Genomic DNA, 144,179 nt, shown 5'->3' on the forward strand with positions numbered 1-144,179 from the left:
GGGAGTAGGGAAGGTACTGGGAACTACTGCCAACTGGGTATCATGGACTAACCGTATCTACAGATGAAGAGACTAGACTCTACATAAGAAACCTGTCTAAGGTCACATGGCGAAGAAGTAATGATGCTCCAATATGGACCATCGCTAATGATGATGATGAAAATGGTAATTACATCAGTTAACATTGAGTGCTTACTAGTATATGCCAGGCATTGCGCTGTTACTTTACATTGATTACTTCATTTAATTTTCAACCTTATGATGGAGGTAGTGCCTCTGTTTTGTAGATAAGGAAACTGTGGTTCAAGGTCACACATTCAGTAAGTGTGGGTCTACGATTAGAACTCCAATGCTCCCCTTAGGGCTGGGCACTTCTTAAAACTGTACTGGTTTCCTATTCTACTTCCTACATTCTTTCCAGGACCACTGCCTCTGAGCTAGGCTTTCTGTCCCTTAAGCTCACTCATCTGTAAAATGAGATAATTCTACCTACTTTATGGGGTTCCCGCGAGGAATCAACCGTGATAATCCCTGTAAAGTAGTTAACAACGAGACAAGCATAGGAATAAGTTGGCATTATTATTGTAGAATTTATCCTACTATCTTGAAATTTTCAGTTATGTCTTTTTACCTACTCTAATGGACTGAGATCATCCAGGACAGCAGTTCTTGTACTTTTGGGACTCAGGGCCTGTCTACACTCTTAACAAATTATTGTAGACCCCAAAGAGCTTTTGTTTATGTAAGTTATAGTTATCATGACTGCTTTGCAATTAATACCAAGAAATGTTTGAAACTTCGTAACAAGCACACGCTTCCTTAACTGTCCGAGTAATGATATCATACACATCATGCATCCCCTGGAAAACGTAAACTCGTGAGAGAAGGAACGCAGAAAAGGCAAAGAGGTGTTTGTATTGTCATGAAGATAGTTTTGACTTTATTGGGAATCCCCCAAGGGTTTCTCGTACCGCACTTTGAGAACTGCTGTTCCAGGGTACTTGCTAGATTAATGAAACATCGGATTCTGTTCGGTCGAGAAAATCCACGGTTTGAGAGGTCAGAATAAGCGCTAGAGCTCCGTTAAACGGCAAGCCGCTATTGCTGTGCCCCCGAAGGCAGCGCGATCCCGAGCAACGTCCGCGGCGTCCACGCTCCTCTGGGGTCTCCACCCCCGGCGCCTACACCACTTTCAGAGGCTCCGCCCCAGTGCGCTGCCCCTCGCAACCGGCTTCCCGGGCGCCTGGAGACAGGCCCCGCCCCACCGCCTTCCATGGCAACCGTGGCGCGCAGCCCAGGCGTCTACGCGCCCCCCTCCCCCTCGGACTAAACCATTTGCTTCAGGGATCTTCTCAGGAGGTGATGGAAACATGGGAATATGATACGACGTCTGAGAGCTCCTCAGCTTCCACTTTTCTACCTGGTTGGAACACTATATTTTAGTTTTATGCTTCACAGCTGCCCCTGCGAGAGGAGCGCCCATCTCTCCCTGCTCGGTTCGAATGCCTCCTCCATCCCAGGCCGGCGGATGGGTCGGCTCGCCAGGGAGGCTCGCGGTCAGCGCGGGTTGGCCCAGAGGAGGGGGAGAGCGACCGACGTAGCGCGTGGGGGGCGGGGCCGCGCTCAGGGGGGAGGGGAGGTAGGCAAGATGGCGCCCGGCGAGTGATTCACCCCAGATACGTCCAGCGGCCGCTGAGACACCGGGGCGGGGGGTCCTGCCCCCACGGTCGCCCTTCCTCCTCTCCCCCACCCCCGGAGACCCCCCCCTACCCTTCCTCCCTCTACCTCGGGGTGGGGGTGGGGAGGGCGAGCCTGGTTCCCGGGACACCATGTCGGACTCTGAGGAGGAGAGCCAGGACCGGCAACTGAAAATCGTCGTGCTGGGGGACGGCACCTCCGGGAAGGTCAGTCCTCCAGCGGGCCCGCCGTCCCCGGCCTGCAGGAACCCCGGCGCGGCCCCGGCACCCCCCTCTCCCCCCCACCCCCCCCCCCCCCCCCAGCCTTCTCCCCGCCGCTCTGCGTCGCCTCATTACCCCAAGGGCGGGGGCCCACCTGGTCGTGTGGCCTGGGGCCAGACACGAAGTAGGCGCTGGGTGAAGGCTGACGGAGCAGTCCAGCTCCCATTAAATTAAAAAAAAAAAAAAAAAAAGAAAAGAAAGAAAAGAAAAGAAAGAAAGAAAAAAAAAAAAAGTCACTCCCCAGCTCTCTCTGCCCGGATCTCGAACTCCTACTTCTTCAAGAGTCGGGCCAGCATCGCCCTCCTGGGAAGCTTTCCAGCTTCTCGCCTCCGACGACTGGCAAGACATCTGCCAGGGCCTCTTACTTGTTCTTCCTTTAGTCCAGGACGCACTTTGCCTCCGCGCCCCCCACCCCCGCCCCCCAGTCTCCGAGCCCCCGGCCGCTTTACGGTTTCGGATACCAGCACTGCGCTGGCGGCTGCCAGGAACTTGGCTCTGGAGTCAGATTCCCTGGGTGCGCCTCGGGGCTCCATCGCTAACTGGTCGGGGCAGCGGAGGGCAAATTCTTAACCTATTTGGGCTTCATCGGTCAGGTGGGTATGGAGAGGGGTCGCCTCAAAGGGTGCAGTGTGCAAATGCACATAAGATGTGAAAACCCACGTAAAGCTTTCAGAACGCGGCGTGCACCCAATAAACGCCGGTTGCTGTTTGATGGCGTCATACCTCGTCGTCGCTGCTGCTCAAGCAGCACCTGTCCGCACAAGCATTCATTCAACAAGTACCTGGGCGCTCCTAGTGAGGGCCGGGTGCCGAGGGGGTACGGCCGCTCTCCTGCCAAAGGGGATCCTTGCTTAGGGTCTAGCCTCTGGGGACGGTTGGTTGAGACCGAGTGCGCGAGAACATCCGACAGCCAGTCTCCTGGCTTCTTAGGCTGAGGCTTTTAACTCTGGGTCGTGGAGCTCTGGAAATGGTATAAAATCCTCTCTCGGTGCTTGCTCTTTGGTAAGGGTCCACGGGATCCCGAAGGGTCAGTGACTCTCCCCCAAACAAAGCGAAGAGCTGCTGCCCGCGGTGCCTTCACACCTGTCGCTTCTGTCAAAGGCGCCCACGGTTTCTGGAATCTTGCTGCAGCCTGTCGCCGTTCCTCCCCTCTCCCTGTTCCCAGCCAGAGTCTGCAGAAACGCAGGTGGTTATTGTCCACCAGTGTCCGGCTTCACCGATCCGTGTGACTGGTGTAGCTCGGACCCTGGCTTCTGTGGCGACGCCTGCTCGTTACATCTTCCCTGGCAGTCGGCCCTGCAGAGCTGCCCCTGGCTTTGTGGGATTCGAGTTCCCTGGGGCACCTGGTAGAGGTGGCATCCACATGCAAAATGGGGAGCATTCCGTTGATTTCCTTCTGCCTTTCCGGGTGGAGATTTTGTTACTGATTTTTATTGCTGAGGAAAAGCGACCTCGTACCCTCTAATGACCTTTGAAGGTTTTGGGGAAGCAACTTTTTGAATAGTTCGACTGTTTTAAATAAATCGGCATTGTTTCTAACACTCTTATTTAATAAAAAAAAATTAAGTTGTGTATATGGTTTTATTCAATTTCCTTCTGAATACCTTCTAATCTTTCATCTCCTAAATCTTTTTACAGTCAGCTCATAACTGAATTTATTTCCTGTTTCAAGTTGTAATGACAGTCTATAGCACCAATACACTTGTTTAAAGAGACAAAAATTGCCCTTTATCCTGCATTCTATCATAAGTCTTTAAACTTTTGCTCATTTTTTTTTTTTTCCCCGTCCTAGTATATATCAGTCTTCATACATGTGTGACTCAGTTGAAGTTTGTTCATCATGTTGTATCTGGGCTTTTTATTTAGCCTGCCATATGTTTTTTTTTTTTTCTTGCTAATTTAATGTGAATAATTGTAGTTTTTCATCTCTTTATAAAATTCCATCTAGTGTAGGACAGCATAATTTCTCTCCCTTCCATACTGTTGAATTAGGACTATCATTCTGCTTCAGAGGGTAGCAGTGGTAACTCTTTATGGTGTTCCGATTGAGTCTGTCATCTCGACTAATCTATTTGAAAGTTGTAAAGGCATTTTCTGCCAGAGATTCTCAGACACAAACATCAGGAACTGAACGTTTTTTCTGTTGGTATACCAAGCTTTTTTCTCCTCTATACCCTGTCGAGCCCTCAAGTTACTGGCTGCTATCAACATCCCCATTCTGTTTCCTTTACTATCCTTTTATGAATTCGGCCTCTCTTTCATTCTTACTTGTATCCTGATTCAACGCCTGACTGTTTTTTCTAGCATGATTTTTTCTTGTTAGTTTTAACTGCTGGCATTTAGATACACATGGACGGAGGCAGTGGAATATTGAGATAATCACTAACAGTTTCTCCAGGAGAAATATAAGCTCCTCCTCCTAATAACATGTGTTTCTATTTCTTTCTGTTTTGATTCATACTTTTGATTTTATTACACATTTCTTAAGATTTTTTTGAGGCAGAATGTTCTTTTTTGGTCTCTTTTTTTTGGTATTAGTAAATGTATTATTGGTAAAAATTATAAGTAGAAGTTCACCCCAAAAAAACCAATATAAAGAATCAGATAAAAATGTTTCAGATGTGGTAGATGATTGTTTAAGAATGATATTTATATAATGACTTGTGAGAACTTATTTGAGTATGAAAGAGGCAGAAAGTCCAGATGATTGAGGAAGTGCTTACCACTGATTCAGCCGATTCTCTGTTTGTCCAGAGATGGTATAAGAACACATGTTAATATTCTGTGTTCCCAGTGACCTATGCTTTTGACAGATTATACTTTATTCCGATAAAAATCCTAGCTTTACGTTTGCCTCAAAAGTGTGAGGGTAGGGCTTTCAGAATCTTGCAGTCCTGTTTCCAAGAAAAGAACCTTCGAATTTTTCTAAATACTCATCAATGTAAAAATACTGAACTTTGAAAACCCTAAATGAATGGGAAAAATTACCTTAAATGGCACGATGCTAATGCTATATGTGCCTTGAATTTCTCTTTGTCTTATAAAAGTATATCAACCATCCCTGTGTTAAACACTTTGAAACATCTGTACTAAATAGTGGTATTTTTCTCTAGAACTATGAGCCTCTTAACAGATTTTGCACTCTAAGTTAAACAAGCTCGGTGGCATAAATAAAGCTAAATGAAAAACAAAAAGCTTTAAAAAGGAATGCTTACCTTTTTCATTCTAATCTCTTAGTTTTTATACCATTGTTCAGGGAAGCCAAATAAATTTTCATTTGGGTGTAGTGAGTTTATTTCTCAGTGCCTGGCAGAACCTCTTTCCTATGGTGTTCAATAAATATTTGACCAAATATCTTAGAAATTTATTACAAGTTCTGAGTGTTTAAATAATAAAAGAATTGGAGTGAGGGTGTGCAAATTGTTATTTGTGTGAAAAATCTGGTTCTTGTGTCAAAAGGAATTTTAGGTCTTTTTGTTTGAAGGAATTGAAATGTGGCCAAGTTTTCTTTTGCATTACTGCACTTATGTCATAATTAATTATACTAAGTTATCTTCGAAATTTTATTTTAGTTTTCGTTATTTTGGGAGTTGACATCTAATTTTAACTTTCAGAGTAAAAGGTAATTTTCACTTAACTTTGGGAGTCTTGCTTAAAGAGCATAAAAGCTTCGTGAAGCTGCCTTTCTCCTTTTTGGTGAAGTGTACAAATAAATAGTGCATTTAATGTTTAAGAAGCCTTTAAGTTATTGAGTTATTTCACTTGTTACCAGAGTGATGATTCTACTTTGATATGAAATGGTACTCTAGAGTTTTGAGTACAACTTTGAGTTTTTATTTAAAAAAAAATGTGTATATATATATATATGTATATCTGTTCTGGTTATAATAATCTTGTGACTTTTAATCTTTATGGTTGTTGGATTGAAGATACTTATTTTTGCCTATAATATTAGTCTCAAAAATGCTTTTTAATTTTAAAGATAAATATTATCACAGTCATTCTATAGGATCATTTTCATTTAACATCTTTAATGTAGAGAAAAATTAGACATTTAAAGACACTTTTTTGTGGGGAAAAAAGAAATTATATAAACAGTCTTTCCCCCCTTTTAATTAGTACTGCTTGTTATTGGCTGAGGGCACAAACACTCAGAATATTTAACCTCAGAAATGAAACTTAGAATTCTCTGAAATTTGTATTCAACTGGTATCTATAGACCTACATATCTTTAGTCGTGTTGTTTGAGTTTTCTTGTTGATAGATCTCAAATTCTGATTTCCAGCAAGAAGGAGCTTGACTGACTATCTGGGGATTTAAAGAGATCCAACCCATTAGCCTGTTGTCCCCACGGATAGTAGTTGCAAGTGAATTTAGCTGGGGGAGTGTTAAGTCCCTCCTCCCCTTGCAACTGATTAGAACTGCTTAAAGTTGCTTGTTGGATTAATGGGAGTGTAAATACTAAGATTACTTAATAAGGTTTAGTAGTGATTTTATGTTTACATTTCTACAACAAAGACATTAATTTTGGTTTTCTATGCATCAATTTTTTAGACCTCCTTAGCTACGTGTTTTGCTCAAGAAACTTTTGGGAAACAGTACAAACAAACTATAGGACTGGATTTCTTTTTGAGAAGGATAACACTGCCAGGTAAGAGACTAAAAAATCTTAACATAGTAAATTGTATATATCTTACAATAAGAGACATAGGGAGACATGCAAAATAAATTTGGGGGTCGCTTCTGTGTGAAAATATATATAATTAGCAAATCTATCTTCAGAGGTTAACTTTCATCAGCATCTACCATGACGACGAATTGTCTATGGGCGTGAGAGAAAAGTTTATATACTCCCCTACTCTCCTGCTATTTTTGACCACTCTACACATTTTTTTGAGGATACATAATAGTTGTTTATAAAATTCTAAAAAGTTAAAAAAATCAAATGCTGTACAATTATAAACAGATATTGTATAAACTAAATGTGAAAAGACTGGAAAGGATTATTTTTTTTAAATATTATTTTGATTAGCCTCTGCTTCAGTTTTTTGTTCGAGAGAAAGTTGGAACAGAAGTATAATGTAGCTATGGAACTTCTGTGCTCTAATATGTGAATGCTGTTTTATGCAAGGCAGCATGAAATTGCTGGCATTTAATAGACCACTAAAATTTAGGGTCCCTAGGCACTCATAAAAATACAGTTTGAGCATTCAAGATGTTTCAGTTCACCATGCAAAGAAACTATTTAGATGCCAGTTGCAGCACATTTTGTGGGAAATACAGGGAAATAATAACAAAAAGAGAGTGGTTTCTGTTTTAAGTTAGTTTCTGAACAATTGGGGCTTTAAAATGCTCTGTCCATTCATTTGTAATGGTTAAATTATATGTTTAAAGTATTTTATTAAAACCAGTTTATCTTGATTGACTTTCTGAACCAGTCCATCCCTCTCCTCTCTGAGGAAACACATTTGAGTAAAAACGGTTGCAAGTATAGCGTCAGATTCATATACTGGAGCATGAGTGATCTAGTGGGCAGGGGTTTAATAAATTCCAATATTATTGAAATCTGTTAACCTCTCAAGCATCCCATCTATCAGACATCTCTCTGTGAAAGCTTTAGAGCAGCTAATGAAAACTCTTGGTAATTGAAGGTATTCTGCATATCTCACTGGTAATATGCTCTATTATATTTTGTGACTGAATGCAGCTACCAATGAAGAATGCATTAAAAGATACAGTGTGACAAAAGATTTCCAACTTTCCATTCTAAGTTATTGTTCAGCAAGAGGCTTAATGAGAAACATATGCATATTTTGTTTCAATTGTATTCACTTTTAATCTATTCAAAACTGAAAATCTCATTTTATTATTGTCACTAGTGTGGATAGGTCAACGCTACATTCAGAATTTTTACAGCAGTCACTGGCAGAATACATGCTCAAATCATGTAATATACATGCTGGAAGCTTATTTTTTGCAACAGTGTTTTCAGGGATGCCAATTGTACAGAGAACTTTAATATGTATATAATTATTGACTGTTTTTGATGCTAATCGGCAAAAGCATCAGCTTTCTGTACCATTAATATTAGTTTTTCTGACTTTTTTAGTTCAAAGGCTTAAATAAAGGAATAAGCACCACGCAGATATTAAGATATTTTAAGACTGGTTTTGGACATCTTATATATATATAATATGTATGTGATGATTTCGGATTTGTTGCACAGTGTGACCCATTTTAAAGTTTTGATGACTTTGTAAAAATACTTGGTATTTTTTGAAATCAACATTTATAGTATAATATTTTAGAGTTAGAGAGTACTTCTATTAAAAATGATGTTAGGAAATTGATAGTCCAATGAATGTGTATTTTAATATTCCTGATTAAGTTTTTATTTTGATGGGTAGAGTTCCAGAAAAAAAAAAAAAATTTTTTTTAAGGCAGTTGGTTTTGTGCTGCTTAATAGACTCAAAATATGTTAGAAATTTCAGCAGGAAGAATTATTTTAATATAACTTGATTTTATACAATTAATAGTATATTAACAAATGAGATAAGTAAATTACAAGGTTCATAGTATATCCTTTATAACTTCAACCTTATTTTTAACTGTGTCAAATGCAGAATGATTAATATTTGTATCGCTAGCTAAAACATTATAGACAGCATTATTGAATTTATAGAGTGTACTAGGCAAATCTAATGTTTGTTAAGTATTCTGGTAAGTCTTCTGTCCATTCAGATTGTTAGAGGTGTAATACCTCCTGTCCATCTATTGACATTCTCTTCATGCAAGTTTTCAAGGTCATTACTTTGTAAATATTCATCCATTTTAGTATATTTCATGTTCCGGTATGCTGTATAGTCTGGATGCAACCACTGTGCAGATTTTACTGCTTAAAATAGTGTATCTGTTAGTCAGAGATTCTGCTGATAGAGCTTCTTAAGAGCCTTAGTCAAAATACTTTCAGGAAGCTTGTGGGTACAGTCCAGTAAACAGCGTTCTACTGTGAAAAGGATTTCTAAGTCTTTAGTACAAGAAGTGGGCAGACTTGTGTTTTTAGTTCCATCTTGACTATGCAGCACTTTAAGTAAGGTTAACCAAGGCTCCAAGTGTACTTTTACAAGGTCACTGTTGAATCCTCTTGGTGGCTTTGATTCATACCAAAAGCAACTTACCTGTATTTTGTCACCTCATTTATTTTATTTTTTTCCCTGGTTACATGTCGTTTCTTACTGAGGAGCAGGAATTTTGTAGCATTTTACATTCAAGATTAGATTGCTGACAATTTCCTTAATGTTATTAGTTGGAAATTTATGTTAGATGGATTTTTGGTTTTTAAAAATTTTATAGTATTGATTACTTGAATACTCATACATAGGTTATTAGGTATGTCACTTTGAAGATATACTTGGAAGCTTTATATGTTTATGTTTGGGAAAACCAAAATGAGTATTAACTTGAATTTCATCCGTATGTGATTTTGTTTCCCAAATAGAGGACTCTCATTTATTTTTATTTTTATTTGTTAATAAGCCTAAAATTCAAATGTGGAAGTTAAAAATATGTTTCTAGATATATGAAATGAGTAAGAAATTAGTATCATTTGTTGAAGCTATACTGATAGCAAAAGTGTTTTTTTTTTCCCCCCAGCTTTGGCTAGCATTGTGGGTTATCAGTAATGCCTAACTATTTTTATTTGTGAGGCACTAGAATATGTATATTAAGGAAATAAGAAATAGTAAAGAAATAAGCCAACAACAACCAACACACTGTATTTGGAAAGGTATGGATTTAAAAAATACCTGCAACACATGAATATAAATCAAAGCTTCTTGGATGGGAGACAATTGAATAAACAATGTAGAGTCTTGAAATGATGTAGTCAGAATTTGGAAACGTGTAATGAAACTCATGTTCCTAAAGTTGTAGTTAAGGTGTTCACAATAACTAATTCAGATAGGATCTCGCTATTAGAATTTAAAGAAAGAAAAGCTTTCTATTTCTTGATATAAAGTTAAGTGATAGGAGTTATTGACCTTGATGAAAATGGGATTAAATGCCTTTTATTAAGTGTTGCCTAAAATCCTGTAAGAAAGTTAATTTTGTTAAACACTGTTGGTTTGAAGTAAATAAATGACTGTAAGAGTGTGCAAGTAAACTGGATAGAGTACTGCCTGTTTATCTAGGGGCTTCTGAAGCTGTCTGACATAGATCTAGTGACTTCTGGCCCTTTCTCACCTGCTTAATTTGAGACCACATCAGAGGAGAATGAGTTCAGCTTTGAATCTTGAAAAATTTAGATTTTTAAGTAAGTGGGTTTATCCCAGTTATTGGATACAGTCTTAGTTTGTGACATTTTGGTTTTCACATTCATAGAGCTTTAAGAACATTTTTGTCATTACTCTGTGAGCCTTGACGGTGTATGTGGGAATGATGACGAGTGATAAACTCCAGGAGCTCTCATTAATGCCCATGGAAGTTCCCCATGTAAATCCTTTGCCCATTGGCAGATGCAACAGACCCACCTCAAAATAATGGAAAGACTGTATTACAAACCCAACAAAACTTAGAGTCAAGGGTAAAACTTGGCTGGTTAATCCAGTGTTATACTTGCTTTTCAGTGGAATGGTGAAACTGACATTCTCCAAGTTGAGTGTTTTGCATTGGTATAAAAATTCATGTCTTTATAATCTTTTTTATTGTTGCTTTTGAAGCAAGACCATTTTTTGCTGTCTTTAAGTTTTTATTTTGAGTTTTCCTTATTTGCAAATCATTCAGAAAGATACATTTGTAGTATGGGAGTTCATTTTGAAGGTACTAATTGAGACTTTGTCTAACTTTGGAGAAAACTGTATGGTTTTCTTAGGAGAAACAGTTTGAAATGTTAAAAGCATGTTGGACATGGTCTTTAACTTCTGGGGTTCTGCACTGATAAGAGAATAGCTTATCTCATAAATTTTTGGATCAGCTGAATATTTTGCAAAATAGAAAAAAAATTTAAAGATTGCTTTTTAGTATTTTAAAATGCTTTCATTATGCTTGTGTGGGGAAGATTTACACCATTTTATGAAGGCTTCGAAGCACATGTAATAGTTTGTTTCACCGGAAATTCTTTGAACAGTTATAAATGTATCATAATATTTAGTGAAATACTGGGTATCTATCCTGTTACGAAGATAGCTATCATATGTGTTTATATTTTATAGGTTAAATTTGAAAACATGTAGTTTTAAAAAAATGTGTTTACTATTGCATATAATAGGTGACACTCAAATTTTAAAGGTCCATTAATTTGAGTTGAAACTCTGGGTCCATTTTTGTACTCTATTATTAATCTATGAGTATTAGAAGCTATGGAGTTTAGATTACAGCACAATTCTTTATGTGCTATAGGGTAGGTTAGTATATACGGCTCTATTTTTATTTTTTAAGTATATATTTTTTTACCCCACATATAAGTGCTTTATTGTTCTATTCTCTGTTTAAGAAAATTACTGTTTTTTTTAAGTTTTAAGAGGTTTATGAATTAAATCTTTCTTTTGTTTTGAAGGTGATTATAAATACGGTTCTATAGAAATGGGGTAAAAGTATAAACCTAAATTCCCCCACTATAATATCTTTTGGCAACGTTATTTCACAGTTCCAAATATCTGACCATAGGAACATGCAGAATAAAAGGCAAAATAGATTCATAGTTTATCATTGTGACTTAGTGTTCTCTGAAACTGTATTCAGTTATTTTGTTACTTATCTTTTCTGCATTCTTATTTTTATATTCAAGGAAACTTGAATGTTACTCTTCAAGTTTGGGATATAGGAGGACAGACAATAGGAGGCAAGATGTTGGATAAATATATCTATGGAGCACAGGTATGACATTCTGTGATTATTCCAGTATTAAAATATCTTCTCCCAGCACATATAGCTGGGTACACGCACGTGCACACACACACGCACACACAGACACACACACACACACACACACACACACACACACACACACACACTATAACTTGATTTTTATCTGATATGTGGAGAGACTGATTTTATCTTTGTGCTAATCCTTTGGTTTCATCGTCCCCAAATTATGTTTGGAATGATTTGGGTCAGGGAACTGGTGTGACTGTAATACCTTTTGTATGCTTACTTATATTGTTAGGTATTATGTCAGCAGTTAAATAAATGCATGATAAGTGATATATTTATTAGCTGATTTGGTTATAGTGACTGCTTTCAGAATATTCAAACTGAATGAAAAATATAGAAGGGAAAAATTTAATTTCATTTTAAGTTGTAAGGACAAAAAGCATATTTATATATTTTTGTGCTATAAAATGGTTTACTAAATATTTATAATTGTTCAGATTTAATACATGTATGAATCTATTATATGAGCAAACTAAGTATGAAAAATTATATATATGAAGCACATACAATATCTTAACATAATATATGATATCTTTTCAGAAGAAAATCTATGTAGAAGGAGAAAAATCACTCAAATAATTATATAACACATTTTTTTTGGCAACATGAGCTTATATGGACATAATTTATAAGTTGCTAAATTATTATACAAATAGAAAACATGCATGATAGTGATATACTTTAAAAAGTTAATTATTGACATGCTATTTAGTTTTGCTTTTTCTTCCACTCTAGTGTGTGTCTCTTACACCATCATGAAGCATTAGAGGGGGTAATAGCCATAACCCTTATTTGGTTCTCTATTGGAGTTTAATGTTTTAAGTGGGAGGATTTTACCTTGGTTATGTGGAACTATGTTTATAGGAAGTGACAAAGACAGGAGACAAAGTCAGACTGTTAAGCACTGTTCTGTATGCTGATGCTTGGCATATGCCATTGCCTTAATTTTGGATGGAAAATAGATTCTGAATTATTTTCTAAAATATTCAGAGAAAAGTACATGAAGCTCATATGGTTCTGAATCATTTGTGAAGGCCCTAGAGTATTGGTTTTCGCACTATTAATATATAGATTTGGATCTTAGAACTATTTTTTCTATGCGTTTTCTTCTGCATTGTTCTTTGTCTCCTGAAACTCTTGTTGCTTATTTAGCATTTTTCACTTGTAACGTATGACTTAATATTTTATGCGTATTCATTTTTCTTTTAAAAGATAAGTCTCAAGATTTTTGTGTCTGGCTTTTTGTTGTTTAATTTTTTCTGTTTTAAACTGATTATATTTAAAGTAGGTATTAAGCTAAAGAAAAATTTCTGGACAGAGATGTGTGGGAAGCCATAGTTGTTATTTTACTCCCCTTTTTGGTAAAATTGGTTTCGAAAATAGTAGTCTTTTTCCTCTTTGTCCATTAAAGTATACCTTCAAGGGTGCATATTGGACTTAAAAAAAAATAAATATTAGATGTGTCAAGCTTCTCATAATATTTGACTCTGAATGTCAAATAAAGTAACTTTTTATTATTTAGGTTTATCTAGAGAACAGGAAATTTTATGACTCTCAGGGCAAATAATAATATGAAATTCAATTAATGAATTGTTTTTGACTTAAAAATTGAGAGAATATAGTGCTCATGATTTGGATTCTCTTAAATTTACCTTCAAATCATTAAAAATTTATTATTTGATTTATGTAAATTAATTCAGTTTATTAATATAAAATTATATATAAAACTAATGATGTGAAATTGACAGGATATAAAGTTAACCATTTTAAAAGTATGTAATCAGTGGCATTTAGTGCATTCACAATGTTTGTGGCCATTCTTTTCAATCATTTTTTTTTACAGTGCATATTTTATGCTATTATGTAACTGCTTAAAAATCAGATATTATTGGTTAAATTTGTAGAAATTAAAAAAAATTTCATCTTTTCTGAGAGGACCTGACTTCAGTAGGATGTCTTCATTCTCTTCTTGTACCTCATATCTTGTGAGAAAGAGCTTGTTATATTTATATTCCTTCTTAGAACTTGTCAAATAAGATTTCTGTTTTGAAGGTACATGGGAGGTTTTTTCCTTTGGATGGTACCTTATATTATTTATTTTATACAATTTCTGTGAGTGTTATAAGCATATGTCTTGTCTCATTAAACAACAATGTAGTACAGTATTTCTGAGAAGTTCATGAACATTTCCATGAAATTGTGCCAGGAAATGGGGAATTCTGAGGTGATAAAATGAATTATCATAAATTAATGATAACATAGTAAATTTTCCCTGCTTTCCAGAGATTCTAAACTAAATTATGCATAATACATAAACAACATTTACTAGTAGTTTCTTTTGTAAAATATATGTAAATTAAAAAAATTTTTTAAATGTTTATTTATTTTTGACAGAGAGAGAGAGAGACAGAGCACGAGTGGGGGAGGGACAGAGAGAGAGGGAGACACAGAATCCGAAGCAGGCCCCAGGCTCTGAGCTGTCAGCACAGAGCCCGACACGGGGTTCGAACTCACAGATCATGACCTGATCGCAAGATCATGACCTGAGCCGAAGTTGGATGCTCAACCGACTGGGCCACCTAGGTGCCCCAATATATGTAAATATTTTATCTAGGCCAGAGAAGCTCAGACTACAATTCACTACCATAAATTGGAGGAATGTTACTTTTTAAAAATATTGCTTTCAGAAGCATTCTAAATAGTATTTTAATATACTCAATCACTTTATATTGTGTAGTCATATAATTATTCTTCAGAGTGGATCTGTACTTTTTCCAGAGTTCTTGTAGATGCTTATGTTGGTTATGAATACTTTGTATTTTGGTATACATGCTACAGGATAGAAATCTTTCAGAAATGATGTTTTGACTGGCTGTTTTGAGGAAGGACATCAGTTTACTGTGTATTTAGGATTTTCTTTTAGGTTCTCTAACTTCTGTATGGTGTATGGAAAGCCTCATCTTATACATACCTGGGCTATTAAGCTAATGAATCTATTTTTCTTTTCTTTTTTTTTTTTAATTTCTTTTAATGTTTGTTTATTTATTTATTTATTTATTTATTTAACGTTTATTTATTTTTGAGACAGAGAGAGACAGAGCATGAACAGGGGAGGGGCAGAGAGAGAGGGAGACACAGAATCTGAAATGGGCTCCAGGCTCTGAGCTGTCAGCACAGAGCCCGACGCAGGGCTCGAACTCACGGTCCGTGAGATCATGACCTGAGCTGACGTCAGACGCTTAACTGACTGAGCCACCCAGGCGCCCCAATGTTTATTTATTTTTTGAGACAGAGACAGAGAGAGAGAGAGAGAGAGAGAGACACCGAGTATGAGCGGGGGAGGGGCAGACAGAGAGGGAGACACTGAATCCCCGATAAGCTCCAGGCTCTGAGCTGTCAGCACAGAGCTGACTCAGGGCTCCAACTCACTAACCGTGAGACCATGACCTGAGCTGAAGTTGGACGCTCAACCAACTAAGCCGCCCAGGTGCCCCTTGAATCGATTTTTCTGAAAACATTTCTTAACATCAGAAAGAGGTTTACTTGTAGGCTGGGAATGAACTTAGATTCAAATGGAACTGATTATTTCCACCCCGTTCACATTTTTCCCCTAGTAGCATTAAACTTCAGCAATCGTCTGTTGAACAGTGTTGGTTGAAACAAAATTGGATTGACACCCAAGAAAGAATTAATGAGGTATTTTGACAAGAACTAGTTCTAAGAATTGAAGTATTTCCCAGTTAAATTCCCAGATTTTAAATTAACTTAAAATTTTCTAGGAGTCTTCAGAAAGATGTTATAGGCTATTTTTCATAGTGGTTACGAGCAAACACACAGTACATAGTGTTTAGTGCCCTGTAACCTGTGGCTAACAGAGGCTAATAACAAACCTCAGAGAAGGACTGGGTGTTTCATTTTTGTAGCTCTTTCCGTCCTGGAATCTAAGTGGTTTGCAAACACTGCCCTACTGAGCATAAACTCAATGAAGTGTAGTCACTTGTAAGGCAGAACATAACTACTATTGTGTGCCAGTGCCCCCCACAGATGAGCTTGCCTGTTAACCAGCTACAAAAGGATTTGGTTGCCTGGATGGCAGCTGGGGAGAGAGCGCATCTCAAATCTGGACTCTCTGAGACCCTCTGCTGTCTTTTACTATGCATTTTTAGTTGGCTATTTGCCAGCTTAGAACTGATTACACACCTTTCTCGGATTAGTGTTCCTTCTTACACAGCAAAGTATGTGTTGTTAGGACTGTGGTATAATCTGTATGGTCTAATCCATTTCTGCGTATAAAAGGTTACTGGAGATTATTTGTCATACAAATCAGGGAGAAAAAAATACCTGCTTTGTGGGATTTGGGACCCTTTCACTTTTGGGAAGGTTAAATGGTGTACGTACTGTGTGGGTTGAATTTTAGAACTAAATCTATGGAGTCACCTACAGGACTTAAATGTTGCCACCAGTGCTCACGTTTCCTTGAAGACTTCAGTGTTCCTTGGAGAATGGTTTCTGCCTGGTTAATGACTCGTCGTGTTCATCAGATATGATGATCAGTAGAGAGATGAAAACAGAGTGCTGTGTGAAGAGACTTTATGTAATATTTACCAAAAGTGTTGAGGTTTATGAAGAGAAGGGTGATAGTATCTTCTGGGGAATTTTAGGTGGAAAAAGTGAAGTGAAGGCATAGAAAATATAGGGAATTTTTGTTGAAGAATTTGAAACTATAGAAGAATGTATTAAACTTGAAATCTGATTTCCAAAAGTCCTATCAAAAAGATTTGGGACGAAGAGGAGCAGTTGGAGGGTAAGATGGGAAGAGCAAGCATGGGGCAGTGTGGGGAAAAGATGGAAAAAGATGAATGGGGGGCGCCTGGGTGGCGCAGTCGGTTAAGCGTCCGACTTCAGCCAGGTCATGATCTCGCGGTCTGTGAGTTCGAGCCCCGCGTCAGGCTCTGGGCTGGTGGCTCGGAGCCTGGAGCCTCTTTCCGATTCTGTGTCTCCCTCTCTCTCTGCCCCTCCCCCGTTCATGCTCTGTCTCTCTCTGTCCCAAAAATAAATAAAAAACGTTGAAAAAAAAAAAAAGATGAATGGTAGATAGGAGGGTGATAAAAGCCCATCAGGGACAGGAGACGTGATGATGGATTTCGATGGCCACCGGCTTGCCAAGAAAATGACTTCCAGCAGTTCCTGGTAGATTCTTCATGGGTTTCCCCTGTTGCCAAGATGTGTTGCATTTCTGAGGGAGTTACACCTTCTTGTGGCTGAGAGGATTCTGATAGTTTTCTGGAAGCAGTCAGAAGAGGTCTGGATTGATGGATGTGGGGAGATACTTAGGCATTGGGGGTGCTTGTGTTCTAGGCTCCTGAAGAGGTGAGTACTTAGAGGTCTGGCTCTGGGGTAGACTACAAAGGAATTAAACTGGAAATCAGCACTTGAAAGATAGCTGGAAAAACTCAAAATCTATGAAGATTTAAAAACATGTTTTTCAATAACAGAAGTCTCCAGAGAAGTTTTAAAATATCTTAAATTAATAAAAATTGTGGGAGATAGCAAAAACAGTGCTTAGAGGAAAATGAATAGCAGTGAATATATATATTAGAAGAGAAGAATCATCAGTAATCTAAGCTTCTACTTTGAGAAACTGAGAAAGAAAAGCAATTTAAGCTTAATGAAAGCAGAACCAAAAAATAATAAAAACTAGAGGAGAGCTCAGTGAAATTTAAAAAAAAAGAAAATAATGGAGAAAATCAATAAAACCAAAAGCTGGGAAACCTCTAGCCAGGTTAACCAAAAAAAAAAAAAAAAAAAAAAAAAGAGAGAGAGAGAGAGAGAGGAAACACAAATTAATGAGGGACCATCGCTACTAATCCCATAGGCATTAAAAGAATAATAAGGGAGTAACATAAATAACCCTATGGCCAAAAATTTGCTCATGTAGATGAAATAGACCAGTCCTTTGAAAGACACAAACTACCAACACTCATACAAGCAGCCTGACTCCCAGGCTTGGTATGATTTCCAGTCTTATAAATTTGTTAATGTGTGTTCTGTGGCCCAGAATGTCATCTGACTTGGTGCATATTTCATGTGAGTTAATTGTGAGTTAATTGATTTTCTCCTTGCTTAATGTAAAAGTCAATGAAAAAGGGGCATTGAAGTCTCCAACAATGCTAGTGGATCTGCAGATTTACAGTTCTGTCAGTTTGCCATTACATATTTTGATAGTCTGTTGTTAGGTGGGTATACATAAAGGGTTGTTATGTCTTCTTGGAGAATTAACTCCTTTATCATTGTGCCAATTTCTGTACCTAATAACTTTCCTTATTCTGAAGTCTGCTTTGTCTGAAATGAATACGAGTATGCCAGTTTTGTTTTCATTAGTGTTAGCATGGTATTTCTCTATTCCTTTACTTTTAATTTGTGTCTTTATATATAAAGAGAATTTCCTGTAGTCATCGTATAGTTGAATCTTGGTTTTTCATCTGTTCTGATGATCTGTCCTTTAATTGATATATTTGGATCATTCACATTTAAAGTGATAATTGATGCATTTTGGTTCATTTCTATCATATTTGTTTTTTATTTATGTTTGTCTTTTGTTTCTTTTTCCTTTTCTCTTTCTCTTACTGTTTTATTTGAGCATTTTACCTTCTCTCTTAGCCTGTTAGTTATACTTGAACAATTTTTTTTAGCAATTGCTCTAGCATTTCCAGTATACATTTTTAACTAGTTTAAGTCCACCTTCATCTGACACTGTATTGTTTTGCATGTAGTTCAGATACTTCATGAACGCATATTCTGCATTCATCCCTCTTGTCCCTGTGACACTGCTGTCATTCATTTCACTCACCCATATGTTATAATCACTCAATACATTGTTAGTATTGTTACTTTAAACTGTTGTATTTTAGATTAGTTAAAAATAAGAAAATAAATGCTTTTGTTTTATCTTTACTTATTCCTTTTCTGAAATTCTCCTTTTCTTTTTTTTTTTTTTTTTAAATTTTTTTAACGTTTATTTATTTTTGAGACAGAGAGAGACACAGCATGAACGGGGGAGGGGCAGAGAGAGAGGGAGACACAGAATCGGAAACAGGCTCCAGGCTCTGAGCCATCAGCCCAGAGCCCGACGCGGGGCTCAAACTCACGGACCGCGAGATCGTGACCTGAGCTGAAGTCGGACGCTTAACCGACTGAGCCACCCAGGCGCCCCTGAAATTCTCCTTTTCTTAATGTAGAAATGAGTTTCTGACCCATATCATATCGATTCTTTCTCCCTCAAGGGCCTCTTTTTTTTTGTTTAAAAAAAAATTTTTTTTAATGTTTATTTATTTTTGAGAGATAGAGACAGAGCATGAGCAGGGAAGGGGCAGAGAGAGAGGGAGACACAGAATCTGAAGCAGGCTCCAGGCTCCGAGCTGTCAGTACACAGCCCGACGCGGGGCTTGAACTCATGAACCATGAGATCATGACCTGAGCCCAAGTCAGATGCTCAACCAACTGAGCCACCCAGGCACCCCCTCAGGGGCCTTTTTTAACATTTTCTCTGGGGCAGTCTTGTTAGCTCTGACTTCTCTCAGGTTTTGTTTATCTGAGAAAGTCTATTTCTCCCCCACTTATAAAGGATAATTTTACATATAGAATTCTAGATTGGTCTTTTCCTTTCTTTCAACACTTTAAATATTTCACTCCGTTCTTTTCTTATATGGTTTCTGATAAGAAATTCACTGTAGTTCTTATCCTTGTTCCTCAGTAGATAACATATTCCCTCTCACCACCCCTTCCCTACCCCTAGACTTCTTTCAAGATTTTCTCTTTGTGTTTTGTTTTACACAGTTTGGATGTATGCTGTGCGTACATGTAGATTTTTTGGGTATTTATCCTACTTGGTGTTTTCTGAGATTTCTACATCAGCGGTGTGGTGTCTTTAATTGATTTTGGCCACTTCTTGGCCATTATTACTTCAGATATTTCTTAAGCTCTGTTCTCTTTTCTCTTCTGGTGTTCCAGTTATATGTATGATATACAAATCAGAATTGTCACATAGTTTTTTAATGTTCTGTTTTATTCATTCTTTTTTCTCTTTGCATTTCAGTTTTGGAAATTTCTATTAGCTTATCTTCAGGCTCATGGATTCTTTCCTAGGCTGTGTCTAGTCTACTGATGAGACCCATCAGTGGCATTCTTCATTTCTGTTACAGTGTTTTTGATAGCTAGCATTTTCTTTTTGTTATCCTTTAGTGTTTCCATCTCTTTCTGTACCTTATCTACCTGTTCTTGTGTGTTGTCTACCTTTTGTACTAGAACCTTTAAAATATTTATCATAGTTGTTTTAAAGTCATCATCTGATCATTCCAAAATCTGTATCATATTTGAGTCTTACTCATATTCTAAGGCTTACTTTTTCTCTTCAAAGTGCCTTTTAATGTGCCTTCTAATTTTCTGTTGAAGGCTAGATAAGAACTCAGGTAAATAGGCCTTTAGTGTGGAGCTTTATGTTAATTGGCCAGGAGTTGGTCTGCGTTTAATGTTTGCTGAGGCTCTAGGTTCCAGAGACGTCAAATTCCTCTAGTGTCCTTGTTTTTTTTCTCCCTGTCCTTTTAGACATCTCAAAGCACTCTTCCTCAGTTGAAGTTTATGTTTTGCAGCTCTTTCAAATGTAGTATAGTACTATTATGCCGGAGCCCAGTTGGTGTCGTCGTGAAGTGTAGGGAGGGGGAGGGAATTCTCTCATTCTGTGCTCTTATGACTAAGTCATAGCCTTATGGTGGGCCTGTGTCCCTGGGCTGTGACCTTCACAGGTATTTATTAGCTCTTCCCACTTAGGTGACACAGGATGGCTAGAAGGAGCTAGAGATGGGAACTTGTCCTACCCCCATGTGATATAAGACACTCATTAAGCTTTATTCCTGGGCAGTGTGCCTTTTTTATGGCTAATACTCTGGGCATATTTACAGTGGTAATGTCTCCCTCCCCATGTCAGAGCCATGTGGGGATCTTTCTTGATTCTACCGAGAGGATGTGGTAGGGTTTCTGGAGGTAAAATCCATGAAAGTGTGGGGGTACCCCCACAGACTATGTCGCCTGGTAGTTGTTCATTCTCACAGTGGAACACAGGCAGCCTGCACCAGTTTATCAAAATTACCGTTTAAATGTTCCCACCGTTTCCTGGCTATGGTGGCTTCTGTGCCAGGTTAGCATATTTGGGCTGTGACTCTTTGGATTCACCTGTCTCCCCAGATTTCAGGGTGGCGATTTACCCTGCAAACTCAGCTCTCTGTTTTGTCCAGAAGAGTCATTGATTTTGTTTGTTTAGATTTTTTCTTACTGTAAAGACAGACATGATGACTTCTTGGGTCTTTACGTGTCAGAATTGAAGCTGAAAGTTCTAGAACTTTTTTGTGTTTTGATGTCTTTCTGGTTTTCCCATTTCCCTTTTTGGATTTTGACCACATTGGTATAGGTTAGAACTGATGAAAAATTGCCATATTAGGAGCAAAGATGGAATCATAGTTTTTACATTAAGTGGTATTGAGAATGGGGTATATGATGTTTGGTTTGTGGATAGCTAGATTAATGAAAGGCATTTAACCTTTTGCCTTTCTCATGACTTCTGGAAGATTCATACTTATTGATCTCTGAAAAATACTGACACACACTGGTTTAGCTCTGGAATTGGCCAGCTTTTCCTTAGAGAGCCAGACAGGAAATATTTTAGGTATCACAGGCCGTACTGGCTCTGTTGCAGCCACTCAACTCTCCAGTGGTAGTACAGAAGCAGCCCTTGATAATACTTAACCAGGTAAGTATGACTATATCTCAATAAAAGCTTATTCACAAATATGGGCTTTGAACTGAGTTTGACTTGGGGACCATAGTTCACTGACTTCTGGTATATAATAGATACCTATTCTAAGCTTAGTGTTTAGTTTTTATTCTAAGCTCTGGTCTAGTACTGATCATTAAGGGTTGTGGCCATGTTTTATTTGCATCATATGCACGTACTGGCCCATGTTGAGATGAAGATTTTCACATATTGATTTAGAAGGGTTCCAAACATCTTAAGGTTTAAGACTCATCGTGGGTCAGCGGCTCAATCTATGAGTTACAAAAACTATCACAGAGTTGCCTTGAAAATGTGATTCTTACTCACTCAGAATAATAAAAATTCCCAGTATTTGTGTGGTATGTTAGTTTTTAAATAAATCTTTTTGTTACTTCCCATAATCGCTTAGACATGGCAGCTATCATCAAGGTAGATTACAGAAGCGTTGCTCAAGATCAGTGGATTGGTAGGGCCAGGCCAGGACTGCAGCCCAGCGGCGATCTGACTTCCAGGGCAGAGCTCCTTCAACACAATATGTGACATCATTTGAGTCAACTGAAGGTGGAGTCAGTCGTTGGAAGATTAGCTTCCTCTCTTCCTCTCTTCCTCTCTTCCTCTCTTCCTCTCTTCCTCTCTTCCTCTCTATACGTGCTGCCAAAATGAGTACTGAAGATTAGTTTTCTTCAGAGGCCAGTTCTGGGGCGTTATTCTTAATAAGAAAAGTGGGCTTGTGCTGATTATTTCAAATAATTCTATTGCTGGGCATTATTTCAAAGCATTTAGGAAGACAGAAAGAAGTGTCGAAGCTACCAAAATGAATCAGACGAAGTGATTTTGCATAAAAATTATAGAATATTTAAACTGGAAGGGATGTTAGAGACCATTGACTTTCAGTGATCTAATTTTAGAGGCAAACAACCTGAGACCCAGAGGAGCTAAGTGACTTAGGGGCCAGTGTAATTTAATAAAAGAACATGGTCCTAGAAGGTTATAATAGTAGTATGCTATTCTCTGGCTTGAGAAAGGCAGTTGTTAAATTTTCGGGAATTTTTGTGAGCCAGTCGTTAAATACATTCATGATTAAAAATACATAAACTCATCAATTATATTAAAAACGAAGATATATGCTCAAAATTCATCACTTACTAATCATTTTACTGTATATTTTCTTAAGTAGGTTCTTGAAATTATTGATGTCTAATGTACCTGTATGGTTCAGATGCAATATGGCGATGTCCTACCCAGCTTTGTTGAGTGAAGTGACATTGATAGCTTGAAAATGGCCACAGGGGAGTATTTGTACCACAGAAATAGGCAAATGAGACAAATAACACTCTACCCTTCCCGACCCCCACCACGGCGCTAGCCAGTTTATTAATATTTACCAGCATATCACTGGTCATTACTTTTGTGTTCTATACTTGTCTGTTTATGTGCCTGGCTGCAAGACTGAGTTTCTTGAGGTTTGGAATTTATATCCTTAGGACCCAGCACAATGCTTGGCATATAGTTGGCAGACAAATGCTTATAGATGCATGAGTAGACTTTATATTCACACAGTCCTTGATTCAGATCTGGCTTCCTCACCTACCCTAGTGGTAGTGGTATGTGACCTAAGTATGGGTGACCTTTGTTATTGTAGCCTCTCCTTATTAGTAAAATGAGAATAAGAGTTAGCAGCATTAGATGATTATTGTAAAGACTAATGAAAAGATCTAAATATATGTCTAGATGGATAGTAGGTACAAAAATGTAGTAAAAGTTGGTGATTATATCCTAAGAAGGAGGAGACGTAAATGCTATTAGGGTCCAGACTTAGACTATATGCAGAGCTTTGTATTAAGTGTTTGACCACGAACTGGATGAGAATCAAGAATGTGGCACTGTTATTTTTGTGTGTGTACATACTTCTCCTTCCCACACAAAATAATGGGATATATTAAAAGGAATATGATATATAAGAGGCAGGAAGCAATCCCTCTGTTATATTTGGCTTTGTTCAGGCTCTTATTACAGTATCATGTCCAGTTTTACATTGCTCATTTTAAAGAGGATGTCAAAAAACTGTATGTAGTGTGTCCTGGGAAGAACCCAACAACTATGATTAAAGGGATAGAAAATAGGTCCTTTGAGGCAAGTTTAAGGAATTGAGTTTGTTTATTCTGGAAAGGAGATGGTAAAGGAGTCACTTAACTATCTTCAAGTACATGAAGGGTTATTACAAGGAGGATACCCCAGTGTTGTTCTCCAAATGCACAGAGGACCAAAAGAGGAAATCGACTTACTTCATTTAAAGAAAATTGTGTTAAACACTAAAATTGACTATCAAGGGATGTCATGGAATCTCATTTTTGAAAATATTTAGAAAGAGCAGCAGCAGATGGTTATTTACTGGAAGGTTTACATGTTTGACCTCATGAAAGTAACAGGCAGGATTGTAGACCTTTGCAGCCTTTTCACCCATGATAGGATTTTTTCGTATTTGTGGTAGCTCACCACGTCTATGCCAGGTATCTTACAAAAAGTTCTGTAACTCTTTTGTGACAGGGAATCCTGTTGGTATATGATATTACAAATTATCAAAGCTTTGAGAATTTAGAAGATTGGTATTCTGTGGTGAAGAAAGTGAGCGAGGAGTCAGAGACTCAGCCGCTGGTTGCCTTGGTGGGCAATAAAAGTAAGTCATTAATGCTTCTTTCTGTATCGTTGTTTATCTGCCTATCCTTTAGTCTTTGTTCCTAAACAAATTTTGATGTGTAGAAACATAAAAGATACAGCTTTCCTGGAGTAAGTAAATTGCTTGAAGAGAAAGTTTGCATGGATGTATACGATCTTTTCAGTGACAGTTCTGATGCTTGATCTCACTGCCCTGCTGCTTTGGCCGATTCCCGTTAAGGTAAGTTCTGTTCTGACAGTGTGTGTTTTGGCTTCCTGTGGTCTAAGGAAGCAGCACGGGCTATTAAGAACAGCAACACAGCTGCAGATTTTATGATATTGCACTGCAGCTTCAGCTCTGCCCCAGAGATTTTGAGAGAGAGATTTCATTAAATGATCGCCCGTTGTAGTTGGAAGAGAGCAGCGTCGGGTGGAGTTTTGGGTGTGTGGTTCCTTGCTCCTGTTTTCTCGCAAACGTCTCTCTAAATTTTGAGATTAGTTCTAAAGTACAGATAATTTCTTGTGTTGTTTTGTTTTTTGAGAAAGAGTGTATTGGGGGAGGAGTCGTGTGTGGTGAAAAGGGTGGATAATTTTTGAGATCTGTCAGCTGGGCTATTATATACGGCGTATAAAATTATAAGGCTGAATTTTGTACAGGACTGTTGGTTCATAGTCCTGCAGTGCAGTTACCTGGAGAAGGAGACCTTAATAAGGGTTTTTAAATATATAAAATATTATAATATGACCTAATCTTCTACAACTATTTGAGGTCACAAAAAGAGAAAATGAATTTAAATTATACCATGGAGGATTTAGGTCAGGAAGAGTTTCCTGACTACAAGCGTTGTTAAACCAATACCCAAGTATACTACCAAGAGAATTATCTTCTCCAAAGGTCTTTAAAAGTATAGTGCGTTTTTTTTTGGTCTGTAATTATTTAGGAAATAGTACTTCCTGAAGGACTAAACCAAGATTTCTTCATTATGTGGTTTTGCACACTTAGATGAACATTTAATAAATCCAAGCCTTACTTTAAAACCATTACAAAACAGGTGTGGATATCATTTCTCTGAAGAGTTAAAAATACAAATTTTATAATAGTGTCTAGAAAAATAGTATTACAGATCATGAAATGGATGCCTTGGGTACAGTTTTTTTTTAAGTTTTAGGTGAATTTTACTTTTCTGTTCCGTAAATAATTCTAATTGAGTGAATCTGATGCTTTTCAATTCATTGAAATTCCCCTTTAGAAATCATAAGTTTTGGTGACCTTACCTTCTATTTCTGAGTGCAGCTTTTCATTTTAGGAGACCCATCCTTTCTTCCTTCCTTCCTTCCTTCCTTCCTTCCTTCCTTCCTTCCTTCCTTCCTTCCTTCCTTCCTTCCTTTCTTTCAACGTTTATTTTTGAGAGAGAGACAGACAGAGAGAAACACAGAATCTGAAGCAGGCTCCAGGCTCTGAGCTGTCAGTGCAGGGCTCGATGTGAGGCTCAAACTCATGAACCCTGAGATCATGACCTGAGCTGAAGTCGGACGATTAACCGACTGAGCCACCCAGGTGCCCCTAAAATTGTTTGTGTTTTTATGAAAATATAGTAAACAGAAATTTGGACTGAAGATTGAGGATACTCTTAGGTAAGGATGAATTATAGGTTTATTTTTACTAAAAATTGTGTTTTATTATGTTTAAATATAAAGAGTACCTAGAGTAGGTTAATGAAGTAGCCAGTAGAGGAAGAGATTTGCTTTAATGAAATAGAATTAGTAATGACTAAATTATTTCAGTGTATAATACTTAAAACAAGTTTATTTTTTCCATATTCTGAAAGGCTGTAAGACACTAGTTAGTGATTTTTTTTTTTTTGTAGTGTAGAAGACTTCAAATGAAGTATTGAGTCATGGTTAAGATCATAGGACTTTGAATTTAGAGACTGCTTTTACAAGGCCAGGTTTTTTCACTTAACAGCAGTGTGCCATCAGATAGGTTACTTTATATCTTTATACCTCAGTTTCCTCATCTGCAGGTAAAGATAGTAGTTTCTGTCTGATAAGGTTAAAGATTAAGTGAGATTTACATGGAAAGTGCTTAGCATGAGGTCTGTATACTGTAAATGCTCAGTAACTATTATCATCATTATTATTATTAATCACAATAGCCTTTAAGAAACACTGACTATAGCTTCAATTTGAGTGATCACAAATTACAAATTAGTACAGCTGAAACAGACATCTTACAAAAGTGGCCTGGAGGAAATGGGTCCTAGAGAATTCCTTTGTCACTATCTTATGCCTCATTTATTTCTTAAAAAAAAAATTTTTTTTTAAGTTTATGTATTTTAAGAAAGAGAGGCACATGGGGTGGGGGCAGAGAGAGAATCCCCAGCAATCTGCACTGAAAGTGCAGAGCCCGATGTGGAACTTGAACTCACGAACCGTGAGATCATGACCTGAGCCAAAATTAAGAGTCTGATGCTTAACCGATTGAGCCACCCAGGCGCCCCCGCTCCTTTTTTTTTTTTTTTTTTTAGATTGATACATCTTGTACCGTAAGATGGGTAGGGCGATTCAGTTCAGCAAACACTCTTGAGTGCCATTTATGTGTATTCAGTTAGTCATTGTTAATTTGCACAAAGTTTGAGCTAGAGTGCTTTTAAGTAGTGAAAGGGCCTGTTAACCTTACTCTTAGTTTTTTGGGGTTTTTTTTTTTTTTTTTTTTTTTTTTTCTTTCTTTTTTTTTTTTTTTTTAAGCTGACTTCAAGTTTTCTAAAAACTTGACTGCCTTTCTTTTGCTCTGTTTGGTTGTTGGGATTAATAAATACAATTATGTCCAAATCTTCATGGAAGGCCCTACTTTTTCCTAGCAAGGTAAATATAAATTCCTTCTAGGTCTTTTCCAAAATGGGAAAGAGGGTAAGTCAACTGTTTATTCTGTGTATTTTACAGAAGTTCTGTTGAACTTTGATCGTGTCTGTAGCCCGATGTGGGGGGAGATGACTGATAGGCACCTGGAAACAATGATGTTACCATCTAAAGGCAATTTCTGCAATTCACAGAGCCATGTTTACCAGGTCTGATACCTGGTTTCCTGCTTTTGAAAGTCTTGGTCTCCCACTTGACCAGAGCCTACACTGCAGAACCTGGGGGTTTTCCATTCATGTCCTCTTTATGGGCTTATTACAGGTGCACCTGGCCATGGCCTAACACTGCACCATCGCCTCTCACACGAATACTGCAGTAGCTTGCTAACTGTCCCTCCTGCTTCTAGCTTTGCTCTCGTACTATCCAGTTCTCTAATGGCAAATCATGGTATGCCTCTTCTAGTGCTTTCTCATCACACCTAAAATGAAACCTAAACTCTTCATCCAGGTTTACCAGACACTAGGTGATCCGGCTCCTACCTGCCTCTTAGACTTAGTCTGTGTGTTCCCTTGCCCACTCTGTGCTAAGACACACTTGTATTTTTTCCTCTACTTTAACATTCCAAGTTAATTTGTATCGTAGGGTTTCTTCTGCTCGAAGTACTTTTCTCTTCTGCTCTTTACTTGATTGGCTCCATTTTATCATTTGAATCACATCTTAGATGTCATCTCCTCAGAGTTGCTTTTCTTGACCACTCAGTGTAAACGAGCTATGTAGTCCCTTTGTCTCAGGACATCCTGTTTCACTTCTCTGTGTCACCTCAGTGCCATCTGATGTTTCTTGTTTGTTTCCTGTCTGTCTTTCCCTGCTAAAATCTAAGCTTAATGAAGCATAGGGACCTCATCGCTTAGAATAGTGCCTGAATGAATGAATACTGAATGAATGAATAAAAGCCTTTTCATGAAGCCTCTGTTGGAATTAGAAGTGTTTATGGCCTGGGATGTGTTATTAAGGGAAAATGGTTTTCTTAATGAGGAAAAATACATACGTAGATACAGGGAATCTATTAGATGGCCTTCAGGCCCGGCTGGCCTACTGAATTCCACTTGGGTGAATAATGTCAGAGAGTTTCTTAGGAAATATTTTGAAGTTATATTATGCTGGATTATGTTCAAGATAAAATGTCATAGATTTTATATCATGATTTTAGGTTAAATAAGTACAAAAGAATTAAGAATTTTGCTTTTTCCTAAAGTGACCTTTATGTAATGATAGAAAACCTACGCTTTTTACTTTTTATTTTTAATTTTTTTGTTTAATTTCAAAAACCATCTGCATTGAAGTAACAGTTTTCATGTTTCTTTCAGTGTTTCAGGGAAGGTTCACATTGAAATTAAATGAACATTCAGGAATATTCATTTTTTTGGAATTAATTTTAAATTCAATCCATGTTGTTATAAGCACATGGCATTTTAATTTGTCATTTTCTTATTTTCTATCTTTAAGCTGTTATGTTTTCCTACTATCTGATCCATCAGCTAGTTTCTCCCCTGACTAGCTAACATTCTCGGTTGGATAGATTGTAAACAGAAATTAACAGGGGTTGCATAGAAGCTGCCCTCTTCTTGATTTATAGTTTCTTAGTCAGTGGAGGGGTGGTGGTTATCAGTAACTTGTATTGGGGGTAGGAATTATCACGCTCCAAGATAGAGTGGATAGATGAATGATTTCTGCTCTTAAAGATATTAACCAGATCCTTTCCCAAATAAAGACTAATAACTCAGATTTTTAAACAATCTTCATGACAGATGAGGGCATCGAGAAGAGTGCATCAACACTAATTAACAATGTTGAGTGTATATTCTTCTTAACAGTGATTGATTGTTCTTGGAGTACTATCTCTGCCCAGGAAGTGATGTGTTACACTGCGAGGTTCAAAGGTCACATTTTAATGTACTCTGTAGTTGTGTTCCCTGAACTCAATGGAAATGTATTAGTAAAACAAGTACATTTCAGGTTGGAAAATTTAACTGATACCCTCAATAAAATTATGACAATTTTTTTAAAGATTATTTTTAGTGGTAGAGGAGTGTGAAGAAATGGTTATGCATCCGGCTTGAAAAGTTTCATGGGGATTTACATAAAAGTGCTTGCCTATACTGTGACTTTTTGAGTCTTCAAAAATCCTTATTTTATCTGGAGAGTAGAAATAGGAAACTGTGAGGTAGGTGACATTTACTCTGATTCCTAAGTTAAAGAGTTCGTATCAACTTCTGTAAAATTTACCATCTACAGTATTATAACAAAGTGAACGAGTGAGTCATTATCAGTTTGCTTAAGAGAATTTGTAATTTATAAAGCATGAATCAAAACTCTTGAAGATTTGAAAAATTCATTCTGTTTATACATTGTGAATTAAAACATTCCACCTCTTTGCCCATTTGTTTTAATACTTTGGTTCTTTTTTGTTCTGGGAATAGTAATCCCAAAGTATCAGATCCAAGTGTCTTTTTCAGATGGACTTTATATTTTTGTTTCTATTGCTTCTTCTTTTTTTTTTTTCCCCTCTCTTTATATGTAAATTTGTTTAACTGGAGCTATGGTTATTTGCTAGTAGGTGCTGAAAGCATCTGATTCTGATAGTGACAGCATCAGTATTTTGTGTACTGAGAGTGAGCAGGGAAGGGGCAGAGAGAGGGAATCCCTGTGTTGACAGCCCGGCGCCTGACACAGGGCTTGATCTAACAAACTGTGAGATGATGACCTAAGCCGAAATCAAGAGTTGGATGCTTAACCAACTGAGCCACCCAGGCGCCCCTAATACATGCTCTTAAAACTATTCTTTTACATGATACTTGACACTTCTGCTGAACTTTCAGAACATTTTGATAGTATTTCCAGTTTAATTGGTGGAGTTGTTTCCTCAAATGCATAAGCTTGCATTTAGACTGGTGTTAGGACTGGTAATTATTGGGGAACAAAATGTCAGATGAGTGCTTTTTCATAATACTAATCAAAAATCATTTTCACCTGACAATTGTTGCAGTGATGTTACTATGTCATTTCAGAGTAACTTTTTTTTAGATAGTCTACTTCAAACCATTTGACAGTATTGTAATTTCCTCAGCCTGAGAAGTATTAAGATTTCTGTGGTTTTGCTTTGTTTGGGGCAATTATGTAAGCATTGTATATAACAATAGGTTTATATGATTTCTGTCCATCTTCTTGTCATGATAGAGTTTATTAAATGCTAAAGAAAGGATCATCCACTTTACTTTTTATTTCTTTTATGATGAATCTCTGATTTTAAAAATTAGAAGAAATTATAAAATATTAAACTTAATTTTAATCTATTAAAAGTTAAAAAATATATAGCATTGTAAAATGTATAAATTAAACTTTTATTGGTATAAAAACAGATTTTGTGAAAAGATTTAAAATTTTCATTAATGTAATTTAAGTCCCTTTAGTAATTTAAATTTATTCACAGTAATTGAGGAACAAATCCAATATAGATTAAAGGAACATTTATAGGGAGGATCAGAAAACTTTAGCTTCTGTGCTAGGGCTGTCATTTTATCTGGTTATGTCACCTTGGGCAGTTTACCTAATCACTTAGGATCATCCTCATGTATAAAATGAAGGATTATACTCGGTAATCATAAGCACCTTCCATTCCTAAAATACAATGGCCCAAACATGTCCAGTAATAAGTCTGCTTAATTGAACATATTTACTGCCATATATATTTTTTTCTAATTTGTTTAATGTTTATTTATTTTGAGAGAGAGAACACTCACATACAAGCGAGCAGAAGAGAGGCACAGAGAAAGAGAGAGAGGGAGAGAGAGAGAATCCCAAGCAGGTCCTCCCACTGTTAGTGCAGAGCCCAATGTGGGGCTTGAACTCATGAACCATGAGATCATGACCTGATCTGAAATCAAGAGTAGGATGCTTAACCGACTGAGCCACCCGGGCATCCCTGCCATATAATTTTTTTTTTTTAACGTTTATTTATTTTTGAGACAGAGAGAGACAGAGCATGAACGGGGGAGGGTCAGAGAGAGAGGGAGACACAGAATCTGAAGCAGACTGCAGGCTCTGACCTGTCAGCACAGAGCCTAGTGCGGGGCTCGAACTCACGGACCGCGAGATCATGACCTGAGCTGAAGTTGGACACTTAACCGACTGAGCCACCCAGGTGCCCCCCTGCCATATAATTTTAAGAGAGTTTAATTTTAACTTTATGTGTATTGTAAACACTGTCTTCTTATCTTTGCAGAGATGGTTTCTTAGGTCATTTTATTCACTTGTTAGATTATTAAGAATCTATTTTCTTTATACATGGATAAGTGCCCATACCTAATAATAACAATAATAAATCTAGCTAAGATTTATTGACTTCTTACTACTTGCCAAGCACACCCTGGAACTATGGTCAACTTTGGAGTGTTTTGGGGGCTCTAAAAATAGCATTTCTTCTTAATTTAAAATTGTTCTTGAAGTTAGATTTAATTATTTTTTATATTCTATGACATTTTCTCAAATTTCACATGAATGTGTAGTTTTGCAGTATAAATAGAGCAATTCAGCATGTATTTCCTTTTTTTTTTTTTTTTTTTTTTTTTTTTGCTTTCTTATGTCTTCTTTCATTCATTTCATTTAAAAGTTAGTGATTGAGCCCATACCTGTCTAGATGTTAGGGATACAGAAATGAAGAGACAAACTTTTTTGCCCTCATCTAGCCTGGTTCCAGTAGAAGAAGGTAGTAAATAAGTAAATCAGAAAATATATAATATGTTAAATGATGGTAAGTTTTGCATAGACAAAGCAGGAAAGGGAGAAAAAGGAAGACTTGGAAGAGGGTGTTAAGATTTTAAATATGGTAGCAAGGAAAGTTTGAGAAGATGACATTTGAACAAAGAGATAAAGGAAGAGACAGAGAGTGCCATGTAGATATTTGGATGAAGAGTTTCCACGGCTCCTGGGTGGCTCATTCGGTTGGGTGTCCGACTTTGGCTCAGGTAATGATCTCATGGCTCTGGAGTTCGAGCCCCGCATCAGGCTCTGTGCTGAAAACTTGGAGCCTGGAGCCTGCTTCAGATTCTGTGCCTCCCTCTTTTTCTGCTCCTCCCCTGCTTACGTTCTCTCTCTCTCTTTCTCTCAAAAAAAAAAAAAAAAAAAAAAAAAAGAAAAGATTTTTCCAAGTAGGAGGAAGAGTAGGAACAGAGCCCTGAGGTAGTATTTTGTTCTTGATTTTGTTTTTTCTCCCTAGGAGCTATAAAGAGGGAGTGTGTGTGTGTGTGTGTGTGTGTGTGTGTGTGTGTGTGTGTAGGTAGCAATTAGTAGGGAATAGTCAGCGAAAGAATAGTGTAGGACATGAAACTAGATATAAAGAGGGAAGGATCTAGGAAGAGGACAAATCAGGAACAGCTTTGTAGGCCACTGTCAGGGCTTCAACTTTTACTGTGTGTGAGATGGAAACCCAGTGAGGGATTTCAGCAGAGTGAAGTGATTTAACTTGAAAGGATCACTGCAGTTCTTGTTTTGAGAATTTACTACAGTGGGTAAGAATGGAAACAAAGTAAACAGATAGGAGACTGGACATATTTCAGGTGAGAAGTAATGGTGGCATAGACTAGGGTTACAGCAGTGCAAGTGGTGGAGAAAATGAGTTGGTTTCTGGATATATTTTGAAGGGACAGGTGATGGATTTTCTCATAGGTTGGCTGTGGAGTAGAGGAGAGAGGAGGCAAGATAATGCCAAGAGTTTTGGCCTAGGCGTTTGGAATGCTGAAGCTCAGGTTACTGACGTCAGAAATTGAGTGCAGGAAGAACAGATTTGGGTGAGGATCTCAAGTTTCCTTTTGGACATGTTAAGTGTGAGGTACTTCTATTAAGCATCTCTGTGGAGCTACTTAATAGGTAGTTGGATATATGAGTCCGGAGTTCAGAGGCAAGAGAAGGTCTAGAGATAAAAGTCTGGGAGTCAACAGCATATTGATGATATTTAAATCCTTGAGACTGGATGAACTTTACATAGGAGTGAGTATAAAAAGGGAAGAATTACAGAGATTAATCCTTGGGGTACAGCCATGTTTTAAAGCTTGGGGAAATAAAGAGAGATCAGCAAAGGAATTGGCATGTGGCTGGCTAGTGGAGATACGAGGAAAGTCTGAGAGTGAAGTATCCTGGAAGCCACATGTGAAGGTGTTCTAAGAAGGGAGTGATCAACAGGTGAGCTCTAAGAATGGTTATTAGATTAAGCACACTGAGGGGATTGGTGATCACCTTGGCAAATAGATTCATCGGAGTGGTGGGGGTGAGAGCTGAGTATGGTGAGTTGGGGAGAGAAAGGAAGACAATGGGTTGTAGATGACGAATACAAGCAACATGTATATGTAATGCCAGTCTACAAGGGAAGTGACACATGGGGCAGCAGCTGGAGGGAATGTGGGTCAGAACTCTTTGGTGTTGTTTTTAAAGGATGGGAGAGATTACAGCATGTTTTGTGTTTATGGGAGGAGAGAGACAGACATGGAGGTATGTGTGCAAACACTTGATGATTAAGCACGTCTTAGGTCTTCTTTTGTTGTTTTAGCCCTGATTCTATTTTTAGATACAATTTTGAATGAGTCAGCTCCACTCCTTAATCTTCAGTCTATTGCACTGATTCTGATTTAGTGAAAAAGTAGAACATGAGGGGTTTGTGAGGACTTTCCCAAATCTTAAACTCATCTTAGAGGGTTGAGAGACACGAACAAATAGAATAGGAGTAGGACAGAATGCTAGGTAGTTTCTTGCTTGATTTTAATAATTATTAGCTATTTCTTGCTTTTTAAACTCTGAGATTCTTCTGAAAAAGTCACCTTTTTTCCGAATACACGTTTCCTCCCCCTACCCCCTTTGCAGTTATCCAGGTGTTCTGTCATTGAAGCTCCATGAAGGCAGAGACTGCTTTGTTCACGGCTGTCTCTCTAGTATCTATCTAGCTTAGTCCCTGAACACCCGAAGTGCTCAGTAGATACTTGTTATGAATGACTTGAAAAGTATTCATTCTCTACTGAATGAATAGTGAAAAACGGAACTATGGACTTTTTGAGATGATAAAGTGAAAATAATACTGTTCTTCCAGCTTTTGTGTAATGCTGAGCCCAGGTTTTTGAATCAGAAGAGGAGTTTAATAATGACAGACTCATTTCATGCTTATGAGTCACTATCACATCAGACCAGGCAAGACACCTGCCACGTTACACATGTAGTTCTTTTGAAAACCAAACTCCTAACTTTAACTAATCTCTTAATTTTCACACAAAATTTTCGTTTAAAAAAGATGAGAAATTGTATTTTCCCTTATAGATATTTACTTTATAGTGCGTTCTGGCACGTTAATATTGTCCATACAGTGGTTAAGGGCACAGACTTCTAAGTAAGACCACTTAAGTTCAGATATGGGCTCACTTATTAATTGTTGACCATGGTAATGTACTCACTTCTTTGTAGCTCGATTTTCTCATCTGTAAAGTGGGAATAATTTACAGGGAGGTTGTTGCAAGACTTATTTATATAAAGCTCCCAGAACCAATGCCTGTATGTAACAGGTGCTTTGTGTTAGTTGTCATTATTGTGTCTCCTACTGTGTCCTCAAATTCTGTCTTCTAATTATGGATAATGGGAGGAAGTATTGCTAGGTATATATAATTTTTTACTTTAAGGATTTAAAAGTCAAGACCATTAAAAATCATGTGAAATGTCTCTGAAATACATAGTGATTAAAATTTCAGTTATTATTAATATTTGGAAGCCAGTCTTCATTTAGCTTATATTTTAGAAATACATTTTTCTGAAAAATTATTTAAACTCAGTGGAGGTGATAGGATTTTGATATCTAATCTTAATGGTCAAAGCTGATGTATAGTTGCCATGAATTTTATCTCAAGTTTATTTTGCTATGTAGACATATGTCTAATAAAAAAAAAGATGCTGCATAAACCATCGTTTGAGTTTCAATGTGCTTCTGTTTTTGGTGGAGGTATAAATGTTATTTCTGGCCGTGTCCTTCATACTTAGCTCTTCTTACAACAAATGGAAAGGCCTTAATTGTACCTAAGGGAATAGTTAATCCACAGTGGACATATGGTGGACAAAAGCCGAGTCTAGTGAATGAAATAAAATTATAAATGGTAAACATGTGAATGCTTGCAAAGTCTGGCAGCCATGAAGGATGGAGTATTGTTTGAGATTAGCAAATTTGTGTGCAGCATAATAATTCTTTTCTTGACATGTTTGGATTGTACAGGTTTATAGAAATTCGATTAAAAGATTCTTATATATAAAGCATATTTGTCTCTTTTATTGTTCATTAAGCTTTGTGATATGACTTTGATGTCAACAATAGAGGCTGATGATCTCACATTTTTGGAAAGTTACTGCTCTTTTGATTGGGGGCAGTTAATTAGCATTAACCCAGAACAGCTCTTGGGCTTTATGGATTTGAGCATTATATGTGGTTGCACTGCTCCAGCAAAAGGTTAAGTATTAATGGAAAACGGTCACAGCCCTTTTACTTAAAGAAAACATGTTACTTGTACGTTTTCTTTTGATTTTACTTTTACAGTTACATTGAATGTCTTCATTCATTTAGCCATCCATAAAGCAAATATTGTTGCACACGCAGTGGATAATAAGTCTTTTTAGGACTACTTGTGTGGTATGTCACAGATCATTAACTGCAAGTAACCACCTGACTTAAGGGAAGCCTGGAAGCATCATTATAGTGAAATAAGCTTTTATTTAGGTATCACTGCAGCACATTGATTTATTGAAATGTCACCAGTTGCTACTGTGAAAATATATTCTCGTTATCATTCAGGGAAGGGTAGAGATTAACTGCTGTAGACTGTAAAAGAGATCTATTGCTGACAATGGAAAAAAATAAAAAATGAAAAAAATGTTATGTGGTCTGTATTTGATCTAATAATTACTTTTAAAGAAGTAATTAGGTAATTAGGCTAAGTTAGGTGATTCTTTAGGATGCTTTCAAGTCTGTGTGTGCTTCTACATATGTTTTGCTTTCTCCCTAATTTGAAATACCTTTAAGTTAAGCAACATAGAAAGGCAGCAGCAAACTTCATTATAACAGTCCATAAAGTAGTAAGTTCTTTCTGTGAGCACATGGCTGCTTTCTAGGCAAATATATCATGGATCCTACTTTCAGGAAATTTCAGGTCTTGTTGTGGAAGTGAGATTAACATAAAAAGTACAAAGGAAAGACAACATATAATTTGGTACTGTCGTATCAGTGGGAGGGAAAAATTGCCACCTAAGGATTAAGAGGAATGTGTAACTCACACTGAGTCTTTGCAAAAGTAGTAGGGTTTGGATATATAAATGGAAGGACTGAAATTCAGGCAAAATGTTAACATTTTAAGATAAAGTGTATTTAGGGAGAATTTGACAGAATCTTGAATCCTTAATTATTTGATTCATTTAATAGAGTCTATGTCAGGTATTTACTATTTTTCAAAGCAGTATAAGCTATGTGTCAATTTGATTTTATTTGGGCTTTATTATTAAAATCATAGTAAAAATTACATTATAGCTTTTGGCATTTTGCTGCCACACACACACACACACACACAGTGCTTAGGTGGGTAGCTTACTGTTCCTTTTGGACTAATGCTGAGTTGTTTGAATATAGTGATGGTATGGTGTTTCCTTTTATAGAACATTTGTTATGTGCCAGGCATTCATGCGAAGTGATATCCCTTTATGACTGAGGAAGCAATCTCAGAGACGGTAGATTGGTTGTTGTTAGATAGCTAGTAGGAGGTGGAGCTGAGAGTTGAACTCAGCTGTTTGCCTCTTGAAGACCTTCACTCCTTTCCATTTTGTTACAGCTGTTTTGAGCCAATTCAAGGATATCTATCCATATGGAACTTAACGTTGGCTCTTTTGCAATTAAATAAAAAAAAACACTAAAGAAACATATGTATACATATACCATAACACAAAAAGCTGGTAGAAAGTTAACTTTTGCTTTAGGGATGTGGAATTTACTATTTCTAAAGCCATGCTGCACCCAAAATAATTCAGCTTCTTGGGAAGGATGTCCAGAGCCCTTTTACACACTTATGTCTCCAAAGAACTCATTTTAGTTTCTTGAAATAGGAGTTCTATTTCTCTATTTTGTTTTTGTTTCCATGCTAAGAAAATCTAAATAACTGAAAAATATTAGAGCCTGGGTTAATTTGGCAGGGTTGCCATAATGAAGTACATCGGACTGGGTGGTTTAAGCAACAGAAATTTACTTCTTCACAGTTCTGGAGACTACAAGTCCAGAATCAAGGTTTCCTTTTGAGACCTGTCTCCTTGGCTTGCAGCTGGCTGGCAGTCATCTCCCTTCGTCTTCACATGTTCTTGCCTCTGTGCACGTCTGTATCTTAGTCTCCTGTGAGGACACCAGTCAGAGTGGATTAGGGTCCATCCGTAGGACCTTGATTTTACCTTCTTACTTTACAGGCTCTATCTCCGAACAGAGTCACATTCTGAGGAACAAGAGAATTAGAACTTGAACATATGAATTCGTGGGGATGGGGGTGACACAGTTAAGCCCCAAACAGAACCATTATGTTTAATATGTTGGAAGTAAATCTCAAAGAATTATAGAAGTTGAAACTAGAAGAATCTAGAACTTTTTTAATTTTGTTATTTTACTTACTAATGAGAAAACCAAAATTAGAGCTCTTTTAGAAACATGAAAATTAGTGGGAATTTACAAATTACCTTTGAATATTTTTTTTTTTTTAATTTTTTTTTTCAACGTTTTTTATTTTATTTTTGGGACAGAGAGAGACAGAGCATGAACGGGGGAGGGGCAGAGAGAGAGGGAGACACAGAATCGGAAACAGGCTCCAGGCTCCGAGCCATCAGCCCAGAGCCTGATGCGGGGCTCGAACTCACGGACCGCGAGATCGTGACCTGGCTGAAGTCGGACGCTTAACCGACTGCGCCACCCAGGCGCCCCAACCTTTGAATATTTAGTATATAAAAATGTGGTTTATTGTGGTGATGAATCAGATTATTTAAATAACTTTTTTGTTTGGTACTAGGAGAATCAAATGCACATACTTTGCAAATTAAGGAAGAATACTTCTAAAAGTAAATGGTGCCCTCCCTCTTTTTTTCTGTTCCAGTACTTCTAAAAATATAATGGAAGCCAAAGGAAGGGTGATAGTGAATTGATTTACAGAAATACAGTATTACATATGACTTTTAGAAACATATTTAACATTCAAATGTACTTTTTTTTTTTTTAATGAGTATGTAGGTTTAATTACAGAAGCTTGGTTTTTTACCTCTTTTTGAACTAACGCTTTTCTATGGATTTTTCTCAAATTTAATAAATGTGTAATATGGAACTATAAATTTTAAATAATTTTTGGTAGATGATGAGGTACAAATGAACTATACAAGAAGCTACTGGGTACTTACTAAAAGTAACTGTGTTTTTAAGAAGTACTTCGTATTATAATCTATCAGTTTCTATATGATCAAAGATTCTGATGTTGATCCCTCCTCTCCCCTCTCCTCTCCTCTCTTCCAGTGTAATGTGTAGTGTTGTATAACTGTCAGGGGTACAGTATAGCAGTTCATCCATTAGTGCCCATATATTACTCAGTGCCCATCAGGGTATGTGTATGCTTAATCCCCTTTACCTATTTCACCACCCCCTCCCCCATCTACCTCTCCTCTAGTAACCCTCTGTTTGTTCTCTATAGTGAGGAGTCTATTTTTTTGGCTTGTCTCTTGTTTGTTTGTTTGTTTGTTTTGTTTCTTAAGTTCCACATATGAGTAAAATCACGGAATTTTCTTTCTTTGGCTTATTTCATTAAGCCATCTGTATAGATCCACCCATGTTGTTGCAAATGGGAAGGTTTCATTCTTCTTAATGGCTGAATTATTTATATATGTGTGTGTATACACACGCGCGCGTGCACACACACACACACACACACACACACCCCACGTGTTCTTTATCCATATTCATCTATCAGTGGGCATTTAGGCTGCTTCCGTAATTTGGTTATTATAAATAATGCTGCAGTAAGCATAGAGGTACATATATCTCTTCAAATTAGTGTTTTTATATTCTTTGGGTAAATACCCAGTAGTATGACTATTGGATCATAGGGTAGTTCTATTTTTAATTTTTCAAGGAACCTCCATACTGTCTTTCACAGTGGCTACACTAGTTTGCATTCCCACCAGCAGTGCACAGGGGTTCCTTTTTCTCCACATCCTCACCAACAATTGTTTCCTGTGTTTTATATTTTAGCTATGTGTGATATCTCATGTGGTTTTGATTTGCATTTCCCTGATCACAAGTGATGTTGAGCATCTTTTCATATATCTGTTAGTCATCTGGATATCTTCTTTGGAGGAATGTCTGTTCATGTCCTCTGCGCATTGTTTAATTGGATTATTTGGGTTTTGGCTGTTGAGTTGTAAAAGTTCTTTTTTTTTTTTTTTTTTAAGCTTATTTATTTTGAGAAAGAGACAGTGAGTGGCGGAGGGACAAAGAGGGAGAGAGAATCCCAAGCAGCCTCCCTGCTGCTAGCGTAGAGCCCAATGTAGGGCTCAATCCCATGAACCATAAGATCATGACCTGAGCTGAAATCGAGTCAGATGTTTAAGCAAGTGAGACACCTGGGCACCCTGAGTTGTTTAAGTTCTTTGTATATTTTGAATGCTAATCCTCTATCGGATATGTCATTTGTAAATATCCTCTCCCATTCGGTACGTCATCTTTTGGTTTTAGTTAGCTTTTTATTTTGATGTAGTCCCAATAGTTTATTTGCTTTTGTTTCCCTTGCCTCAGGAGACATATCTGGAAAGATGTTATTATGGCCGATGTCAGAGAAATACCTGCCTGTGGTGTCTTCTAGGAATTTTATGGTTTCAGGTCTCACGTTTAGGTCCTTAATCCATTTTGAGGGTGTGTGTGTGTGTGTGTGTGTGTGTGTGTGTGTGTGTGGTGTAAGAAAGTGGTCCAGTTTCATTCTTTTGCATGTAGCTGTCCAGTTTTCCCAACGATATTTGTTGAAGGAACAGTAGTTGTTTTTTCAAGTAAATCATCACAGAAAAAATTTTCTGGTGCAATAAAGGCAGTCATGGCACACTTGATGTAATCAGTTGTGCTTTGTATTACAAATAATTTAGTAATAATAAGGCAAATCTATGTATGTAATGTATGATAACTATATAATGTACTATATGTCTATATAAAATATTACCTTGTATTCTGATTGGCTTTCTAAAGAGAGAGAGAAATGAGTGGAGATTCAGTAAGTGCTTTGGGAATTGTGCATACATAATTGTGTTTGATGGCATTATTCATCGCATATTGCATTGGAAAAAAAATTGAGGATTAAAAGAGGCTCTGGGAGTCTTGTATGCACGATTTAAAGTTTTGTCGTCCATGTATTAGTTCAGATTGTTAAAATAAGAATCAAAACACCTCTTATTAGTCCAAGAGACCATATAGTATCTTATGCTTTTATAGTTTTTTTCCCTTTTATTGTTTTAAGATGCTGTAGTTTTAGGATCTTTTTTTTTTTTTGTTTGTTTTGAGATATAATTCATATACCATAAGATTTGCCATTTTAAAGTATATAGTTTTTAGACTATCTACTAGGTTATGCAACCATTGTCACTATCGAATTTCAGAACATTTCTGTTACCCCAAAAAAGAAACTCTTTGCCCATTAGTACTCATTGCCCTTTTCCCTTCTTCCCCCTTCCATTCCTAGCCCCTGGCAAGTACTAATCAACTTTCCATCTCTGTGGGTTTGCTTATTCTGGGTATTTCTTACAAATGAATCATGAAATATGTGGCCTTTGTTTCTGGGTTTTTCACTTAATGATGACGTTTTCATGGTACTCTGTTATAATGGGTATCACTACTTCATTTCTGTTTATGGTTGAAGAATATTGCTTTATGTGGAGACACTTTACCACATTTTGTTTATTCATTTATCAGGTGATGGACACTGGCTTGTTTCTAAGTTTTGGCTATCATAAATAATGCTGTTATGAACATTTGTGCACAAGTTTTTGTGTAGACCTGTTTTTCATTTCTCTTGGGAAGATCCTTAGGAATGGAATTGTTGGGTCATATTTGAGGAAGTGTTTGAGGAATTGCCAAGCTACTTTTTACAGCAGCCGCCCCATTTTACACTTCTACCAGCCATGTATGAGGGCTGCAGTTTCTCTACATCATTACCAGCACTTGTTATTCTCATTTTTTAATAGCTATCCTAGTGTATTTTCTGAAATATTTCATTGTGGTTTTGATTTGCATTTCCCTAACGATTAATGATGTTAGGTATCTTTCAATGTACTTAATGTCTATTTGCAGATCTTCTTTGGAGAGAGACATATTTCAGATCATTTGCCCATTTTTTAAATTGGGTTAACTTTAAAAAAATTATTTCTTTAAATTTAAGTGAGTTAACATACAGTGTAGTCTTGGCTTCAGGAATAGAACCCAGTGAGTCATCACTTCCATATGACACCAGGTGCTCAACTCAACAAGTGCCCTCCTTAATGCCCATCACCCATTTAGCCCATCCCCCCACCCATATCCCCTTCAGCAACCCCCGGTTTGTTCTCTACATTTAAGAGTCTCTTATGGTTTGCCTCCCTCTCTGTTTTATCTAATTTTTCCTTCCCTTCCCCTATGTTCATCTGTTTTGTTTCTTAAATTCCACATATGGGTGAAACCATATATTTGTTTTTCTCTGACTTATTTCACTTAGCATAATGCACTCTAGTTCCATCCACATTGCTGCATATGGCAAGATTTCATTCTTTTTGATCGCCAAGTAGTATTCCATTTATTTATTTATTTAGTTATTTAGTTATTTATGTGTTATGTATATATTTATGTATTTACATGTATATATAAATTTGTATGTATATATTTATGTATTTATGTGTGTATATTTATGTGTATGTATATTTATGTATTTATGTGTATGTTATATATTATAATTATATATAATATATTCACATACATATATGCACATAAATATATATTCACACACATACATACACATATTATAATATATATTCACATACATATATACACATAAATACATAAATATTTACATACACACAAATATTATATTATATCACCTTCTTTATTCATCAGTCAGTGGATGTTTGGGCTCCTTCCATAATTTGGCTGTTGTTGGTAGTGCTGCTGTAAACATTGGGGTTGCATGTTCCCCTTCGAATCAGCGTTTTTGTATCTTTTGGATAAATACGTAGTGGTGCAGTTGTTGGGCCATAGGGTAGCCCTGGTTTTAATCTTTTGAGGAATCTCCATACTGTTTTCGAGAATGGCTCTACCAGTTTGCATTCCCACCAATAGTGCAAAAGGGTTCCCCTATCTCTGCATTCTCGCCAACATCTGTTGTTTCCTGAATTGTTAATGTTAGCCATTCTGGCAGGTGTGAGGTGGTATCTCATCGTGGTTTTGATTTGTATTTCCCTGATGATGAGTGATGTTGAGCATCTTTTTATGTGTCTGTTAGCCATCTGGATGTCTTCTTTGGAAAAGTGTCTATTCATGCCTTCTGCCTATTTCTTTACTGGGTTTTTTGCGTATTGTGTTTAAGTTCTTTATAGATTTTGGATGCTATCCCTTTATCTGATGTTTCATTTGCAAATATCTTCTCCCATTCCATCCGTTTGCTTTTTAGTTTTGCCGGTTGTTTCCTTTGCTGTGCAGAAGTTTTTTATCTTAATGGGGTCCTGATAGTTCACTTTTGCTTTTATTTTTCCTTGCCTCTGGGGACATGTCTAGCAAGAAGTTGCTGCGGTTGCCTTTTTATTATTGAGTTGTTAGTGTCCTTTATATGATATTATACCCTTATCAGATACATGATTTGTAAATATCTTCTTTGATTCTGCAGATTACCTTTTATTTTCTTGTTAATGCCATTTGATACACAGAAGTTTTAAACTTTGATGAAATCTGTTTTATCTTTTTTCCCCCCCCTTTGGTTGCTTACACTTTAGGTGTTATATCTAAGCAATTGTTGCCCTATCCAGGGTCATGAAGATTTATATCTATGCTTTCTTTTAAGAGTTTTATAGTTTTAACTCTGTAGGTTAGGTGTTTCATCCATTTTGAATAAGTTTTTTTTGTATTCTGTGAATAGGAGTCCAGGTCTATTCTTTTTTGCATATGTGTATGTACCAGCATAGTTTGTTGGAAATACTCTTTCCCCATTGAATGGTCTTGGCACTTGTTACGGTCAATTGACTGAAGATGTATGAGTTTATTTCTGGACTCTTATTTATATTTCATTGATCCGTATGTCTGTCCTTGTGCCAGTACCACATTGAGTTTCTACTGTAGCTTTGTTTGAAATTAGGAAGTGTGATTCCTCCTATTTTTTTTTTTTCTCTTTCAAGATTGTTTTGACTATTCTGAGTTCCTCGCATTTCCATATGAATTTTAGGATTTACTTGTCATTTGCTACAAAGAAGTCAGCTGGAAATTAGGTACATATTGTGTTGAATCTGTAGGTCAGTTTGGGGAGTAATGCCATTTTAACCATAGTAAGTCTTCCAGTCCATGAAATTGGAAGTTTTTTCATTTATTTATTTTTTCTTTAATTTCTTTTAACAATGTTTTATAGTTTTCAGAGAGTAAAATTTATACTTCTTTTGTTAAATTTATTCCTAAGTATCTTATCCTTTTTAATGCTATCGTACTATTATAAGTAGAAATGTTTTCTTAATTTCATTTTTGGGTTGTTTATTGCCAGTGTATAGAAATGCGATGATTTTTGAATATTATATTCTACAGTCTTGCTGTGCTAGTTTATTATTTCTAATAGTTTTATGTGTGTGTGTGGATTCTTTAAGATTTTCAACACATAAGATCATGTCATCTCTAAGTGGAGATAGTTTTACTTTTTTTCTTTCCAACGTGGATGCCTTTTAATTCCTTTTCTTGTCTAATTGCCCCAGCTAGAATTTCCATTGAACAGAAATGATGAGAGCAGATATCCCTGTTGTGTTTTTATCGTGAAAGAGTGTTGGATTTTATGAAATGCTTTTTCTGTATCTGTTGAGACAATCATCTCTTTTTTTTGTTTTGTTTTAGTTTTTGTTTTTCTGTATTCCAGTTTGATTATGAATAGCCTCAATGGACCTGTCTTTAGGTTACTCATTTTTCCTGCCTGCTGGAATCTGCTATTCTGTTGAATCTGCTATTTTATGACTTCAACTTCTCTAGTGAATTTTTCATTAGTGCTTGTTAATTAACCCCATGATTTTTATCATTTCTGAATCTGTTTCTCTGACTGGCTTTTATCTTAGTATTGCTCAGATTTTCTTGTTTCTTCATATAAATACTTATTGGGCTTGGACAATTTTGAGTGCTGTATTTTATTACCTTCTCTTGTGCTTTGGTAGGCACTTAAATTTCTTGTAGCTTGAGTTTTTAAGCTTTGTTAGAGTCCCTGTACTCTAGGGCTAACTTAGTTCGCTTCCTAAGGTTGCTACCCTGTTGTGTTCTCTACTCAGTGCCCTGGGTATTCAGTGAGTTCCATCCTCTGTAGTTGGTTGGAAGTTGAATATCTCCTAGATCTAGATCTGTGCGTTTCTGGCAACCAGAAAGTGGTTCTTTCTGGTTCTTCTTTGCCCCGCCTTATGGAATTTTGCCCTATACACATGTACCTTAGTCCAGAACAGGCTCAAAGAGACTCTCCTAAAGATTTCTGGACTTTCTCTCCTTGTAGAATTGTCCTTTTCGGTAGTCTGTTGCAGAGTCCCAGGTGCTTCTGCTGATTGGAACTGTGTTCCCAGTTTTCCCTCGGCAGTGAGCTGATGGTGCTTACTTCAGTTCTGCCTTTCCTTTGTATGGTCCAGAAAGTCCAAGTGACTGTAAACTCACTTTATTTGTATCTTATCTCTCAGGGGTCATCTGGCCTGCTGTTCAGTGTCTGCTGAATGTATTTTGTCCAATTTTCTAGTGGTTTATGGTAGGAGAAAAATCTTGTCCCAAGTATTCTATCGTAACTGGAAGTAGTAGTACTCTAAGAAAGTCATCAAATATTTTATATCTTCAAAATGTTTTGTATTTTCAGATTTGTATATCAAATAAAACATAGATTATACTTACCAGTGTTTTATATTAGGTTTTTTTATGAAGAGAGTTTCAAGATTAAAAATAATTAGAGAAACTCAAAACTAGATCAGTTCAGGGGCACCTGGGTGGCTCGGTTGGTTAAGCATCCAGCTTCAGCTCAGGTCATGATCTCGCGGTTCATGAGTTCGAGCTCCACTTTGGACTCCCTGCTGTCAGCCTGTGAGCACAGAACCCACTTTAGATCCTGTCCCCGTCTCTCTGCCCCTCTTCCACTTGCACTCTCCCCACTTAAAAAAAAAAAATCAGTTCATTTCAGAATACCAATCTATAGGGAATTTCACTCATTTGGGTCATGAGGCTGAGCCACTTTCTTACACCGTACATACCTTGATTTCATGGAAAGTAAAGAGAAAGACAGTGTTGATGATGATTAAAAAAACCACACAAACTGATGTTTTTTTTAAGAAAGTGGCCTTGAAAAGAAAAACCTCTGAAGTACATGTTGTTACCCATAGGGTAAAAATATTCTTGTTAGTGATACTCTTTAGAGTATAGGTTACTAAGACTAATAGTTAAGTACTTTAAAGGTCAGCCAAATATTTTGACTAATACTATTGAATAACATGAGTATCATCTCAGCAGTGCAATATAGTAATATGCTTACTTAGCAAATATCTGTTAAGGGCCTGTTATGCCTAGGAATCATACTAAATACTGGGAATACAAGAAGATTAAGGTGTGGTCCCTATCCTTAAAGACCTGATAGTTTTCAAGATATGGTCATAAAATTACAAGGAAAGTTGGAATCATAAGGTTGGAAGTATGGACAGTCAGGGGAAGGTGGGATATTACATGGAGATCAAGGTAAAGGATCAGTACTATGTGAAGACTATGGAATAAAAAAGGCATAGATGTGGATGACATATCATTTGGGGTTTTATGGCATCATTTATGTTTTTTTCCTCATGGTTCTCATTGTATTGAGGCCTCACTTCAGGTTCTCCTCCTCAGAGAGTCTTCCCCAAGGTTGCTTCTTAAATTGCACAGGATTCCTGTGAGATTAGGTGAGACCAGATGGTGACCTGAGGTGAAGAAGAGGATGAATTCTGCTCTGTCCTCTCTTCCCCATTAAGGCCTTTTCACTGAATCTTTGCGGAGTCTCCCAGGAATTTTTTCAAAAGATGGGAATGTCAAAGAGAGGGGCTCCAGGTTGAAACAGCAATCAGGGCAAATTTGTGTCCTCTTCAATTTGAACATTATCTCAAGTTTAAATCTCTAGAGAAAATAGATTTGATAGTAATATGATAGTCATGAAACTTAAGCCAAAGTTATCAGTGTGACATTTGAAATCAAATCTTGCCTTTAACCTAAGTTTTAATTTCTTCTTTATTAAAAAAAAAAATATTTTAGTGTTTGCTTATTTTTGTGTGTGAGAGAGACAGAGAGAGAGAGAGAGAGAGAGAGAGACAGAGAGAGAGAGGAGGGAGGGGGAGAGGGAGGAGACACAGAATCTGAAGCAGGCTCCAGGCTCCAAGCTGTCATTACAGACCCGATGCGGGGCTCAAACTCACAAACCATGAGATCATTACCTGAATCAAACTCAGACCCTTAATCGACTGAGTCACTCAGGTGCCCCAAATTCTTTTCTCTTTTATTTATTTCGCTACTGTAATACAAGTAGGTGTTGAGTGGGAATGGAAAGGGAAAGTAGTATCTCAAAGTGATAACATTATGTGTGTATTGTTTAGAATTCATTCAGCTCCAAAGTATGACTGTTGTACTGTTACGTTTTTCTTGCCACAGAACTTCGTATACATGTGGTAAATGAAAAAATCAAAACCAGAAAACTTCCAGGATGTATTAAAGCCAGGAACTTTGCTAGAGGTTAGAAATTTCTATTGATTTGGGGCACCTGGACGGCTCAGTCAGTTAAGTGTCTGACTTTGGCTCAGGTTATGGTTTCACGGTATGTGAGTTTGAGCCCTGCATTGGGCTCTCTACTGTCAGCCTGGAGCCCGCTTTGGATCCTCTGTCCCCCTCTCTCTCTGCCCCTCCCCTGCTCACTTTCTCTTTCTCTCTCTGTCTCTCTCAAAAGTTAATAAACTTAAATCCTTAAGAAAAAGAAGTTTCTATTGATCCTCCTATAATGCCAAATTCAAGATCTTGAAAAAAATACATGTGGATCAAATTTGGCTTTCTCTAAGAATTCCTCCTGCTCAGTTGCCTATGTATACACCCCCTGCAACCTCCACACCAACAGCTTTAATGTAGGATCTTGAGTGCTTTTCATATTGTTTTTAAGTTTATTTATTTTGAGAGAGTGCAGTGGAGGATGGGCAGAGAGAGAGAGAGAGAGAGAGAGAGAGAGAGAGAGAGAATCTTAAGCAGGCCCCATGCTGTTAGCGCAGAGCCCGACACAGGAACTTGATCCCATGAACTGTGAAATCATGACCTGAGCCGAAATCAAAAGTCGGGCACTTAACCAACTGAGCCACCCAGGCGCCCAGTCTTTAGTTTTAGTAATATCCACGGAAGCTTATTTAATTCCGGAATCAGTTGCCTGCTTACTGATACTCTTTTTTTTTTTTTTTTTTTTTTTTTTAATATCATTAAGACTGATTTTTTTAGAGCAGTGTAAGTAAGATTCACAGGAAAATTGAAGGGAAGGTACACGGCTAGCTTCTCCCATTTTTCACACTCCAGAGTGGTACATTTGTTACAGTTGATAAATCTACACTGAAACCTCATAATCGCTTAAAGTCCGTCATTTGCTCTGTGATTCATTCTTGGTATTATGCCTTCTCTGGGTTTGGAAAAATGTGCAGTGACATTTGTCCATCATTATGGTGTTGTACAAAAGCCATATTGGAATCAACAAGTTTAGATTATTCTTCTGAGGAGTTTTAAGAAAGCAGAGAAATAGAAGTAGGGGATGGTGAAGAGTTTTAAAATTATTTTTGCTTTTGTTTTTTCGGATGGGAGAAATACGTTTGTATGCTGATAGAAATGAAGTAATAAGGTGGAACAGATGATGTAGGGGAGCAAGGTTAGAATCGCTGCAGTGATGTCGTTAGATGGTTGAAAAGGGGTAGGATTTCGGGTGCAAATGTTTGGCTTGAGGTAGGAGCATGGACCGTTTATCAATTCATAGTAACAGGAGTACAGGCAATTTCTTACACCATGTTTGATGTGTGGACGGTCTCGGCTGTTTCCAGTTTCTCAGTGAAATAGGAAGCATAGTCTTTGTTGTGGGTTAAACGGTTTCCTTCCAAAAAGGTATATTGAAATCCCGACCTCCAGTACCTGTGACTGTGACCTTATGTAGAAATGGGATCTTTGCAGATGTAATCAAGTTAAGGTGAGTCACACTGTGATTAGAGTTAACTTTAAATCCAATGATGTATCCTTTTAAGGAGAGAGAAGTTTGGACAGAGACAGACAAATGAGGAAGAAAGCCATGTGGAGGTGGACTCAGTTTGCAGCGATGCAGCCGCAAGCCAGGGAATGCCAAGGTTTGCTGGAAACTTCAAGAAGCTAGGAAGAGGCAAGGCACTGTTGTTCCCTGTAGCCTTCAGAAGGAGCACAGCCCTGCCAGTACTTTGATTTCTGACCTCTAGCTTCCAGAATTGCGAGAGAATGAATTTCTGTTGTGTTAATATAAGCCACCTAGTTTATGATACGCTGTTAATGGCAGCTCCTGGAAACGACCAGCCTCTAACTGATGGGGAGAATGGAAGAAGCCCTGAGGTTTTGGTTTCTTCTGGATGTCTCTTAACTTTTCTTTCTTTGACCTAAGACTTCATATGATGTCAGGCTGCCTTGACATTTTCATTGGCTGGTGGGTAGAATGTTTCTCCCCACTTTTAACGGACAAGGCATCTCTTCAGGATTCTCGGCTTCACACTAGAGTCTTGGTACTAGATTTCTCTCCGTTTGCATCTCCAAGCACATGAGTTTTCTTCTGGGCAGGTTTTAGAAAAGCTGACTGCAGCACTTAGAAAGGATGGAATCTCCCTTCCCCTCCTGGTGGGCCAATGTAGAATTAGTTTAGAGTCAGTTAAAAGACTGATTTTATTATTTTATTTTTTTAGCATTCTGTTACAAAAATTTTCAAACACAGAGAAGTTGAGAGAAGTTTTCAGTAAACACTTGTATACTTACTGTCTAGAGCAAGGGTTAGTAAAATTAAAAAAAAAAATTGGGGGGGGAGAGAGAGAGAGACAGAATGTGAGTGGGGGAGGGGGAGAGAGAGAGAGAGACACAGAATTCAAAGCAGGCTCCAGGCTCTGAGCTGTCAGCACAGAGCCCACATGGGGCTTGAAGTCATGAACTGTGAGATCATGACCTGAGCTGAAGTCGGACACTTAACCGCCTGAGCCACCCAGGTGCCCCAAGCTTTTTTTTTTAAAAAGATCCAGATAGGGGCACCTGGGTGACTCAGTTTGGTTAAGCCTCCGAATTCAGCTCAGGTCATGATCTCACAGTTTGTGGGTTTGGGCCCTGCATCAGGCTCTATGCTGACAGCTCAGGGTCTGGAACCTGCTTCAGATTCTGTATCTCCCTCTCTCTCTGCCCCTCCCCTGCTTGAGCTCTGTCCCTTTCTCTCTTTCTCAAAAATAAATAAACATTAAAAAATTTAAAAAAAAGGAAAAGATCCAGATAGTAGATATTTTAGCCTTTGCAAGCCATGCAGTGTTTGTTACAAGTGTTCAACTGGCCCATTGTAGGGCAAAACCAGCCACGGATGATATGTAAATGAATGTGTGTGGTTGTGTTCCAATCAAACCTTATAGATGCTGAAATTTGTATTTCATACTTCACATTCATGTCATGAGTTATTCATTTATTTTCAACCTTTAAAAAATGTACAACCATGTTATTAGCTCATGGGCCATAACATAAACAGGTAGCAGACCACATGCGGCCCACCGGCTATAGTTTACTGACCCCTGATGTAGAGTTTATAATGACTGTCTTGCTGTTTTTGCTTTACCACGTATCTGTTCATCTGTCCACCCCTCTATCAGTCTAGCAGTTCAGCTACATTTTGATGCATTGCAAAATAAGTTGCAGACAGTGCTCTTTAAACCTAAACATTTCATTGTATATATCATTACTTAGAGTTCCTTTTTTTTTTTTTTTTTTTTCTGGTGGTGAGATTTAATGACAGTGAAATGAAAAAAATTTCAAGTACCATTTGTTGCTTTTGACAGTTCACACACCTGTAAAACCTAAATCCTTATCAAATATAGAATGTTACTATCCCAGACGAGCCCGGTCTTCCTCACTGACCTCCACACCCCGCTGCAGCCATCGTCTCTACCATGATGCAGAAATGAAAGAAGCAGAATTGTAGCAGCAGCCCCCAGAAGGCAAACAGGAAGAGACTGGAGATGAGAGGGACAGGATGCTTGCATGTTTTATTTTTTGCATTGTTCTTCATTTTTTTAATTGACTCTTTCTTGAGAGCCAATAGCTCTGTGGCCTCACATTCATGTTTTTGATTCCTTACGATCTATAGATGCTTGCTTCTTCCTATTTAAATGTGTAGATAGAATTGAATAGTATTAGTAGCTGATCCGGGTTTTAAAATGTATGATGAAAGCCAATTTGGATTTTCTTAGCAGTTGTTATGAATGTGAGGACAGATCTCAGGGCTTGCAGTATATTTCACCCTGAACATAGTGTGTTGGTAGGATGTTGAAAGGTCAGGCTTAATTTAATTTAGATATACAGGCAAGCAACAGCTGAGGCACCCCCCCGTCCATTTTGAAGTTGAGGAATTTCTTTGAATTTAGATATACAGGCAAGCAACAGCTGAGGCACCCCCCCCCCCCCGTCCATTTTGAAGTTGAGGAATTTCTTTGCACTGATTTACCACTGATTTCCCAATCTGTATAGCTGTCTTTCACTCTTTGTATCTTTGTAAAATTTGACGTTATGTGGAGTTACTGATCTGTTTTCTCTCTCTGGTGGTCACCTTGGCTGACCTGAAAATGTTCCCCCAAATTTCCTTCTGTGTTTTGTTTTGGATAGTACTGGTTACATTTTGCACAGGAAGTGACAGGCATGCTGCATGCTTTTTGTTTCTCGTAGTCTCTCGTCAGTGCTGAGTACCAGGCACTGTGTCAGCTCTCTTACAGTGTAGTGTCCCTGATTTGTTTGCTCACGTTGTAGTTATAGGATTGCACATGGTTTTCTTTCTTTCTCTCTCTCTTTCTTTCTCTCTCTCTCTTTCTCTTTCTCTCTTTCTCTTTTTTTCTTTTTTTAATGTTTATTCGTTTTTGAGAGAGAGAGATTGAGACAGAGCTCAAGCAGGGGAGGGGTACAGAGAGGGAGACACAGAGTCCAAAGCAGGCTCCAGGCTCTGAGGTGTCAGCACAGAGCCCATTGTGGGGCTCAAACTCATGAACTGTGATATCATGCCTGAGCAGAAGTCGAACGCCTAACCCGCTGAGCCACCCAGGCGCTCTGGTTCCAGTTTGTTCTTGTGTTTATCAGTTCTAGCTCATCCTCACAGGTTCCAATTTGTCTTTGCTCCTCTTCTTATCCAGTTCCCTTGCTGACTGCTGGTCTGGCTGACCTGTAGTGACTTCAGGCTCAACATTAGATGCAGAGGCAGCATACTGCACCTACTGCTCCAAAAGCTTCTGCACCCAAGGTCTAACTCCTACAACAAATACTTCTTCTTTATCACCAGACCGGTTCTGCCTCTTTGATCCAACCCTGATTGATACACTTTACCCGTTCTAGGATTCATATAGAAACCTTTTATATTAGATCCCGTACTTAGAGAGTTGTTTCTACCAGCTCATTTTATCTTCCAGGAATTTTTTTTCTCTTCTACTCTTGGCACCTTTTCCTTATTTTTTAAAAATACTGCTATGTATTCTCATTTTTAATATTTCATCTGGCATATCAATGGTACTTTGAGCCTTAAATAACAGTTTGGATTAAAAAATCCTTATTGTGCTTAAGGGCTGGTTTTAAAAACATTTAACAGGCATATTTTATTTTATTTTTTATTTTATTTAAAAAAATTTTTTTTAGTGTTTATTTTTGATGGAGAGAGAGAGAGAGAGCATGAGCAGGGGAGGGGCAGAGAGAGAGGGAGACACAGAACCTGAAGCAGGCTCCAGGCTCCAACCTGTCAGCACAGAGCTCGACGCGGGGTTCGAACTCACGAACTGTGAGATCATGACCTGAGCCGAAGTCAGACACTCAACCAACTGAGCCACCCAGGCGCCCCAACAGGCATATTTTAAAGATAGTTGAAGTCTTTTTTACCAAAAAGACTCATGTCACAAAAAACATTGAGCTGGGGAAGGTACAAAAAACCCAAAGAAGTCCTCACATTTAAAGGGTCTAGAGTGAGACACAAATGTCACTTTAAATCAGCTCTGTGTGGCAGAGGTATAATGAAACATGTTTGACAACTGACATTCAGACATAGCTTTGCGTTATGCTATAGCCATATGATGTAATGTGTTGTGATGATCAGCATAAAGTTTTCTTTTTGGCAACTTTAAAGTTTGAACAGCTTTCAGTGACATGTGATTGATTCTTCATTGGAATTGGCTTGCATATCTTTTTTTTTAGCATGACTATTTAGTATCGGAGGTTGAATGTTTTGACTTTTGAGGTTGACTTTTTTGTTGGCAATAGAATTGTTTCTGACCACTGAAATTAATTGGTGCCACTTTTGCCCCACATGAGATCTTATTGTAATGCTTTATTTTTTTCCAAGACACATTTAAAAGACAATGTAGTAAATAATTATTGAATGAATTGATTCCAAACGGGGAGATCTGAAAATATTATTAAATTTTAATAAAATATATTGTTAAATATTAGTGGAGTAACTTCATAACTTCTTACAGTGCCATTGATGCCAAAGATGCCATTGATATACTTATTTAAAAACTCATTTTTCCGTACATTTATGTCTCATTGAAGTTTTAGCATAGTGGAGTATTTAATATATGTCACTGTGTAATGTATTCTAAGGCATTGTTATAGTGTTATTCTAGAGTTATTCTACAATTACTATGTAACAGATATTTTGTAGAATTTTAAAGTAAAGAATGATCATTCCTGGGTGGCTCAGTTGGTTAAGCGTCTGACTTCAGCTCAGGTCATGATCTCACTGTTCACGAGTTCGAGCCCCGCATTCAGGCTCTGTGCTGACAGCTTAGAGCCTGGAACCTGCTTTGGATTCTGTGTCTCCCTCTCTCTCTGTCCTTTCCCCACTCATACTGTCTCTCTCTGCCTCTCAAAAAATGAATAAATGCTAAAAAAAATAAAAATTAAAAAAAATTATCATTACATACTCGATTTAGAAAATGTGGAAAATGCAGAAACCTATGAAGACAAAAAAAATATCACTCATAATTCTACCTAACAGAACCGACCACTTATTAATATGTGCATGTATTCTTTCAATCTCTTTCTGTATATGTATTTTTTCACTGACGGTTTTAAACCTATGTATTTTTCTTGAATGCAGACCTGTTTTTTAAAGCTGTGTTTTGAAGAGCTACCTAAAATTTTTACTGATTGGATGCCTTGTAGGTTACTTATTTTTCTATTTATGATTATTTCTTTGTGATTATTTCTGAATTCAAGAACCATGACTTCTATAATGTTCACTATTATAAGAGAGACAGTGAATCAAGAGTCCAACTTAAATGAATAATAGATCCCAGTAAACTGAGAAAGTGATAAGAGGAATGGAAAGAGGAATGGAAAACTCTTATTAGGTTCTCTCACCTAAAAAGCTTTAATGCTTATTCATTCTAAATTCTCAAGGTGTAATCTTCATTTATTTTTGAAATAGTGAGTATTCTGAAAAAGGGGAATCAGAGTTCAGTAGTTTCCTTTTCATTGCTCTCCCACGATTACAATATTCATTAAGAAATCTCAGAATTTTATCCATAAATATTGGTTGCATTACTGATATGTAATTAGCAGGAAGGCTGTCAGCTTTTCTTATTAAAAGTTTTTCTTTTAAAAGAAGTCTGTTTTTTGATAGCCTCAGAATCAGATGATTCATTAACATAAGTAAAGTTACCTATCTAAAGATACACTGTAGTTTTCAGTTGGATTTTCTGTAATCTCTAACTTACAGTATAATTCATATAGGCTGACAGCTTTCTTTTGCCTCTTTTGGGTGTAAACACGTGTGTTTATTGTTTCAGCTTCATAGAACATATTGCACCTATGAGAGATATTTCTGAGATTTATGTTTTTTTTAAGATTAAAAAAAATTTTTTTAAATAATCTCTACACCCAACATGGGGCTCAAATTTACAACCCCAAGATCAAGAGTTGAATGCTCCACTGACTGAACCAGCTAGGCACTCCTCTAGGGTTTAATTTTGAATAAGAAGTACCCTGTGCTGTATTTGTATGTATTTGAATGTCTTTTATTTACTTTTATTATTTTAATTTTTAAAAAATCTTTATTTATTTTTTTTTAGAGAGAGAGAGAGCACAGGGGAGGAACAGAGAGATAGGAAGACACAGAATCCGAAGCAGGCTCCAGGCTCTGAGCTGTCAGCACAGAGCCTGATGCGGGGCTTGAACTCATGAACTGTGAGATCATGCATAACCTGAGCCTAAGTCAGACACTTAACTGACTGAGTCACACAGGCACCCCATATTATTTTAATTTTTTAAATGTTTATGTATTTTTGAGAGGGAGAGAGAAAGAGAGTGAGTGGAGGTGGAATAGAGAGAGAGGGAGACACAGAATCCGAAGCAGGCTCCAGGCTCCGAGCTCTCAGCACAGAGCCTGATGCAGGGCTCGAACTCACGAACTGTGAGATCATGACCTGAGCCACCCAGGCACCCCTGTTTGAATGTATTTTAATGTTAGGATGTATCATTTAGTTACATACCCCAATAAAAGAAAGACTGATAGTTTTAAGTCAGATAGTCTTAGATTTGAGATTTTGCCTAGGTGGTTTGTATCCTCCTCAGCCAGAAGATTTTCACTGAATCTTCCAATACAAGCATTGACTTCTCAAATATGGGTTTACATTTTTATTAGGAGACACAGATTTTCTACACAAAAATGATAAATTTTTTGAAAATGAATACCTGAATGTAGAGTTTTAAGAATCTTCAGAAGTGTTTATTAAATCTTACTTTAGAATTTTTCTGTAATTTGGGACTAGCCAAAAAGTACAGAGTGGTCTGTTCAGTCGTAACAAAAAAAACCCCAAAATGGCAGGTGTCTGAAAACAAAAAACAAGTGAGTGCTGTTAAAACTTATCAACTGAATTTGCCCGTTTTAGTTTCAGTTTAAAAACGTATTTTTTATTTAAAATTGAACACCAAAATGATTGTATAATTTTGTTTCATTTTTTATTCCGTCTTCTTCCTCACCACTGCTACATATAGCCATAGAGTTACACCTTGATCCACCAATATATTGAGACTGGACTGAATTCTTTGTCAGTGGAGATTAGTGTTTTCTAGGTTTGCAGTTAAGCTCCTTGTTTCTTTGGGATCTCTTTTTTTTAAGCATTAAAAATTACTGATCACTATTCTGTATTTAAGAATTTATACGAATTGATTAAATTTTACATTTAATCTTAGGTTCGGGAGTGAAATTTTCCTCTTTCAAAGGAAGTTTTCTGTTAGGAATTATCTGTATTCTTGCTTATTGACATTTGGGCTAGCACCACCTTCTGAGAGTTTGTTATAGTTTAATATCAAAGTCAAAGGGACATTTTATAATTAAGAAAATGCTTTCAGCTTTTATGAGAATTAAATTTTTTTTTCTAAAATCAGTTTGGTTAAAACACATGCTGATGACCATTAAAAACAATTGTGTGTTAGAATTTGACTGTTATTATTGTAAGTATTTGCACACATTCAGTTTCTACTTACATTTAAAAGTATCCATTCATTCATGCCTTTGCTGTACCAAGCACAATGGTGGAGGAGCCATATGATAGTGTTGTCCTAGAGTGATGTGCTTGGCACACAGGGGCACTTTACAGCAGAAGTAAATATGTAAACAGAATCTTAAGGGATATGTCTCATCCCTTAAGGAATGTACCATACAGAGAAGGCCAAGAAAGACCAGTCCAGGACTTTAGAAGCTAGGAAACAGTCTGAAATATAAGGGAAATTTACATTTGTCCCAGCTGGAAGTTAGGGTGTAAGGCAAGGAGAGTTGAGAAACAGAGATAATGTTTTAAGGAGTTTAGATTTTCTCCTGAGAGCTACAGAAGAGTGATTTGACCAGTAGTGTAGAGCAGGGGTCAGCCAACTATGGCCATTATCCTCTTTTTGTATGGCCACTAGCTAAGAATGTTTTTCATATTTTTAAATGGTTGGAAAAACATCAAAAGAATGATATTCCGAAAATTATATGAAAATCTACCATTCATAGTTTTATTGGAAGAGAGCCACACTCATATTTTACTGTATTTGTGGCTGTTATTTTCACCACAAAGGCAGAGCTGAGTAGTTGCTATGAAGAACGTATGACCCACAAACTCTAATATATTTACTGTCTGACACTGAACAGAGAAAAGTTTGCCAAAACCTTGTCTAAATACATAAATTAAAATATAAAGATATTCAAAATGGATAAAGACACAAGGACCACTTATATGCTATCTGTAAGAAACCCACTTTAAATATGAAGATATAGACAGGTTAAAAATAAAAGGAATGAAAAAAGATATATTCTGCAAACACTAATCAGAAGAAAGTTGGAGTAGAAAATTAATAACAAGGAATTTAGTTCAGGGATTAAAAAAAGATATTACATAATATTCAGAGGGTTACTTCACAAAAAAGTAATCATAATCCTTAATGTGTATAAACCCACAAACGTAACTTCAAGATACTTAAAGCAAAACTGATAGTAAAGAAAAATAGGCAAATGAACCATTGCAGCTGAGATTTCTTCTCACTACTGGCAAGACTTCTCACTCCTCTCAATACTGACAGGGCATATACACCGTTAAATCAGTCAGGACATAGCGACATGAACAACATTGACCAGCTGATTGGTGTGATTGACATTTATGGAACATTCCATCTGACAATGGCAGAGTAAATGTTGCTTTCAAGTGCACACGGAACAAGACATTATATTTTGGCCTATAAAAAAAGTCTTAAAAATTGAAAAGAATTGAATGTGTTTACTGTCAATAATGGAATGAAACTAGAAATCAGTAACAGATATTTGTAATATCCCCAAATATTTAGAAATTAACTCACTAAGTAACCAATGGGTCAAAGAAGAAGTCAGAAAAAATTAAATATTTTGAATTTAGCAAAAATGAAAATACTGCATATCAAAATTTATGGGATGCAGCAAAGTGTTAGTGTTTAGAGAGAAATTGTTAGCATTGTTAAATGCTTATATTTGCAAAGAAAAAAAAATTTCAAAAAATCAGTGATCTAAGCTTCCTCCTTAGAAACTAGAAAATGAAGGGCAAATTAAGCCTAAAGCAAGCAGAAGAGAGGGAAAAGTGAAGGCAAAAGTAGAAATCCAAAGCAGTAGAGAAATCTGTGAAACCAAAAACTGGTCCTTTGAAATCAGAGCAGTAAAATCGATAAACCTCTAACCAAACTGAGCATGAAAAAAATAAGACACAAATGACAATATCAGAAACAAAAGTGAAGAATTTACTACACATCCTGCAGGTATTATAAGGAGAATAAGAGAATATTAAGAAAAATTTTACTTTCATAAATTTGGCTACTTAGATTAAATAAATTCCTATAAAGATAGAAACTACCAGAGTTCATTTGAGAAGAAACAGTTAAACTGAATACTGCAGAAATCGAATTCATAGTTTAAAATGTTCTCACAAAGAAAACTACAAGCCCAGATGGTTTTACCTGTGAATTCTACCAACACGTATGGAAGAAATAATACCTGTTGTATATAAAGTCTTCCAGAAAACCAAAGAGGATATACTTCCCTATTCACAACAGCAGCATTAATCTGGTACTGAAATCAGGTAAAGACACTATAAGAAAACTACGGACCAATATTCCTCATGAACACAGATGCACACACAAAAAATCTTTAACAAGATACTAACAGTGAATTTAGCAATATACGGAATAAAAAAGATACTACGTCATGTCCAAGTGGGGGTTTATCCTGGAAATTCAAGGCTAATTCAGTATTCAAAATCAATTAATATAATTTGCTCTATTAATAGGCTAAAGGAGTTTAAAGCCGTTTGATAATTTCAGTAGATATCTAAAAAGCATTTGATAAAATTCAACATCCGTTTTAACTCTGAGCAAACTACGAATGAGAAGGAACTTCTTCAACCTGGTAAATGGAACTTATGAAAAACCTGTAGTCAATATCATACTTAGTAGTCACAGGGTGAATACTTTCCTCCTGAGATCAAGTACAAGGCAAGAATGTCTCCTCCCACGACTCTCATATTCAACATCATTCTTAAGGTGTCCTGGCTATTGTAAAACAGTAAGAAAAAGATATAAGATGTACAGGTTAAAAATGAAACAAAATGACCAAATTCTCAGATGTGATTAACTATGTTGAAAATCCCTGTGTTGAGGGTCACTCTGACAGTGTGGAGCCTGCTTGGGATTCTCTCTCCCTCTCTCTCTCTGCCCCTCCCTCTCTCTGCCCCTCCCTTGCTTGCTCTTTCTCTTAAAATAAATGTAAATAAACTTTAAAAAAAAAAAAAAAGAAAAAGAAAATCCCTGTGTTGAGAACAGTGTATAAGCATAAAGAAGACCCAAATAAGAAAAATACTGTATTCAAGGATACAAAGGCTCAGTATTATAAAATTGTCAGTTTTTCTCAAATTGAGTTATTGATCCAGCATCATTTCAGTAAAAGTCAGATGGTATTTGTGTGTGTGGTGTTTAAGTAAGCCAAATCTAAAATGTATGTGGAAGAGTAAAGGACCAAGAATAGTCACTATGCTTCAGAATTAGGTGAGGAACCTTTGCCCTGCCAGTGATCAAGACTTTTTATAAGTAGCTTTTAATAATGACAATGTGGAGTTCATTCCAGGAAACACAATAGAGGTACTGGCAACGAAGCTCACGTAAATGGAACTTTGATGTTATTTTGAAAATGGTCTTGGAGACCTTGGAGAAAGAGTAGAGTGTTTAATAAGTAGTCCTAGGACAGTTGTTTACTTAAAAAAGAAAATGGATTGCTATGTTATTCCCATACACAAAAAAACTGTTCACTTGGAATGAAATGTTAATGGCACAACTGTTTATTTATTTATTATTAAATTTTTTTTCTTTTTTTAATATGAAATTTATTGTCAGATTGGTTTCCATGCAACACCCAGTGCTCATCCCAACAGGCGCCCTCCTCAGTGCCCATCACCCACTTTCCCCGACCTCCCACCCCCCATGAGCCCTCAGTTTATTCTCAGTTATTAAGAGATTCTCAGTTATTGAGAGTCTCGTACGGTTTGCCTCCTTACCTCTCTGTAAGTTTTTTTTCCCCCCTTTCCCTCCCCCACGGTCTTCTGTTAATGTTTATTCATTTTTGAGAGACAGAGAGAGACAGAGTGCAATGGGGGAGGGGCAGAGAGAGAGGTAGACACAGAATCCGAAGCAGGCTTCAGGCTCTGAGCTGTCAGCACAGAACCTGATGCAGGGCTTGAACCCACGAACTGTGAGATCATGACCTGAGTTGAACCGACTGAGCCACCCAGGTTCCCTGGCACAACTTTTTAGAAGAAAAAAATAAAGGAATTTCTGTCTTACCTTGGTACATAGAAGGGTTTCTTAACCAAGATGCAGTTAAATATTGAATATATCAACCACATAAGATAAACACGTTTGCCTCTCTCAGGTGACACATTAGAGAATTCAAAAGATGAGCCACAAACTGGGAGAAGGTATTTATAATAAAAGTAAAGGACAAAAGGTTAGTATACTTTACAAATATATGAGGAAAAGACAACTCACTAGATAAATGGAAATAAAACAGAAATAGGGATTTCACAGAATAAGAAAGACAAATGACCCAAAGAGGTGAAAATAAGTGCAGTCTCATCACTAAGAAGGAAATGCAAAATAGGACCACAGGGAAGAAATAAGATACAGATCAAGAAGCCTCAGAATAACAGCGATGGAGACATAATATGAATCTATAAGAATTCATACTCATTACTGGGTGGATTATAAATTGGTACAATCGCTTTGAAAATGACTTGGCGTTAATCTGTGAAGAACATTCATAGACGATGCTTGGTCTTAGCCAAAAGGCCGAGAAGCAGTGAACATTCGTAGAGTATGATTCAACAGTTTTACTCTGCCGTGTATCTCAGACTGCTTCCCATGTGTGTCAGGTGACGTGTACTGTGAATGATCACAGTGCTTCGTTGTTGGTAATAACCAACAACTGGGAGAAGCTTGCGTGTCCATCAGCGGGCGGAAAGATCTCTAAGTTGTGTTGTGTCCGTCCAGAGGTGTCCTCTGTGGCGGTGAAAGCAAGTGGACTGTTCGACTTGGGATACCATGCCTGAAACGACGCGGTATGAGAAACAGACCGTCTCGGAACACTACACGTGTGAAGGGCAAGTTGTACGGGAGTTGAGAACGCAGACTCTGGAGCTGGATTGCCGTGGGGTGGAATTCTGGCTCCCCTCCTCGCTAGATGTGTGTCCTTCCAGAAGTCCTAAACCCTTTCCGTGCCTCACTTGTTTCATCTGTCAACGACGGTAGCTGTGAGGATGAACGGATACGATACAGGAGTAAAGCACGTGGAAAACTGTGCTGCTTTGTGTATGTTAGCTGCTCCGACTGCTCTCTGTTCTTTTACTGTTTCCTTTTTGTTGCTATTTGAAATGATGTTCTTTCATTGCGCCTCTCTCAGTAGATCTAGTCTGTGGTGGGGAATTGGAAAATATAAAGAAGAATTGGATAACCATAGTGTCATTGCCAGTTGAGGCAATTCTCACTGTGGCTTCTGTTCTTTGCAAGATCCCAGGGTATGCTGGTATCTAGGCAAGACAGGTACACTTTTTTTTTTGTCCCATGCAAGTCTGTGTATGAAAGGCATAGTGAACTTGGACCTTATTGTGTCTATTATACCTATCTATTACATATATATCATGCAGAATTTTGCACACAAACCTATATAGTTCTGTGCAGGTATGCGATTCCCTAGTGAGAATTCCTATGGAGAATGTTTAAAACGTGAATTGATTTCCCAGTTCCCTTAGGCTTTTGGCATGTGGGCTACTGTTAATCTTCATGATTTATGCACACATGTTCTAGAAAGCAATAGTAAGTTGTAGACAGCCACAGATGTAGAAAGATTTACTTACTCTGTGGTGCCGTGTTCTCATTTCAACCTATTATTTCATTTTAGCATGAAGTTAGAGGAGAAGTAGTTATCCATTATCTATCGCCAGAAAGAATTTAGGTGATCTAATGAAGCTAAATAAGTTGAGGAAATAATATGAGTTCTCACATACTCCCTCCTGTCCTGTTGATTCTGGCTGCTGTTGGTGTTGGTCTCGTGACTCTACGGAGTTCATGTTCCTTATCACTTCAGAATTCTTACACGTTGCTTTGTGATACGTATGTGACTACAATACAAATGCAATGCAAAGGGATTAGGCAAATTCTGTAACAATATAGAGAATCTGAACATGTTGCAGGATTATTAGAAGCAAAGTAAGTAACAAATGAGGCTCTGGCAGAGTCAGGTGGTAAATAATTGAAGAGAAAATCCACAGGACTCATGGCGCATATAGGAGGTCAAAAGAATAGGCTTTGATAAAGGATTGATCAAGGTCCTTGGGAAAAACTATGAAAACTGTCAGTGTTTTTGCAGCAATGAACCTTCTTTATGATCATATGAAAAAATAGGTTTGAGGAAAAGACTGTCATGATTATCATTTTAATAGGAAGTTTTATATAGTGAGATCTACGTACATAAGAATATGTAAAATCTACGTACAGATGAGAGAAGAGCCATTCCCGGGTTGGGAAACAGAGCATTGTATTGCCAAGCACCCCAGAGGCCCATGAAGTGTCTTTATCAATCCTCTTTCTAGCTCTGGAGGCAACTATTATCCTTCGTCCTAATCTTTTCCTTGCTGTTGTTTGTGGTTTTGTCATCTGATGTTCTTCACCGGCATCACTGTCCCGGGAAGTGTGATGTGCAGGCAGGTCCGCTCCTTGTACTGTCGAACAGATGCCAGCGCTCAGAGGCCCGGCAAGGCTTAGCTTCTGGTGTCTTCAACATTGCGGGACAAACCTTAGCTGCCACTGCAGCCCAGGCCCCGTGACCCCAGACTGGGATGCCCTGGCTCTGCCACTGGCCAGAGCTGACTTAGTCCCCATCCCCAAGGTCTCTGGGACTTGGTGAGACATCATTACCTGATGTCTCCTCTCTGGTGCCCCTAATCCCACAGCCGGGACTGCCGAACCTGACGGAGGGGGGAGGGGTGTGGGGCGCCCGTGTGGGGAGCCCGGTGTGACTCAGGCACTGCTTCCCTTCCACCACCCCTCCCCCGTCCCCCCCCTCCCCCCGTAGGTCATACTACTTACTGCCGCCTCTTACTCCAGCCCAGCCTCCCTCTGCTGTGCCAAGGCAGTGGCTTTGGTTATTTAAATAAAAAGGAAGTGGGACTGGAACTCAAAAAAGAAAAAAGAAAGGCCAACATGCAAGTGGACGCATGCAGCTCAAACTCAGTCCTTCGAGGGTCCACTGCGTATTATTTTAGACACAGTTGATCCTTTTATTTCTTTTAAGAGCTTAAAAATGTTTTTGTCTTTATTCAACACCAACTTTGTCAGTGGCTCTTGTGTTCTGTGCTTTCCTGTGCTCATCTGCTTTTGTTTTTAGCTGCACGTAACAAAAGAACCAAATTAGCAGGTCTTAAGTAATGAGTTTGCCATCTCAGTGTATTTGATTTCATGAAATCCGAATTTCTGTGTTTCTAAAGCATCATGAAACAATTGAAAGGAAAATCCTAACCTGAGGGGAATGTTTGGAACAAATTTGGCAAATGTCCTTATCAAAGAAAGTGCTTATACACATTGATAAGGTTAAACACTTAAAACACAGTAGACAATGGAAAAGAAAGGAAGAGACATTTGATAAATAAATACAAAAATTAGTATATACACACACACATACATATATATATATATATGTACACACATATAAAACATCTAGTGTACAGGAAAAATGGTAAACTGCGTTGAGGTCTTTAAATTTATACTCGAAACTAAAGTAGTTTCTTTGATGACACCTTTTTTCTTTATCTGTGGAACACAGTGATTTCCAGGCAGTTATGTTTTTTTAAGAAGGTTGGTTTAAGAATCTACAAAGTCAAGTTCTGGTAATTTTTTATTTTGTGGCATTAGCAATTCTTCTAATACAGTATGATTTACTGTGTCATCAGAGAAAGACAGCATTAGAGAGTGTACATGGCAGGGTAAAATTAAACACATGCTCACAATCAAATTAATGTATTTCATCTGTCTTCAACTAATAACAATCTGTCATGTTATCTATCTGAGTAGGGGCATAAACAGTTTATTTTGTGTTTGGAGTAACTTCCTGGAGGTAGTTAATGTGACAAGTAGTTTGTTTGAATTGAGTATAACCAGATCAACACTCTAGATGTTTCCTTGATACCCTAAAAATTACTGTGAAAATCTGTACAAGTGCTGTGTTTCTATTTTGCTTTTACTTCTTTAAGTTAGACAGCAACATATTTTACAGTCATTTCACGGAGAATATTCTGTTTCTGCCATCATATATGAACTGAGGGGCAAAACCAGTTTATCCTTTTAATGCTTTCTTTCCACTGATAGGGAATAGACACTAATATTTAGCATATATATAGACAATAATTAGCATCGTAGAGCGCTTTCCCTTTTTGTAAAAACCTGTAGTAATACATTCGGGCTTGGATGAAAAAGTCATATTCATTATAGAATCTGTTTTTATATCATGTTGAAAAATGAATATTAGGAAAATAGGAATATTGTAAAGTTTCAGACCAAAATAAAAAAAATACTATTATGTTTTTTAGATTTTAAAAATCTTAAAATTTTTCATCACTTAGTCTCTTATCAGTAGCTCTGATTATTATACATTTGATATGTTTTTTTTTAATATACCTAGTTTTTAAGCTATTTATTACATTTGGTACTATAACTTTGAAGACTGCTCTGTTCATTATATCAGTAATCCTATTGGTAGATGTAGTGGAGGTCCTGAATAAGGATGCCTGAATGCCAGTAAACAAATAGGACTTACAAAGAGAAGTTCTCATATACTTGGCTAATTAATATTAGTGTGTGTGTTTTAGAAGTCAAAATATATACATATTTTAAGCACATGTAAATCAAATTTAGTACATTATTAAAGGTATTTTACTTGTCATATTTGGGCTAATCATGATGGATCATTTTTAAACATTATGTAATTTCACAATTTGTACAGCTGCAAGTACTTTGCAAAAGACTTTATATAATCAAGTGCTAAGGCAAAGAGTATCTTAGTTTATAATGTTGATGGGCTCAATTTTATGATTTACTGTTAGTAATGAATACTTTTAAAGTACTAATGAGTAGTAACCAGGTATTTAATAGTTTACTTTTTTATAATGATGAGAATTTAAAGTTTGTATATCTATATTCTTTTAACTAAATCTCTGTTAGGTTGATGTTAGATAAAATAAGGAAACATCATCCCCAAGGCTGATGTTCATTCTTCTTTGCAAGACATTGAATGGCTTGGTTCTAATTCTGGTGCTACTGACAACTAGCATTGGGTCTGTGGTTAAGTCACCGTGAGCCTTGGTTCTTTTATGTGTGAGTTAGATGAGTGCTTTACCTATTTGCCAGGAGTGTTACCAGGTCCGAGTGTTTTGCAGATTTTGAAACGGAGTTTAGATTGTTTCTGGAGTCTCGTAGAATGGTTTCTCTCTGTTTTTGCCCTCCCATCCTTTCTCCTCATCTTTTCTATCCAAGTAATTTTTTCAAAACACAAGATCACATCGTGCCATGGGCTATGACCCTGCAAGGGCTTCATGTTGCTGAATTTGGCTCCTATCTTCCTGTTACACATGCCACATGTCCCCACTCTTGATCATTATGTTTCTTGGTTTTCCTCTGTTTGGTTTTGTCCTAGTTCCAGTGACTGCAACATTTCTCTCCTCCAGCCTCCTCTTAGCCTGATTGGCTTGTTCTCATCCTTTATGTCTCAGATGAAAGAGGTCTCCTATAGCCATCGTATGAAACTGTCATCATTACTCTCTTGGCTCCTGTCACTCCCCATCTGCTCCTCCTCCCCCAGTGAGTCATCTGTAGTTTGATTAATGTAGGATTGTTACAACTTTGGGGAGGAAGAATCATCAGCTGCACATGTGTAACACTTGCCACCTTCTATTTTGAAAGTTACAGATAATGGTAACTATTTCCATATACAAGCTGGCTAAACGGAAAAAAAAACGCCATATTCATCAAATCTGTAGGAGTGCACCCTTTTTTTATCATTTGTAATTTTCTTTTGAATGGTCTCTGAATTTGGAAGCAAGGAGTTGTCACTGTATAGTGAATGGAAGTGCTTTGAACCCAACAGGGGAAAGATGAGGGTTTGCTAATATATGTCACCCAGAGGGATTTCCTTTTTGTGCCTATAGTTTTGCTCAGGTGGACTGGAATACATAAGGTAAGATGGGTGAAAATGTGGCTGTGTAGGTGGGACCTATATGTGTATGAACTCCTTAGCACCCCATACAGGACCCTCATGCCCCAGCCCTGCTGATTTCACCAGTTCTTGGAAGCCAGGTTCTTCCAGATGCTCATGCACATTTTTTTTTTTTTTTTTTTTTTTTTTGCTGATGTTGTTAAGGAATGTTCATCCTCTCTATCCCCAAGGTTGTGTGATTGTTTTTTTTCCCCTCATCGTTTAGGAGGCAACTGAAGCATCATCTTCTCTGTGACATCTTTCCTAGCCCTCTGAGCAATTCTAGAAATTTCATTTCTCTTTTCTCTTGCTGTACCTTGTCTTATACAGACCACTATTGTTCTCTTGGTCTCAGAATTCCATTGTATAATATCTGTCTACATGTGTTTCTCTTAGCCTTCCTAGCAGTTATAGCACTTAAAAGGTGCTGAGTAAATAATTCACGAATAAATGAATGGATAGACAGACCATAATACACTAATACTTACTGAGTATGTGCCAGTCACATAGTATGCGCCTTACCATGTACCAATCAGTGCTGCATGTGCTTTATACGTATTTCCTTATTTTATCTATCACAGTAACATTATGAGGTAGGTATTGTTATTGCCTCCTCTTATAGGTGAGAAAACTGAGATAAAGGGATTGATTTGTTCAAAATTCCACAAGTGGTAATAGAATAGGAAATCAAACCTAGGCAGTCTGGCTTTGGAGACTGCATTCTTTACTTACCATGTCTTACTTCTTGAGGTAAATCAGTGAATTTTTGAAGAACCACAGTTTTTTTTTTGTTTTTCTCCCCTATATTTGCCTTAGTGCAAACAATTGAGAATTTCAGAAAAGTTATTTCTTGTATGAGAGTAGTTCTTATATGTAATATATCACTCCAGATCAATAAAATAGTAACAAAGATCATCTACTGGTGTATGAATAATTTTTTGTAATAACTCTTTATGATGATATTTGATGTGATGTGACTTATTAGAATAATTGTTTATTAAACATCATTTACTTCTTGTTACTCATAAAATCGGTCTCTGTATTCTAATATACAGGCCACTTTACCCTGAAAGTTACCCAAGTGGATAAATTTTGAACCATCACATCAACTTATGGAGTTAGTATTCCATTGGAATTAGGGCCAAATGAAGGATGAAGTGACAACTTTAGATTCAAGATTGGGTCTTGAGTTGTTAGCTCAGTTAGCTAATGATTCAGGGCCCAATACCTAAAGACCCATTATCTGCCTTATCAGTAAGGACTGGAGGTGGGATAGGTGACCTTGTTCATATGCCTCTTTTCAGACCATTCTCCTTTGTCTTCCCTAAAACCCTTAGATTTGACTATCAAGCCATGTGATTATACCTCTTGCTACTTGTATTTGTTGGCCTTATCAGCCAACCCCTGCCTGAATCATTCCTTGAATTTCTCAGAGAAATTTCACCTGGGTTACAGTCACACCATTGCTGTCACTGTCACCATTCTTGGTAGTTTCAGTATCCATATGGACTGTCCTTGGTCTCTCATGTTCCATGAATCCTTTACCTCCGGTCATCTTGCCCCCGATCGACACCAACAGAGTTATTCTGAAGACCTAGTCATTAACAGTTTCTGAGCTTTTCCCATAGTATTGATACTAATTTCATATATCCCAATCTGTCCATTATCTCCTGTCTTTCCAACTCAGCTTCTTTAGTACCTCAACTCCAGTAAGTTTTAGACCCACACAAAACCTTAACATCAGTTACCAATTACATCTTAACAGTTTTCAATTTCCTGAACCTTTCTTTACTCAACTTGGATTTCACGCTTCATCAAAATAATCACTTCCTTACGTTTACTGTCCTCAATTTACCTGGCCTTCTTTGCAGTAATTGTACATGGTACAGTTTCTCTGCTTAATTAGTAAGTAATTTCTCTGCTTGAATGCACCCCCACCTATGTAGCTGAATGTGGCTGGAACAAGACCTGTAATATACTGTGTCTCATCTTAAATCCAGGTTACTATCTGCAAGTGATTTCTCAGAATCTCTCACATCCCACATCAAATCCATTAGTATTTTGTATTTACTTTTTATTCCAAAAATATATTGAGAATCTGCCCTACTTTTTATCATCTCTACTGCTACCAACTAGAGTATTGTCCAAACTACTATCTTCTCTTTCTTATATATATATATATATTTTTTTTTTTTTTTGGACAAGATTAGAGGGAATTTTATTGCCTTACATAACTGAAAAACCCAATAACTATGCTGTGTTCAGGTGTGGTGTGATCCAGGGACTTAAAAAATACGTACAATCTCTGCAACCCAGTCTCTCTTGGCTCTGTTTTCTTTCCTGATGGTTTTGTTTGTTTGTTTGTTTGTTTGCTTGTTTTCTTAGATTTTTACAGTAGCTTCCTCAATGGCTTCTCTGCTTTACATGTGACTCTGTAGTTTATTCTCTGCAGAGCAGCCCATATTAACCTTATGAAATGTGACCTGCACACCCTTTGTGATCTGGTTCCTAGCTTTTTAAACCTCATTCCCTACTGTTTCCCTTTCTTGTTAACTCATTTCAGCCACTCTGGCCTCCTGGCTTTTCTTTTACTGCTATGCATAATCTTCATTTAATGCCGTTGTCCTTACAGTTTCTTCTGCTTGGAAGGCTTTTCCCAGATTTCCTTGCCCCTTAGCCTTCTGAAGGTCTTTGGCTTACCTGTTTAAAATAGTACTTCCCCTCCTGTGCCCTTTATTTTTCTCCATAAGATCTATTAGCAGTTGCCATACTATGTTATTTTATTTGTCAGTCTCTTGCCTTTACTAAAATGTAAGCTCCTTGGGTCCCCAGCACCCAGGACAGTGCCTGGCCATAATAGGCACTCCTATATAACCAAATGAATGAGTGATCAATAAAGTGGCTGTCCTTAGAAATTGTTAAGCCCAGGGGAGCCTGGGTGGCTCATTCGGTTGAGCATCCAACTTTGGCTCAGGTCCTGATCTCACGGTTTGTGGGTTCAAGCCCTGTGTCGGGCTCTGTGCTCACAGCTTGGAGTCTGGAGCCTGCTTCGGATTCTGTGTCTCCCCCTCTCTCTGCCCCTCCCCTGCTCACCCTCTGTCTCTCTCTCCTTTAAAAGTAAACATTTAAAAAATTAAAAAAAAAAGATTGTTAAGCCCATGTTTAAGCAGAGTTGTAGTGTGGTTGAGGTGAAAGGAATTGCACGTATGTATGATGTTAATGCCTTTGTCCTTCAGTTGCTTAGATATTGGAAGGATATATGCCAGAATGTTTGGGAAATGAGTATGTATTACTGTTATTAGGACATTTTTATTCCATTTTCAAAAATAAAATATGAGAACTGGAAAGATGATGTAGCTCACTGAAGGACATAAAAGAAATTAAACGGTAGCAGTGAGAGTATTGTCGCATGTATGATAGATGACTACTGGATAATAATCTTAAGGATGCCCTTAAAAGTGAAGAAAGGAAAGATTTTAGCATTGTCTCACCATAACTTTATCTTCAGGGTGTACATTTCTGGGTTATTTAGAATTAAGTATTCTAGTAACTGTGTCCTCTTCAGGGTTGACCACTAAATTCTAACAGAACAGAGGAAAACTTTTGGTGAAGTTCTGTGAGGGCCTTTTCTTTATCTGCTGTCTCCTTTGTCGGACTCTCAGTTATTTAAAATAATGTTTCTGATGGTCTTTTATGTTCTTAAAGTAGGGTGGTGGCTTTTTTAGGACCTGGATTGTATATTTTTCTTTTTGTCTTTTCTTTCTTTTTTATTCTTAATGTTTATTTTTGAGAGGGAGAGAGAGACAGAGACAGAGTGTGAGTGGGGAAGGGGCAGAGAGAGAGGGAGACACGAATCCGAAGCAGGCTCCAGGCTCTGAGCGGTCAGCACAGAGCCCGACGTGGGACTCGAACTTGTGAGCCGTGAGATCATGATCTGAGCCAAAGTTAGACAGTTAACTGACTGAGTCACCCAGGCGCCCCATGGGTTATATGCTTTTTGTCTTTGGGTTCTCACTGCCTCCCACAGTGCTTGGTATATAATAGGTACTCAATAAATGTTTGTTGGATAAATGTTGCTGCTGTTTTCAGTTGACCAGTGATAGTACTAGTTTCTCATGGTTATCTTCATTAGGAAAAAAGCTCGTACTTGGGTGGTTAATTCCCCAGTGCTATAGATAAATGTAAGTGGCAGTTAGGGAGTTGGGGGGCAGGTGGTAGGGAGGAAGAAAGAGAAAGAAAAAACAGAACACTGATAGACTATTCCATTTGAAAAGACAAATGCACACACACATTAAGTGACAAACTTCATGTTTGTTTCTTTTTAATTGGACAGTGATTTCATTGGGTAATTTTCTTAGTGACATGATTTGTTCTTACTCATGTTGCATTAGGAAAGCATTTTAGCCTCAATATTATGATAAACTAGTTGTATAAATGTCAGTGCTAATAGCTCAGTATTTTAGTCTTCTACAAATTGATGCCTGTGGTATCTGGACATTTTTTGGCTTGTTCTTGTAAATAAGGTCTCGGTGATGTTGAAGGAACAGCACTTGTGGCCAGAAAGGAAAAAAAGCTCCACATTATCCAAGCTAAGCAGTGTAAATGGGACTCAGAAATCTCCCACTAGATCAGAAATCTCCTAGAGAAAGATCTGTTGAGCCTACAAACTAAAGACCTTCGATATAATATTAAATAAAGCCTTTTATGTAGTATGAGAGCATTTTTTAGTTGATAATCAATTGCCACTATTATGTAGGCTTAGTAGATTTGCAAATTTACAAGTTTTTACAAGTCAGTTGGGTCCCTTCCTCAGGAAATCAGTTTAAGTTTTTTTTTCCTATATTGACTCAAAGAGCCTAGTTGTCCTTAAATCCTGTGAATATATTTGCCTTATAATTTGACGGCATTGAGTCAACACCCTTATAGGGTCTGTAGTGTTGTAAAAGGAGAAACTGTTCAATAAAGGATCACATTTGAAAAAATAGACTGTGCTGGATAAAGCCAGTATTGGCTTTGGTACCGTGCTTTGCTTTAAAGTACCTACAACTTTCAAGGAAATAGTCGTTTGCCCATTACTTTCAAAATGTACACTTTAGATTTGGAAAGCAACTGAGCTGTATCTTTGTGAAATCAAACTGTGGCTATAAATAAAGTAAACATGCAACAAAATATTGTTATCTTTTGGCACAAAATTAATTTTGTATTTGTGTTAACATTAAAGTTTCTAGGGATTATAGAACTATTGTAATTATTAAGGTAATTAAGTTGTTTCAAACTAAATGTGCTTGGGGAAGTGCATCTTGCTTTCAATTACAGTGACCTTTGAACAACATGGGGGTTAGGTGTGCCCATCCCTCGCATAGTCGAAAATCCATGTATAACTTTTGGCTTCCCCAAAACATAACCACTAACAGCCTGCTATTGACTGGAAGGCTTACTGATAACATAAACTGTCAATGAACACATTTTTTATTCGCTATATGTATTATATATTCTTTCAGTAAAGTCAGGTAGAGAAAAGAATGCTATCAAGCAAGTCACAAGGAAGAGAAAATACATTGAGAGTACTATACGGTAGAAGTCCACGTGTAAGTTCAAACCCATGATGTTCAACAGTCCACTGTAATCATTGTGTTTAAACATGTGATGCCAAGATGAGATCTTTTTTGTGTCTCATCAGTGTGCCTGAGGCTGTAGATAATAGGAATGAGTACTTTCCGTTTTTTGAGCCCTTTTCATGTGCTGGTCATTGTGCAATGTTCAAGGAGTCATTCTCAAATAACTATATGAGGGAGGTCTATTTGTTATTCTCCGTTTTTAGATTTATAGACTCAAGCATAAAGAGGTTAAAGAAATTGCTCAAGGTTACACAGATAGTGTCTAAGCTGGGATATAATATTGGAAAGTAAGTCACAGTTAAACTTGTTAACAATGTATTGATTGACTCTGATACTGAGTTTTGTTCTGTTTGTTTTTGTTCACTTTTCTAGTTGATTTGGAGCATATGCGAACAGTAAAACCTGATAAACATTTACGGTTTTGCCAGGAAAATGGTTTTAGTAGCCACTTTGTCTCAGCAAAGACAGGAGACTCTGTAAGTAAAATAATGAATACTGCATATTATAAGTGATCTTTTATTTATTAATAATATTCATAGGAAGTATACGTCCCAGACATAACTTTTGGAACAAATTGATTCCTGTTGAAGATATAAAATAGATATAATGTTTAATTGGTCTGTATTACATTTGCAATTCATTTAGCGTAATTTTATGGATATTTTAGGGAATTTAAAAATATGAGAGTTAAAAAGAACATAAGAAAAGAAAAAGAACGTATAAATCATACATTATCTCAGCATCCAGAGGTGACCACTCACAACCTCATTTGATTCCTTATAGTTTTCTTTTCTTTTTTTTTTTTTTTTATTTATTTTTGGGACAGAGAGAGACAGAGCATGAACGGGGGAGGGGCAGAGAGAGAGGGAGACACAGAATCGGAAACAGGCTCCAGGCTCCGAGCCATCGGCCCAGAGCCTGACGCGGGGCTCGAACTCACGGACCGCGAGATCGTGACCTGGCTGAAGTCGGACGCTTAACCGACTACGCCACCCAGGCGCCCCATAGTTTTCTTTTTCTGATGCGCACAAATACTCAACATTACTGCTGTTGCTGCTAGCGAATTGAACTCACTGAATGCTTGCTTCGTGACTGCACTGTGGTTCTCTCATTCTCTCGCTATCTCTGTGCTAAGGATGAGTCCTGGAGAGATGATGTAATGGGGTCCAGGGTGCACAGCTAATGAGTGGTGGGGATAGGATTTGTAAACCCAAGCGGTGACACTCCAGCGTTTTGAACTGCACTAAATGTTTATTTAAAAAATTAAGATCATAATGTAGAAATAATTTTGCGTTTTACTTTTATTTAAAAATTTATATGCAGAAAGTTTTGCCATGTCACTTAATATTACTAAATAGATTTAATAATCCATACTACCACCAATGAGTGCCATATCATGGCACTATTTTTTAACATCCAGGATTTATGTATTTACTTTTAAATCTTTGTCAATTTGGTAGGCAAAAAAAAAAAGTATTTTCCTATTTTAATTTCTTTGATTGATCAAGGTTAAACTTTTAAAGATTTCATTATCTATTTATTTTCTGATTATTATAGGAACCCTTTGCCCCAAGATAATGCAAACATCAGCACATACCCACACATGCCACTTAAAAACATACAAAAATCAGTACTCCTTGGTAAGTCTATCCATGGGCTGGGCTTCTACTCTCATTTATCTTCCTTGGAGTCTTTTGTCATTTTGGAATTATTTTAACTTCCAGTATTTTACTTTGTGTTTAACCACTCAGTATTTTTTGTGTACTTATGTTGAGCCACCACTAAAAATCCTCATTATTTTCTTTTTAAATGCAACTTTGAAGTCGTTTGTTCTTATGGAATCACTTTGACACTTGTAGTCCTCTCCATCTAGAGGTTATTCTCCTCGTCGCTTGAGGAGTTGCACTCCTAATTTACTGTACTTTTCTCTAATACTACCTTGGTCATAATCCTCGGTGGTTCCATGTTCTTTGTCCTCCACACTCCACCTCAGCCACTGGCTCCCGTGCTCTGTCATTACAAATCACTGCAGCTCTTTTGTCATCTCTGTCTCAGTGTCAGACGTCCTAATCACTGACCACCCCCCCCATCTTTCCAGCTCATACCCCTGACTGCCCTAATCCAGTCAATCTGCAGTCCAGGCAGGACCTGTAGACCCTGATCTGAACATATTTTTAATGTTCCTCACCTCCTGTCATGTTCTCATTTTCCTCTTTTCCTAACTTAAATCTCAGGTGCAATCAAAATTATGGCCGTGCATATGCCCTTAATTCCATTTCCCCACTTTGAGAGTATCAGACTCACTTGGCTAAGTCTTCACTCTGGTTTACAGCAAGCCCCCACTGTTTTGTGGCCGTACCCAAGTATTTGAACAGAGGCATGCTAGCTGTTTCACTCAAAATTCATACTCATCAACCTGAGGTAGGCCCTTAATGCTGCCCAGTAATTATGCCACGTGTCCCTAGACCATGTCTCTGCTGCTCACCTAGGATGAGCTGTTGACTGTTTTTATCACTTCTCTTCTCTCCTCAGATCTTCAGCATTTCCTCGTCCATTCTCTCTGCTGATGGCCTTTTTTCCTAGTTTATAAGGAGTTTGAAGCCAACAGAAGACAGCTGCATACTCTTGCCACATTTACCCCTACTTGCCATGTTTGCTGCCTCTGTTCCCGTATTTCCTGTCTTCTCTACGATTACTGTGGGAGACCTTCTGTGCTCCCAGGTTCAGTGTGTGTTAGTCCCATTTCTCCTTGCCTAGTGAAGAACATTGCTCAGCAGTTCTCTCTTCTTCCTACATCATTGCTTGTTTTCTGTCTACTGGATTATTCTATCTGCATATCAAATATTATGACTTCTCTTATCTTAAAGACAAGGAACTGTGGAGCCCACATCCTTCTTGAGCTCTAGCTTTCTTTCTTTCCCCTGGTTTCAGTGGGATGTTTTGAAAGAGTAGCTCCCAGTTCTCTCTTTGCAGTTTTTCTTGAACAGTTGCGGTTGGACTTTTGCCCCCAGTATTTGATGCACACTACCGTTATTAAAGTCACCAGTGACCTCCTTTTTGCTTAATGCGGTGGTCAGTTCTTAGTCCTCATCTTACTGGACTTAGTTGTGGCATGTGAAATAGCTGATCACTCTCTCTTCTTTGAAATACTTTCCTCATTACCTTCCAGGATACTGCCCCTCCTGGTTCTCCTCTTCCCTTGCTAGCTACTCTCTTTCATTGCATTTTGCTGATTCCTTGTCTCTCCAACTTCTGAATAATTGGAGTGCCCTAGGGCTCAGTCCTTGGGTATCTTTTTCTAAACTTACTCCCTTGGTCATCTCATTTAGGCTCAGGGCTTTGACCAGACCTCTTCCCTAAACTCAAGACTCGTATATCCAATTGTCTGCTCAGCACCTCCACTTAGATGTCTAATAAGCAGCCCTAACTTAATTCAGGTTCAGAACTGGACTCTTGATAGTCCCTCCTAAAATCCCTCATTGTCTTCCCCAGTTCAATAAATGGCAGATCTTCTACTGTTGCTAAGGCCGAGAAAATTTTAGAATCAGTCTCAACTCCTGTCTTTCTTTTACATCCCACACCCCACATCTGTCTATTGCCAAGTCCTGTTGGCTCTACTTTCGTGATATGTGCAGGATTTGGTGACTATTTTTTACCCTCTCCTTGCTGCCACTTCGTTTCAAGCTGCCATCATCTCTTACATCAGTGTCCTTGCTGGCTTCTCTTTTTGTACCCTTGATCTTCTACAGAGAGAATACTCAATACAATCATCAGATTGACCGCATTAAAATAGAAGTCACGGGGCGCCTGGGTGGCTCAGTCGGTTAAGCGTCCGACTTCAGCTCAGGTCACGATCTCAGGGTCCGTGAGTTCGAGCCCCGCGTCGGGCTCTGGGCTGATGGCTCAGAGCCCGGAGCCTGTTTCCGATTCTGTGTCTCCCTCTCTCTCTGCACCTCCCCCATTCATGCTCTGTCTCTCTCTGTCTCAAAAATAAAATAAACATTAAAAAAAAAAAATTAAAAAAAAAAAATAGAAGTCACATCAGGCCATCTTCTCATGGCTTCCATTTAACTCAGAGTAAAAGCCAAAGTCCTCCATAGCCTGCCGGATCTTGTGGTTTGTATTGCCTTCATCTCTTTGCTCATTTTCTTCCACAAACCCTCTCTTTGTCTCCATTCCAACACACCAGCTTCCTTGTTTTCCTTGACTGTTGACCATCAGACTATAATGTATAATGCTTTTTAGGATGTAAACAACATATGCCTGTTGGGTATATGTATATCTTTTTTTTTTATTAGAAATCAAAATTAAATTTGTTGCAATAAGTATTCAGTAAGCAATCATGAGATAAGTAGGAGTAAGAATATGATAAGACACTTATGAAGCAAGACAAGTTATACATCATAGTCAGTGTGCGATTGGAGCCCTAGGAATCATAGTGGGCCCCATTATAAGCCACATATGTATGAAAGGCTATTTATAGAAAAGTATTGTTGATTTCTGTTTAGTGATAACAGTTTACTGTTCTTTTACTCTGCACTGATAAAATACAGTAGACATTACTAACTTGTTTTGCTCAAGATATACGGAGGATTTATTGAAATCTATGAGAGCCACAAAGATTATTAAAGGGTTGGAAAGTAAGACCTTTTGAGATAGGCTAAACCCAGACCAAAAACGGATACAGAATTGGCAGTGAAAAACCTGGGTACTGAAGTATAGGCTAATTTATTTTCATCTTCTCCAGGACTTCTAGGAGTTTGTTATACTAGTAGTTTTTGTTTGTTTGTTTTGTTTTTAATGTGGTATCTATAATTAATTGTTTTATGTTAAAATCTTAAAAATTAAAATTTTTAGGGATAAATGTCTTTATGTTTAAAAACTTTCTCTTTTTTTACCGTTTATTTATTTTTGAGACAGAGAGAGACAGCATGAACGGGGGAGGGTCAGAGAGAGAGGAAGACACAGAATCTGAAACAGGCTCCAGGCTCTGAGCCATCAGCACAGAGCCCGACGCAGGGCTTGAACTCACGAACTGCGAGATCATGGCCTGAGCTGAAGTCGGACGCTTAACTGACTGAGCCACCCAGGCGCCCCTTTATGTTTAGATCAATTTAGTGAATTGTATGATTTTCAAATTATGATTCAATATTTAAAAAAATTATTACTCTTAAAATGTTAGTGTATTTGACAAAGCTATTTTTGGAATAACCTGGTACATCATATTTTTGCAATTCTTGCTGTTTATCATTTTTTAGAAAATTCAATTTATTTGAAGGAACCTAAGCATGCCTGTTTTAAATCATTTAAACCTATTTTTGTTATGTAGGTCTTCCTGTGTTTTCAGAAAGTTGCTGCTGAAATCCTTGGAATCAAGTTAAACAAAGCAGAAATAGAACAGTCACAGGTGATTATATTTGAACTTTATATTTTTAAAAAACAATTTATTTCCTAAAAGGCATTAATTTTCATCACTGACTCCCTTCACATTTATGCATTCTATGTACATATCCCTAACAGCCTTAGGAATAAATTGTGTGTGTGAATCAGTGTTTATTGTGGAAGGTGGAAGATGTGAATAATTTTGCCAAATTATGATGCCCTTCAAACTTCATTTTGTCCTAAAGTTGAGATTAATATAATACAAATTTCATCAGTGATTAAATAATGGGTTAAGTTATACTTCCTTATTTAAGTTCTTCCAGGATTACTGTACTATAATATTTTTTGTATTTCATATAAAATGCCAGAGATTTATCAAAGTTCAGTCTCAGCATTTACTCCATGTTTGCTTTGGTAAAACATTATGTTTTCTTTATGTCTCTGTTCTCTGTTCTTCTCTAAAACATCCCCCCCCGTAATGATATTAATTCTTGATGTTATTTTATCATTAATTTAATACACAGTTTAATGATGGTATTAATTATTGAGAATTTCTGAATTCTTTCACTATTTCTAGAAATTCTTAGACTAAGAAACAAATGTGAATACCAACAATCAAGCATTTAAAATACCACCATACTATTATGCAATTCACATGTTTGATAGAATGAAAAATCAGAGAAAGAGCCTATCGTATAACGTTAAGCTTTTGGTTTGCTGAGAAGGCAACAAATAAATTACATTTTTCCTCAATCCCCTCCGCTCTGTCCCCACCCCATACAGCTAAAAGGGTATAATTGTCCTTTTCCCTTTTTATATTTTTCTTTAATTCTTTCAGTGTTCTGTTTCTTATTTTTATGGTCAGTCTGTGTGCGTACGTGTGTGTGTGTGTGTGTGTGTGTGTGTGTGTGTGTGTTTTAAAACAGAGCAAATATCAATTGAAAATTGTCACGCTGTTGTGGCTGTTTCTAGGATTTGATTATAATATTGAAACTGTGGTAATCTTTTATTTCTTAGCTTTCAAGACTTATTATGGTAAGGTACAGTGTTAAGATATTTTATGCCATGTAAATTGCTCTCAGACATATAAAAATAGCTACAGTTGACTCTTGAACAACACGGGAGCTAGGGGCACTGACATCACCCTCTGTAGAGTCGAAAATCCACGTGTAACTTTTGGTGTTCCCAAAACTTAACTACTAATAGCCTAGTGTTGATTGGAAGCCTTACTGATAGCATAACCAGTTGATTTTCGTATGTTATATGTATTATATACTGTATTCTTCGATAAAGTAAGCTAGAGAAAAGAAAATGTTTTTTAAGAAAATCATAAGAGGAAATACATTTATATTACTGTATTTATATTAAAAAAATCCAGAATAAGTGGACTGGTGCATTTCAAACCCAAGGTCAACTGTGCTTGGCTTTGGCCCAGGAGGATGGCTACAAGGAAGAGCAATGACCATGACTTGCTTGATTGAACAGAACTTGGCAGACTCCAGAGCTCGAATGATTTCTTCTCCTTTTTAGCTCCTTTTTTTTTGTTCTGTTTTTTAAGTTTATTTATTTATTTTGAGAGAGAGCGCACACAAGCGAACACGTGCGCATACATGCACAAGTGGGGGAGGGGCAGAGAGGGAGGGAGAGAGAGAATCCCAAACAGGTTCTGCCCTGTCAGCGAGGAGCCTGATGTAGGGCTTGATCTCACGAACCATAAGATTGTAACCTGAGCCGAGATCAAGAGTCAGATGCTTTACTGACTGAGCCACCCAGGTGCCCCTAGCTTCTCTTTCTAAATGATGTTTGTCTCTGGTTAATTAGAGAGTTCATGAGTGATTATCATATTGATCATATAGATGTGGTATAGTGGTGGGTCTAAAGAAGATTTAAAGGAATTTAGTTTCTGCCTTAAGTGAAGAAAATTATGATCATGTACTAGGCATTGTGTTACCTCATTCAACCATCTTCTTAACTCTGTGGGGCAGGCAGTATTTCATCATTTTATGGGCAGGGTATGGAAACTGTTAAGATTGAGTAACTTGATTTCACTGACCTATGATTAGGCAGTGGTGGAGGCAGGATTTGAACTCAGGGTCATTTGAGAATGACGCTGCTCTATTGGAAGATTTGCCGGGCAGGTTGAAGTAGGAGGAAGAAAATGACGGAAAGAGAAGCTCGTATGGACAAGCTGAAAAGCTTAAGTTATATTTTAGAAGCAGAAGGGCAGTTTGGTTAAAATAAATGACCATTGCATTGTAGAGTGGAAGGGATTTGAAAAACGATTATGGAGATTTATGAATGCCAAGTGGATACATTTTATGTAACATGTAGATAGTAGGAAATCATTTTTTAAAGCTGGGAAATAAAATGAAAGCAGTTTTTAGGTAGGAGTAATCGAATGGCTGTGTGCACACACGTGTGTGTGAGTGTGCGTGTGTGTGAGAGTGTGTGTGGTTGGTAGGGAAAGAGATTGAAGCAAGGAGACTATACTGCCTTCATGTGATAAGGACTGGACTCAGAGAGGAAGGGAAATAATGGATGTAAGAGAGCAGAATCAACAGGGCTTGTGGATCGACTGGATGAAAGAGACAAGTCCAAGATTACTTTGCAATTTCCCTCCTAAGGGGATGGACAAAGGAGAGCCCTGGTGACTGGTGGGCCCTCCCTAGAGTGGAAGGTGTGCTGATACATCGCAGGCAGCCACTCCAGGAGAAAGTTCTCTGTACTGCCTCATCTTCACAACAGTGGTCAATTTCAAGAAAAACTCCAGAGAGATGGACTAACTTGGGATACTTTTGAAGGCAAAGTTTTAGGGAGGCTTTAAGGTTCTTAGCTCCCTCTCAGTCACCAGAGCCAGATAGCTACTATTTTGACGTTAGAGATGGATTTAACATCTAGGCATATTTTTTTTTTTTAAAAATTAATGTTTATTTATTTTTGAGAGAGAGAGCGAGAGAGCCCACCCAAGTTGGGGAGGGGCAGAGAGAGAGGGAGACACAAAATCCGAAGCAGGCTCCAGGCTCCGAGCTGCCAGCACAGAGCCCGACGTGGCGCTCAAACCCATGAGCCGTGAGATCATGACCTGATCTGAAGTTGGATGCTTAACTGACTGAGCCACCCAGGCACCCCCTTTTTAAAAAAAAAAAAAATTATTGTTTATTTTTGAGAGAGACAGAGCACAAGTGGAGGAGGGGCAGAGACAGAGGGGGACACAGAATCTGAAGCAATCTAGGCATATTTTAACTGCGGAGGTATCCAGATGTGTAAATTACATGGCTCTCTATACTTCCTGTACACCTTGTAAACCTTGTTTGTTTAGTGCACCCTGTCATCTTGTTTATTATGTGATGACATTTATTCAATCTTCAGTTTGTTGGTGGCGTTTACTTTGAATTCATTTCTTTGAGAAGGAATTCAAGTTACTAGAGCCCTCCTTTGTTGTGTTTGTCAGAATCCTTTGTGTAGGGAAGCCTCATTTTTCTTTCCTGAATCTGACGAATTTGGTGCCTTTGCAATTAAATTACTGATTGCACAATGAATGTTTCTCAGTGGAAACATTTTTGAAAGTTTATTTTTTAAAAAGAGATTTCTAAGAACCTTACTTGCAAGCCAGCCAGCTGTGGTGAGCCCAGAGTTCTTTCTTTTTTTTTTTAATTGAAATTTATTTGGTATATAACATTGGATAAACTTAAGGTGTATGACACATTAATTTGATACATTTACATATTGTAATATGGTTGCAGTTGTAGTGATAATTAGCACCTCTGTCACATTACATCATTATCCTTTCTTTTTAGTAGTTGGAATGATTAAGTTCTAGTGTCTTAACAAGCCTCATGATTATAATACAATACTGTTGTCTATCCTCAAGGTACTGTGCGTTTCATCTCTAGAGTCTATTTACTACTCGTTGAAAGTTTGTACCCTTAAACGGCATCTCTTTGGTCCTCCCCATCTCCTATCCCCTGGCAACTGCCATTTTATTCTCTGTTTTCACACCTTTGACTTTTTAAAATTTCACACATAAGTGATACCACACAGTGCTCGTCTGGCTGACATCTCTCATTTAGCCTAATGGGCTCAAAAGGATATCCATGTTGTTGCAAATGACAGAATGTCTTCCTTTTTTGTGGCTTAATACCACTCCATTATATATATTTTCACTACATTTTTTTTTAATCCATTCATCTATTGATGGACACTTGGGTTGTTTGAGTATCTTGGGCTATTGTAAAGTTGCAATGAACATGGGGATGCATATACCTTTTCAAATTAGTGTTTTTCTTTGGCTAAATACCCCAAAGTGGGATTACTAACTCATATATATGGTGGTTCTGTTTTTTAATTTTGGGGGGAACCGCCATACTGTCTTTCATAGTGGTTGTACCAATGTACGTTCCCACCAATAGTGCAGAAGGGTTCCTATTCCTCCACATCCTCACCAACATTTATCTCTTTCTTCTTAATGATGGCAATTCTAACTGGTGAGTGAGAGAGAGAAGGAGAGAGAGAGAGGGAGAGAGAGAGAGAGAGAGGTGGGGCATGGAGGCAAGGCAGGGTGGGAGAGCCCACGCACACTTGTTTTCTGTGTTTTTTATGCCATTTGAAGGATACCTGGGGGAATTTAGTATAACATTTGATAGTGTTTTGTATTATTTTATGGAGAAGGAGCTGGATGGTAGACTCACCAGACACATGGGAATTGATACTTTAGTAATTGAGTTTGTGACATAGGTATTTATAATCAGATTAGAGTCTTAGTTCCATTCAGTGATTATGTAAAGAGATTCTGCTATTTTAGTTCTAACCTGCATTGTTCCTCTCAGGAAGTTCTAGAAAACAAGTTACCAGCACGTTTTGCAAGCTTTGCAAGGAAGGGAAAGGGAAAAAGGGAGGAAAGAAAGGGCACACAGTTCATTAATACAGCAGACACTGTTTGATGGCCTCCTTCATGCCAGGGACCACAGCAGCGTCTGGGGATACAGAGAGAAATGCACTAAAGTCCTTGTCCTCAAGGAGCCCCCAGAATAAGCGGGGACAGACAGCTATTTAGACACTTAATGTGCACTCTGGATGCCTTTTCCACAATCCCTGATTTAAGCAATAGCTGCATTTGTATCCTTTATCTGTTCTCCGCCCTGCCCCACCCCTCCCCTCAACTCTTCTCCTGTAACATCCTATAAAAGTTAGGACTAGTTGTTAACAGATGTCCTCATTTCCCATGTTGCTTAAGTTTTTGGTTTGTTTGTTTACAAAGTAGTCAGACCTTTAGGGGAAAGAATGAATTTCCAATTGCTGTTCTCTAAAACGTACAGCATTTAGCTTTTCAGTAATCCATCAGATCATCTAAGAAGAAAATACATCATCCTGTGTCTTCCTTCTTTCAGTCTGAATTACAAGGAGGCCTTGCCATATATACTTGGTGTTAAGAGTTCTTAATACATTTTTAAGCCTTGACATTTTTCACTTGCCAGTTAATAAACTATTGTATTTCTGTTTGGTTCGAACTTGGTAAGCATTAGTTTCTTTAAAACAAAAATTTCTCTCATGTCTGAGATACTAAACTTGCTAACAATATATGTATTCCTTATGTCCCCTCTGAGTATTTTCTTTTTTTTTTTTTTTTTAAATAGAATCCTTCTTTTTTTTTTTTTTTTTTTCAACATTTTTAATTTTTATTTTTGGGACAGAGAGAGACAGAGCATGAATGGGGGAGGGGCAGAGAGAGAGGGAGACACAGAATCGGAAACAGGCTCCAGGCTCCGAGCCATCAGCCCAGAGCCTGACGCGGGGCTCGAACTCACGGACCGCGAGATCGTGACCTGGCTGAAGTCGGACGCTTAACCGACTGCGCCACCCAGGCGCCCCCCCTCTGAGTATTTTCATACTATATATGAACTTACCTAGTATAGGACCCGGTATGTAGTAGGCATGCTCAAGACTTAACTAAAGTCAGCACATAACTGTACGACTCAAGCACTGTTTGACCCCTGGTCCTAGGGTCCCTCTCTTCAGCTGTATCTGAAAACTGATCTTCCTTAAGGAGCCATGAGGAACATAGATTCTTCTTAACCCACATGTTAATCTTTATAAATTTTTTCAACCTGTTCACAAAAACTGCCCTGGGATTCTTTTCTTATCCCGAACATCCTTGTCTTCCTTGTGAAACGTATTTACTCACTTTGTACATACTACTCTAATTCTCGGATACTGAACATTGCTTCATGGATCTCCATATCATATCCCATGTTTTTCGTTCTCTCCTCGCCTTTTAAAGTTACTTTCTCATATGGTGTCCAGATCTAAAGGTGGGACTTTAGAGACCATGTATATAAACCTTGTGTTTTATAGACCAGGAGGTTGTGAGCACCAAAGCGGTAAAGTAACTTTCACCCAAAGAAATGAAAGCTACTGGCAGCATCTGATGGCACATTGAATGGAAGAAAAAGAAAAGTAGTTTCCTTTAAATTCCTACGGTGTGCAAAGTACTGTGCTTCAAAAAAAATGCAATATCCATGCTTTAAATGGTAATCTACAATTTTGTTCCACTTTGAGTGTTTATCCGTCATGATATTCTTTAATATTTTACGTACCTGTGTTCCATGCTAGACTCTTAGGCATCTCAAAACCAGAGATTATATATTATTTATCTGAATGTCTTCGATATCTAGAATAGTGATTGGCTTTGAATGAGTGATAGTGACAGGTGTTTTAGCCTTCAGGGTATGTTTACTCCACATCCTGAACATGACAGACCATGAGTTTTATAATAGTAAATGTGTTGCTGCCGTCTGGATTAAGACACAATTACAGAATTGGCCAAATTTATCTTTAGTGTCTTCCCACGAGTCCATCCACTCTTTACACCGTATGGCCCCAGCTCCTGGGTTGCTTTCTTGCTTGCCCTCTACATAGCTACAAGTTCGTTTCCAGTATCCACTCATAAATACTCTTCGACAAATAAGGGTTAAGCTGGTGCTCTTTCCCCTTAGGGCCACTTCTTTATTTTGACTCCATTGATTCATAGCAGAGAATAATAGCAGAGTGTGCTTTCTGGCTCCACAAGTAGAAGTTGGTGTTTTGTAGGTCACATTTTCTCTGAAAACATCACTGAGTGGCTTGTAAACAAGCTGCCTACTATGAAATCACCTACCATGAAGTTTACTGCATGGAAGTTATGTTTTTCTCCTCATAGAAACCAAAGTTTTGAATCTGCAGAGCCTTGGTCTAACTTCCAGTTCAGAAACTTCGTATAAAGCTTTATGTCGGACAGCCAATGCCTCCGAGAAAGATATTGCCTTGTTAGTTCTCCGTTAATTTGATGAAAATTAATGGTGAAAATCCAAATCATTTATGTTAGTCAATACTTCAACCAAAATGTTTTGACCACAGGTCAGTAACCTGGTTGTGTTTATAGGATAGGGTTTAAACAACATTGCGGAGGATTAATGAGTTGCTTACTGATTATGAAAATCCCTTTTCTTTATTGTAACCCATAGTTTGGCCTGAAACGGTTAGGTTTGAGGAGGTCAGATAATGGTGTTCAACGTTAATACCTCATGTGGCAGTTGGTAATGCTTCTGTTGATAGCATCAGGCCAAATGCCTAGTAAATCATGAGTCTTGTCCAGAAGTTAATGCTGCTTGCTAGAGAACTGGAGTGGAGCCCATCCAAGGCTAATGTACCAGAGCACCCTCTTGGTTTACTTTCAGTTGTTTGTCCACAGTCTCTATAAATGTCGTCACAAACAGCTGCCCAGATTAACATGCTTTTCAATATGTGTTAATAGATCCTATCATGAAGAGACTTCTTCTGAAATCAGGTATTTGAAATCATAAAACAAGAGAGGATAATTTCAAGTCTACCACACTTGAGGGGATGTTTATCATACCTGCTTGTGGTACGTTCTCTTCTCATCTTCAGGGTCATAGCGATCCAAACCGAGCAAACTAGTTGTGCTTTTTCACTTAACCAAACACTTAGATATTTGAAACAACAACTCTTGGGCTTAAATATTGTATGTCAGGAGTTTTTTTTTTTTTTTAATGATAGAAAAGTATGCTTTGCACTGTTTGCTTCTATATGGAATTTGGAAGCGTGAAGGTAAGGGTTGTGTGGGATGAGGGAATGAGCATCAAAATTAAATCTTTGACAAGGAATAGACATTATTAAATGTAAAGATCGTGACACATGACTTCCTCGGATTTATGCATCCTCTCCCCACCTTCAGAGAAAATTAATTACTCCTTCCCCTGTGTTCCCACAGCGTAGTCCACTAGTAGAGCACTTATCTTGTATGGCAATTAGCTGTGTACGTGTTTCTCTGTCCATTAAGTCCAGAGCTCCTTGTGAACAGAGCCTGTGAACTCCCCCACGCATTCCCAGTACAGGATGGCTGGCACAAAGAGGGGTCTTCGGTAATGTCGAAGGAGATGGAATTAAGTACTTTCACTGCGCTTAAGCATAGAAAAGCCCTGTAATTCCTTGCTGTCCTCTGAAATTCTGGGCACTACGTATATTATGTGTAACTGTGACACCAAAAATGGAACTCACAGCTCGTCTGGGAGGGTCAGTAGCCATGTCTATTTCAATAACTAAATAGAGTTGCAAAGAATTACGTTTCCTGGGTCTTTGTTCATTTTCTTTCCTTTTATATGCATATATTCTGCTGTTCTTTTGTGATGTGTTGAAAGTTATGTGTGTATTTCTTTTTCTCCTTTGATGCCCCCTTCTATTATCATCATTGAACATACTTTCCATTTTTTTCTTTCTTTCTTTCTTTTTGTTTTTCTTTCTTCCTCATCTTGTTTGTATCGTACGGAATTGGCAGCATATTGTCAGGGCAGAAATAGTGAAGTACCCGGAAGAAGATAATCAACGTACCAACTCTGCTCAGAGTAGAATCTGTTCAGTACAGTAGTGCAGGTATTAATGGGTAAATGATTGCAATTTGGGGGAGGAGGGCGGGAGAACTAGTGGTTGCTATCTTGTTCTTTAGTCTGAAGTTCACATGATTATTGTACATTATTGGGAATTAATATTGTGTGAGTCCTGTTTTAGAACTTTGGAAAATTGATTCTTTGCCAGGACACCAACAAATTAAACAAGGAATTGGAACAAATTAAAATAACATTTCGGTTACTTTCAAACATATTTGTCTTTATAGTTGTGTTTATTGCATGTGCAGTGAAGTGGAGAATTGAGACAGTTATTTCATTATTCACTCCTTCCCATTTTTCCTGAAGTAACGTGGTAATCAAAAGAGTATTTTTAAAATTTGCCTTGAATTACCTTTCTTTGTCTGCTCGTGTGTGCAGACTTAGTAATAGAGTTGAGAACAGTAAAGGAGCTGTTTTAATTTAAATTATTACTTAGGGCATAATTGCTAAATTCATCATTGAAGATATTCCTTGAAGTGTGGGTTAGAGGGATGGAAAGAAGAGTTAAAAGTGTCTTTTGGTTTAAATTATTTTAAAAACACGAATCTGAGGTAATCTTCTAAATTTTTCTTTCTGTATTTTGTTAGAAACATTATTCATAGCCCAATAGTGAGCTCTTTGGAAGTAAGTTAGGGATTTGGGAGGAAAGTTTTAAAAATTGGGCTGCTCAAAACATTTCTCCTTTATATGTGACTCCTATTTAACATTTACACATTTTCTTACTAACTCACAAATTGCTGCAAACATTCTAAAAAAGTTACGGCTGGAAATAATGTCTATTTAAATATTAATAAATAATGACATTTTTACTTCGAAATTATGAGGTCTTACCTATGAATTAAAATATGCTGAATGATTAATTTTAATTCTTTTGCCTTAAATTATAAGGCATGTTGATTTGTCAATTTTTTATTAGACTTTTGGTGACCTCAAGTTAGCGTCATGAAACCAGGGAAGATTCGGCAAGGGAATTAATATTCCATCCTTAAAAAACAAAAAACAAAAAACAAAAACCCACATCCCTCTCTCCCCACCGTCTGAGCTCTACATGAGTTTGTTCTCTGATTGATTCTTTTAATATCCGCTCCGGCTTCATTTATGATGTCTGTCATCAGGAGTTCACCGGAGTTCAGAAAATAAAAATATACTTTAAGGAGCTCTTTCTAAATGTTCTGATGTCCTGATAATGACTCTGTTTTCTTTTATGACAGAGAGTGGTGAAGGCAGATATTGTAAACTACAACCAGGAGCCCATGTCAAGAACTGTTAACCCTCCTAGGAGCTCTATGTGTGCAGTTCAGTGAGCACAGCTTGCTTTTGTCCCCGTAGTCCTGGCTGCCCCTTGCCTCTGTGTGGGCCCGGCACCTCTGGAAGCTTGTGTTCTCCGTGGCCATCTCTGTTGTTCAGTTAACGCTTTCCTCTCAGCTCCCTCAGTCGGCCGCAGGCCGCTCCCTGGCCCGGACGGAATTCCACTTCTGGACGGCACACTTGGAATCCGAAATGGCCCTTCTCTGGACTTAGACGGCTTCACTGGAAAAGAATAATGTTGGTCCTCTTTACGTTCTCCCTTCTCTCTCACCTGATGTAAACTTTTTTAGACAAATCTCAAAACTCCACGAGTCTTGGTCAGCAGCCAGGATTTGGCCACGGCACGGTTTCATTCTCTTCTCTGAACTCCTACCTGGCAAAGTACGCGTCAGAGTGCAAACATTTAAACAAGTAACGTATTTTATCTACAGATACTTCAGAAGGCATTCTTTTGCTATCTCTTGTGAGTGAAAATATCTAAAGTTGTATCCACCTGAAAATGCTTGAAATAAAGCTCTAATAGATCTATTTTTTTCATTTTTTAAAAAAAGGCCTAAATGGTTTCTATAGTAGCTATAGCTCACAGAGTAGTGAGTATTCGATATTGTATTTTTATTACTGTATCATGCTCATGGTATATTGTGTACTACTCAGGTTAGATGGCTTTGTGAATTTGGAGAACTGTCCAGCTGGTGCTGCACGCGGACGTGGTCCGGCGACCGTGCAAGAGCCCTCCCAGGACGCGTCACGACTGCTGTTGGATCATTGTGGGTTGGACTGTCCCTGATGTTCAGACGTTCTTCTGCAAATAAACTCATTCCAGTTACTTTTCGTGGGGGTGTTTTCCTTCTGCCGTTTGCCTTGTAGTGACAGTAAACGGTGTGTTCGGGTACTGGATGAGTGATCACGTCGCGTTTCCTAAGCGTTCGGTCACTTCGAATTGTTAGGTTGTTCCGTTGGACGGATTCGGGTCCAGACCCTGCAGCCCGGCAACGTCAGGGGCTCCACCCTCCACCCGTCTGCCTTTCCTCCTGCCGCCGGCCTGTGCCCTGCCCGCCCGCGCACAGGCCGAGCGCGGGCTCGCCCCTGTGTGCTTCTGGAGGCCCTGCCCTCCCGTCTTGAGGTCCAGGTCCCTCCGCCTGGCCTCCCTCCCGCTCCAGATGTCTGCCTCCTGCCAGCCGGCCTCAGGCACTGTGAGGGCCTGGCTCTGTTTCTCTCAGGCCCGGCTGTGTGGTGTTTTTCGCACTGAGGCACGGTGTCTGGCGTAGTGCCTGCTTCGTATTCGCCACACAGAGACAGGCACGGATGCCGCCCCGCCACGAAGCTGGCCCTCGTCTGCACGGCCCACATTCCGCGTGAGCGCCTCTTGGATGGCCGTTCCCCCTTCCCACCTTGAATCATGGTCACTTGCGTCCTTGTGTTTTATTGCTTACGAAGCCATGAGCCTGTGGAAGGACAGTCCGGGTCTGTCCCGGGAGTGTCTAGCGGGGGGGGGTGCGTCTCTCGGGGGAGACTTACTGCCACAAGTACGCGCAGAAGTCTTGGACACCTAATTTTACAGCTGTAAGGGATTTTTAGAAAACTTGTTCTTTTGTATCCTGTGTGGTTGAGGAAACTGAAGTTTGGAGAGAAGAAGGAGCTTTCCCAGAGGTCATGGGATCAAAGCTAGACCCGATAGGAAACCTGTCTCGAGGCCAGGGTGACCCTTTCTCAAGAGTGATTTGAAGTTGAAGAAATTTAAAAAAATCGTGACTTCTGTAGTCCTCAGGCAACAAGTCCACGCTTTCTCAACGGTGGTTTCTTTGTTTTTTATTTTCTAGCAATTAAGCAGCCTTTTCAGCCTTGCAAGGCAATAAGCCCTTCAAGGTATTTCATTTTATCCTTCCCTTCAGCCTCTCCTACCATGCTGGCCAGGCTTCGACGACGGAGACTGTATTCTCCCTATGTTCCTCAGGAGAATAGAAGTTTGAATAAAAGAGAGCTCAACTCTCAAGGATCTTACAATCTAATAGGAGAAATGTTTGTTGTTGCTGCTGTTATAAAAGCTGTGATTAAATCTACTATTAAACTAAACTTGCCCAAGACGGTACGTTCAGCAGGAGATGAAGCCATGCTCCTGCGGTCATTTCGTGTTGTTTTTACGTCCGTGTGAAAACTGGAAGATTTTTCACAGTTTTTTTTTTTTTTTCCCCTAATCCAATTACTGCAGCACCAAAAGGTATGACTTGAAAAATATATATGATTGTACAAGCTGAGTGCTGCACGCATTCTAGCAAAGGCAGAAGTTACGAAAGGTCTGTGATCACACCAAAGCACTTTAGTTGTATGTTTATAAAGTTAGAGCACCAAAGGGGACTGAGCTGGGGCAGGAGGGAGAATGGTCTTTGTAGGGTTCGCTTTGTCCTGGACATTTTCAGGCACTTGTCACATGAGCTATTTTTTTTTTTTTTTTAATTTTTTTCTCACATCAGTCTGCAACATGAGTATCATTGCCCTTATTTTACACACGAGGACCCCAAAGCTGAGAGGGAGTGGTTATAACCAATTCCCTCCTTGAGTACATGGTAAAGCCAGGATCTGCACAAACCATTTCTGAGACAGGATGGACAAGGCTGGGTATTGATTTTGGCTGCCTTCCATTTGTGCAGATCACAAAGCTGACCTCCTTGTGGGGAGTTGACCCGGCCTGAGTGTCTCGAGAAGTAGTGATGTCCACCACTGGTCCCTCCACCTTTGCACACCGACCACCTAGACCACTAGTGTCGTCCAAAGAGGCTGGTGGCGGTTAAGTTTGCCCTCTATCCCTGACTTGAGGACAGAAAGTGTGCCCCACACCCCCACCCTGCGCCTTTGGTCCCATCGGTTTTGTCTTCCCCAGCTAAGCTTGACCCATCATTGAGAGCCTTTTGGCCCAGGGAGAGCAGGCACAGCGAGCATGCAGTGTAACATATGGCCAAAGCAGATTTCTGAATTCCATATTACAATTTTCCCCATACCTCGGGTTTTATTTTTGAAAGAAAAAAGTAGGATTCGTGCTTATTTTACTTTGACTGTTACCTCTCCTGTCTACAGTTTTTAATTTAAAAAATTACAAGTCTTTCCGTCTAGTTTTAGGCACTTCGTCTCCTGAAGACACATGCTATAAAGTTTCAAACGCATTGTGGTCACTTCTGTTGCTTATTGAACTTTCAAAAAACACAAAAGTTTTCAGCCAGAACTGGTCATTGGATGCTGCCTTTCAAGTGCACCCTCTATTATGTGTGGCAAACCGCTCTGGAGTGGTTTTTGGAGTGGCCCAAAGAACTCCTGCGACTGCTTTATTATTCCAGGAGGAGGTAAGCCAGGGCCCTTTAAAGTCGATCGCTGAAACAATGTGATGGAGCATAATAATTTGTGTGTCAAATTTAAAACTAGAGAAGTTTTCTGGCCATCGCCCAGGCTAGTGATTGCTGTAATGTTGGCCATCCTGGAAGACCGTTGCAAGACTCAAAGGCTGCGGAAATGCAGACCTACCGAGCATTTTGGTAGACATCTGTTCACTGCCTCCCCAGCAGCCACGCCACCACACCTCCCACAGTATTCCCTGGTTGCCTGGTGGAGCCCTCCTCCATTTCCAGTCACTGAAAGCCCTAGGAGTGGATCCTCACTGGCTCGAACCCATTAGGATATTAATTTTTCCTGGCCTCGGGGATTGGCTCAGATATGAGTGGATAACTCCATGAAAGTTAATGAAACTGGAGGGGACATTTGCTGAGGTTTCGGAAAGAGAAAAGAAAAGAAAAAAGTTTCCATCCCCTGAGGTTTCCAGATGACTCTTTGCCCACTGGACTTGAATGAGCAAGGCTATGGCCCCGAGCAGCCATGGCAGCTGTCTTGAGAACACAGAGCCGGGGGGCTGCCCAGGTACAGAGCTGATGTCAAGGGAGCAGAGGTGACGAGAGGGAGGGTCCCAGTCCCTGAAGCGGAGCCCCGGATCCAGCCATGCCACAGATTGTTTTAACAGCGTGACTCAATTTCCTTTCTCATTTCAGCTACTGTTGATTTATTCTTTTCTTAATTCTTACATAAGCAACTGTTAGGTACCGGGGCCTTTGCTTGGAACCAAAGACAGGGGTGAACATCATCTGTGTTTTGTCCTCAAGACCTTAGTCCAGGCACATGTACGACTCTTCAAAGTGTAATGACCCTGTTGAATGCCTCAATGAAGCCAATATAGGAAGATGTGGCTTAGCAGTGTGTGTGGCAAAATAAGGACTTCAGATAACAGGAATCAGAGTCAACGGTGGGAAATAATCACCTTCAAAAGCTAATGTTACCTTAGGTTACATTAATGCCAAGAGAGTTTGTTCTCAAGGTGGTTTGTGCATACAGATCATCCGGAGGATCTTGATCCAGGAGACCCCAGGTGGGGTGGTTCAATGTTCTGCATTTCAACAAGCTCCTAAATGGTACTTCATGCTGCAGGCTTTTGGATTACACTTCGCACTGTAAGGAATTAGACCATGCCTGCAGCATTTTCCCCCTTCCCAGTACCCCTCTTTAAGAGGATGACAGGGCATGTTCTGATAATGGTGAGGGGATCTGGTGTCCTATGAAACAGTTGAAGGAAGACAGTATGCTTAATATGGAAAAGGGAAGGCCTCAGAGAGACTCTGATCATACTCTCTAAGTAGGTGAAACACTGTAGTTTAGAAAAAGATGAATCTTCTACTGTAGAACCTATAGGACCTCAGAAGTAGGATGGGTAGGCAGAAGCTATAGAAAGATTTCAGTCCAGGTCAAGAAAGAACCTTGCAAACAGCTGCTTCCCAAAGAAGACATTGCTCTGTGGAGTGTGCCACATTGCAGGGCTGCAAATTCGTGGGCCATCAGGGACTAGGTAGGTAAATGAATGAATAAAGAATGATTAAGAATGTATGACAGTAGGGAGTGGGTATTAAGCTGGGGTGCTCTGTCTAAAGCCATTCCAATCCCAATTTTTAAGTTCTATCTGCCCAATAAAACCTAGGTATAGACAGGGCCACTTCTAACCCATCATAGAATTGTTGGGCCAATTGGACAAACAAAATGTTCCTTTCTCAAGTCACTTTGCTTCCGTCTTAAAGAAAGTTGCCACACTATTTTGTTAGAACAAGGCATTTTACTGTCCTGGAAAATGGGTGATAAATCTACTATACTTGTGATATGAATGGCAGCTCATGGGTGTGGTGCATTCAGTCCTTTGGTGGCCGGATTGCCACCCTTGTGACTGTAAACCTTAGTGTCTGGATGTAAAACAGATGGAATTAGGAGGGAGAATTATTTGTCAAACTTCTACTTAGCAAAACCCTGGTGTTCATACTGGGCCCTAGGGACATGCGATGCCCAGGGATGCGTTCTCTGCCCTCAGGTTACCAGGGCGTCATGGCATCCTGGGTGTCAGGAGAGAAGCCGTGCTGATAAACAGTGTGAGGGGCGCTGAGGGTAAGTAAATTCTGTCTGGACGGCGTGAGGGAGCGGTCAGGACAGATCTGATAGGGGAGGTGAGGCTTGGACTGACAGCCTGGCCTGGGGCACCCTCCCTCCCAACACCATCAGCCCGGGGAAGTGAACCTTTCTGTAGAGTGGGGCCTTTGGGCCGAGCTCAGAACCGCATACATTCCATTCTGTCTGGTCCTTCATCGCATCAGTTTTCCACCCCAGAGAGCTGGAACCGAGAGGAAAGGCAGACTATTTGTTTTAAAGTGCTGTTTCCAAGTTGTATTGAATGCTCCTGGGCCTCCCACACTGTAGATTGAAGTGAGGCTCAGGGCTGGAGGTTGGGCTGGAGGGGCAGACGTCACCGGTACTGTGCACAGGCCAGCTCAGTGAGCCACCGTCACCTAATCCTGGTGACCTGGCCGCCTCAGTCCTTAACTAACCTGAATCCACAGGCGGCACGTGGCTAGGACTCCTAGCTACCGTATCTCATCCCCTGATGCCCGGATTGCTCCAACGGCCTGCTTCCTGCAGAGACCTCCACAATGTGCTGCACACAGCTGTGAGAATGAACTTGACCCATGGGTCTCAATTAAGTTACTCTTGTTCCAAACTCCTCAGTGGCTCCCCATGGCCTCTTCCATGAGAGGACAGTGACCTCCTCAGCCTGACATTCAGAACCTCTGACTGCCTCCCCATGCTTGCTTCTGTGACATCCGTTCGTCTTCAACTCTGGTGACTGCTTCATTCTAGCAAGTGGTCCCCCTCCTCTGGGTCTCCACTGGGATCTTCTCAGTGGAAAGAGAGACCCTGAAGAGGCAAGTTAGAAAACCCGCGGCTTCTGCTGGCTCAACAACCAATGGGCTGTGTGATGAGTGGCACCACTTGACGTCTCCAGGCCCAGTTTCCTGGGACCCGTTTGTGAAGCACGGTTCTGTTTGCTCTTTGTCGTCACCATGGCGCATTATGGATGCAGAGCAGGTATACTGAGCTCTTTGTAGACATCTTCTCAGTGCCCTGTGTGGTAACCAGCCTTTCAGATGGCCCCATGACCATCGCCTCCTGGTATTCACATCCTGTGTTCTCCCCCTCCTGTGCCGAGTCGGGGCTAACCCATGTGACCCGTAGAATACTGCAGACGTGATGGGAGTTCAAGAGGCAGTACAGCCTCCACCGTGGTCCCTCGAGTTGTTCCTTCTGAGGGAAGACAGACACCATGCCATGAGGACGCTCAAGCAGCAGTGTGGGGAAGGCCACTGTGAGAAGACCTCCCACCCACAGTTAACCGCCCCTTGCCAGCTTGGAAGTGAATCCTCTGGCTTTTCATTTGGCTGCAGCCTCACCAGAGACCCTGTGCTAGAAGCACCCAGCTGAGGTGTCTCCAAAGTCCACAGGAACTAGGAGAGATAATAAGTCATTAATGTTGTTTTAGGCCACTAACTCTTGGGACAATTTGCTTCACAGTGCTGGGTGACCAATACTGTGGGTATTTGTATTCTCTCTGACAGATGGAGAAACTAAGGCTTAGGGCAGTTTGATAACTTGTTGGAGGAGGTTGTACAGTTGGGGAATGATGGAACAGGGATCCAAACGCAGGTCTGCTGGGCTCAGAAGCCTGACTTTTTTCTTTTTTAATTAATTTATTCTTTCCACCTAATGTGGGCCTCGAACACACAACCCCAAGATCAAGAGTCACGTGCTCCTCCAGCTGAGCCAGCCAGATACCCCAGAAAGCCTGACTTCTTAGGTATTGTGTGATACTCCTTACTTATTAGCATCCCTGTGGCTGATTCACAGTACGTGCTTATTAAGCAATTTCAAATGAATGAACAAACTTCTTTCATGACTGAACATTTAAGTGGATTGCGTGTATAGATATATTAAAAATAATGAATATTTGCAATCTCCATTAAGTCAGGTTGGAGTTTCTTATTGCCTAAGACTAAGTTTAGTTTCCAAATGAAAAGACCTCTGTCATTTTTCTGATTATATAGATATTCTAAAATACTCATGCACTGTTGGTGGGAATGTAAATGGATGCAGCCACTGTGGAAAATAGTATGGAGGTTCCTCAAAAAATTAAAAATAGAACAAGAATGTAATCCAATAATTCCACTTCTGGGTATTTTTCAGAAGAAAACAAAAACACTAATTTGAAAAGGTATATGTGACCCTATGTTCACTGCATCATAATTTACAACACCCAAGATCTGGAAACCAGCCAATGTCCAGTCGATGGATGAATGGATAAAAATGTGCTATGTATATATGTACATGCAGTGGAACATTAGCTGTAAAAAAGGATGAGGTCTTGTCATTTGTGACAGACCTACGGGGTCCTATGCTAAATGAAATAAGTCAGACAGAGAAAGACAAATGCCATATGATTTCACTTTTGTGTGGGATCTAAAAAAAACAAATGAACAAAACAAAATAGAAACGGACTCTTAGGTGCAGAGAATAAGCTAGTGGTCGCCAGAGGGGAAGGGGGTGACAGGATGGGATAAATAGGTGAAGGGGATTGGTAGGTACAGACTTGCAGTTATAAAATAAGTCATGGGGATGGAACGTACAGCATAGGAAATACAGTCAATAGTGTAATAATTTTGTATGGTGACCGATGGTAACTAGACCTGTCATGGTGATCATTTCATTGTGTATAAAAATATGGAATTGCTATCTCGTACACCTGAAACTACTATAATATTGTATACCAATGGTAATTAAAAAAAAATATGAATAACTTTCCTATTTCTCAGCAATAAGCATTAGATGACTTTTCAAATCAGTGGGGAAAGGGTGTATCACTCAACAAGTAATATTAGGAAAACTAGCCAGCAGTAAGGAATAAGTATAAACCTGGATCCCTGCCTCACAGCACAAGTCCACTCATATAAGGTAGAATTTTAAGAATTATTTTAACATACTGTAAAATGCTTAATACAGAGGAAAATAAAGAGGTTACAGTCATCCCTGCCCTGCTCATTATCGTTGACATTTTGATGAAAAGCCGCATTCTAGATCTCTCTGTGCATCAGTCCACAAGTCCAGAGGCTATACTAATAATGAGCTGCATTACATTAAATAACTCGCTTTGCGATGTATGTTTTTCGCTAAGTGCTATCATAGGTAAACATCCATAACATAAACACACATCATTTTTAATGGCTTCCTGGTCTTTGAGTGGATAATCCAATAACTTATGTAATCATTCCTCTATCTATGGACATTTGTTGTTTTCCCAAGTTCTCACTGTTACTGGAAACTATGCTTTGTTGAGCATCCTATGTATAACTTTCTGTATTTGCCTTTATGTTATTATCCACGGACTAAATTTCCAGAAGTAGGATTCTGGCTCAAAGGGTATTTTGAAAACAATTTTATATTCTCATAAATTTTGCCAAACCGCGTTTCGGAAATATTGTACCACTTTTTCTGCTAATGCCAGGTGACACTGTCCACTTCCCCATGACCTTGGCAACATCAGAGTACGATGAGTTCCTCGTGTAAATGTAGCGGGTTCACTGACCTGCCTAGTGCCCTCCACAGCATGGGTGTGGACGGACTTTCATCAACAACCGTGAGCAAAGGCAGATATGGTCTGTGTGCGACAGTGAGGACTCACGTCTACAGGAATGCTTCCCTGCTGCCTCTATTTCGGTCCTAAGTGTTTTAGTATGTCAGATTGTTCCTTGTATACCCAGTAAATATCCTTAGAAAGCTTTCATTCCGAATTGTTTATCCTAACTCGAGTTGTATAAAATCACGGCACGCAAGTGGCTTTATTAAAACAAAAATAGCCAGCCTTCCGTAGAAGGAGCCTTTGTTTCCTTGTTTCTCTCTGCCTTCCTCTGAAGTCTTAGTCCTCCCTGGCCGCAACCCCTGCCATCCGGCAGAACTTACTAAGCCCTCGTGCCCCTGTCTTGTACATGGAAGGGAATCCTGCAGCTTTTCATGGGACCGCGGCCCCAGCAGAGACCCCGGGCCCAAGCGCCCGGCCAGCTCTGAGCAAAGTAGGAGCACCGAGCCGTCCCACGGCCAAGTCTCTCCTGTTCACTCCTCTTCCGACCTTGAGCTCTCCTTGTCTGAGCCACTCGCCAGCTGTGTGACCTTGGGCAAATTCCTCCACCCCTGTCAGGCTCCATTTTCTTCATCCACAGCGAGTTTGGTACATGCCGTCCGTGGTTCCCAAACCTGGCTGATTGTCAGAATTACCTGAACGGCTTCACAAAATACCGATTCTGGGGCTCGACCTCAGCTGCAGGGCCCTGGATTCTGTTTGGAAATCATCAGACAGGGGCGCCTGGGTGGCAGAGTCGGCTGAGTATCTGACTTCGGCTCAGGTACTGGTCTCATGGTTCGTGGGTTCGAGCCCTGCATCAGGCTCTGTGCTGACAGCTCGGAGCCTGGAGCCTGCTTTGGATTCTGTGTTCCCTCTCTGCCCCTCCCCCACTAATTCTCTCTCTCTCTCTCTCAAAAATAAATATTAAAAAAAAAAAAAAAAGGAAAGCACTGGACAAACTCATCTCTCAGTGTATCTACTGCTGCTTTATGTGACCCAGAACATACTGCCAGTTTTGAAGCCTCAATCTGCAAATCTGTAAAATGGAATGATAATCATGGTGACTGTCCTAGGAGCTTCTTCGGGCTGACGTGAGACCCTAATCATGGGAGGCAGGACTTCAAAAACTTACAACAATTCCAAACAAGCATGTGAACTGTTGGTCTTTTCTGTGTGCTTTTCTTGGTGCAACTTGGGAGTCCAGTTTTGGCTCACCAATCCTGTGAGGGCCCCCCTTGTTACGGATAGGCAATCTGCTGAGGCCCCTCTTTGGCTTCTCCCACCAGCAGATTAGATTCCCTTGAAATCTCCTCATTTGTTTCTAATTTGGGGACGGGGGCGGGGGGGTGTGGATTGTCTCCTCCTGGCTTCCCAAAGACTCTTGGCTGTTGAACCAGCTTAACCATTTCCTCTCACTGCACCCCACCCCCTGCTCTGTTGCTTGTTCTTATCCTCTGACACTTTCTCAGATTTGTCTTCCAAATTGGCAGGTGGCCCGCTAACGGATTGGCTAGCTGCCCTGTGTTTGGGTCAGGGTGGAGGAAGATGCCATCGAAGCTGAGTGAACCAAGATGTGCACCCCATCCCACACCTCCTTTCCCAACCGAGAACGGGGGGGACCTAGCCTGGCTCATCTTTGGAGGCTCACTCCTGAAGACAGTGGAAGATGAGGGAAGGTAGAGGGAAGACATCAGAGGTTTACTGAGTAGCTACTCTGCACCAGGTACCACGCTCGGCACTTTGTGCGTATATTTCGTAACAGGCGGCCTTTCTATCGCATCTGCTTTGCCAGGCAGTATTACATAGGCCATCTGGTTTAATCCTCGTCCCAGGCCCGCAGTGGCAGTTGTGACTGTCATCTTACCAGAAAGCAGAGACTCAATGGAGCGATGGGTCCTTGTCCAATATCACGCTGTCAGTAAGAGGCAGGACCAGGATTTGAGCCCGGCTCTTAGTGACTCCAGTCTGTCCCGCCCAACGGCAATGGAGTTCATTCACGCTCCACATTTAGCCTTTCCATTTCCAGGGACATGCTTGAACCTGGAATGGGGTTTCTCTTAAGGTTTTGGAGCCAAAATTATTTTAATTTTATGGCTAGGAAAAATGTAAACTTACATTTTCAGCAGACCAGAGATGATAAAGTATGCATTTGTCAAATAAAATTCTTTGCTGTGATAAAGTAAATCATTCCTTGGCCTTGTAAAAAATGAGGCCTCACTTGAACTGTTTTCACTTCAGCCTTTGCTAATATTTCTGTTATCTCCATTAGGGATTACAATGATGAATGCCTTTTATTCGCGTCGTTAAGCACTTCAGCGAATGTGTGAACACACAGGGCATCATAAGTCATAGGGAAATGAAACAACATGGTCTCCTGGAAAGAAGGAAAGTCTCGAGAGTCTGACGGATCGGGGCGGGCATTCTGCCCCCTGCCACTCTCTAGCTATGCAAACTTGGTCAAATTCCTCAGCTTCTCTGGGTCTCAGTTGCCTAATGTGTAACACATAGATAATACTTATCTCACTGGGTAATTTTAAGGATGGAATGAAATGACATACTTCAGGCACTTCGCACAGTTTCTGGCATGAAGTAAGTGCATAATAAATGTCAGGGTTATTATCGGAACAGCTCTCAAGGTAACTAGTTATTTAATGACACGCCCCGGGGCTCACGTTAGTTATTAGTCTTTTGGGCAGCAAGACTGGGTCTCACTAGGCTTACTGTCTGGGGGGGCCCAGCTGCTGATGTCCTTCTGCGCCTGTTAGAAATGGCTCAGGCAGTAGGCAGGGGAAGCTCATTAGTGGGTATGTCTGTGGAGATCTTTTTGGCTGCAAGTAATGGAACGTTTAACTTCAAGTGTCTTAGACAATTAAGAATATTAATCGCCTCTTACCACACGTATTCTCAGGGTAAGCTGATTCCAGGATTGTTGAACAAAGCTGCTCAAAGATGCCACCAAGTTCCCAGATGCTTTCCTTCTTGTCTTTGCCATTCTTAGCCTGTTGGTGGTTAGGCTGGCTACCTCATGGTCCCAAAATGGCTGCAACAACTCCAGGCTTTTATGTCTTTATACTGCAAAACCCAGGGGTCAGAAAGAGGAAAGGGGATCCATCTTGTTTTCATGTCTCCTTTAAAGAAAGATGAAAATTTTCCCCAAAGCCCCACCTCCCAGAAGACTTCTCATTGGCCAGGATTTTATCAAATGCTCATCCCAGACCAGTGGTAGGGGGAATGGTTAGGGCCGGTGACTCTCAATTCTGGCAGAGAGTGAATTGGGAAGTCTTTAAAATATGTTCAGGTGTCTAGGTTATGCCCTTAGAGATTGATTTAATTGGGCTTTGTTCATGTCCTTTTGTACACTCAGGTGAGCGCGTGTGTGTGTGTGTGTGTGTGTGTGTGTGTGGCACACGCATTCCAAAATGAACATCTAGGGTTAGGAATCATTGGTGTAACTCTACCAAGTTTTAGCTCCTGGTATGGGGGGTGCCTTTTTGGAAAGGGAAGTATGGCTATCTGAGTAGACATCCAAAAGAATCTGCCAACATAGGTACAGTTCCAGGGAGCTAGGAAAGCTCTGGAAAGAGGGACTGGCATAGGAGCTGAGAGCCCCTCCCACCTGAGACACGCACGGGGTCCTCGGCAGGGGTAGGTGGTGGAAGGTTTTCGATGGCCGTGTAGAAAGAGCAAAATGTCGATCCTGGGTGGATTCTAAACTGTACCAGAGCCTGAAGAGTCCATGCTTCATGGCTTAATGGAAGCTCTGGGCATGGCCAGCCTCCCCTGTGTCAACCCGGCAGCCTCTTTATCTGCCCACCATCCAAGAAAAAGAGTCAAGTGTAAAGTAACAGTTCATGGAAGTGCACCATCAGGTCACTGAACCAACATGTTATAATTGGTTAAAAACAGCAAGCTCCCTTCCCCGTTTATAAACATCTCCTCGATCAGCTCTTTGTAGCATATACAACCAAGGAAAACGAATGTCCCTGTGCCCATTGCCCTGGAATCACTGTCCCCTGTGCTTGTCCAGATGACCCTCCGATTCTGCTCAGTCCAGCACCCGCCCGACACTGCGCTCACGGACTCACCTGAGCAGAGTTCTGTGCTGCTTCTGGGCTGAGGGCCAGGCATTTCCCAGGAGGGACAAGTTGGGTCCTCCAGCTTTAAACGGCTTCGAAAATGGGGAAAAGGCAACTCCGGGAGACGGCGCATAGGGGAGTGATCATGGACTGAGAAGTCAGGCAACCCTGGGCTCAGATTCTGGTTCTCAAGTTCAATGTGGTGTGACTTTGGCAAGTTAATGAGTCACGTTGTAAATGTGTTGAATTTCTGAAGCTTTAACTCCACGCAGTCAGTAAAATAGCATGAAAAGAAGAGAACTACTCTCAATAGGGTGGGCGATGGTGGGTGATTTTGCCCGCCGGTCCCTTCAGGGAGCACGTACCCTGGAGCGAGAGGTGGGAGGTATGGATCTGTGCTGAGTCAGTTTTGTTCTGGGGGTCTCCTGCTTCGAGAATCTTGTTGTGTTGGGTGCGATTCAGGTACTTAGGGCAGTCATATTTGACCACAGACCTTTTTTGCTTTGCTTACTAACTTCAGAATCCAATCCAAGCCCTGTGCAAGAAGAGATTTCCCCATGGTGGTGGCACTGCTTCGGCCCTATTAGGTCATTCTCCCTTCCAAAGTGGGAGTCTCCTGGAGAGAGGAATCTGTTTCCTCGCCAGCGTTTTGTTTCCCTTGCTGCTCTTCTCTTCCAGAGCCTAGTACAGAGCCCTACACTTAATAAATACTAAAATGAACATTTGGTGCCTGTCTGTTCCAAGCTCATCCTTAAACGACAGCAGAAGGCATTTAATTGTGACTCACCCTCTCTAGTCAAGCTGGTCAGCTCAGGGTGAGTTCTTGATCCAAACAGACCAGTGAGTTCCTTTTCCAGGATTACTGAATTGAGGAAAGGAACAGTGCCTTAGAAATGCAAGATGGAAACAGAGTTTTTGATGGCATTCAGACCCCTAGTTCCAATGCATCCTGGAGCCCAAAGACGTGTCTGGTCTTGAGCGAGAGCCAGAAACATTCTTATAAGAAACTCACATGCTGGGGTGCCTGTATTGGCTCAGTCAGTTAAGCATCCGACTCCTGATTTCGGCTCAGGTCGTGATCTCACAGTTTGTGAGTTTGAGCCCCACATATCGGGCTCTTTGCTGACAGCGTGGAGCCTGCTTGGGATTTCTCTCTCTGTCTCTGTCTCTGTCTCTCTCTCTCTCTCTCTCTCTCTCTCCCTCCCTCCCTGTCTCTCTGCCCCTCCCCTGCTTGAGCTCTCTCTCTCTTTCTCAAATAAATAAACATTAAAAAAAAATATAAGAAGCTCACATGCTTACCTAAGCTAGTTCAAGGCATGTACTTTTGGCCAAAGTAATCGTAAGCCACACAGTAATTTAGGTAGAAAATAATCCAAGGTCACTTGGGTTGAAGGTGCAGAGATTCTGTCACATTGGCAGACATTCTCACTGGCAAACCCCTGCCTTAGGAATGAATGCTGCTGAGCAAATTGTGACATGAGTATATACTCTACAGATGATAGTCTATTGGGTCAGTCAGTTTGGATGCACTGGTTATGTGTCCTCAGATGTAACTGAGGAGTCAGATGAACTGTAGAGACTGTCGGCTTTGCTTTTCTCCTAATGACTCTTCCTTCAGGCAACTGCAATTTGGGCAAATGGCTCAGCTTCGGGGCTTTGGTTCTGCCCAACCTAGGGCATCCCATTCCCGTTCTGTTGCTTTTGGTAAAACCATAACAAACTATTTCAGCAGGCAACGTGAGCCTGAGATTTGGAAGACCTCAATTCTAGTTTGCTCTGTGATTACGAACAATTTGCTTCATCTGTCTGGGCTCCCACTGAGTGCTTTGTAAAATGAGAATATTAGATCGGGAAGGAAACATAGGCTTGTCTTGCCACCTTCCTCCACACTACTAAGCAGCTAAATCCACTTCTGTCTTCCCACCCAAGTCACCATGGAATGTTCCATGTGCAAACTCAGAAGTATTAGAAATATACCTTTATTTTTCTATTACAATGAACTTAACTTTGTTTTTTTTAATGTGTATTTTTGAGAAAGACAGAACATGAGTGGGGGAGGGGCAGAGAAAGAGGGGGAGACACAGAATCCGAAGCGGGCTCCAGGCTCTGAGCTGTCAGCACAGAGCCACAAACTCACCAGCCGTGAGATCATGACCGAGCCAAAGTCAGGTGCTTAACTGACTGAGTCACCCAGGCGCCCCAACAAATTAAAGTTTTGTCTCAAGCTCCTTTTACACTTGAGTCGTGTGTCCCATCTTTCCCCAGGGTCACGGACAAGTTCTGGAACCTTTTGAAAGAGACTGATCGATTTGGTCTCTACTACATCTATCCTCACCAGCATCCATAGAGACGTCCCCCATTATCCTGTCTCGTCCTCAGTCACTGGTAGTTAAGTAACACGCTCAAAGTCTCAGATGGTTTGTAAATGACCACATGGAATGGCAAGCCCCAGACTGTGAAATTCTAGGTCAGTAAAATGTAAATATAGACCTTTAGATACAGATATTGTCATATATAGATATAGTAAGTATACACACATATGTGATGCTTTTTAACAATTCTCCAAAGTCACTGAGGTAGGTTTCATTACCCCCATTTTACAGATGTAGAGACTGAAGGTCCATTTTTGAAAGTAGCTTGTCCTAGTAAGAAGAGGGCACGGAGATTCTAACCCAGTTCTGCCTCACTCCGGTACCTGGGTTCTCCCCGTAAAGTGCCTGTCTCAATTACGTTTGCAGAATTAGGTGAGACCTTTGGCAAAGTATCCAATGGAACACAGGCTGACTTCAGGGATGGCTGGCACATCTGTCCCATGGTGAGGACAGAAGCTTTCCTGTGGTCTGGATGCAGTTCTTTGGACACAGCAACGAAAAGCCTGTGTTCATGGCAGGGGTGGTCTTTGGATTCTCCAGAGGAAGGGCAGTGAAGGAAAAGGTGAGAACTAAATTATGAGGCAGATGTGATGGTCCCATCAGGTGTAACTTGAAGAATGGGAGAAAGATTTCTAGCACAGGTCAGAGGTATCTGGAGCTCTGATTCTTGGATACATTTATGTAGAAGGATGAGAATTATCGCCTATGGAAAAACTTACCTGTTGTAAGTCCTAATGTATTATTTAAAATTTTTTTCAGAATACATTCAATGAACTTGTAGAAAATCAAAGACACGGTACTAAGAGGCACCCACAAAACCTCCATACCTTAACATGATCACAGTTGATGTTAATAACTTAGACATATTTCTGAAGTTTCTTATAAAAATAATTGTGACTCTTGAATTAGGAATTGTTCATCTTTTTTGTTCAGCATCGTTTTATAACTCCTTTTTAAATATGGCCACATCATTTCATGACTATATGTGAGCATAAGATATTTTGTTTTATTTTATGTAGATATAATTATATAGCCCTTTCCCCCTTTTTGGACATGGAGGGATTCCCCAACTTTTAAGCTCTAGCAAATGGAGCAGTTTCTGTCCTCTGCTCTTGCAAAGGAATCTCTATGCCTCGCCTTACCTTCTCACAGTCTCAGATGAAGCCACAGCACCTCTTCTGTCCACTTGGGTTGCCAGTCTCCTGCCTGGGCACCTTTTATGGCATCTTAGAGGGTGGATGACCCCATCTCTCTCCCATCTTTTTTTTTTTTTTTTTCTAATGTTTATTTATTTTTGAGCATGAGCGGGGCAGGGGCAGAAAGAGAGGGAAACACAGAATTAGAAGCAGGCTCCAGGCTCTGAGCTGTCAGCACAGAGCCTGGTGCAGGGCTTGAACCCAGGAGCAGCAGGATCATGACCTGAGCTGAAGTCAGACTCTTAACTGACTGAGACACCCAGGAGCCTCTCCCATATTTTCAACCCATTAACACTTCCAACCATGTGTAAGTTGTTTTTTTTTTCCTAAAATATCCCCCCTTGACCTTGAGTCTGCTGATTATCCCACCTATTATCTCTCTCCTCACCCAAGAATACCCAGGGTATTCTGACTTCTATCTCCTCCATTCCACTGGAATTGTTCTTGCAGCGGCCCCTGGATGGTCCCTGTGGACTTTTCTCTGGGTGTATCTTTAGGACCCTGCTTCTCCACCTGATTTCCTTGGCTTCCATGACGTCCCTGTCTTAGTCCCCCTCCAAGTTCTCTGTGCCTTCGTCTCCATCCCCTTGTACTGGTATGTCTCATCCATTGCTGCATGTTGGTGCTCCCAAGGATCTCATTCTTGGCTCTCTTATCTTCTCACTTTAGAGACCCTCTCTGCCATTTCATTTATTCTCAGTTTTAATCACTTTCAGTAGTTGCTAACCTCCCCCCACCAAACCTCCGTTACTATCTTGAACCATTCTCCTAAGCCTTATTCAGGCTTCTATCCTTCCAATTTACAAACACTTGTCAAAATCTTCACATGTGCTAGGATTCGCTCTAGGTTGGATTAAAAAATGAATAAAGCATGGTCTCCGAAACTCATATGTCCATTGGTTACTGGATGTCTCCACTTAGATGATGCACACATTCTACAACTCTTCTCTTCTCCAGATCCGCTCCCATGCCTGTGCTTAGTTACTGGTATCACACCCAGTTAGGTGCCCAAGCAAACTCAGGGCTTATCCTAGACTCAATCTCTATATCCTGTGACTCTGTCAATGAATGTTTCTGAATCTATATGCTGCCCTTTTCACCTCTCACTACAGCCCCATCCTTGGCCCTCATCTCCTACCTATTCTTTTGCAGTTACCTTTTAATGGACTTGGGGGCCTTCAGGATGGTTTCTGATAACAAATATGGCTACATCATCCCTTGGTTGAAACTTCTGGTGGCTTCCCATTCCGTATGGAGTACACTTCAAGTGCTTTCCTGGAATATCCTTGTTCCCTACTCTATTGGGCATATCTAAGGGCATCCTGGTCCTTACCCCTTTAGCTATTTTTAATGCCACTCTGCATGTTACACTCTATGCTTTATAACACTAAACTACTTGTAGTTTAACCATCTTAATTCCTTAGTAGAGGCATTACTCTCTTTGCCTGTAATCCCTTACATTCCTGTTTCATTTCTCCAGCTCCATTTTTTCCTTAAATCTAACCTCAGTCTTCGTCATCTCAGAAAGCCTTGCCTGGCCTCCTCCTCCGCATCGCATAGGCTTGGTCACCCCAGGTTCTGTGCAATCCTAGCAGCCTGTACATGTCTTCTTCACTATATACATCACACCGTTTATCTGTTCACACGCCTATCTTCCTTAGGAATTCAAACAAATGTTGAACAAATTAATTAAATATCCCATGTATGTACCTAGAAATTCTGTGTTAGTTGCCGATCACTCTAGTTCAGAATAATTTGTGCAGCTTCCCATCATAAAACCAAGGGAGAAATGTATCCTCAGGATTCTCCAAGGTCCCCAGTTGGGCCAAGAACTGGGATTTCACCTTTGACTTCCTGACTTGCCATTTTAGGCACTGACTTTTTGACCACAGCAAAGCTCCCAGAATTTCAAGGCACTGGGCAAACTCTCTGCCCCACAGATTAATTTTAGAGTCATTGAAATTCTGCCAGCTCTGGGGGCAATGATTGGGAGCCAGGCTGACAACCAGCAATGGAGGAAATTGCTCTGTGTCTATTTCAAGATGAGAGAGTTGTAACCACGGTCTCTCCCCCAGTGATGCTGTTCGAAAAAACATAAATTTAATACTTTCATGAAACTCAATCTTCTAACCATAAGAGTTTCAGGGCTCTCTTTGATGTTCAGGAAAAGTAGCTTAGTGCCAATGTCTCTTGCACATATGGTGTGAAAGCCGCCTCGCACATGAGCTCAGCATCTTGGGTCCCTAACTATTTGGAAGGAGTAGTTAATATCTGTTTCAATAACTCACCAAGTATTTATTCAGTGCGTGCTATGTTCAAAACATATTGTGTTGCTGGAGAATGAGTATAGATTTCTGGGTCAGATGAAAGGGTGTTCACATCCTATCTTGGCCCCTAACTGGCTGGACATCATTGGCAAACCCTGCTTCCCACTGAGCTTTGGTTTTCTCATGTGTGTGAAATAGGTTTAGAATATTTACCTTTCAGGGACCTAGGAAGGATTATGTGAGGTAGAGTAAAAAAGAATCTTCCTAGCACAGTGTCTGGTACCTAAATGGTCATCTGAGAGAGAGGCCAGGAGAACCCAGTTTCCTACAAGTGTAATTCGAGTTGACAAGTTGAGGTCCTTATCTTATTACGAGTAGCATGAAAAACCATTAGGGATGCATCCGTTAGAAATGTGTTTGGCTGTGGAACGCAAAACCAGTGGCGAGCCAGTAAATGATTAACAAGTGACACTCTGGGGAAAATTAAATGCTGATTTGTAGTTTTTGCTCATTTCTATGGTGGAAATACTCCCACCACGGCTGATTTCAAGCTCCCATTATGATGTCAACCAATGTGGAGTTGAGAAGATGTGTAGTACTGGGTAGAGTGTGTACTATCACGTATAGTATGGCGTCGGGAGACACGTGCCATCCCCACACCCAGATACGATACATGTCCGTAGCCTCATGAGCGTAGATAACAGCAGAATTTGTAAAATATTTGGGAATTGATGAGTTTTCAGTATTTACTGCCGTTAACCAATGTATTTGAGTGTAAGATTACATAACTTAATTTTTTATGAGATTCTTTATTTTTAATGTTTATTTTTGAAAGAGAGAGAGAGAGGAGACAGAGAGAGAGAGAGAGCAAGTGGGAGAGAGGCGGAGAGAGGGAGACCCAGAATCTGAAGCAGGCTCCAGGCTCTGAACTGTCAGCACAGAGGCCAATGCGGGGCTCGGACCCGTGAACCAGGAGATCATGGCCTGAGCCGAAGTCGGACGCTTAGCCAACTGAGCCACCCAGGAGCCCCTATAACTTAATTTTTAATAATGTTCAAGTTTAACTGGCTCACTAAGTTTCTGAAAATTTAACGATTCTCTCTCAGGATCTGGTTCAGTCAGTTCCAGCACACTGCTGCCCAAAGTCCTACTCTAGTGCCTTACACACTCCCATTTTATTTGTGTTGTGATGAGAAGTTCAGGGATGGGCAGCTCAGGGCTGGTGGCTTGGTGAGGTCATCAGGGACCCAGACACTTTCTGCTCCACCATCCTGAGAATGGGTCCTTCATCCTCATGGGTATTGCTGCAAGATTGCAAGATGGCTGCCATCCCTTCAGACTCCGCACCCACATCCTATGCAGCAAGAAAGGGGAAGGAGAAAAAGGGTGACGTGTTTATTTGGGAAGAGACTCAGTATACTTTCCAATTGCTGCTGTAACAAATTATTACATGTTTAACAAAAAAACAACAGTGGCTAAAATCAGCACAAATTTATTACCTTATACTTCTGGAGGTCAGAAGTCCTTAATGATTCTCACTGGGCTAAGGTTGAGGGGTCGGTAGGGCTGTGTTCTTCTGTGGAGGCTCTAGGCAGTCACTGAATTTCTTGGCTTATGGTCTCATTCTGTCCTCAAAGCCAGGAATAGCCAGTTGGGTCTTTCTCTCCTCATATCACTTGGACTCTGCTCTTGTCACATCTCTTTCTCTGATTTCCCTGCTCCCCCCTTGTTCATTTATGAGGCCCTTGTGGTGACATTTGACCTACCTGGCTAATCCGGAATAAGCTCCCCATCTCAAGATCCCTACCTTAATCCTATGTGCAAAGTCCCTTTTGTCAGAGAAGGTAACATTCACAAGTTCCAATGATTAGGACATGAGCAACTTTGGGGGCCATTATCCTGCCTACCACAGACACCTTCCAAAAGGGCTATTTCCTACCTCCCACTGCCCAGATCTGAACTGTCACAAGGCCATCCTGAGTACAAGACAGGCTGGAAGATCAAGTTTTAGCTTTTAGAACAATATAGAAAGCTTGAATAAGGAGGCAGCAGTTGGAAATGACAATTGTGTCCGCCAACCAACAACGTCTGCCATATTGGGAAACAGAAATTAATAGCCAAGCAGGTCTGTCCAGAAGTCTGCTACTTGACTCAATGTAATTATTATTATTTTTTAAATAGGCTGCTATCCTAAATTAGTAATTGGTGGGTTTGCTATATGAAAGGTCATTGTTTGAGCATACTTCCTTGCTTGCCTGTCCTTTTCTCTTCTTCTCTGCCTCTGTGGGTTTATCTCAGGTTTCTAGCCTATCTCCTGGCATGTAGTAGACAAAGGAGATGAGTTTCCAGGCTCGCTTTCTTGTCTTACCCAGGGTGGGTGAGAGGTTGACCACTATTCTCTTCAAATCAAGGCGGAGGGGATAGGGATGTAGCATAATCCAGTTGCTCTCACCGATCCATTGTCAATCTTGTTGGACAATTTGTCCCACGTGGCTCTTCCATCCATTTTTCAATTGCTTAGACCCTGTAATGGGAGGAGTCATGGGCAAGGAGTTAGGTAGTCAGATATGTTGACATGGAGACTAGAGTTGCCCACAGGGAGGAAGGACTTCCTGGTGCAAGAGGACACAATGGCTCCTCATTGGCTTCACCACAGTACCTGACGAGAAGCAGGTCATAGAAAAGTTTGTAACTGGGAGACCCGTTCCTCCCCAAGTTGGCCACTGCAAAGAGGATAGAACCCAAGAGCAAATAGTCTTGTGGTGTCACTCAGGTAAACCTCCAATAGGCAAGCAGGGGAAGTTGGAGCAAGACCATGTCACTCAGGGTCCCATTTATAAGGTAAGAAATGGCAGAACTTCACTACCCTCAAAAGCTTTGTTGCTCTTAGAAACTTCTAGGCTTTTTCATTTTGACAGAGATAGCTAATGTGACAGTGCATCTCTGAGGTGAAGCTACAACAGCTATGTTTTTTAGAGTTTAAGCATTTTCATTCTCCTTCCACAGTCCTGATTATGCCTACTTTGCTAACTTGCGTATGTATATGTGCTTCACCAATCTTTTGGGCGCACAGGTGAAGTAAAAATAAATGTGAAAACGAACAAGAGATTGGACAAGCAAGAGGCAAGCTAGGAAATCAGCTCTGGGCGTCCGAGGGAAGCCAGGACGGTCAGAGGGCCGGGGGACTGAGAAGCCACAGGAAGCAGGGGGCGATTTGGATAAACACTTGATGTCTCTATATGGTGCTGAGGTCGGAGGAGGCCCGGAAGGAATTTCAGGGAAGAGATATTATAGACTAAGAACTTCCCTTTTGAGCCTCTCTAAACAAGGGCTTCGTATGCATATGGAGTGGTGTGGTTTTTCTCGCTGCTGCTTCTCCTTTCTGTAAACCGCATGTGCTGCATAAATGAAGCCTGGAGTCGTCCAGATGCCGTTGAGCCGGCTGAGAAGCTGCCCGAGGACACCCGGGAGCCCTTGGAATAGGCTCCATGCCTCTCTTTGTCCCTTCCTGTGCTCTGCCTCATGGTAGTAGACTGGATTGTACAGGATCTTGTGAATCCACTTATCCTGTCTGCCCGCGGGAGCCTTTGGAGGTAAACTTGATTCATCCAGGTGATTCAAGGCACGTTTTGTGACAGGGCATCTATGTTCACACATGGTGTGGGGCCAGCACAAACCAAAGGCTCTCCACCTCGACACACGATCATTGTTCAGACACGCATGGGAAGCACACGTTCTTTAAAAAAAAAAAAAAATGTGGTTAAGTATATATAACATAACACTTGCCATTTTAAATAACCTTTTAAAGTTGATTTATTTTGAGAGAGACAGAGAGCGTGCATGAGCGAGGGAGAGGGGCAGAGGGAGAGACAGAGAGCATCGCGAGCAGACGCCGTGCCCAGTGCAGAGCCCAGCGTGGGGCATGACCCGTCCCATGACCATCATGACCTGAGCCGAAACAAAGAGTCAGGCGCTTCACGGACTGAGCCACCCAGGCGCCCCCCCCCCCATTTTAATCATTTTTAAGGGCACGGTTCAGTGGCATTAAGTACATTCACGTCGTTGTTCAACCATCGATACTGTCAGTCTCCAGAACTTCTCCAGCTTTCCAAAGGGAAACTCTGTTCCCATTAAACAGTGGTTCTTCCTGTCCCTTCTTCCTCACCTCTGGCGACCACCATTCTGTACCATCCCACTGTCTGTTGCAATGAACGTGACTACTCTTGGCACATCATGTCAGTGGAATCGTGCAGTATCTGTCCTTTTGCACCTATATTTTTTCACTTTGGGTAATGTCTTCAGGGCTCATCCATGTTATAGTACGTGCCAGAGTATGTGTACTATGTGTCCACGCAATTGTATGTATATATCCTATTTTGTTTATCCATTCATCTCTTGCCAAGTGCGTCTCATTCCAGTTTCGATGTCTGTTTCCCTAAAGATGAGTCACTTGGGGTATCTTTTCATGCACTTATTGCCCATTTGCAGATCTTTGGAGAAATGTCAACGAAGGTCTTTTGCCTCTTTTTATTTTTTTTAACCGAGTTGTTTATTTTTTGCTGTCAAGTTCATACGGTATGGAATACTTGCATAACAGATCAGGGAACAGTGATAAGTGTCCCGTTCAGAGTCCTCACTCGCCAGTAAATGGGCCTGCCCACCCTTCCCTCATTTTAGGTCAAGGTTTTAAAGTTTCATTTACAACCGTTTGTGTCTGGAATATTCCAGTCTCCTGTTGTCACCTTGGCAATCACTGGGCATTTCAGCGAGAAGATATCCATGCAAATGGCATAGCATTGTTTTAGAACTAAGGAATCCAGAGAGAGGAGAGTTGGAAATCTGGCAGCTGGTCTATTGACTCTATAATGTCGACTTGGGCAGAGGGCCTGAAATGGTAGAACCCAACCCAAGTTTTCCATGTTCTAATTATCTTTTGACCACTGTTGGGCAAAGCTCCATTTGGCTTACCTTACTGGCACTTCTGCTGCCCATGCCGTCTTGAGGGAAAATAGGGTGGCTCTCTGAAGAAAACGCCATGGAATGTTAAAAAAAACAAAGCAAGTCGGCCTTTCGGCCAGGGGTGGGGGGATGTGAGAGTGCAGTGAGAAGGAACTCCAGCCTCTGAGTACCCCTCCAAGTCTTCAGAGAAGCCCAAGAAGCGACTACATCTTCAGTCCTCCAGGAACTTGCCCTGTCAGCGTTGTGTGGCTTCAGTTTTATTCCTCTGCCACTCTTGATTTCTGGAGCCATCCATCTTCTGGGCATTGCTCGTCGACGCTGGCCCCAGGGCTGCTGATACCTACTAGTACCTGCTCAAGGCTGCTGGAACTGGCCTCAAACACACCACGTCCACTTGGTGCTCTTGGCATCAAGGTTCGCAGGTACCCTGCCCTGAAGCTGTCCCATTCTTCTCAGATTTGCTTTTCTATGGCAACCCCCTTACTGCAAATCCAGCCCGAGCCCTGTGTACAGGACCTTCTGGCTCTCTGTCTACCTGACAACAGGAGCTCTACCCAGACCCACCCCACAGATGCAAACAAGTTGCTCTCTCACCACACTTGTGTCCAGGAGCTCACTCTCTTGAGGGCAAGCTTTGCTCTTCCAGGACAGTCTTATCTCTCTTCCTTATTAAAATATACCCCGTTGGGACCCCACTATGCCTCCATCATTGCCAGCTGTGAATAAACCTCAGGGTGGGCACAGATGAGGCTCAGACTAGGATCCCAGTGTATTATTCTTCTTAATTAATTAATTAATTAATTCAAGTTAGTTAACATACAGTGTAGTCTTGGTTTCGGGAGTAGAACCCAATGGTTCTACTTGCATGTAACACCCAGTGCTCATCTCAACATGTCCATCACGTATGTAGCACATCCCCCTACCCACCGCCCCTCCAGCAACCCTCAGTTTGTTCTCTGTATTGAAGAGTCTCTTATGCTTTGCCTCCCTCTCTGTTTTTATCGTATTTTATCTTTCCTTCTTTTCTCCTGTGTTCATCTGTTTTGTTTCTTAAATTCCACATATGAGTGAAATCATGGTATTTGTCTTTCTCTGACTGACTTATTTCACTCAGCAGAATACACTGTAGTTCCATCTATGCTGTTGTAGATGGCAAGATTTCATTCTTTTTGACCACTGGGTAATATTCCATTATACACACACACACACACACACACACACACACACACACACCAATCTTCTCAATCTTCTTTATCATTCATCAGTCGATGGGCATTTGGGCTCTTTCCATAATTTGGCTATTGTTGATAGTGCTGCTATCAACACTGGGGTGCATGTGCCTCTTTGAATCAGCATTTTTATATCCTTTGGATAAATACCTAGTAGCACAATTTCTGGGTCATAAGGTAGTTCTATTTTTAATTTTCTGAGGAACCTCCATACTGTTTTCCAGAGTGGCTGTTTTCTGGTATATTCTTTTGAGGAGAAAGACACTATATTTCAGCTACAGTTATTCATTCACTCGTTTTCCCTGGAGATGATTCTAACAAAAACATACTTCCATGTTTCAAGTTGCAGCGTCTAAATTCTATTCCTTCACTGAGAATACTTGGGCATTGTATCTTAAAATGTTTTGCTCTGTTCTTAAGTATACACACACACACACACACACACACACACACACACCCCTACTAACATATTCATTTCTGAATCCTCCTGGGGAGATTGAGGAACCTAGAGAATTTAATTGAGTTTAGAGTCTTCCTGGAATAACTAAAAGAACAGCCATTAAAGGTTAATGGGATGCATTTATTATTCTGCTAGGCTCTTCTGTATACTCTTTCCATAAACAACCCCAGTGGAGAAGAACCCAGAGCTAGGCTGTATAACATTGGGACTCACGGACAGGGAAGGCAAAGTGCTGTGCTCATTGAAGAAATATTTCCTTTTTTTCACATGGCTTTAAATGGCATTATAATCAAAGATGGAAGAAGCACTTGTGGTTAATTTAACAGATCCGTTAGTGAAAGGACCTTTGGACACATGTCCAAACTTTTCATTATATAAATAGGGAAACCGCTCAAATGGGGAAAATAACTTGCTTGAACTCAAATCCTAAGAGCCAAGTGTCACTTGTCCATCATCTGTGGCCAAATAAGCCTATGCGGGTAGTTCTGAATCATAGTTATTATCCTCAAACTGTTTGTAAATGGTTGTTACTGACTAGTAATGACTCGTGGTATTTACCTTTCCAGGGTCTAACGTTTTAACATGTCACAGAAACTTGATGCCTAGGAAGAAGGTTTTGATGGTAAAATCAGCTCTATTCTAAGACCATCTAGAAAACGGGCTGGGCAGAGCTCTTTACCTAGGGTCTTTGGAAGGACTTCCAAATTTGGAAGGACTTCCAAATTCCACTGATATTATATGAATTATTTTATGCACGGGTAGGTTTGTGTGTTTTCTTTAGGGAGAGGATCTGTTTATCCTGGACTCTCTTGGTTGTATAAGACAGAAACCTTGAGCATAAAGGTAATTTATTGGCTTATTTTTCATGGGCTTATACCCAGGGCACTAATAGCTCCCAGAATGGCTGAATATGGTTATTCTGTTTCTCTTTTCCACCTCTCAACTAAACTTGCCTGTCACTTCATTTCTGATTTGATGTTCTCTCTCCTTGGTGGACAAAAAAAGCTATCAACAACTCCACACTCACCCCTCCCAGCTTAGTACTTCCGGATGGTAAGAGAGTGACTGTTAGTCCCCAGCATGGGTCACATAGACCAGCCTTCACCATCCCTGGGGCTAGGGCCTTGAGCTCCTCTGGCTGATCACCCTGGGGTTGCACACACTGATATTGACAGTCTTACTTCTAGAGCCATATGTGGGGAGAGGTCCACACAGAGGGCAGAAGGAGGGGGCTGGTAGTGCACATGGAGCATAGGCTGCCATTCACCAGATTTTCAAAGGGTCTGTGATCGAAAAGTTGAAAAACGGTAGGCATTTCTAAGAGCAAAGGCCATATTATGGACCTCCTCCTAAACACTCTCCTGGTCTAACTTAAGGAGATAGGATGTTTTATTTTTATCCAGGAACACATGTTTTGCTTCATCCACACAGGTGTGCTTTGAGTTCTCACGCTGTGATGTAAATGTGTTTGCGATTTCAGTTTCTTATTCGGAGACATTTTGTGTCTGGCTTGGCTTCCTCTGTGCAGTCTACAGGTAGGATCCCTGCCAATTTACGTGGAATAAATAAAACAGTTCTGCTCTCTGTAAGGTGTAATTTGCACACCATGTGATTTTGTCACAGCCTGACCGCCTGTGACTGTCATCCCTGGAGGAGCTACACAGTTCTCGTCCATCAGGACCCAGGAGCATCCTAATCCCCGGAGATCTCACTGCACAACCTTGCTTCCCTCAGCCTTGGGGCCTGGGAGCCCACCCAACTAAGTGCTGTACCGCGGGCTCAAAACCTTTACAGAATCCCATGAACGTTCAACTTGTTTGGTCTTCCTTTCTTGGGGAATTAAAAGAAGTAATATTTGGGGCCGTTCTAAAGAGGGGAGTCATCCTCCCCTGGATTGATAAAGAACACCTACCCAGGAGAATGGAAATTAGACAAAGTGTGGTGCTGATGAGAAACAGAGGAAATGAGCTCTCATTAGGTGTACATTAGAGAATTTGTGTTAGTGTTCCCCTGAGGCTCTTTCTCATGGCCTATCAGGGTGTATTGAGGGGCTATTAAACTCCAGGGCTTTCCGTGTGGGAAGTCAAGTGGGACGGGGGTGGGGGTGCCGGAGGTGCAAGGAGTCGGGGACAGGAGGGAGTCCTGCTCAGCTCTCTTGTCTCAGGGGCCATCCTGCTGGATCAATAACCCTCCGCCGACTACCTCCCTAGGGAGCTAAGTTCTGCCACAGGGAGTATTCTCCCAGAATTCTACCTGCTACCTTCCCTCAGGTCACCTGTGAGGCTCCAGAGACCTAGGAAATAAAGCTCTAGTACTATGCTAGAGATGTTCAACTGAGCCTATCCGCATGCTTGCCCAGGGCTGAGATGCTGGGGTAGGGATATTACACGCGTCACATTTGTCAGTTGAAGAGCACGGTGAGTTGACTGTGCAGAAGAGTGTCTTGTCAATGTGAGCGCCACCATCTCCCACCTGGGGTGAAGATTTCATGCTCCTCCCTAAATCACAGGGCCTGGAGCCTGGGAATGACCCTTCCCAGAATTCCTTGCAGCAAGCCTCCAGCTCGGATTTCATTATCGACAACGGGCCCCAAGAGGTGACTTACAAGGGGGAACAGAGGCCAAATCAGTATCATCGCTTCTCTGGCAGCAGTGAGGGGTGGGTTTGGGCAAGTGGGGGGCTTTGTGGTGGCTTCCAGGTGTTATCCTGGAGTTAACCCTTTGCTGCCTGTGGTTTTCATCAGTGGTCATTCTTTGACTCCTTCAACTTTGGCTCCTTTCGAAGTTAGTAGTGAAGCAGGGGGCTGGTGGAAGCCGTTCCTGGCTCTCTCTTCTTCAGGTCTCCCTGTGGTTTCGTTAGAACCGATTTCCCTTTCTGTGTGAACTACCTGCAGTGTATTTTTCTGGCTGTTCCGTGACTGCTATTGAAAAGCGTTTGTATATGCAAAGATGTCTGTGCGTGAGAGGGAGTGTGAAAATTCAGAGTTTTTGAAAAGCCCAAAGCCCGAAGTGGGCTTGGGAAGAATACCACGTGCTGTAAGCGTTGCCTCAATAAAGCAGTTATTTGGGGACCGAGTCTGATGGAATTTCTGGGCAGTGGCTGTTTGATTTAAGAGAGGATATTTAGTATTGTAACATACTATTATCTTCAGAATGCTAAGAAACCAAAACAAAACAATCCAAGATATTATTTTGTTAATGTGAATTCCTTGAAGCTCAATGAAATCTTGGTTGGTGGCGGTACTTGGAAGACAGGAGTGATTCTTAAGGATTCGAAGGAGAGAGGCCTGAGCCCCCCAGAGGGAGGAGCTTCAGGTTCTCCACGGGGCTTGGGCTGCTCCCTCACCTTTGTGGGTCTATGCTCAAATGTTATCTTGTCAGTGAAGTTCTCTATGAGTGAACACCGTTTCAAACCACCTTCACCTCCACCCTTCTGAGCCTTGCCTTTTCCCCATTTCTGCTTCCTTGCTCCCTTTTTCATCATGGTGCAAGGTGTCTGACAGACTGTGTCTTACCTGGTTTGCTCTTACAGTGCAGAACCGGCTTGGGATTCTCTCTCTCCACTGACTCCCATAAAGGCAGACAGGTTTGTCCGTGGTGTTCACGGCTCTACCCTCAGTGCCCGAACTCTCTTTGGCACCTACTCGACACTCAAGAGGTAGTTGTTGAACAAGCGAGTCTCATTACCCACACGTAACCACAGGTAATACTTTCTTTTCTTCTTACATGTGTATTTAATATAGCTCTATACGGGATCTTAGATTCTTGTTTATTTTTTTTTAATTTTAGTCTTTTCCGCTTAGCCTGAAGGAGTGCATCTCAATGGAAAATAAAATGAAGATGCACACGTTTTTCTCCAGGATTTGAGGTGTGGAGGGCGGGGTGGGTAAAGCCTGGTATGTAGCACTTGGCTAGTCTACTGGCTCTGCCTCCTGCTGGGGGCTCTTGCTGGTGTCTGAAGGGAGGAAAGTGCCACGATGAAAACAACAGTCTTCACCGCACATCACCGAAATATCTGAAAACGTCACTGAAAGAGACAAAGCCAAGAGGGTGGCAGATTTTCCCCAGACTTCCCCGGGCTGGGGAGGGGGCAGCACAGTGGTCTCCCGCTTCTGGGGCAGTAAGTGGCCCAGAGATGTCACCCGACCAGGCCCGGCAGGAGAAGACGAAATGGCAGGTTCTGTCCCTCAGCCAAGAGGGCCTTGTTTCCGGCCAACAGTGTGTGTGTCCTCGGACACACGGGGGACACCGGGTGGGGACTTTTTGAATGGATTGGGAAGAAGTAGGAGGCAGGGGCTCCCGGAGAGCCTGACAATACTGTTTTTACACTCGGATTGCAGACTCTGTTTTACTCTCAGGCTGCAACAGCCTCAGAAGCCACGGATTATACCTCTGCTTCTCCAGCTCCCTGGTTGCAGAGACCATGACAGGGACCCCTTCTGTTCTTTCCTGTCCCTTTTCCTCTGTGCTGAGACGACAACTTCAGTACAAATATAGTACGGCTGTCATGCCTCCTGGGAACAGGCACGTATCACGTTAATTAAGTTGTTTTTTCAGACTTAGCCTTTGTCAAGTGGTATTGGGTGGCTCTGATTTAGTGGTAAATACAAATAATACTCAGAAGTCTTACATCTTGGGGCGCCTGGGTGGCTCAGTCGGTTAAGCGTCCGACTTTGGCTCAGGTCATGATCTCACGGTCCGTGAGTTCGAGCCCCAGGTCGGGCTCTGTGCTGACAGCTCAGAGCCTGGAGCCTGTTTCAGATTCTGTGTATCCCTCTCTCTCTGACCTTCCCCTGTTCATGCTCTCTCTCTGTCTCAAAAATAAATAAACATTAAAAAAAATTTTAAAAAAAAGTCTTAAATCTTATGAAAATACTTGTTGATGAGACAGTGATCTAGAACACCATCATCTAAGAGAACTTTCTGTGCTGTCCACTGTGGTGGTCATGAGCACACGGAGTGAGGCTGGTGTGACTGAAGAGCCGAACTTCTAAATTTCTTAAATTCTTATCAATTTGAGGGACGCCTGGGTGGCTCAGTCGGTTGAATATCCAACTCTCGGATCATGATCTCATAATTGATGAGTTCGAGTCCTGCATCTGGCTCTGCGCTGGCAGACTGGAGCCGGCTTGGGATTCTCTCTGTCCCTCTCTCTCTCTCTCTCTCTGCCCCTCCCCTGCTCCTGCTGGCTCTGTCTCTCTCAAAATAAAGAAATTAATTTTAAAAAGTTTCTTTTCATTAAAAAATTAAAAAAAAAATTCTTGGGGCACCTGAGTGGCTCAGTCAGTTAAGTGTCTGACTTCAGCTCGGGTCATGATCTCGCAGTTCATGAGTTTGAGCCCCATGTCGGGCTCTGTGCTGACGGCTCGGAGCCTGGGGCCTGCTTCCGATTCTATGTCTCCCTCTCTCTCTGCCCCAACCCTGCTCATGCTCTCTCTCTGTCGCAAAAAGAAATAAAAACATTAAAAAAAAATCTTAGTAGTCTTGTCGTCATGAGCACCAGGTGACACAGGGAAGTGTTGAAACATTGTATTGTATACCTGAAACTAATATTAGACTGTATGTTAACTAGTTGGAATTTAAATAAAAAGTTAACAGAAAACTTGATAGCCACATATGATCTATCTAGAATATACTTATATGCTTTTAAAAAGACTATCATGAAAATCAAAACACAAAATTTAAATGAAAATTTAATCCTCAGAGAACAGTAGTCTCAATGACATGTACATTCAGCCTTTCTGTACTTTTGCTTTCATTTTGCTTTTTATGTGATGATTTTGATGACTAACCCTTGATATTTAGGAAGGGATCCCAGGGAAGGATTGACTTCTTATATCCTCTGTCAGTAAGAGATTGATCCTCTGGGCATGCTGAACCAGACTAAGGGCCAGACCCGGGTCCAGATGCATTCTCAAAGGATGTGGCCACTGAGGGCCACCAACTGGCTGGCCATCTTTTGATGTCACCTCTTCCACCTAGAACCTTCTTTCCAAAGGTCAGTGGTACTCACTGTAACTAAGAAGACAGGCACAACCTATTGAATGGTCATTTTAGGCCAGACACCATGGTAGATATTTCTGTAGGTATCATTGCATTTTATTCAACTTTGCATGAGCAATATTTTCATCCTTGTTTTATACATGAGTAAACTGAGCCACTCTCTTCTGGTCACATAGCTAGAATGGGACACTTGGCCTTGAGCTTAGGACTCTGTTTCCCAAAAGACAGTGCTCTTCCTCTGTGCCACCCTGTCACCATAGCCAGGCTCAAAGCAGCCTGAGGTAAGGCAGGAAATGTAACTTGACCCACATGCACTCAAATGAAAGGGATCTTCCTAAGCAGCAAGACATGAACTTGGGTGATTCTTGAAAAGGTTATATCCCTTGGGCTTCTGGCTTCCACTTTACAGAGCATATGTTTAAAATGAAATCCCCTTCCACGTCTTCTTGTCTATGCGAGATACTTGTTTCTGTTGGGGTCTTGTCTGCAAAGGAAGACTTTGTTCACAAAGATTCTCAGGACTGGGGACCCACAGAGTCACATTCTAGATAATCTAAGTGAGCAGAAGCTGGTTCCCTCCACGCACAGGTTACAGCCCATCTCTGGCTTCACTCAACTGTAGAAACACCAGAGCAACGATAGTGCCTTTCGCAGCTGTCCAGTCAGAGACACAGGCCAGATCTTCAGTTTGACTGAAGATTAGAGAACAAAGCAATTGCTATTTCCCAGGAATCCTGGCCCCAGGAATTGTGGGTGGTGGTTGGCAATAACAGACAATGCCGTAGACAAGAGGCATTCCCAGAGCATCACACACGATGTCTTTGCTTTGAAGACAAGATCAAGTTACGTTGGTCTTCATTCTGGGAGAATCCCCCCTTTGACACTCGATGTGTGATCATGCTTTTCTTTTCTTTTTTCCTTTTTTTTTTTTTTTTTTTTGTAAAGACCTGATGAGAGTTTATTATAATTCAGTTGGTAAGCAAATTCAATTATTTAGCGACACACATTTTAATAATTACAGTGTTGAGTGATGACATTATACCAGGACATATTCAAACTTGAGAAATTTCGTATAATGTTTGGAACACATATAGCATCTACCCCCATAATAAAACTTCAGGTTTATCATTATTTGTCTGACAGTTCTTCTGGTGTAACTCAATGTACCGAATAAACTAGATTAATTAGTCTGATTAATTAGGAAGCTCCTCTGTGCTTCCTCTGAACAGATTGTGGGTGGTGCCCTTGGAAGAGCTTCCAACTCCGAGTTTACACAACAGCCAGTTGGGGTCCGAGAGGAGTTTTATTTGCTAAGGAGCCCTTTGTAGCTGGGTGGGATGTGGTAGCATTTTGGAGGTGGGCAGAACTTGTGTCCATCCTGTCTGTCCCTGCTTAGCCATGTGACTCTGGGAAAGTCATTTCTGAAAGGACTTCAGGTAGCTACTTCTGGTGTCACCCACATCTGAATTTGGGCCCATGGACCAGTCTGCTGGTAGGCTGTAAGCCCACGAGAAATGCCTCACCTCCAGGCTAAAGCATTTAACTGCCAGCATGAGACCATCCTGCACTCATTTCTACAGCTGTGCCCACTCTGCAAGCACCCTGTGAGATGCACCTTCCAGACAACTGGGCAGGATGAATGTCTGAGCCACCACAGGAGGCCATCCCTTCTGGTCATCTGAATCCACAGAGGACTTTATGGGAGGAAGAAAAGCTAATGAGATGTGAGGGTGTTTCCTACCAAAGCATGATCTTAGCCATTTCAACAAATACATCTTTTCCTTTTCTGTCCTGAATACACTGAGAAAGGGCCAGGAGTTGTGTTCTAGATCATGCTGCACTGGTACTGAACCTTGGATGAACATGGTTTCCTTCTGCCTCAGCATCGCTTTGCAAGTGGTGGGTGCTTTTGTGTGGAGAGGCTATTTTGATGATGAAATTAGGTAAGGAAGAAAATACGATAGAGATTCTCTACCTGGTGGGCCCAACAGCCCAGTGCCACATGGAAGGAACAGCCACATCCTGGGGCAGGCCACTTTCGTTGGAAAAAATAATTCAGACCAAACTTTGGGAACCACTGTTACACTATTTCAAATCTGTATGCACCTCAGGGCCTTTGCATAGTGTTCTCTCTGCCTGCTTTGCTCCTACCAGGTATTTTAATAACTCGCTCTGTCAGCACTTTCAGGTCTTTGCTAGCTTTCTTGATGAAGCCTATCCTGAGTGCCTCATTTAAATCACAGTGACTGCTGGTTACCACCATGGCCATTCAAATTGTTCCTTACTGTGCCCTGTTTTTTTTTCACAGCACATATCACTTTCTAAGATCATATTATTTACTTATTTTCTAATATTATGTAATTTATTTACTGTCCGACTCCTCCATTAGGACACAAGGTTCATGATGGATTATTTTGTTCATATATATGTTCCTAGCACCTAGAATGACATCTGGCATATAGTAGGTGTTCAACAGATATTCTGGGAAAGAAGGAAGGAAGGAAAAAAGGAAGGAGGAAGGAAGGACAGAAAGAAAGGAGGGAGGAAGGAAGGACAGAAGGAAGGAAGGAAGGACAGGAGGAAGGGAAGAAGGAAGGAAAGGAGGAAGGGAAGAAGGAAGGAAGGAAGGAAGGAAGGAAGGAAGGAAGGAAGGAAGGACAGGAGGAAGGGAAGAAGGAAGGAAGGAGGGAAGGAAGGAAGGAAGGAAAGAAGGACAAAAGGAAGGAAGGACAGAAGGAAAGGAAGAAGGAAGGAAGGAAAGGATGAAGGAAGGAAGGAAGGAAGGAGGAGAGGGAGGGAAGAAGGAAGGAAGGAAGGAAAGGAGGAAGGGAAGAAGGAAGGAAGGAGGGAAGGACAGAAGGAAAGGAGGGAGGAAGGAAGGAAGGAAGGGAAGAGGGAAGGTAGGAAGGAAGGAAAGGAGGAAGGGAGGAAGGAAGGAAGGAAAGGAGGAAGGAAGGGAGCGAGGAAGAGCTCTGTGGGACCAGACACTGGTTTATTAACCACTAGACACTTTGATTTATTAACTGCTATTACCTCCAGGACCCAGAACATTCATGAACAGATTGGCGGGCGAGTGGATAAATCCAGTGGATCTCCAGACTCTTTATGTTGCCAGAACTCCCCCTCATAACCTCTAGGTCTTAGTGACAATTTGGGATGTCCTTGGGTGTCACACCTCATGCCTCCCTAGTGGCAGGATAGACTAAAAGGGTTTCGGTGTGATTTGCGTGTCTTATTTTATTTACTTATTGATTTATTATCAAGGGAGCTTATACTGAAAGGCTGCATAGGTCTGCAAGGGAGCCTGGACCCCAGTGGTACCTCCCTTTCTCCTCCCTTCCCGCCCCCTCCTCTCTCAGTGCCTTGTGCTGAGGACTGCATCCTGAAGGGGTGCAGGCCTTTTTAGGAGCTAATGCCTTTGAAGGCTGAGCAGTGAGACAGGTTGAGTCTTGGGTGTCAAGACCTGTTGCTATTGCCCATCTGAGTGGTCTGAGCCCACGTTGAGAAGCAGTTGGGAGGAGTGGAGAGTGGCAGAGCCAGTCTACCCCCTGACCTCTTCCTGTTCATCTCCCCCCTGATCCTGGGGGCAACTCCCAGCAGAAGCCAGTGTCGGCCGGTGGGTGTCAGGTATGTAGTCGTGCAACCGTTTGTCAATTACTGCCGTGGGTGTTGGCCATGGCATTTCCATGTATGTTAGGTGCCAGGAGCAAGGACCCTTTTGGAAAAAGCTTGTTTAAAATCCACGGTCTAATTTGATCGTAGCTTTTATGATCCTTAGATTCTTGATATTTATCTTTTTTTTTTAATGTTTATTTTTGAGAGAGAGAGAGAGGGACAGAGTGTGAGTGGGAAGGGGCAGAGAAAGAGGGAGACGCAGAATCCGAAGCAGGCTCCAGGCTTTGACCTGTCAGCGCAGAGCCCGATGCAGGGCTCGAACTCATATACTGTGAGATCATGACCTGAGCTGAAGTGGAACTCTTAACTGACTGAGCCACACAGGCTCCCCCACTGAACTACTTTCTTGATCTGTCTAGTATGCTGTAACAGAATACCCTAGACTGGGGGCCTGAAGCAACAAACATTTATTTCTCAGAGTTCTGGAGTCTGGGAAGTCCAAGATCAGAGTGCTGGCAGATTCCCTGCCTGGTGAGACCTCTTCCTGCCTAGCAGCTGGCTGTCTTCTCACTGTGTCCTCACAGGGTGGGAGGGGCAGGGAGTTTGCTTAAACCTCTTTATAAAGGCACTAATCCCATTCACGAGGCCTCCACCCTCATGACTTGATCACCTCCCAAAGACCCCACCTCCTGATGCCATCATCTTGGGGATTAGGATTTTGCCACATGAATATCGTAGGGACACCAACATTCAGTCTGTAGCAACTACCAAGGGATGAATAAACGAAAGACTTGAATTTCACTTCATTGGCAATCCGGCTTTCACGTGGAAGGTTGTGGCACTGAAGATTATGACCTGAAAAGTGAGCAGGCTTGGACGAGCAGAGATGGGAGGACGAAGGACACTTGAGATAAGCGTTGTCCAGTGAAAACTTCTGCAGTGTTGGAAATGCTCAGTATCTGTGCCATCCAATATGGTAGCAAATAGCCATAGGCATCCATGAAACATTACAACTTCCGATTTCATTTAGTTTGAGTTAACTTGAAGGCTACTAGCCACATGTGATTGGTGTCAGCCATACTGGTCAGTGTAGCCCTGGGGAGCTCCCGCATCAGGGTCACGGTTATGAGCATCACAGGGGATTGTGAAGCCTTCACTTCTGGGGGAGCGGGGAGGGGTGGACCAAGTGAAGGGGTAGAAGAGGTCCAAGAGAGATGTGAGATGCTTGTCAGGTGATGGATGTCACCAGAGGAACTGAGCTTTGTTGTGAAGGCTTGGAAGACCTGGTCAGAATTCTCAATCTGGGAAATAACTTGACAAGGGTAAAGAAGCAGAGGGGGCAGGATGAGTGGGCACTGGGGAAGCCGGAAGGCCAGATATTAAGCTATTGCAATCAGCATTCCTTATGAGGCATTTTAATACTGTTTTGAGGACGTTTGTACCAGCCAGGGAAAAATAATTAGTAGATAAGTTAATCAGGGTCTTCTTTGTGATGGTTCGGGTCAGGGTAGACTTATTTGCTCAGCTATGATTTTACCCTTTAAATTCTTAGCTCAAACTTTATTTGCGGCAATAACCGGGTTGAGCTGGCTTACATAAAAATGAGTCATGGTAAGAAAGACAGCTAGATGGCTACGGTGTCCGGGTACCTCTGCAGACTGAAACCGAGAACCGGAAAATGAGCAAGAACAAGGAAGTCCTCGGTCTCCCCTGGTGTCTGCTTCTTCGTGCATCCGTTTTGCTCTTCTCTCTGCAGACTGCTTGCTCCCATGATGGGAAAACACTGCCTTCAGGGGCTTGAGTCTGTATCTCCTCAGCTGCAACCACATCCGAAGACTCATGGACTGTCCCGGAATCCTCAGAAACAGGGAGTTTGCTTATTGCCCATTTGTCAAGGGTTGTCCCATGGGTCATAACATCCTGTACAATTTCAGGTTGCACATGCATGAGTCTCAAACAGTTCCTAAAGAAACCCCAACGCAGGTGATTTGGGTCACAAGCTATCAGCTGGATCTCTAGAGGAGGTAGAGGCTGAGGTCAGCCGTGTAGACAGTCAACGTGTCTATATAATGGAGACTCTGGACACGAAGTCTCAGGTGGCTAGCCTGGTTAGCAACACTACATTTGTTTTGTCACAGACTGCTGTTGGGGAAATCGGTGCTGTCCACAGTTCCACTGGGAGAGGACAGCAGGAAGCCCTATACATAAAATTTTCCTGGACTCTGTCCTATGGGTCTCTGTCCTTGGATGATTTTAATCTGTATCTTTTCACCGTAAATAAACTATAACCATAAGAAAAAAAAAAACCCAAACAAACAAGGAACCTGGGTCAGGTGCCCACTTTGATTCAAGTGGCCACGGCCAGAAGGGCAAATAATAGCCAAGGGCAGCTGGGCGGGGAGAAAAATTTCCAGAAGCACAAGGTCCCTGCGTCCTGGACAGATACACAAAGGGTGGCCATCACAGTCAACTCTTGCCATATGGGCGGAGTGGGTCCCATTTGAGAAATGCAGAACCGACAGGCATTAATGCCAACAGTCAAACCGTGATTAGAGTTGACAGTCAGAATGTAAACAGAACCCTGACTGGTCAGCTCTGCTGATTTTTCTTTCCCGTTGAGCTCATTAACTTCTCTTGGGCCCACCTTCCATTAACATGCACTCCAGACCCAGAAACAGCAATTTCCCTGGGCTAGGATAAAGAGGGCTCCTTCTGTTCTGTAAGGTACAGGGAGAGGTTCAGGGCACTTAACGGCACAGCACAAGAATGGAGATGATTGCTCGTCGTTTTGTAACAAAACTGAAAAAGGGGTAGTGAATTGCCCACGTCGGTAAGCATACCTTATGTTCTCGACTGCTTTTTAAAAGGTGCCGAAAATTAACAATCTAGTAAGAGTAGTTAATAGAGACAGAATGGTGGGTGTTTTGTGACATTAATCAAAGAATGGCTATAGTGGAGGCCACTCTGGTGTTAATATATACCGTGATTCCCCCACTCCCCATTTTGGAGAAGAGACAGTCACTCTCCCATTTGGATGATGCCTAAATCCTATAGAATACCAGCTGGCAAAGAAGACAGATCATCTGGCAAGGTGCTACCCTTGCTGCTCATAGAACTAGCTTTTTTTTTTTTGGTCAGAGAACATAGATTCTCAGGGTGTGGGCTTTGTAAGTGTGAGGTCAAGATGGGAAGGGTCCGAGAACAAGGAGAGAATGTCGAGGGTAAAGGACCTGCCTTTTTTGCTCTGCCAAATCCGCATAAATGTTATCTAGACTTTGCTTTGCCTCAATTGCTTTCACGACCTGTATCTATTGCCCATGTCTTGAACATCCACTATGTGTCAGGCACTGTTCTAAGTAGTTGTGAGGGATCAGTGAGTAAGACAGAAAGACGCCCACCTCCTTTCTGCTTCCGTTCTAGCGTGTTGGCACAGTGGGAGAAGACAGATGATAGGTATAATAAGCAAATTACATAACTGGCCTCAGAAGCTAACAGGCCTGGCCAGTACTTTGATGGGAGACTGCCTGGGAATACCAGGTGCTGTAGGCTTAAAAGAAAAGAAAAGAAAAAAAAAAAACGTAAGTTATATAGTGTATTAAAGGTGATGCCGTAGAAAAGGAAAAAGGCAGGGCAGGTTCAGAGGCTAGGACTTATTGAGCAAACACTGGAAAGAGTGGAGGGTGAAGCCTGCGCTATTCAGGGAGATGAACAGCCAGTGCAGGGGCTCTGATGTAGGAGAGTCACTAGACTCTTCCAGCAACATCAAGGAGGCCAGGGTAGTTGGAAAGGGGTGAGAGAGGAAGGGGTGAAGATGGTGTCAGGATGGGCAGCACGTGTAGGGGGTCGTGCAGGGATCTGGAGGGCACTGAAAGGTCAGTTTTCATCTAAGCGACATGGAGAGTCACTGAGAACCTGTGAGCGAGAGAGCAGCATGCTCTGACCGTGTAAGTTTTGGAGGCCTATTTTACATGCAGTAAAACGCACACAGCTCTGAAGAGTCTTAAAATTTTTTTAAGTTTATTTATTTTGAGAGAGAGAGAGAGAGAGAGAGAGAGAGAAAGTGAGCAAGGGGGAGGGGCAGAGAGAGGTGAGAGAAAGAGAGAATCCCAAGCAAGCTCCGTGCTGAGAGTGAAAAGCCCAATGCGGGGTTCGACCCTACAAACCGTGAGATCATGACCTGAGCTGAAATCAAGAGTCGGACGCTTAACCGACTTGAGCCACCCGGGTGCCCCTGAAGAGTGTCATTTGATAAGTTTTGGAAAACAATGAAACCATCTCCCAGGTCAAGATTTAGAGCATTCTCCCCAGTCTTGAAACTTCTGTCATGACCCTTTCGTACTGATTACATGTATTATTTCCTTCTATTTTATTTATTTGGGTCTCATTTTCTCTTTTTTCTACTTTGCGGAGGTGGTGGCTTAGATCAGGGGCCAGCAAACATTTTCTGTAAAGGGCTAGGCAGTAAATGTTTCAGATTTTGGAGGCCATACACTCTTTGTTGCATTTACCCAACCCTGCCCTTGTTGCACAAAGCTGTCATAGGCGGTCTGTAATCTAGCCAAGTGTGGATGTCTTCCAATAAGACCGTTAACAGCAAGAGGCAGCAAACTGGATTTGGCCCCTGGGCCATAGTTTGCCAGCTCCTGGATGTCATGACTGATTTTGGAGCTTCCTTCTTTTTTTTATTTTTGCTATTGTGTTGTTCAATTCTAAGATTTTCATTCCTCTTTCTTTATTTCTTTGCGTAGACTCTGTCTTGTTTTTATTTTCATTTGTTTCAAGACCCTAACTGCTCACCGAGGCATTTTTTATCATGGCTGCATTAAAATCTTGGGGAGATTTTTTTGTCTTATCTTGGTCATCTTGGTGTGATTGTCTTTTCTTATTCCAGTTGAGACGTTCCTGGTTTTTGGAATAATGAGTGAATTTTTTTTAATCGAAACCCCGACATCATGGGAATTAGGTTATTGCAAACTTGTGTCGGCATTGGCCTCCTCTGACTCTGCTCTGGTGGGAGAGGGTGGCACCGCCCGATGGCTCCTGGGTGGAGGGAGGAGTCTGGGCTCTCTGCTTGACCTCTGCTGATGCCATCCTGGCTGAGAGAGGCGAGGTACTTAAGGTTCACTGTTCCCCAGCCGCCCCCCACCCCCCGGGCATTGCAGAGAAGTGGCCTGTTACCCTGAGCAGTGGAAGAGATCCGGGTGTTCTTCTGGCAGCCCCCCACCACACGTCCCTTTACCTCCGGGCAGGGGTAGAAATTCAACCTCCTGGAGCCCATTACTGCCTAGCAGAGATGACCGTTCCATTCTCCAGTTTGCCTTCTCTGACACCATCCTGGTGGTGGGGGTGGCTGTTTTGTGACAGACTGATGAAGGTAGGGGTCTTAGCTCCTCCTTGGCCTCTGCTGGCTGTGGTAGGAGTGGGGCTGTGGGCTTTTCTTTTTAGCTGGAGGAGAGCAGTTAGTGTCTGAAAGTTCCCTATCTGGTTAGACTGCACTTTACCTAGTTCTGTGTGTGTGTGTGTGTGTGTGTGTGTGTACATGTGCTTCTTTCTTTCTTTCTCTTTCTTTCTTTTTCTTTCTTTCTTTCTTTCTTTCTTTCTTTCTTTCTTTCTTTCTTTCTTTTTCTCTTTCTTTCTTTTCTTTCTCTTCCTTCCTTCCTTCCATCCTTCCTTTCTCTTCCTTCCTTTCTCTCTTTCTTTCTTTCTTTCTTTCTTTCTTTCTCTTTCTTTCTTTTCTTTCTCTTCCTTCCTTCCTTCCATCCTTCCTTTCTCTTCCTTCCTTTCTCTCTCTCTTTCTCTCTTTTCTTTCTTTCTCTTTCTTTCTTTTCTTTCTCTTCCTTCCTTCCTTCCTTCCATCCTTCCTTTCTCTTCCTCTTTCTTTCTTTCTTTCTTTCTTTCTTTCTTTCTTTCTTTCTTTCTTTCTTTCTCTCCTTTCTTTCTTTCTTCTTTCTCTTGTCTGTGCCTCTTGGGGTTTGGGATTGTTGGCTTCTCTAACCAGTCCAGAATATCCAAGGCAAATAGAAAACCCAGGGACTTCATTGTTGCATTGTTCCTTGGGGCCTGAGCTCTCCTGCCAGTCTGCCTTCTCTCCATCTTCACACGCCTCATCGCGGGCTCAGAGTTGAACTTCAGTCCCCATAACTCACGTACATGCTTCCCATTCGGCCATCTTACCTGGATCTCTTCGGCCCTCACCACTTTCCTGCGCAGAACCACTCTTGTGGTTTTTAATGACTCCTAGATCTCTACACTCCATGTCTCTCACCTCCTAGTCATGGCTTAGATTATTTTGTCTGCCTTGGAGGGACTTCCTCACCAGAGAACACCTCATCTTTCAAAATTCTGCCTAGTAGAACCTTCCATGATGCCCACTATGAAGGAGGAATTTCTGTCTTTGCTCTTCCCCTGCAGTGCTGTGTAAATATCTCCGTTATTGAACCTCAACAGGGAGGCCAAGAAAGTCTCCACCGTGTGCTGGGCACTGTGCTAGGGGCCAGGACTCACTGGTGAATACTGCTTGGTCTCCTCTCTCAAAGAGTTTGAGCCTGGCCTTCTCACCACGTCGTAACAGAGCTCCTAGTTTCCAACCCCGACAGGCTGTCTCCTGCTAGACCCAACGAGGACAAACCTATGTCTTCGACCGCTTCTGTTCTGCAACCATCTAGCATCAGACATGACATGTAACAGGAGCTTCAATGCCTGAAAAATCAAGTCATACTAAGAGCAGGACCTTCACTCTTGGGGCTTGTTACCATCAGCAGTGGGGTTCGGATTCCATGGACACCAAGCAAGGGATTCATCACCGAGGATGTGCCAAAATCCCAGCCACAACATTTGTATCCTCAGGAATTAGAAGTAGTTGCTCTATGTTGTGGCATCACACACTGTAGGAACTTATCATAGAGACCAACTAATTAATCCAAGGTTTCCACAAGCAGGCATATGTTGGACCGATGGAGTACAAGATGACTTAGGGTATAGATTGATTCATTTTTTAATAGTTTTATATCTTGAAAATATTTTAGAAAAATACGCATAGCGTACGCATGATAGTATTTAACAAGTGAATCCGTTTAAAGGCAAACATTAGATAATCGTGTGTTAAGTAAGAGAATAGGTAATATGAAGAAACGGTAAAAATCATGAAGGTGGGTACAGGAATGAGAACAGTTTGCTTATTTTACAGATGACTACAGGCAAGGCAAGGAAGAGGTTTGCTCAAGGTCCTACAGCTCGAGAGTGGCTAAGCAGGAATGAAGCCTCTGACCACTTTGGTGTCCAGCTGGAGAAATTTCTAGGTTGCGTTCCTCGCTCCAGGTGGTTGTAGAGAAGGACAGACTGGAGAGTAGGAATTTGGGTGTGGGCACCAGGTGGCCTGTTTGGAGCCATAGAAGAGTGTGGGAAAGGAGGAGGAAACCAAAGGGAACAGAGAGGGCTGGAGTGTGATAATAAGCCCTCAGTCGAGCCTGGGCTGCCGACAGCAGTGGGTGGCCTCCCTCTGGTTCCAGCCTCTCTCTGCGGGGGGGCAGGGTGGAAGCTTCACTTCAAGAGAGGCTCCTGCCCTTAGCTGCATATTAATGCCAGCGGACCCTGGTACCAGAAAAGGGCCAAGTAAGGAATTTTTTTTCCATTCATGTCCAGACAGTGTCTCTTTTTTATTTTGTTATACCATGTAGTGCTCTTTGGTGCCTTTGGATTGGAGGTATGTTTTCATCCCACTGGGGGAACTTTCTTTGGGGATTGGATTGGAAGGGACAGAAGAAAGGAATCCCGCTATCCTTCCATGTTCTGCTCCCCAGCCTGCCCTGACAAATACTGCAGCAAAGAACAAACTTGACTCTACCAAGAAATTAGTTCTTCAGAGAAATTCGACCTTGTCTGCACAGAGGACTGGGAGCTATCAGTGTGCTGGAGTTGGCTGGCTGTCCTTGGAATGAATGTTGTTTAGGGTTCCTTGATTTCCTTGGAAGGATATCTTCTTGAATGGTTGGCTTTTTTATGCCAGGATTCAATGCAGAGAAGACTGCCCCCCAGGCTCCCCCACAGAGCATTAATTTGCCCTCCTTATTCAGCAGATATATATATATATATACACACACACACACACACACACATGCACGCGCGCGCGTGTGTGTGTGTGTATTCAGCAGATCTATATAGATATAGATATAGATATAGATATAGATATAGATATAGATATATAGGCCCCTACTGTGTGTCAGATGCTGCTTTGGACCCTCGAGACACGGTGGAGGCAAGGCAAGCAAGACCCCCACCCTCTTACATTCTAGTGGGGAGACACCAACACACGTGTAAAGGCAGATTGTGATGAGCACTATGGAGGAGAGACACTGGAGACTGCTAGAGAATGATGGGTGAGGCCTCGTTTCAAGGGTTGGGCAGAGCAGCGCCGTAGGAAGAAGTGACAGTACACTGAGACCCGAAGAATCAGGAGGCAGGCACCATGGGAAAAGCTGAGGGAGGAGCCCTGTCCACAGAGTGAGCAAGCACACAGGATTGGGGGGGGGGGTGGACAGAGATTGGTCCCCTTCTGGAAGGCCAGTGTGGCTGAGTGTGGTGGTGCTGAGTGGATGGGAGGAGAAGCCTGAGGAGTGGGCAAGAACCAAATCATGCTGGTCTCTACAGGTCATGGTGAGGAGTTTGGACTTGCTTGGGAGAGAGTGGGGAGCTCTGAAAAGCTCAGCACCAGTGGCCAGTGTCACGGATGAGGTGGCAGTCAAGGCAGCCCCACCGTGGGCTGACTCAAGCCTGAGCATCAGCCAGATCCACCAGGGAGGATACAGGGATGACTGCCCCACGTGTCATCCTGTCCTCTCTGTCCTGCCGGATTGTGATTAATACGTCCATGTTTTCTAGAGGGACTCTCGAAGTAACAGCCTTGTAGACCTCATGAATACAACAAATATGGGCCAACATATAAAACTTTGTTTGAAATAACTCCAATGAGACATTTTCTTTACAATGCAATATTAGGAATAGGTAATCTACCTTCTGCAGAACAGTATGTGTTTCTTCCTTCTCTCCGACAGAAAGATTTATGGAACTGCCTCTGGTTTCCTTTCCCTTTTGGTTGCCAGCACACACAGGGTAAAATCTCTGGACCTCAAATAGGTGGGTGTAGCCTCATGACCTGAACACTCTGATCCTATTTTCCATTCTTGGTCTTGATGTCCGCTTGAGAAAAATATAGTTTTCCTGGTCCTGACTTTTTTTTTTTTTTTTCCAAATCCTTTCCATCTATACCAAAGTAGGTGTGAAATAAAACGACAACAACAGCAACAACAATGACAAAACTCACTTCCCCAAATGGCCCTCTTGATCAATATGCTGCCCTGCTGTGGTCCAGGCCAGTGGCCCACCCATTCTCTGGTTTTCCTGGGTCTCCTCTGGGGCCCAGGGAAGTCCCACCTCCTTCAAAAGCTCTTCCCCACCGTGACTCTTCTTCAGACTTCTGCAGCCCTTCCAGCGGGTATCACACTGTTTCTTCTCAAGCCCTGACTCACATTTTTCTTGCATGTTTGTCTTCTCTCTTTATTTATTTATTTATTTATTTTTAAATGTTTATTTATTTATTTTTGAGAGAGAGAGAGAGAAAGAGAGAGCAAGCGGGGCAGGGGCAGAGTGAGAAGGAGACCCAGAATCCGAAGCAGGCTCCGGGTTCCGAGCTGTCAGCGCAGAACCTGACACAGGGTTCGAACTCACAAACTGTGAGATCATGCCCTTGAACCCAAGTCGGACGCTTAACAGACTGAGCCACCCAGGCGCCCCTAGTCTTCGCTCTTTAATTAGATTACATTTTTGACTTCAGGGACAAGAATTTAATAAAACTACCATTGACTGAGTGCCCATTGGGTGCCAGGTCTTTACAAAAATTTGCCTCCTAAAGCTCACAACTACCTATGAGGGAAGGATCATTTCCATTTTACAGACAAAACTGAGGCTTAGACATTTGACCGTGAATGAGGCTCGAGGGCAAGTGGGTAGAGCCAGGATTCGTCTCCTGTCTGGCTCCAGAGCCTGTTCGTTGGGGCCAACTATACCTTATGTTTTTGAGCACACTGGGCCCCTGATAAGAGCTGCCTCTCACACCACCATGGGGCCATCTCCCACCTGCTGTCTGTGGATCCAAATTCGTCCCATAGAGAGTAGGTTGCCATTTAGGGCAAGAAACTAGATTTTAATGCAAATAACTCTCCTCAAATCATATTCAGCACTTCAGCATGGAGTTATCAGGCATGGAATGGGCACCATCTCAGATGCCCGGGAGGATATAGAAGTGCTTGGCCCAGGGTTTCTGTCCCCAAAGAGTCCACAGTCAAAAGCTCAGAACAGATTCCTTCCCGAGCCTTGCTTTTTGGTCAGGGACAGTGCCTCACCCTTGTTCAAGTGGCAGAGAGACAGGAGGAGGGAGAGAAGGTGTTGTTCAAGGCCTCGGCTTTTCTTTATTCATTCAAGAGAGATTTACTAAGTGCCCACTGTCACTGACATTGTTCCCGGCACTGGGGAGCTGATGGCCAAAGTGCACACCCTCACACCTGCCCTTATGGAACTGATGGTCTAGAGAAGTTGTTCACGGAACAATTAGATGGACCATATAGCATGTTGGGAGGTGGTAATTAGATAAACTATATCGTAATGGAGAGAAAGAGTAGGAGGTCAAAATAAAGTGGGGAAGGGCTATGAGTAGTGATGGGGTGGCAAGTTTAAATAGAGTTTAGGAAGACCTCATGAAGACAGCGTTTGAGTAAAGATCTGAGGAAGGTGACAAAGTGGCCACAGGGATCTCTAGAGGAAGAGCATTCCAGGGAGAGGGGAGAGACCGTGCAAAGGGCCTGAGGCAAGAGGACGCTGGGAGAGATGGAGCAGCGGCAGGAAGGGCATGTGCCTGGACTGGAGGGAGGAAAAGAGCAGTGGGGAGTGAGGGCAGACGGCGTGGCCTGGTAGCCCCTGTTAGGAGTTTGGTTTTACCCAGAGTGGCTGAGAGTCACTGGAGGGCTTGGGTGGAGGCAGGACATGATGTGACTTACATGCCAATAGACTCATCATGGCCACTGCATTGAGAATGGACCTAAGTGGGGGCCATAGACTAAATTGTGTCCCCCATCAAGTTCATATATTGAAGCCCCAACCCCCAATGTGATGGCATTTGGAGGTGGGGCCTTTGAGAGGTGACCACGTTAGGTGAGGTCATGAGGCTCTCATGAATGGATTTATGTCCTTATGAGAAAAGGAAGCAAGATCAGAGCACTACTCCCTCCCTCTTTCTCTCTCTCTCTTTTCTGGCCGAGTGAGCACACAGTGAGAAGGTAGCTGTCTGCAAGCCCGAAGTGAGCTCCCAGAAGTGAGGGACCAAACTGGCCAACACCTTGACCTTCGACCTCCAGCCTCCAGAACTGTGAGAAAGAAATGTGTGTTGTTTAAGCCACCCAGCCTATGGTATTCTGTTATAGCAGCCAGAGCTGACTAAGACACTTGGACAGGAGTGAGGAGAAAAATGATGGTGGAACAGAGTAGAGCAGGGGATGTGGGGGAAGTTTGATACTGGATATATTTGGAAGGAATTGATGTGGATTATGCATGAGCAGATTAAGGATGGCTTCAAAGATTTGGACCAATGACACGAAGGGTAAAGTCACCATTAATGGCATGGAGAAGTCTTTGGGAAGAATCTATCTGGAGGTAGAACAGGAGCTGCTCTGTGGGCATGCTAGGTTTGGACACACATGAGCTGTGCCCAGCAGAGATGTCTACAGGCTGGGCATCTGAGGTCTCATGTCACTACCCTGAGCCTTCCGTTCCTCTTTCATCAAATGGACATGGTAGTACCTTTAATGAGAGAGAGAATCAGAGAGGGTGGCATGGACAAATGGATGTGCAAGTGCTTGCAGAGGATTGAGCAGATACAAAAAAAAAATGGATATTTCCCCAACGGGTCATGTACTGGTGATGGCATATGGGGACTATTTAAGGCCCTGCTGTTCAAAGAGCTTCCCAGCTCCTTCCTCCACTGGAACCATCCACCATATGAAATGCAGATTCTTAGCCCACTGTCAATGTATAGAATCAGGATTTCTGAAGATAGGACTCAGGAATTATTTTCCAGCTCTCCCCAGCTGAATCTCCTGCAGCTAGAAGCTTGAGAATCATGGGTAGAGGGAAAAAAAAAAAAAACACCTCCACTATTGGCCAGGCAGGGTATCCTGAGTATACCAGGAGTGGGTGGAATCCAAATTAAATTTAACAAGTGAGCATGAGGTTGGAGACTACAGGGGCAGCTGTTGGGATGGAGAAAGAAAGCCAAGTCAGGAGCAAAGTGAGAGGGTCTAGAAGAGCCCAGAGAGTGGGCCTGGAGAGAAGGCAGCTGGTGGTGCTTGTGTTGGTCTCCATGGACACGGCTCACGTAGTGGGCGTGGCTGGTGTAAGGACTCGAACAGAAGCCTTCCAAGGGCCAAGTTCCACCTTTAAGGGATTAACCCAGGGTGATCTGTGCTGAAGGTACAAGTTTGATTCACTCTTTCCTCTCCAGCCCCAGGCTGGGAAGGAGGCCCAGTGGTTGGGGCCTCCCTCTGCAAGACCAGCCTTTCTTTGTTCTCACCAATCCCTGCCCTCTCGCTTCTGAGTCCTCCTCACCACCATGTAGGTGGCAATCGATCCATAATGGACATGTTTTTATTAGAGTAATGGTACCACTTTCTGCAGAAAAGAGCAATGCAATTTTGTTAATGAAAGTCATGTGTTGAGACGGGGTAGATGGGAACTTCTGGGTCTGGTTTGGCCCTGGCTCAAAACCTTCCGGGAAAACACAAACTTTCAGGGCCACACCCAGAAAGTCCCATTTACCTCTGTCAGGCCCATCTGCTTTGGATTAGAGAAATAATAACAGTCCTCTCTCAGTGCCCTTTTATAAATATAAAATGTATAATAAAATAGTTATTAGGAGGTAATCAATGGTGCTTATGTTTTCTTTGGGGAAGACATTGATGGTGAACTTGCACATAATCCCATGACCAACTGCAAGGGATCATTCTGTGTGACTGGCCAAAGTCCATTTTGCTCCTTGGCCCTTGGAGGGCAGAGGGCAGAACTCCTTCCTGTGCCAGAGAAGCATCTCTCTATGGATCCTGACACTGGAGAACAGAGAGATGATTAACTCCAGGATTTTCCCGGGGAAAAAACCCACACCTGCTTAGTAGCTTTAAGGTTGGGATTAAATAAACTCAAATTGATAAAGGGTATAAATCCAACGTGCTTTATATTGCCACAGCTTATTCCCTGTTCCCTCACCTCTCCATTTTACGTGGCTTGAATATTTCAGAGAAACTCGTACAATAGTAAGAAAACTAACAGAACTTTTTAAGAAAGTCGTAATCTTTTCCTGGAGAAAGCCCACATGATTTCCTCTTTCTCTCCTAAAGCATTCACTGGAGGGCCCTTACAATTTAGAACTTGATCAAATAAGATAACCTGGGAAAGCTAGCAGGGCCCGGTCTAGGTGTTACTTTATAAAAGCTGTGTTAGTTTCTTTTTTAAGTTTTCATTTAAATTCCAGTTAGTCAACACACGGTGTCATATTAATTTCATGCGTATGCTAACAACACTTCCATACATCTGGTGCGCATCACAAGTGCACTCCTTAAGCTGTGTTGGATGTTGTCATAAACTGATTAATTAAAAAAAAAATTAGCAACATTTCTCTTTATCACCTGATCGCAAAATACCTTGGAAGTAAGAACTATGTATTTTTTCCACTTCTGCCTTTTTCAGTTCCCAGAATAGTATCGGGTGCTTATTTGGAATTAATAAGTGTTTGTTGACCAGTCGGTGATTGCAACATCAACGTTTAGTTACTAATTGATTGATTAATTTTTTATTCATCAAACCTTTATTGCCAGGTACAGGAGAAACTGATATAGTAAGAGTAGCTAACTTCTTTTAGGAACCTATGCCATGCTAGAACTGTTTTAAGCACATTGTGTGCATTAGCCCTTTGATCCTTACACTAGTCCTAGGAGTGTCTCAGGTTTACAGACGGTGGAATGAAGGCGGGCTAACATGGTCCTGGTACTCTTAACCATTGCCACGTAGCTGCCTCATGAGCAAATGATGCCTCGTCCCTACTCTTAAAGGGTTCCCACTAAAGGGAGGTTAGGGCGGGAAGTGGAACTGATGAGTAGTAGATACGTCAGGCAATGACCAGACACTGAGGGCGCAGAATGACGAGGGAAAGGTTGGACCAGGTGGCTTTCTAGAAGTTCCATAGAATGAAGCCCACACCTACAGAGATTCATCTTTATTTGGTAGGGATGGGCCCCGTTCCTCTCTTCTTTTTTTTTTTTTTTTTTCAACGTTTTTTTTTTTTTTTTTTTTTTTTTTATTTATTTTTGGGACAGAGAGAGACATAGCATGAACGGGGGAGGGGCAGAGAGAGAGGGAGACACAGAACCGGAAACAGGCTCCAGGCTCCGAGCCATCAGCCCAGAGCCTGACGCGGGGCTCGAACTCACAGACCGCGAGATCGTGACCTGGCTGAAGTCGGACGCTTAACCGACTGCGCCACCCAGGCGCCCCCCCGTTCCTCTCTTCTGAAGTCAATTGCTATAAGTAATGGGTTTGCCTGGGCGCCGAGCTGGGACCACAGACTCTCAGAGCTGCATGCCTGGAAGGTGTGGTTAGGCTGCCACCCAGTTCCCTGGTCCTGGGAGAACGTCACCCATCTACGTGTACGTGTACTCGCTGCTGCACCAGATGGCCCATTCCATTAGTGTTGAACTGAAATAGTTTTCCTCTCACATTGACACAATGGCGTTCTCCCTGTTCCCATAGGTCAGCCCTCTTTGGGTGCCCTGAGCCATGTCTTCTCCAAGATAGCATTTACAGACAGAGTCTCCCATTGTTTCTCAGAGTTCATTTGTTCACGTACTCCTTCAGTAAACACTGGGTGAGATGTGGGGGATACAAAGATGGCTTCAACCCTGGCCCTATCCTCAGTTCACAGTACTGAGGGGGGCAGCTTGTTGGGAGCTATAGTAGAAGGTCCTAGAGGAGCACAGAGGGGCAAACATGAGTGTCAGAGGTGTTAGGTTCTGGGTCATTCTAACCTGTGGTTCCTTCCTCACCTCTTCCCCCCACTCTTCTGTCTATATCTTCTCCATGGGTGTGGCCGGGCATACCAATGGCTGCAAGAAACACATACATGTAAATTAACTCCAGAATCCCTCTCCTTAGCATCCCCCCCCCCACCACCCCGAGCTCCAGCCCTTGTTGTCCATGTGTCTCCTGGGCTCTTCCATTGGCAATCCCAAAGTCACTTCCAACTCAACATAACACCACCCTAATTCACGGTCCTTCTCCCAGGCCATTCTCAGAAAGGTTAGGGCAACTGACCTCTCATCCCACAGCAAGTAACAGTGACCAGAATCAAGGCCGACACTGTCAAAGTCCATTCTGGTTCTGCCACCAGCTACAGTCTTCGGGACAGGAAATTTGAGAAGGAATGTACAGTCTTTCTCTCTTGTGTTGTCTTTTCTTCACGGTGCCCTCTTCTACCATCTCCACTGGTGGCTTGGTGTTCCCTTCTGGAGGGCTCTTGTCTCAGTAAAGAACCTAGCTCTGTGGACTTCTTCCCTAAGGCCACCACACCTTAAGCCTCAGCTTTTACATGGGACTCATGACACTGGAAAGATTCATGCTCTGGGAACAGAGGTTCTCCCAGCCCTCATTGTATAATTAGTTCTATCATGTGATTCTGGTACCTTTCCGCCAGAGATGGGGTTGGCTTTATTCTCGATTGTATCTCTGGGTCCTAAAGTAGTACTTGGCTTATGGTCGATGCTCAACATCTGCTGACTGATTGGATACATACCGTCTCTACACGAGGCCAGAATATTCTTTCTGGAAATTGCATTTAAAGATTAGCTGTAGACTGCTAGGTTTGAAAGTCAGTTCAGTTGTTCCAAATGCAACTAAATTCAACATCCATTTATTAAGCATCTGCAGTATACTAGCCATTGTGCCGGGTACTGGGGTCTCAGCCAGGAATAAGACACAGCTACAGGCTTCAGGCAGCTCGGCGGGGATGGAAGGTAGGAAGCAGAAGCAGAGGTGGGTGGTGGGACAGAAGCAATGCAGTCATGGCAGTGTCATTGGTATGGACATAAGGTGCCACATGGGGCAGAGTAGGGGGCAGCTAACCCTGCAGGAATGAAAGGGGCAGGGGAGGGGGGGTGGCAAGATTGGGCTCTCCAGACCCCGAGATCATCCGCTACCTTTCCAAGGACTAAGAGTGCCTTTCTTGATCTCTCTTGAGTGCAAGTGAAACTTCTTCCAGTGCCTTAAAGAGAAGTAAAATCCAGACTTGCAATATCTTGGAGCTGAAAGAGTTATCAGAAACATCTAGTCCAGTGGATTTCCAACTTCCTTTTAGTAGCAGAAACTTCAGCCTAAATCTTACCAGGACACCCACTTTGTAAAACGGATCCAGAGTCTCTGATAGCTGGAAAACCATGATTTAGGCCAAGACTCTTTACTTTTAGGTGAGGAAACTGAGGACCAAAGTCCCAGAGCCCATGAGTGGTGAAGCCCAGCATGGGTCCCCAGTCTCTGCTCTGTGTGGCCGGTGTGGGCTGTTCGGAGGAGGGACTGTCCGACAGCCTAGCCGGCCTGAGATTAACCATCAGGTGCGGGAAGCAATTACATTCTGCACAGGCGAGATCCGCTGGTCCCATTCTCCCTCCCTGCAGGCTATGTCAAAACACTCCGGCAGGATCCTGCTTCTTCTCACGTTTTAAAAACACACACCGGACTTGTGTTTACAATACTGTGAAGGGGCGTGGCGTGGAACAGAAAAACCCACCACCCGAGAAGAACCTCCCTGTCTTCACCAGCGGGCTCTCCGTCCAGACCGCAGGCTCTTGAAACGTGCCCCTCTGGGCTCCAGTTCAGAGAGTCTCACCAGGGGATGTCTCTGAGCTTCAGGCCTCAAACAACGTTCCACGTTGTGCAAACAAACAGCACCAACAATGATGTGACCCTTGGATCACAGCCACATCTATCTGGGCCACTCAGCCTGGGATCCTTGCAGTGGTGCAGAGGGAAAACAGATTAGGCCTCTGATTTCCAGATCCAGACGCTGCTTTCCTGCTTCTGTGGGACTATAGGTGGGCTTTTGAGTTCTCTTTGCCTCCACTTTCCCATCTGAACAATGGCACAAGCGAGGTAGCTCTGAGCTCATTCCCTGGTGTTCATACTTGTGTGTGTGTGTGTGTTGCAGTGAGATTTCTTTCTAAAATAGAATCCTGCAGGCAAATCCAAAATATCAAATAGATGAAATCCAAGCCCTTGGGGCTTACACAGGAGCACTGTGCGAACCAGGTCACTACATCTCCTATGCTAGGGGAGCCCTTGAGGCTTCTCTGGGGATTCCTAGGGTCCTCAGCATGTGGTTTGATGTCACTTGGCTCCTTGATTTCTCGGGTATTTTGGGGCCCAAATATTCTGTGATCTCACAAAGAGAACTATAAATGCTAGGTCACAGTTGTGAGTGCAAAACTATGTATGTGCTATGTGCAGGAAGAGGGATTACAATTGGGCATTTTATTTTACTTTGATCAAGGCATTGTTTCTTTCTTTCTTTCTTTCTTTCTCTCTCTCTCTCTCTTTCTCTCTCTCTCTCTCTTTCTTTTTAGGTTTATTTATTTATTGAGAGAAAGAGAGAGTGAGAGAGAGAGAGAGCGCACAAGCAGGGTAGGGGCAGGGAGAGAAGGAGAGAGAGAGCCTCAAGCAGGCTCCACGCCATCAGGACAGAGCCTGATGTGGGGCTCAACTAACAAACCGTGAGATCGTGACCTGAGCTGAAATCAAAAGTCAGATGTTTAACCGACTGAACCACCCGAGCACCCCATCAAAGCATTAGATTTTTAAAAATGAAGACAGTTTAAGGTTCACAGCAAAACTGAAGGAGAGGTAGATTTCCTATATTCCCTCTGCCCTGGACCTGCCAAGCCTCCGTCCCCCCACGTATCAACACCCCCCACCAGAATAGCACGTTTGTTGTAACTGATGACCCTACACTGACTCATTATCATCACCCAAAGTCCATCATTCACATTATGGTTCATTCTTGGTGGTGGACATTCTATGGGTTTGGACGAGTGTGTAATGATACGTATCTACCATTATGGAATTGTAGAGAATATTTTCACCGCCCTACAAATCCGCTGGGCTCTGCCCTACCTATTCATCTCTCCCACTGCCCCTCCCGAGAGAGACATCATATCTTTCACTTATTTTTTTCTTGATTGTGAAAGTAGGACATACTCCTGAAATCGCTATGAAATAAAAACCCTATGAAATCCTGCCCCTCTGAATTGAAATTATATTGAAAGACCACTCGGCCACTCGCATAACTTTTCAGGTTAAATAAGCTTAGCTCAAAAGGGAAACAGGTGAAGCCACTTGGCTTTGCCAGTTAGGAGGTAGTCACAGTCTTTCTCATGTGTGCGTCACTTAATGGCACAAATAAATCTGGTCCACGTACTGTGCCGCACTGATAGTCAAACCAGAGGGAAAAGAAAAGTGAGAAGTGATTTTTAGAGAGGCAGGGAAGATGCCTGAGACCTCTCTGTGAGGATGGGAGGGACCAGGAGTGAAACCCCTTGAAGTGGCTTTAATCTGAGAAAATAACATTTCACCTGCTCTCTGCATCTGTGAGTCCATATTTACAGCTCTCTTTCGCTTTTGCTGCAATTTTGGGAAGGAGCTTTGTGTCTTCATCCTGGACCCTGTTTGCCAGCTCCCACCCCAAATCCATCCCTTCACTGATTCCCTCCCCCATCCCTAATTCCCCAGCTCACAGACCCATAGAGTCCTGAGGAGACTTTGATAACCTCATTGACCTCAGGGTGAATGATGAATACGGCCTTCGGCACTCAGCATCATTACCACCCTCCTTCTGGCTTGCCATCCTGTAGTACAGAGAATGAAAAGCCAAGAGAACTACATTTCCCAGACTCCCTTGCAGCTAGAGTTCTAGATCCCATTCAGTTAGTGGATGCACTTGAGATTTGGAAGGTGAAAGTGAAGCATGGGTTCCTTAGAATCAAATGCATAACAATGATTAAGTTTTCTACAGCCCTTTTAAGGTTTTTGATTGACCCCTTGGAGGTCATGGTGTTGAATAACCATCCTCCACCGTATATGTCATCTCTCTGAGTTTCCTCAGTTATACTTCGTTTCCCAGGTGTGCAGAAGTATGGGGGTTCTGAAGATTAAATGAGCTGATGGGAAGTGGGAAGTACTCACCATCCACCTGGCACAGCGCAGGGACTGATCCATTTCCTTCTTTTTCCGTTTCTTACTCTTCGTGAAGCCTTGACACATCTTACCTGCTGTGGGATACGGAACTTGCCTTAACATAAACTACAGTCAACGCTAGACTGGTGTTTCCCAAATGGACGCAAAGAACACCCATTACCTTCTCCTTGGATCCCGGGGTTCCAAGCACACTGTCTGGGAAATACCATTTAGAATATTATTCCCAGAAAGAATCTTAGAGATCTTTGAGTTTATAATCTCCCATTGCAAGGAGCCTGAGGCACAAAGGGGGAAAGGTGACCTTTCTAACTTTATATAGCAAGTGACTTGCAGGACTTCTCCCGGTTGGGAGAAAAAGTCACTACATCTCTGTGGGGCTCAATTTTTCTGTCTGTAAAATGGTGATAATAAAGCCTAGTCTTGCTATCTTACACGGGACATGTGACAGTCAAATATTACTTGAGAAACGCTTTGGAAAGTTCATCTCTCTCTCTCTTTAACTATATCCATGTACACATTTATATTTGGAAAGTCTTTATATGAAGGGAAGACAATTTTTTTCTTCCAAGATGTTATTTAAATTCAAGTTAGTTAACATATAGTGTAGCATTGGTTTCAGGAGTAGAATTCAGTGATTCATCACTCACATATGACACCCAGTACTCATCCCAACAAGTGCACTTTGTCCACCCATTTGGCTTCCCCCCCACCTCCCTCCATCACCCTTCAGTGTGTTCTCTATGCTTTATGGTTTGCCTCCCTCCCTGTGAAGGGAAGGCATTATTAATTATCAGTGTTTGTTGATTAATCAACAGAAAGCTTACTGAGTACCCACGAGGTGCCAGTGAGAGTTCTCAGTGCTGCGTACACAGTGGAGAACCAGACTACCACAATGGCTCCCTCCTGCAGCTCGCACTCTGGGTGAGCCGGACCTTCAGGGACAACAGAAACACACAGAGGACGAAGACACAAGTGAATAAACAAGATAGGTTGGAGGGTGATAAGTGCTATGAAGAAGTAAAGACGTCGTGATCAAGAACAATGGAGGCTGTTTTAGACTCTGGGGTCATGGCTGCCTCCCTGAGGAGGCTGCCTTAAACTGGCCCTGGATGACCGGATGGGACGGAGCTGGGGGTACCTGGGAGCAGACCAGGCAGGAGGTGTGCACCAGAGGCTTTAGGTGAGGCAGGAGTGGTGTGGGATGATGAGGTCCTATGGTGAGGGCCCATGTCACTGTGGGGGGGGGGGGGTACAGCCCAGAGGGAGTAGCGTGGAGGAAAAGAAAGAGGTGGAAGTTTTGGAGACCTGAGTTCTGTTCCGGGCTCTGCCCCAAAGCAGCTAGGCCATCTTGGACGTGCCATGACATAGGCCTGGCCTCAGGTTCTTTATCTGTCAACGTGGAACATAAATCCTGCCCCCACCCAGAGGCGTGCTGTGACAGGGACATGGCCAACAGTGGAGCTGCCCTCAAACGCCCCTGCTTGGAAACACAGTGATAGACGCCAGTCCGGCTCAGGCCGTTCCTGGAGTTGGGGCTGCAGGGATGAGGGGCCCACAGACCATCCGCCCTCACACACAATGGAAGCCCTGTGCTGGGCCCCACGGACAACAGGCGCGGGAGAAAGAGGGTCTGCTTTTTCTTCTGGAGGACTCAAGCCTTCAAGCCTTTGGACTGAGTGCCAACAATAATTCATCAGGAACGCTTTACAACTCAGCATTACAAAACCTGTTAGGAGACAGATCACCCACAGGACAGGATTGAGAAGGAAACGTGTTCAGGGCTGGTGACCTCAGGATGATTAATGATTTTTCACAGGGTGAACTCTGTCCTCCGCCTCCCACGTGCTGTTGCTGCCTCCCTCCTGGCCAGCTTGTTTGCAGGGGGAGGAGGGGGGGGGGGACGCTGGAGGGGGAAGCCTGCCATCCTCGCGAAGACGGCGCTGAGCGAGAGCCCTGTGCTGGAAAGTGGCGTGGTTTCTTGTTATTATCTTAGTTTTACTCTTCTCAAAACCCCAGTGCAGGTTCTACATCTTGAAATGTGAGTCCGTCCCTTAACTCTGAGGGAGGTCTTCCCCGCTATGTATTTTGCACAGCGCCATGCCTTTTTAGCTGCGGATCTTGGGATGATCCCCTCTTCCGTCTCCGTGGACCCAAACCCTGACTTTATGGAACATGGGATGGAGCAGAAGAGGAAATCGTGATTGTACCGTTTGATTTCCGAGCTCATGGTAACCTGATTTTGACATGGTTAGATTAGAAAATATGCAACAGTGTTGTATGCTGTCTTAACAAATGTGAAAGAGTGTG

At 41.1% G+C, this 144,179-nt stretch overlaps 1 protein-coding gene across 6 annotated transcripts; it reads left to right on the top strand.

The window, feature by feature from the left end:
• The first annotated feature begins 1,623 nt into the window (after nucleotides 1-1,623).
• RAB28 (RAB28, member RAS oncogene family) lies at nucleotides 1,624-116,634 on the top strand. Of its 6 annotated transcripts, none has more exons than XM_058723083.1 (8): nucleotides 1,624-1,904; nucleotides 6,513-6,609; nucleotides 11,743-11,831; nucleotides 24,262-24,391; nucleotides 72,089-72,192; nucleotides 77,046-77,123; nucleotides 85,929-86,023; nucleotides 87,463-88,171. In XM_058723083.1, the coding sequence occupies exons 1-7, from the start codon at nucleotides 1,830-1,832 to the stop codon at nucleotides 86,016-86,018; spliced, it is 663 nt and encodes a 220-aa protein (XP_058579066.1). In that variant the 5' UTR covers nucleotides 1,624-1,829; the 3' UTR covers nucleotides 86,019-86,023; nucleotides 87,463-88,171. The 6 variants fall into 6 exon arrangements, with proteins under 6 accessions (XP_058579066.1, XP_058579067.1, XP_058579063.1 ...); XM_058723084.1 differs by lacking the exon at nucleotides 87,463-88,171 and adding an exon at nucleotides 87,249-87,360; XM_058723080.1 differs by lacking the exons at nucleotides 85,929-86,023; nucleotides 87,463-88,171 and adding an exon at nucleotides 116,455-116,634.
• Nucleotides 116,635-144,179: the final 27,545 nt, after the last annotated feature.

This window comes from Neofelis nebulosa, chromosome 3 (assembly GCF_028018385.1).
Source record: "Neofelis nebulosa isolate mNeoNeb1 chromosome 3, mNeoNeb1.pri, whole genome shotgun sequence".
Taxonomy (NCBI): domain Eukaryota; kingdom Metazoa; phylum Chordata; class Mammalia; order Carnivora; family Felidae; genus Neofelis; species Neofelis nebulosa.

Excerpts from the sequence above, each read along its gene's own strand:
- RAB28 (XM_058723079.1), top strand. The coding sequence starts at position 1,830 with ATGTCGGACTCTGAGGAGGAGAGCCAGGACCGGCAACTGAAAATCGTC. Across the intron at positions 1,905-6,512 it reads GGGACGGCACCTCCGGGAAG|ACCTCCTTAGCTACGTGTTT; the intron begins GTCAGTCCTCCA and ends TCAATTTTTTAG. Across the intron at positions 11,832-24,261 it reads AATATATCTATGGAGCACAG|GGAATCCTGTTGGTATATGA; the intron begins GTATGACATTCT and ends CTTTTGTGACAG.